This window comes from Cygnus olor, chromosome 3 (assembly GCF_009769625.2).
Source record: "Cygnus olor isolate bCygOlo1 chromosome 3, bCygOlo1.pri.v2, whole genome shotgun sequence".
NCBI lineage: Eukaryota > Metazoa > Chordata > Aves > Anseriformes > Anatidae > Cygnus > Cygnus olor.
The window spans coordinates 110401431-110518942 of NC_049171.1; the positions used below are offsets into that span (position 1 = coordinate 110401431).

A 117512-nucleotide genomic window follows, 5' to 3' on the forward strand; every position below is an offset into this window, starting at 1 on the left:
ATGCCTGTTGCAGAGTTGCACGTCAAAGAACTCCTTGTTTCATTTAGTCTTACAATTTGTACCTTAATGGGATTTCGCGGGCTTCTGCAAGTCAAAGTGTATTTCTTTGGGTCGTCTTCTCCCTGTTTGAAAGTGGATATTTTATGGAATAGTTGGGCGTTTTCCTGTTTCCAAGTTCTGTAAACATCTGACAGTACTTAAAGTCATGGTATACTGGTCTCAGTACAGTACATATTTTGATGTTTTGCATGAAACTGGCTGAAATTTGTTTGAAAATCCAGACTAAAACGTGTAGGTTGAAAGGAGAGCTGATTAATTTCTAATAAGCTCCATATTAAATGGAGGAAATCCTCCCCTCTGCCCCCACAGCTTAACCAGATTATTTTCTTAATTTTACTTTTTGGTTGACTTAGCTTCTTAACAATGAAGGAGTATTTAACTTTTGCAGAAATAACAAGTGGTCAAGACACTACTTGAGAAGAGCTCATGCAAAGCAATCACAAGGATTATTAGCCTCATCTCTTTGTGTGCACAGTACTACAAATACTGGTTGGAAAAGGAAGGACAGTAAGCACAGGAATTTTTCCAATTTAGTTGCCGCTTCATACCTCAGGAGTACTTCTAAAAATGCCTTGAATCCAAGCAAGTAGACCGAGTACAATCATCAACATACAAGGCTACAAATACTGTTTTTATGCTAGGTAGCTACAGGGGACTGTTGTGTCCAAGTGTTTGCAGAGGTTGTTCTGCAGTGGTGTACGAAATGTTTCTGTGTTGTCCAAACCAGCTGACATCAGCGTTACACTTTTTTAGAATGCAGATGTCTAAAAAAACAAGATGTTTCTGCCCAAATTCTACACTATTTTTGAAAGTTAGTTATAACTGTGGATGATGCATATATGTACACTTAATTTTAAAAACATGAAGCATAAAATAGATGAAAATGTAACTGAAGGAATATCACCAATTTAAAATGCTTATGAGCACCAAAATGTGCTATATTAGTCTTGGTATATTTTAATAATTCTGATTTCTAGACACTTCTTAAAGTGTTTGCTATCTGGAAGTTTTAGAGCTAGTATCCTTACTGAGATACGTATCCCTACTGAGATACGATGCTCGATATTAAAGAGTTAGAATTTCGCCTCTATCTAGGGAGGGCAGGGGTCAGGCAAGTTTCCATTGTTTTCAGAATGACCTCTGCTGATAAAACTTGAGATCGATTTGCAACATATGTAATGTCAGAATTCAGTATCTGACCTAAGACATCTAAAGCTTTGAAATCAAGGCCGAAACCTCCAGATACTTGATGCTTTGTAGATGAATGAGATAGAAAAGGAAACACAGACTGAAGATTTTGGTAGCATTATAAATATGATTGTGTAACTTTTTTTTAGTGCTATTCTACTTGTATGAACCTCTTGTGAAAAGCAAGATACTACACTTGCTATAACGCATGCCAGTGTCGTGTATAATCTCAGAGTTGGCTGCTGTCAACCATCAGCACTCTTTTAATAGAAACAGTTGAGCTGAAGCAATTGAAACAATCCGCTTTAACCAAACTGACCTTTTTACAAGTATTTTGCTCTAAAAGGTAAAATCAAATTATTTGTTTACTCTGAGACCTTGTATGCCAGACTTGATCCAAGGTGTGTGCGCTTTGTAATACAACTAAAAAGCTACTGAAAAGGGTGGGGAGAGAGGACGCTGTTTTAGAAACACGGACGTGTTCTGTCATGTTCTTTTCATGTATCTTGAAACTTTAAATGATTCAGATGTTTACAGAAAACAGTCTCTAGCAAGTTGGTCTGTGGCTAATTATGGCTGTACTTGTCTCCAACGATCACTGATTATCATTTTATACTATAAGGTGTGGATCCTGAGTTGTATGAATTGACAACCTCAAAACTGGAAACTTCCAACGCAAGCAACAGAGTGACCGATGCATTTGCAAGACTCATGTCCACAGTAGAGAAGGCAAGCACGTCCACAAGGTAAATAAAGTTTATTGTGCTTTTACCCACCTTCCTATCAAAGGCGAGGCAAAATGAGAGGAGTGAATGTGTGTGCCATTTCAGGTCGGAAGCTCTTAAATGAGCAAAAGGCTTACATTTAAGATATAACTGAAAGTTGCATGTTACAAATACAAAATTCTTACTACCATAGTTCATATTTTGATCACAAAACTCTAAAGTAAGATGGGAAACGTTTTTTCAGCTGACAGAAAAAAGTCACTTTAAAAGCAGGAGTCAAATACTTGATTGAAAGATAAGATGTTCTGAAGAACAGAACTGATTTCTAAGAACGGAAGGGTAAGCTGAACCTCATAATTCAAACTGTTAGGACTTTGACAGAAGGTACTTGTAGGTTCTCTACATAATTCATAGATGTGGATATAGTTCTAACATCCGTCAAAACTGCAGTGACCAAATATCAGATTAATTTTGCTATTGCAAGTTACTTTTTAAGGAGGTAAAATGTACCTTGTTTAGGATGTCCTTTCTGCTTTGTGGATCTCATGCAAGGTTCTTCTGCATTTTGTTCTACAGGGAGTCTATATAAAGGCTTTAGTCATCAAATGTCTTCCTTGAAATCAGACCTGTTGAATTGGGTGCAGAATATTCTTTCCCTGTTTACGCTTTTATTCTTTGTGTTTATTTTCTGAACGTTCTTCTTAACAGTAGGATTCTGGACTGTCTTAACATGTAATTAGTGGTTGTGCCCATTAAAGAATCGCTGAGCGATTCTCACAGGGTGAAGTGCTCCTATCATTGAGGAAGTACATGCCTATTTTGTAGATATTTATAAATGTAGTTACTTTGCAGCTAATAAACAGTAAGATGTCCTCACTCTGAGCGAGCTTCAGGGTTTATTCTTAACTTAATAGCTAAATAAATGGGTTTCCGTGCATCATAGCGCTTAAAACACACACACAAGAATTGCATCATATGTAGGGATTTGTAATGATTGAAGATAACAGGATTTCTTAAAATAAGTAAAAATAGCTCTTTTAAACTGTGTTCTTTCATTAAGAAAACTATTGTGTTAGTTTTCTTGCAGTGAAAATGTTCAAAGTGAACACTGAATTAAAAAAAGCTCAACACTCCATGAAATTTCAAGAGAGAACCAGTAGAGGGAACTCCACACCTCGGTGCTGATTTTTTTTTCCTCTGCTTTTGGATTGCCTGTTTTTCTATCCATGGAGGATATATGCTTCTGAAGATAAGCTAGTGGGAAAGAAAAGTTAGTTTTACTAGCTAAATAGAAAACTTAGCAACAGTTGAAATAACTTTGTCATATATTCCAAGTCTAGTTTAAAAGTAACCACAAATTTGCAGCAGGGCATCCAAACTCCAAATGTATATTTATTATTTTCTTTATCTCCATTCTTAGCTTTCTGCCTCCTTGCTTGCCAGACCTTTAAGATGTCTTAGCTTGCTTTTTCTTTACAAATGAGCAGGGAAGTCTGCTTTGCTTAAATGAATGTTGACCTTCATTTTCTGTATTGTTTTCTTGATGTGTGGGTGGGGATTTTTTGTTTGGTTGTTTTTTTAAATGCTTCCACAGCACACTTGAAACTTTTATTTGCTCTGTTGGAGCTCTTTAGGTGTCAAAGTTCTTCCCCACTTCTGGAGAGTATTTCTTAGTGATATGAAGAGTTTCTATATCTCTGCTGTAGGAATATAGCTGCCTGTAGGGAGAGGCTGGAGACCTCAGACTTACCAGTTAAGTTCAGACATGCACACAGATTAGCTGTTTTAAAACAGATCTGATTTTTTTATATTAAGTTTTTCGTCTATTCTGATTTTGTGCTCTATGAAATAAAAGCAGTCTGCTTTTCAGTTTTTCAAGGCAGAAACCTTCAAAGAGATAAGGTCTTGTCTCAACAGTATACTAAATATGTTGCAGTGTCTTAGCTTTTTCCTAATAAAATTGTTTTTCTTTTGAAATTATTTGTAATGAACTGAAATCTTTAAAATACGAGTGGCTGGGTACAGGCAGCTCAGCAAAGACGAGCTGCATGCTGTAGCTTGGAAGCAGACTTAACCATTCCTGACAAATGGGCAGGAGAAGATGTGGCCAGTGGCTTAACACCACTTTGGCTACTTCAGTTGTGCTAAAACTACCCCATATCTGTCTGTAACTTGTCTGAACTCAGGAGCTTTGAGGGTAGAGTTTAGAGGGAAAGTACCATTATTCAGCTGTAGGAAAGCCATGTGAAGAGTCATCTCAGTTTGAAATACCTCCATCTTTTGCTTGCAAACAGAGGAGGGGAAACTTCCCAGCTCGAATCTGAGACCTTGAAGGTAGCAGTATGGAAAGCCAGTGCTCCAGTGCAGCATTCCACTGACACTCTGCAGCCTTGCCCAATTCTGTAGAATTGGCAGAGATAAAAAGTTTATCTGCTGTCTTTCTGAAGAAAAGCAGAGCACCGATACTGTTCCAAGAACTGGCTGAAACCCTCATTTAAACTGGAAATACTCCTTGTGGGCAGCGTTGGATGGAGCAGGCTAACTCTTAATTACAGAGTAATTTTTAAAGCGCATTTCTCTAATCACTGTTTCTATTAGAGCCTGGCCTTTTTGGTGTTACCCTCAAAAACTGTTGCAAACATGAGAGGTCACTGAAGTCCTGAAAGGCTGAATGCTTCAGGAAGGGGTTGGAATGTAAACCAGAACAGTTAGGTGTGAGCGACACATCTACAAAGCATTCCCTATTTCTTGCTAAATCTTCTTCCAGCATCTTTCCTGCCTGTCAGTTTGGCTAATTTCTTGCAGCTTGGTGTTAATGTGCCTTTAAAAAGGAAACATCATGCCAACAGGTAGAAGGACTGGCATAATTGCTTGGGGAAAGGTATTCCCTCTGTTCTGTCTTGGGAGGAAATGTAACCTAGTGTAAGAGAAGAGGTGGATGGGGGTAAAGTGTTTTGTAGAAAGTAGTCTTAAAACCTGAAAGAAGTTGATGCAAAACCAGTCTGCAGTGATGATGATGATACTTTGTCTTTTAAGTTTATAGAGAGCTAATGAGTAAGTGTTCAGGGTTGCCCTGGTGATGTTTGCTACTGAAGGTGTTGACTGCTCTGTTATCCAGAAGGGGTACTTGAAGCGTCCAGTTTTATTATTTTTTGGATAAGCCTACCCCTTTCTGTTGAGGAGTGGAGACTTTAGCCAGCCTCCTCCTCTCTCTGTACTAAGACGATTTAAAGGAAAAAAAAAAAAGTTTTGAGCTTTGGCAAGTGGTTGGATCCATAGCTGTGACTTGGTCATAGTTAAATAATGTTTGCTATGTAAGTGTGTTAGCCTGTCCTTCATTGGTACTTTTTGCAGAGCACGTGAAGTAGATAAATTACTGCGAAGGGCCTCCAACCAGGAGGGGAGCATTCAGTAATCGAGCGAGATTCACATCTGACTGTGCTCACTGGCATGCATATTCTGTGGCGATGTTGCAGACACTGGTTAGGACAGCAAGAGCATTGCCCTGTGATAAAGGTCCTCCATATGAACACCAAATAAAGTGCAGCGCTGCCTCTGGGACCCAGCAGTGCCATTTCTCCGCATGACACAGTTGAGCAGAGGAGGAAGAGGCATATAAATAGCAAGGAGTGTGTGAGCTCCATCTCGGTGCCTGATTACAATTGCAGGAACTCCTTTTAATGCAGATCTCTGAGTCAGCCCTCTTCCTTTGGCTTCCTCTGTCAAATACTCCTTTGTTAGCTGTAAGTCCTTGATCACCAGGAGTTTGTACTGTAAGAGGCTTGTGGTAAGTGATTACTAATAGTGCACCAGATACTGATAACACAGTGGTGGGTGACAACCACATTTCAACAGCTCAGAGATAGTCCTTCAAGTGCACACAGTGGTGACTGTGAAGCTGTTAGAGAGGGAGGCACATATTGGCTCTCTGCTTCTTCCTTCAGTAAATCCAGCACACAGCTTTGTTTATCCTCCAGAATTTGGTAATGTGCCTAGTCAGTGGCTCATGAAATTCCAGTGCAGCAGAGAAAAGAAAATATTGCTATTCTAGCAAGGGAAAGTCAGATTTAGTATCTATACTGCCTCATCTAGAGATCTTTCATCAAGTGGAGATTTCAAGTAGCAAACAAAACTGATAGCTCAGTGTCAACGCAATGATCACTGATGTCAAGGATGAGTTTAACTCGGCGTTTTTTTGTCCCCCTTAGCCAAGAAATTCTGAGACTGCTGCTGAAGCAAACATGTAGCTCCTTGCTTTTTCCTGGTCTCTCATTAGCTCAGGGAACAAACCTGATGTGTGCTGACGAAAAAGACATATAAATATATGCTGCGTCGTGATTGAAGTGGTGATTGCCCTCTCATGGGTACAGTTTAAAGTTTATACCTAAGATAAGGTGTAAAAAGAAAATTTCTGAAATGCTGTATGGAAAAGCCGTTTGTTTCTAGCCTTTTGTCTCAGTGTTTTGCCCCATAATGGGAGTGCTTATTTAGCTAGGATTTCTAATGTTATTGCAGGGTGTAGCAGGTGCCTTTTTGGAGCTGGAATAACATTTGATGGAGTATTCGTTTTCTCTAGTAATAGCCAGGATTCTTCAAGATAAAGCACCGAGGAGGCAGGAGAGAGGAACTTCTGTAGCAGTCTGAGCCAGCCTTCATTTTGCTTAGGAAATGTGAGTTTCTTGCATAACAGTGAGAACCAAGCAATGTGGGATTCAGACCTCTGTATTCATTTGTGCTCAGTAATTCTTGTGAATAATGCAAAAGGCAAAGTAAATACCTGTGGTTCCCAAACTGCTGTGTGCATCATTATGGCTACACAACCTCGTTCACTTCAAAGCAAGTTAGCTGCCAACAGTGAACTACCTTCTGATGATGATGAGACCTTGGAGGGGGAAAGGAGCTTGTGGATCATGATGTAGAGTAGTATGGTATATAATCTGAGTGTAGTTGTGTCGGAAATACAGCATAAGTACCCGTATTTATTTATTAAAGGAGTAAGTTAGGAACTTCTTAATGTCCTTTCAAAATATTTCAATTTTATATTGAAAGATTATGCTGAACTTAGGTAGCTTAAAAGAAATGTTTCTATTGTCTTAACCCTAAAATATGAGTCTGGAGTCTGGTTGTTTCTTCAAGTGAATAGTCCCAGAATGGCACACTGGAACTTGCTCCCCACCCTGTGGTAAATTAGCATCTGAATAGATTTTTTTTTTCCTTATTGTAACAATATTCAGGAACGTTTTGCTGACTTCCCGTGTTAACATTTTGTTGTTAGGCAGGTAGGTATTATAACATTAGACTAGCTTCAAATAGCTTACAGAAGTGCTTGTCAGTGGGAGACAAAGTGACAGAACACTGCTTCAATCAGTGATTCTTTCAGTGATCCAAGGGATATCAGGTACTGGATTAATGCACTTTTTTCTTTTCTTCTCAACAGGAAGCCTAAAAAGGAAGAACATCTTAGTGAAGAGGCTGCCAAGGTGATTTCTAGCCTTCCTGACTTAACTTTCATGCATGCCAAGGTGTTGATGTTCCCAGCCACATTAACACCTTCGACAAGCTGCCAAGAAAAGGTAGACTAAAGTGATGTGAATTGGACGTTTTCTATTGATTTTTTTTCCTTCCCTCTGGGGGTCATAAAAAGCAATCTTGCTTTAATTAAAAAAAAAAAAATCAAGTTCAGATGATTTGTTGGTAAGCAGCACTAGAAAGGTATACATAGTTATGTATATTTATTTACATACCGGAGTCCTAAATTTATATTAGAGAAAAATGTAAATAATTGGGGGTAAATCTTTTTGAAGATCTATTCTTTTTGTTGTGCTGGGGTGTATACATTTATGTCTTTGTGAAATACACTGGTGGTGTCCTTCTTACAAAACTTTAAAAAGTTTAAAAAAAATCCTAGAAACACATAACGAAGACGTCAATTTTCACAATATGTGAAGTCCCCTTTAAAGGTTTTCAGATTGCATTGAGCGTCTTTTTCTTTCCTGCATATATTAAAATACTTTTTGCTGGAAAAAAAAAAAAGTTACATTGTGGGTTTTCAGTTATTGTTTTTTAAAACCCAAAAATTTCTTTTCTGTTTTAACAAGCTTAAGATGTGTTTTTCCTTTCCCTCTCCCTTCTCCCCTCCCCCTGGTTGATTGGTTGGCTGATCAATTTTTATGTTCTTAAACTTCAATAGTATGGCTCTGTCACTATATAGCCTTTTGAAAGGTATGCTGTCAGTAACTTCTTGTTCCAGTTATGGATCACTGTCTAAACACTTGATTTGGGGGTCATTAGAAGGTCATCTGCTTTTAATCGGTTTGATTTGGAAAAGAAGGACCAAAACTATATGAATGTCTTTACAATGAAATTTATCTGTTAAAAATTTTTATGTTTTGTTGTACCACTATTCCTCTGTTTGATTTTGCACAGTGTAAAATGACATAATCATAGATTGCTATGGTTTTAGGCTGTATATACAGTAAAAACTATGGGTTGTAAATGTTTGGGGAAATTCCTATGGAAAAAAGAGAGCTATGTAGAAGAACCTCTAAAAAGGTCAATGTGCATGCCCAAGGTCTTTTGAGATTTAAGTGTGTAAATTTCCTTTTAGCTTACACAAAATAAAATAATTTAAAAGATATATATGTATATAGTCTGCTATCTTTTTATATGGGATGTATAAATTATTCATATTTCTGTTGACAGCAAAATTGATGCACTGCAGTAACAGTAGAACCTTCTAATCTGTGCCACGCAGTCTCACAAGACACACCTGTCAGGGTCCTGCAGAAGGAGAAGCAGACTTCTCTTTATTGTCCTGTCTCCTTGAATATGTTATGGTGCAGTCTTCTGGTTTGGCCTCCAACTTACAGGGCACTGTGGCTCAAGACGTGTTCGTGTTTTGGGTTAGAGACTTCTTCAAAGTAACGGGCAATACTGATGCATAAGAAACACGAAGTCAGGTGAGGTGCGAAGGGCCAGTTGGTTTTACGTATTTCTTAGCTAGAATTAAAAAATGTAAATGTAGCAAGTTTCCTAACGTGTTAGCTTGCCCTGTAGCTCTTTCAGCAACTTCTCGTCAGAGGATATCCTGGACTATTCAGAGTAGAAAGTCTGCAGGTAAGGCATGGTCTGGATGCTGACGCTCCTTGAGGGCTCTTTGTGTGGGTATAGACTCTATTGATGTATCCAACCTTCTGTATGTATTCAGCTCTTGAAATGTTCCCTAATCACCACCAGTTCTTCAGCTGACATCTAGTTCTGAGAAATCTCCACTGCATTTCTTACCTTTTCTTTGAATTCTTTATTGTCTGACAGCCCTTGGGGCAGAAAAGTTAGTCTGAGTTTGATAATAGTGGCTGAGAAGCTGAAAACTTTGTAAGGACCAAAGTTCTTGCAAACTTTTTCCTTCTAGGGAGCCCTCTCCAGTGTCCTCAAGAGGTTAGTGCAGGATGGAGTGCCACCTGTGTGAAAGCAGGAGTGAGTCTCAGTGAGTGGTGGCCACTCAGAGCTGAGAGAGCAGCTCCTTTGCTTGTGATAAAGTTAATTTGTAAGGGCTAAACCAGTTCCTTTGCCCTCCAATTAGTGATGCGGTGTATGATGCTCTTGTATAAAACTACACCCTTTTATAGTTGAAAAGGTTTATGCAAAAGCCAGCCGTCTTACCTCATATCCCACCCCCCCCTCCAAAAAAGGGCATTTGCTTCAGCAAATTTTTATTACAGCACTGACTTCATGCTTGTTTCACCTCGAAATTTGCTTTGCTAATCTCCTGGGTTTTAGCATCGTATTCTCTAGTGCATGCTTATTATATCGTTCAGTTCTGGTGCTCAGCCGCTGTAGGTTAAAATCGGCCCTTTTGTTTTCAGAGCGGCCGTGCGTCCCTCAGAGCCGGAGCAGTGGTGTAGCTGCAGCACTATGGAGCTAGAGCCATTGTTTCCAGGAGAATATGGTTAGGAGCTGACTCATGATCCCTGTCTGGCAGGGAGTGGACTGAAGTATTAAGGAGAGGTGGGGGTGGAAGTGCCAGCTGCAAGTTGATCTTTAGTCTCCTCACAATTGCTTCTAGAGGCAGCTGTCCATTTGTCTTCCCAGTCTCCGAGTGCTGTACTGGTGGTCCGCCGTAACTGGGGGAGGGGGAAGGAATGGCAGGGGGAAGAGGCGATTTCAGTTGTGACTGATGGACCGATCTGACGCTGTGTGAAGCCTGGCACTGCCTAGAGTATGTTTATGGGGTTTTTATATTGTTTTCTGCCAAAAATGAAAAATAAAAAGCTACGTCCCACAGACCTTCCCTCTGCTGAAAGACATCGATCTTCCATCTAAATTCAGCCGTCTGAGATGGATGCCGCTTGCCTGAAAAAAGGTAGTGTTGATTTTTGTCTCCAGTCCCCCTCCTTCCTTGTCGATTATGGGATGGACAGACAAGATGCTTCTGCCTCTCTCCTGTCCTGTAAGGGCGGCTTTGTTCTTACGCAGAAAGTTTTGTCTAGCGGATCCAGCTACGTGGGGGTGCCCTTCCATGCTGTTCCCACTGACGCAGCGTGCTTTATCTGGTTGAATCTTGCCAGCACGTTTATGGGCACGGCGGTAATTGGTCCTTTTTGCAGATACGTGGTGCTGTGCGTTGTCATCAGACGTGTCAGTGAGCATCTCATCCACTTGAGAAACGGCATCGTTTAAGAGCGAGGCGCTTCTGTGCTCGTCCAACAGGAGCAGCAAAGGACATTTGGTTGGGATGCAACGGCCAGGGCTGGAACGTGGCCATAAAGCAAAGTCCAAAGCTCCCACTGTGAAGCGAGCCGCAGGAGCCTGAATGACTGCTAAGAAGAGCTGAGCTCTGCTTGTGTTAGCCAAAAGACTGCGCTCTGACACTCGCTGGTTCGGCGCTGACTTATTGGGAGTGCTACCACCTGCTGCAGGTGTTAGCAGTGTCGTGCTTCCCGCAGCACTTGAAATGTTAAGCCCTCCTCAGAATACCATTAGCCTGACAGATTCATTTTGAGAGCCCCAAAATAAAGCTGCCAAGTAATGTGCAGAGATGCCCTCAAATGCAATTAGTGTGCGCAGAAGTTAACCCTTCATCACGTTGGATTGTTGGGCGTAATTTTACGTGGTATCCCTGTGTGACTGCTGTTTTTTCGTTGGACTGCAGGACTGCTGCACTTCAGCTGAACATCCAGTGATTTTTGCAGGATGCGAGGGAGACTTAGCTCTGTGTGTATAAAAGTTGAATCGGCCTAGGCCCGACTGCTTCCTTCCAGGTGCAACTCTTCTGCTCCAGTTCTGCCCTTCTGTATGTATTTCAGCAATCTTCAAACAGGATAGTTGCAAAATACTCTTGAGTATAATTTATGATAGTATACGGCATCTAGTAATTGTGTAGCAGTTTCTAGGAGTGTCTGCTACAAAAGCAGAGGTGTTTTTCATAATCTGGCTTCTGTGCTGAAGAGCACAGATGTTAAAGGCAGCGAGCAGCCTGGTGTGCTCCCTTAGGTGAACCAGGAGCGTGAAAGGAAAGGGGGAGAAGCACCTCGTTCAAATTCAGAGGGCTGGAGGCAGGTTGAGGAGGAGCTGGAAGAAAACATAAGGCTTGAGAGAATCTCTGAGTAGGGGAAATCAGAAGGTGAAGCTCGATGTAGGCAGCTGAGATAGCCATAGGAAGAGCAGGTGGTGGAGAAAGCTGGATACAAGCATGAGGAGCAGGGGCATTTGGAGAGGAGAGAAAGCCTGGGATGGATTACAGGCACACACACTGTGCCCACTGGCTGCTTTTCTCCAAAATCTGGAATTGAGCCTCAGAGGCCCAAGTCTCTGTATTACTGCTACTCTGCAGAGCAAATGTGTCAAACCCACTGGGTGAGTGTAAGTTACATGCGTTGCAACAGCCTGCTGTTGCTATTAATTATTTTTTGTAGAGAGCTGGCCTGCAGACATGAGGGTTTAAATGCAGCTGCTTATGCGTGTTTTAACACTGATATAAGTCCAGATGTTAGAAGACCTTCTTTTAGAAATTCCTTTTAAATAAGGAAGTACATTATAAATCTGCACCGTAGGTATAAAATCTCATCCTCCAAAAACTTGAGCTCAGCTGCTGTGATATGGAGCTGCAGCTTCTGTCCTGTCACGCACCTGCAACGTGACCGTCACTGCTGGCATATAGTACTGTCCTCACTGGGTTCTTGCCTCATGCCCTGCGCAGATTTATTTTCTGAATCAGTGTAGTGAAACTCTCCTCTGCAGGGCCCCTGCTTCGTGTAGCTTAAGAGGAAGGATGGCGTTGTGTGGAAACTATGGAGCAGGCACGGTGGAGTGGCGATGCTCTCCTGGCTTGAAGAGGCTGCCCATGCCAGCTGGTTTTTGCAGGAGTTTTGTTTTTTTCTTTTTTTTCACTTAAACGTTTCTGTCATTTGGTGCCCAGCATGAGTTGCCTGATTGGGCTGTGCAGCTCCTAATTGCTCCTGGATGTAGCTGAAGCAGTTAGCTTTGGTCGTTTTATATACGTTAAGGGCCCTGCGACATCAGGAGTTAGGTGCATGTGCTAAGTACCTGAAACTGCTGGAGCTCTTAGTTTAATCTTGTCGTCCTGTTCCCAAACTTGTCAGATGTTATCCCTGCTTTACAGCAGGGCTATAGAGATCAGCTCTGTTTGATATGCCACGCTCATCTTTGTAGTTTGCCGGGGATGTCTGGGAAGCACTTGGCTGATGAAGGTGTCAGAAGTACCTCAAAGGCTCATTGTCTTGCAGCTGGATTTGCTGCATGGTCACCAACAAGAGGTGTTTTCCTAGATTAGGGGCTGTGAATCTTCTTCTGCAGATCCACTGATGTTGTGAGGACCCTGCTCACCTAATGTTAAGGCAAGTACTCCTAGAGGTTCCTAATACTGTACTTCATGTAGGAATTGGGTTGTGTGCCTTAAATAAGGCTTGGGACTACTTGTAGAATGTGAAGGGGATGAAAAAAATACTTCTCTTTCAAATGGCAGAGGCCGTGGTCTTGTAGAAAACAAAATAATGAGACTGATTCAAAGTAGAGTCAAATTAAGGTACCATGGATATTTTTGAATGTTTGGTTAAACAGACTGAGTGATCCTTTTGGCATGTTTTCCCACGAGCTTAATGATACTTTTGGCAAAGTTCTGTATGTTCAGAGTACGTACACGTGGAAAACCAAACTTGAGGCACGAAAAGGAAGCTGGCCCTTTTGGCCTGTGTGCCTTAAGGTGCTCTGCCGGGCTGCCACCTGTGTCCTTCCTATTTGTGACAAAGGGGCAATTTGCTGCTAACCTGCTCCACCTGTGCTGATGCTGGCAGTTCAGCTGCGGTGTCTGAGCCTTACTTACCCTCGAGGGCTGGACCAGCAGGGGTTTGTGAGTACACATGCACAGTTCCATGCTGCAAGCGTTTGCTTGGTTTGCTCCAGGTCTAGCAAGCAAATCCCCTCAGAATACATGTAGGCTTCCTACTGGGATTGTTGTCGTCGCATGAGCCTTGCCTCCTGAACTGAAAGCACTGAAGTTATTAAATGGGGAAGGAGGAGCGCAGAGGGGTGGTTTCAGCCCTGCCTTTGTCTCAGCTTTTCCAGTGAAATGTGTCTCCATTGTTTCTAAATCTTTAAGCGATAAAACACTCACTGTTTGTTTCCTTCAGAGAGTGGAGAACTGCAGCGAGCGCAGCTACTGAAGCCAGGTGTGGTTTTCAAGACAGCCTTAATCTTATAAATGGCAGGAAGTGTTGTCTCATCTGAGCTGGTCTTCAGACCAGCCTTACACAAGGGGAGAAAAGCAAGTGCTTTGGATCAGACCTTAATCTGCTGACTGGCCTTCAGGAGGATGCCTTGTAGGAGAAGGACTTGTCCAGCATACCTCAGGTAACTGTTGTCTTGTGAGGCAGAGAGCACCGCAAACCTTGCTGTGGTGCAAACCCCAAAGACCACTGTGGTGTTCAGCTCTATCCTAAAGAACTGCGCCATCAGAGCTGGCTTAGCTCTGCAGAGCAGTAAGCTTTGTGGACTCTGTCTTGGTGAGAGCAGGACCCTCCACACCTCAACCACTCTTGGTGGCATCGTTACAGTGCCTTCTTTGAGGGATTTGCCTGTAACAGAGGCCAGCTCTAGTGGTAAACAGGCAAATGGGCTTTTCCAGCACTAGTCCCAGTGATGTTTCTAATTGGTAACTGTGGTCTGTTTGTATAAATCTCAAAAAAAAAAAAAAAAATATGTTAGGATCTGCCCTACTATTGCTTGGGATAGCAACATCTCTTGACCATGGTGATCTGGGGACAGGGAAGGCAGTCCTGCTGTGCCGGCCACCCAAATTCATTCTAGCTTGCCTTTCCAAAGCCAGTGGGCAGCTGTATGGCCAGAGGGGCAGGCTGATGGACAGTGGGACCTACGGAAGACACGTGCCTAGGCACTGCAGAGTTGTTCTGTCTAGTGTCTATTCTAGTTTCTCCTCTGGCCATCGCTCAAGTCTGCGGAGCTTGGATACTGACTGAATTGTAAGTTTTGCTGTGGTTGGAGCTGGTTTTTCAGGTCCCTTTTAGCTGGAGAAAAGAAGGGTGGGAGGAGACTGCCCTGGAAAGAGCAAGTGAACACTGACAGTGGTACGCAGACACTCCCCAGGTAGCTGGACTGACAATTTTCTTACTCCTGTCTGTGCATCAGTCCAAGGAGTTCACAGAAAATGAGTCAACAAGTTTTGCTGGATCTCTTCCGAAGGCCTTTCAGCTCTTCACAGCAGTCTTGGAGAACAGTGCTGGGAGATTACATAGGAGTCGAGTGGAGTGGAAAGTATCTAACAGACTCCTTCAAAAAATGTAAAGGTTGGCTCAGGGTTCTGTAAGGCATTTTCTAATCACGTTTTGGTTCTTAAATCCAAGGAATCATACCACAAATATAAAAGCTTGTCTGTTTTGGAGATGGGTTGAAAGACATGAAGTATCCCCAACGTGCACCTTCAAACTCTCCCTTTCGGCACCCTCCCCAGCCCCAAATCTCATCAAACGTTTTGTCCAAATCTCAGCGACTTGGCCTTGAGACCTGTTTGCACAAGAGTTCTAGCAAGAAGGGCTTTTTTTTATGGCTGTGTTGCTTTACTGAGTGCTGGGACTGAGTTTTCATTAGGAGCACTAAAGCCTTTTGTCACTTCGTTAATGCTGAAGCGAGTTAAAAATCAACATGCAGCTGGCAGCGGGTGTTTTGCAGCTGTTAGGACTATTGCAGGTTACTCCGCTTTCTCTTGGACAAAGCTGCCTTGCTCTGACAATGGCAAAGTGAGCAGTTGTATGGATGCTTTGTGCTTTTAAGGGTACAATTTTCCCTTCTTTTCTGCTGTGGGTTGTTTTGTGCATGTGTTGTTTTTTTGTTTTTGTTTTTTTTTTTTTTACCCTCTCTCTTGCCTTATCCACCTATATGAAGCCTGTTCTGGCAACTTTCCTTCTCTTTTGGCCAAGGAGGAGGAAGCAGGGTGGAAAGGGAGGAACAAACAGCTGTCCTTTAGGTTTCAAATCAATGCAGCTCCTTAGCAGGCTGGCAGTGTGAGCTCAGTCATTAGGAAAGCTGCTCTTTCATTCAGAAGGCAGCCTGAGCCAATTCTCCCCAGTCCAGGACCGAAGAGGTAGGGAGTTCAGGCCTTTCCAGCTTGTAGGACCACTGCAGCTGGCACGGGCTCCTTCTCTTCCTAGTGTTTCATTCATGCTGCCCGTGGGAGGACCCTGCTGGCTCAGGAGGTTATCCTCTCGCAGGAAACTAGCAACATTTTGCAGTGGGTGTACTTGAATTCCCTCCTCTTCATGAAAGCCACCTCCACCTAAGATCGGAGTGGATGTGGGGAGGAGATCTGGATTTTCCATTTGAGCCCTTCTTGGGTTAAACCTCGGAGTTAAACAGGTTTTAAGATGATGAGCAGGATGGGTGCTAAACATCTCCTCAGGTGCTATTAGGACCACAGCTGACTTGACCTGCATGGGCAGTGCTGCATGGCTCTGGTTCTGCGTGTAGGGACCAGAAGTTTTTCTGTAAACTTCGTTTGGCGGTGGCTCTGTTAAGCTACTGTGTTTACCCACAGGATAAAACAGATCAGAGCTGGGCTGAGGCATACTTAAACTAGACTCTCCCTAGCACCAGCTACTACTGGGTGCCATTTAGCGTGGCTCACGCCAGCCTAATGGCGCTTACAGCACATGGGGAGATGGTTTGGGAATTGCTGTCGACCTGTTTTGGAGTGGTCTGATCTCTGAAACGTGTTTTGATCTCAAAGACGTGAGTGGGGAGCATCACAACTGAAATCTCATTAGCAAATAATAGGGCTTGTGTGCAGAAATCTGCCTCTCTGGCATCTTGATCTTATTCTGCTACTTCTGATCAGAAGGGTTAAAAATGTATTCTTGTTTTGCAAGTGTGAACACAATGTCACTGCCCAGGTTTACAAGTGGCAGTGAAAGGGCAGTGGTACGCAGTGGCAAGGAGGATTTGAGCGTGTTTGCAGGAAGAATTTTACACATTTCCCAATGTTGCTGCCAGAGAATATTTTTGAGGGATACAGCAAGTATTGTCTGCAGCCATGGGATGTGAAAGATACATATGTTGCCAGTAAGGCAGCAGATCTCATTTAGCTGCAGAAAGGTTGGTTAGTAGAATGGTGTCTAATACTCATCTGTAACCAGGCATGCTGGTAAGTATGGTAAATTAGCATCGGTGCTCAAATCTGAGAGCTTGCAGGGTGATGCCATCACCAGTGGCAATAGGTGAAGGATGAAGTAATGTCGTGCTCTCCTATGCTGCCCCAAATTAGATATTTCCATCTTCAAAAGAGTAGCCCCACTCTCTGAATTTCAAAGAACTCTCTCAAAGTGCTGCTGTGCTGCGGGCAGGGACGTATTTGCAGGGTGTTAGAACAGCGTCAGGCACGCGAGGAACCCAAAACATTTCCTTAGCCCGTGTGCTCCCAGCGTAAGGTGGGGGGAAGCTGCACAGGTGAGCTGTGCAGATGCTGAGATTAGCAGGGCAATTCTGATTGCAAGGAACTCCTGTTTGCAGCTCTCCAGAAGGTTTTTTTCTCCCTCTTTAAAATAAAAGAAAAAAAGCCTGTTTTTCTCTGCTGATTTGGTTCTGCAATTGTCACTGCAGAACATAGTGCAATAAGATGCACCAAGAGGTTTTTCTCTCTCTGTTTCCTTACAGCAAGCCTAGCAGTGACTTTGGGAGCAGAAGCATTAGGGTAAAGTTGGAGTGTTGGGGGGCAGGGGGCGAAGAGGACTTTGATTTATGTACTAGTAGGGTCTGCTCAGTCTTTGGTCTGCCTCATTCTCTAATTTTCTGTCTGCGTTGCGTATTTTTGTCTCCCCGGGTACTTCTCCCAACACTTCTTAGCTCATTTGCGTTTAATCTTCCCGATTTGTCTACAGCCCTGGCTGCTCTAATCTCTGCAGGTCACCGTGCAGCTTGCATGTTTGTTACTCCTTGGCTCTTTGCTGTGATCAGCATTTTTGATCATGTTTGAATTTACATCAAAGAAGCACCTGACAAAGAAGCAGGCCTGATAATAGGCTCTAGTTTCTTCTCAGCAACCCAAACAGGTAGAGGCGGACAAGGGAACTCTGGCAGGATCACAAGGGAGTTTGTGCTCTACTTTCAATACAGCGTGCTGTGTTCTCCTGCCTGACAGAGCCCCGAAGACCCCACTGCTGCTGTAGGCTCCCCAAAATACAGCTGCCGCTGGAAAAGAGGAAAACAAGGCAGAGGTAGGCCTTTTTTCCTGTAAAACAAACTCACACATGGAAAATCCTAATTAACTAGAGAGCGGGGAGGAAAAGACGCTCCTGCTGCTGCTGCTATTGTAGCTGCAGAAGTGCAGCTCACAGACTACAGCTGCCCTTTCCCTGCGAGGAGAGGTGTCTCAAATGCCACAGTCAAGAAAGAAATGCTGCAGCCACCATGTGATTGTTTCCTGCTTCTTCAGGGCAGCGCAAAGAAGAGGCTGATAAATTCAAGACTGGGTTTTCTAGCTAAACACTTCAACTTAAGTGTCTAAATGGGGCTTTTGCGTTTGCTTTTGTTTGTATAATTTATGCTTCCCAGACCATTTTCCCTGTCTAGAGTTTTCTGTGAGGAGCTGTTTTGTTTTTTTTTTTATAATGATCATGTATAGTTATATACGATTATAGGCAGACACAAAATGATAGGCACAGAGAGCGATATCTATGATTAGCACTGCTGGGGTTCTGCAAGGTACCAGGTGCTCTTAGGTTGGTGTTGGAGTCTAGTATGAAGGCATCTCATATGTGCCCTGCTCAGGGTTTTGCAGCACGTGGGAGATGGGTCTCTCCTGTGCTGAGATGTGGTTTGGGGCACTCACAGATCCTCAGGCCTTTGTCCTCTACCGAGAGGAAAACCAGTGACACCACATCACGTTTCCTGTAGGTTTCACCCATTGGGGTTCAGCAGTTGTTACTCCCAAGGCCTGGAGTTCTCCAAGAAATAACTGAGCTTCTCTTAAAGTGCAAGCCTCTCTGGAGGGGCAGGAGCGAGCGTGCTGGGAGCCCCAGCAGCCTCTCCCTCCTCCTGGAACATGGCCCGAGGCCTGCAGAGATCCTGGTGTGCAGGATCCCTCTGTGCAGAACCCAGCTTTTTTATTCTTTTAACTCGAGCTAGCAAGGCATTGTGCAGACCCCAAATATCATGTGGGCACTGTAAGCTAACAGGGGCAGGGATGAGATCCTGCCTCCTCCATCCGAGGGGCAGGCTGGTGATAGCTGTGGTTACCCAGACCTGGAGCTTCCCCTCTGAGCTCCCTGGGTTTCCACCCTGGATGTTCAGGGTTAAAAGCGGCACCCCGCCACGGAGGGATTTCCAGCTCCTTTCATGCAGAGCAGCAGCAGCGTTAGACTTAGAGGCGTGGTTGGAGACAGCTCATTTCTCCCCGGTGCGAGAGAGCTGTTCTGCAGGAGGGCTGAGGGCTGACAAGCCAGGGCAGCCCTTCAAACCTCACCTGCTGGAAGCACCTCGTTTTCCCTAACAGGCCAGAGGTGCCCTGCAGCCCAGCTACCTGCCTCTAACCCTGCTGTGCCTCTACAGGCTGGTAGCCAACTGTTTGGGGATTAAAGGTGCTATTTAAAAAATAATAATAAAAAAGAACTGCTAGCAGTGTTATTTAGGGACTCCAGTATTCAGACGAACCCATTCTCTCATGATAAATGAAGGTACTGGCTCGTTAAATATTACTTTGGAGGGTATGGTTTCATAGCGTAGCTGTGATTTGAGATATTCCAAGTTCCGCTGTGTGTTTTGTTTTGTTTTTTTTTTCTTCCAAGGATTTCTCTCCTTCTCTCCCATTTTATTTCCCTCAGGCTGAGGCCATGGCATCGTTTTTCCTTAGCAGTCTTCGCCGTTGTCCACCTGGGGTTTTCATCTACGGAGGTACTCAGCAAGACGCATGGGGACTGCCTGCCCCCGTGCCCCTCTGAGGGGACCCTGAGCTCTGGGGAGAGGCCACAGCGCGCAGGACAGCACCACACATTCTCCTGTGCAGCTAAGTGCAAGGCACACCTCTGGGTTCAGAGCAGTAGCAAGCTGTTAAAACAGTTTCCAGCAAACTGCTGCGGCCCATCCTTGTGCGTTTATAAAATAGGAAAAAACACTTCTATTTTATTTTTTTTTTAAACTGTTTTCAAACCTGGATTGGGTTTGACGTTTGAAATACCTGCTCTTTGCTTTCTGCCCTGTCTCCTGAGGAGTTTGGTGGGATGCCTGGGAGCTGCGAATTAGGTAGGCTATGCTAAAGCCTGGGTTCATTTAAAAATACAGCAGTTCGAAAAACGCGTGGCCTTACTCTCCCTTCTTCCCTGGCATGCAGAGCAATCATATTTTGAATGAAAACACGGGGCGAGAACAAAGCCATGGCTAAATCCAATCTATTTCCCTGGGCCTAAACGAAGAGCACTGCTCCCTGTCCCAGCAGGCCAGCCCGTGTCCCCATTGAAGGGCTCCGAGCATCCAGCAGCCTGTATTAAACTCCCAACAACAGCCCAGGCAAGGCTGGAGGGGGGTGAGGCTTTCTGGAAGTGCATATGGGTGCCTTTTCTTTGCATCCTCAGACCCAGGGGCTTAACTCCTTGCTGCCCTGGCTCTTGCACACGCCTGCCGCAGAGGTGGATGCGACTGCAGAGCACCAAGTGACAAATGAGCAGGGGCTTAAAACAAAACAAATCGGGAAACAAAAAGAAAATCGCACCGTGGTGTGGCATTAAACCTGTGAATTGCATTAGAAAGTCAGAAACCTACATCCAGAGATTAAAAATAACACCGCTTTTATGAGAGCAGCGAGAATGCCTGCTAATTGTTGGTTTACACGAGAAAAGCAGAAACATGCTGAAAAATTGGCTCACAATAGCAGTTGCTGTATCATAATCTCCTGGTTCCATTCTTGCCTTGCTAATAAGAAGTAAGACTAATTTAACTTTTACAACGTCCCAAATCTGTGGCTATACGATTCAGAGACTTAATAAGATTCTCCTGCCGAGCCAAGAAAAGCTTAGCGGTTTTTAGCTTACTTTCTTCTTCTGGGTTTCAGTTTCAGGACATTCGTGCAATGGCTGTGACATTTTATTTTATTTTTATTTTTTTAAGCCTGCATTTCATCAGAATTACTGATGTCTCTGTTTAAGTTATTATAGGTGTAAATTGGTTGTACTGGAGCTGGGTAAAATCTCCGGCTGGCGTTTTTCTAGTAAAAAAAAAAAAAAAAAAAAGACAAATTTTGGCAAAAGTAAAACGTTTTATGAATTGTTTTGATTTGACAAGCTTTTCTTCTGGAGAGAAAAGAAAAAAAAATATTTTCTTTCAGCATTTTCAAAACGAAAGGCTTTGAGATTTTTCCCTTTGAAGCAATTCTTCATTTTGAATGATCTTCTGAGCAAACTTTTTGTAAAGGGCTGAAGTCAAAGCCGAACCATTTGTTTCAGTCAACCCTAAATGAATTTTTTTCTTCCAACTTTTTTTCAGGATTGCCAGCGAACCGAAAAATCAGTTATTCGCCCAGCTTTATATACCATATACCAACAGCAACTTCAGAGCACCCCAGTGACTGTTTACGTAGTGCAGCTGCTGCTGAGGCCCCCATTTAGATGTTGGGAAATTATTATGCTTCTCAGGGTTGCGTGAGATAGTAAACCATCAGTAACCGCCTGGTTTTTCTCCTGTGGGTTAACGAGGAGGCAACGCTTTACAAAATGTGTTTCTAACTTTTTCTTCTCGTTGCACGGCAGGTATTAACTCTGCTGGCTGCCGTGCAGGACCTGTGTTTGCAGAAGGCACACGTTAAGCTCTTTAGAGACGACGGTGCACTAGGAAAAGGCGTCATGTCAGGAGTCGCATTGAAGGAGCGGGTCGCAGCTCAGCTTTGTTTCGAAAGATTGGCATAGTAATCAAGAAAAGATAAAGTCCTCAATTTCAGGGTTAACCACAGTCAGAAACCACACTTGAAAATGTGCTTTTCCTATGGTTACTCCGGGTGATAAATTGTATATAACATGAAGCTATTTAAACAGATTGTTTTAACCCTTTTCAGCAGGGCATGTTTTCCTTGTATAGAAAAATGTCTGCAGGTGGCACAGGGCATTCTGGAACGACCAGGCCAGGTTGACTGCTTTTACTGAAGCTGATAGGGTAAAAAAACGCAACCTTAGATCAGTTCCTGCACAACAGAGACACCCAGTAACCAAAATTGTCGGTCTGACTTGCCTGGTACAGACTGCGAGTCCTGCCGGAGAGGAGAGAGTGGCACCAATAGGTTTGTTCCTGCTGTTCATTGACTTAAATCTTTCTGCACCTCAGGTGAAGGCCTTCAGCATTTAGAGCAGCACAACAAGCTCCACAAAACGAGCTCAGGGTGCTAAATGCTCCTGAGGCTGCAGCTTTCCCTCCATACCGCTGTCCCACCCGGTGCGTACCGGGGTGCGTTTCCATGCCCAGCTGCCATGACAGAGCCTTCACTGCATGCGAGCAGCAACCAGGATGTCTCTGGGCTCACCCTGACTGCAGAGGGACATTTCTCCTTACTGTTAGTATTTTTTTATTCCTGCACTGACCCTGTCTTAGGTCGAGGCGTGCAGTGGAGTCAGTCAGAGCCATGCAGACTCGCCACCCCCGTGGAGCAGCCCATGGACTGTGGACAGGTCAGTTTTTCCTCCCCAAGGACACATTAGTTCAGCAAGTCCTACTCCCCTTGAGCCCTTCTCCTCCCCTGCTCTCTCTCCCTTCACCCCCTGTGCCTCCACGCCCTGCAGGGACCTGTTTTTGAGGCTCCCTCAGGTCTGTGGGTGCCAGTTCCTGCCTGGAGGGAGCAGCTGCCAGGCGGCCGTGCTGACAGGGAGGTCACAGCAGGAGCACGGGGCGTGGGAGGGGAGGCAGGAATAAGTTTCTGGCAGCGAGCTGGGACTTGCTGCCTCTCAGCTCATCCCAAGGGCCACGCCAGAGAGCCGTCCCTCCTGCCTGGCACGTTTCTCTCCCTTTCTCCCCCACCCCTTCGCCTGGGATTACACAGTCCTGGGGTGGCTCTGCTCTTGGGTGTGGGACTTGAAACTGGTTGAACCAACCCGCAGCAGGTGATTCACTGGACATATTCTGGCCCCTGCTTTGTTCTTGCAGCGTCTGTCAGCAGCTTGCAATTTTTTTTACAGATGTGCAAGTTGTTGTTCTGCATTGCCGCTGTTCCAGGAGCCCCTGCGAGGTAGCAGGCACTGCCCAGTCATGCAGCAGGGTTGGACAAGTTGTGATCACGCTCCTTTCTGCCAGTAATTCTGGGTGTCCTGGTGACCCCTGAGCCATTGAGTCGAGTCTTTTCAATAACCCAATTTGAGTGGCAGAGGTGAATTTATTTCTTTTTTTTTTTGGTTGCTTTAGTTATTCTTTAAGATTGGGCAAATGTAGCCAGTCAGAATTAGGTTTCTAGTTATAAGCAGGGAGACTGGTGAGGCCAGGCAGTGTCTGGGGGAGTCACCTGCAGCGCTGGCTGAGTGGAGGTGGTGTGCTGAGCTCTGCTCACAGCCCCACAGGAGGTGGGGGCTCATCCAAACAGGGGTGGCCTCGCTGCTGGCATTGCTCCTGGCAGAGCTGATTCTCGCATCTGAGATGTCCAAAAGAGCAGACTGCAAACTCTGCTCTTCCCCTGCCCCCCTGCCCTGGTGCTTCCCTCTTTCTCTGCAAGGTGCAGTGACATTGTACCATGGGCTTCATCTTCGCATGGTTTGAAAGCCTCGGGGTGCAGGAGAGCAGCTCCTGGTTGTGGAGGCCACCAGGACCAACAGGTAACCCCAGAAGGGGTTTGTGATCCTGGAGCTGTGGTGCTAACGCCCAAGTCTCCTTGGATGGAAGCTCCATGGTTGGTACCAAGTCTTGCTGCCAGAGCTGGGTTATCTCAGGGCTGCTGTGTGTTTGTTGGGAATTGCTGCTGCTTCCGTCTGCGTGCATCTTTCGGGACGTGGATCTGGGTCCAAACCCCACTCTTTTGCTTTCATCCTGTAAAAGCTGAGGCCTGGCAGCTCGGCTCACTTGACCTCCCTCAAGCCCTGGCACAGCCCAAAGCCGCATCCTTGCAGCCTCCTTTGCAGAAGTTTGTGGCCTGGTTTGCCTGGGGAAAGGAAGATGTTCTGCTGCGCGCACACTGGGTGGCCTCCTGCTTCAGGGATGGAGCTACAGGGCACACGTCCTGTTCCTGAGAAAAGGTGGTCCTCAGCCCTGAAATCAGAGCTTTAGTTTGTCTGTCTTTGTTAGCTGGAGGCAGCCAGTGACTGAAGTGACCTGTAATCCCATTCAGAGCAGCAGAAGCAGCTTCCTTGTGTGGGCCGATGCCACCACCCTCACCAGTGAGACCTCCTGGCAGCCTCCACTGGCCTTCTCCTGCCTCGCTCCCAGCCCCGCCGAGGGCTGTGCTTAAAAACGGCCGTCTGGAAATGGGTATTGTCCTCTAGCGAACTTCCAGGGTTTCGTGGCTTTTTTTTTTCCTCCCCTAATAAATGCAGGGCTTGGCACAGGCACAAAATTCATGTAATCCCAGCTCGCGCTGGGAAGGGAGACATGAAGGCAGCAAGTACCGGCAGCTGAAGGCCAAGCAGTGGAAGGGAGAGAAGCGAGGGGAGGAGCACAGGGAGGGGAGGAAGCCCGGTGAGTGCGGGGAGAGAGGAAACACCGGGGTGGGGGGAAATGGTCAGGGGAGAGCAGCGTGAGGTGGACAGAGCAGGACCGTGGTGGCAGGGAAGAATGGAAGGAAATCCTTGCAGAAATGGGCGATCTGAAAGCTGTTCTTCCTGCTGCAATTCGTGATGCGCCTTCCCCTGGCAGATGCCTCAGACTGGAGGTGTCTGGGGAGGAATCGGTGGGGTTTTGGGGACGTGTGTGTGTTGGGGCAAGCAGAAAAAATCCTCGCTGCCCATAACCCTGAGCACCTGGTGTACCCCAGCATTAGTCCCCGAGGACGGGGTTTGGAAGTGGGCCGCTGTGCCCAGCCCGCTGAGGCCGCAGCCTGGAGGTCTCTCAGCTCCTTCCCCCTCCTCGGCCACGCGGTTGTTTGGAGGAGGGTGGGAGCAGGAGGGAAAACCCATGCTCCTGCTGGCCTGCTGCCAGTTGCTAAGGCAGTTTCTTCAAAAGGGAGAGGAGCTGGGAAGGAGGGGGCTGCCTGGAGAGGAGGCAGACGACGCGCACGAGGACGAGGCGGAGAGGAACCCGCAACCACCAGCGATGGAGGCAGAGGAGCTCACCGAAGCGTGCCCGTGGCTGAGGGTTTTTTTCCCCAGTGGCTTTTCCCCTCTGTGGTTTCTCTGGTGAGTACGAGCTGCGCGCGGTCCAGGCTATGCTTCCCTCCAGGCCCGGGGTTAGAGGCAGGAGCGTTATCCCTCCTGGTGCAGGCCCCAGGATCCTGGTGGGACATGGGGGCCTCTTGGTGCCGCGCTGCTGAAGGTGTTTCTGCCCCCTGTGGTGCATACCTGGGCGAGGCTCCTGGGAGCCTGGCTACAGCTCTCCAATCTTCCAGTTATTTGGGCCCAGAGAGGGGCTCATCTGCTGCCATCAGGTATCTGTGGGCTCGCAGAGTTACTGAGCAGCACGGAGCTGAGCATGGGCCTGGGCAGCTGCAGCTCCTGGTCTGAGCAGCTCCAGGCCATCGCTCTTGGAGGTTCATACACAGCGCAGGCCTACGAGGAGGTGCCGTTGTGGGTCCTCCGCCTGGAAACCCTGCTCCTGAGGCACAGGCACGTGGGTGACGGAACCTGCACGTGGCCAGCAGACACCGCGTGTCGGTGTGCCAAACCCTGGTCCTGCTTTCTCCTGTCCTTGGGCTGCGGGGAGTTCTGTGGTGGCTGCACTGGGGTCCTCTCGGCCAGGGGCAGACACTAGAGGGAGGCGCAGGTCACCTGCTCCTCACCGTGTAACCCACCTGAAAAGCCCAGAGCTTCCCCTTGCCGAGCTGGAAGCTTTATGGTGTGGGGCAGGTGGGAAACCACGCGATAAGGAAGGGGTAAGGGGGGGCTGCACGCGGCCTTGGTCTTTTGTGCTGGAGGCATCTCCTCGCTCTGCTAAAGCAGCCACGCGGGAGCAAGGCAGGGCGGTAGCTCTGGGAAGGTAGGTGGCGACAAACCCGGAGCAGCTTTGGGAATGCAATGGGGGCATCCCCGCATGTCCTGCGCCAGGCTGATAGCCGCACGTGTTGCGGTGGCAGACAATAACCCGTCGGTGCAAGGGAAGGCACTGTGTAGCCTGGACAGGAGCGGGGACGCTGGGGAACACGTTTGTGCTCTAGCCTTGGGTGTATTTCACCCCTTCGAGCACGGTGCTTGCTGAGCAGGCAGAAATTCAATCCCCGGGCTGGCTTTCATTCCTACACTTCTCCTTTCTGTGCATTTCACGTGCCCCGTGTCCCCGCAGCCATTTGTCCCCGAGCAGCAGCTGGTGCGCAGCGCGGTGGCTGCGTGTGCCCCGTGCTGCTGCTGCTGGCGGCCGCCCCGGTAACGTGAGCCAGTTCGCTGCAGCTGAGCTGCTATGTGCGGCACGTCGGGCCGGGGGAAACTTGCTGCTTTTCTGTCTGGTTTTGGTTCTCTGTGCCATCCAAAATGGAGCAGTAACGTTTTCCGTGGGTGGTGGAGGCCGCGCGGTGCGTGCAGCGGGGGCGGGAGGGGGTGACTCACTCGCTGCGCGCTGGGGCCAGCCCCAACCCTGCTCCTGGGCTGCGCTCGCTGCTTCGTTGCCTCAAAATGCCTGAGCCAAAGCCAGGGCCAGGCCTCCCCGCTGCTGCTGCTGCCGCCCCTGGAACCAAATACCAGCACCTGCGGGGCTCGGCAGGGGGAAGAGGGCACCACTGGCGAAGAAGCACTGAAGGTATCGGATGCTTCCTGCTGGGGTTTAATGCTCTGAACGAAAGTGCGTTGTGTGTATTAAAAGTGGCCTGATCCTGCTCCCTCGCTGCATGCTGTCGCACACGGTGTCTTTTGTCCAGTCCTGGAAGGGGGCACAGGGCCGGTCCCTCCCGTGTACCCCGTCACCTCCCCTCTCCCCCACACCCTGCCCTGTTCACGGAGGGAAAGAACGAAGCCGGAATTTATTTTAATCGTTTATTGTATAATATAAAACTACAAAAGTAAGACTGCTCATTTCCATGTACATTTGTCCAATTGGTTTTGATTACAGCCCATACCTACATGTGAATACAGTAATCTGGTTTCAGATGTATATGTCTGTAATATTGCATAGAAAAGGCACAGCTCTAAGGTCTGTGGGAGGGGGAAGGGGAAATACAGCCTTTTTTCTTTTTTTCTTTTTTTCTTTTTTTTTTTTTTTGACAATAACAAGCCCTGTTCAAACAACCATGCACTGAACATGTCACACTATTTACACCTTTTCCGGAATTTTGGCCTTTACAGGCGCTAGTATGGATTACGCTCAGAACTAGATCGGAGTTGAGGTTGGGATTTTTGTCTGCAATTTGTATTTTTAAAGAGGTTCCAGAACTTGCATTAGGCTTATTTTCAGGAAAAGAAAAAGTGCTTAAAAAGAACTAATTTCTTGAAAAATGTTCAGTCTCATTAATTAATAGAAGCACTGAAAGCAACTTGCACAGAAGCAGGATATTGAAACCTGAGGGGTGGGGAAAAACAAAACAATCAAATAAACCCTGTAACAACAACGCAAAGTTCACAATACGCCGGAGTTGATTAAACCGTTTGTCAGACAGGACCCATTACAATTTACTCAATTCAATTGTGATAAAAGTGTAAACTTTGGATTCATAACATTGGTTTGAAACAATCCAGGCTATTACCACACAGCAGTGAGGGGGAAAAAAAAAAAACCCCACACGTTACCTCTCGCAAAGTCCAAATTTATTCTTACAGTGATTGCTTCAGCTGGTCTTGCTTCTCTAGGTGGCTGCAGGGAAGGTGCCGGATTGATGCTTTTAGTTTAAGCGTTATGCTGCTCAACCACGTTTTCTTGCCTCTCGGGCTGCCCCGTCCTATGGGGGCTGGCTGGGGACCAGTGCTGCTGCGGCCCTGAACTGGGACCAGTCCGCCAGGACCGGCTGGCTGGGGCGCAGCACTGTGGGCAGCTGGACTCAGCCGCGTGTCTTCACTGTCCTTACCTTCTGGCAAGAGGCTCGGTCTGCTTGGCTGCATCTTCTGGGGCTAGAGGTAACGTCCCGCAGCCTCTGTCACCCAGCGGGGATGTGCTGAACGCTGCCTCTGCGAACATTTTCCGGACCAGCACGCTGGAGGTGATTGCGCTTGCTGCTGGCTCCCCTCACAGACCGAGAGGCTGACAGGGTAGGAGGCTGACTGGGACTCGTTTTGAACATAAAACTGTCCCCCACCCGTACTCCTTTTGCATATTTCAAACAACCAGACCCATATTAGAAAAAGAGTGGTGGTGGTGGGGAAAAAATGTCATGTGAACCATGCATATCCTGACTGGAACTCAATTCATTTTCTCTGAATCTGGCTCCCATACCCTTTTTCATACAGATTTACATTCCTACAAGAGAATACATTCCTACCATACATTCTGTACATGTTACAATCCAGATGTTGTTAGCTTCACAATAAAATAAATATATTTACAGAAGGAAAAAAAAGAATAAATAATTTATGAAAAACAAAAAAAATCACTTCAAATCCAAAGCTCTTTTATTCTGCTCCCATCTTGTCACTTCATTGCACATTAATGTTGAAATCCATCCCTGGTGTAGGTCTCGGAGAAGCCCCGTGTGTGGCTGCGGTGAGGACCACGGGGTGAGCGGCACCGCTGAGACCTTTTTCCCTCTGTGGCCTGCCATGGCTGCCAGCAGGACCAGAACCTCTCCCTAGCCCCACGTGTCAGCTGTGTTGGTGTCCCACCGGATCGCCGCCAGGCCCCCGCGGCAGGGCCTGCGCTTCAGCACCAAGGATACACAGACATTGTCTTCTGAGTGGTAAATGGACTTAGAGCTCATCTCGTCTCTCCTGCGGCTACACCAACTGCACCTAGCCACGCTTCAACAACAGCGCGTGGCTCCAAAAATGGCATTTATGTGAACTTTAGCCTAACGTGGTAGTTGTTTGACTGCATAAATAACCCTCCCCTCCAAAAAAATAAAAAGGGCAGCTCCAGCGTACTGTAAATCGGTTTTTAACCATGGTAATGCGCAGTGCTTACCAAGTTACCGCGTGAAATCGTCGGTGCTACTGCATGCCTACAGCTTTGTGCAAACAGACCCCGCGCCGCATGGCCAATGTTTTCCCAGTTTCTCCAGTTACAAGCGGTGTAGAGCCCAGCAGGGCTGCTTCCCTACAGGCCCGCGGCCAAGCGAGGTCCAGCCGCTACCATGTGCGGTGCGGGGGCATCCCCACCCCTGGGCCCTGCACTGTGCTCGGTCAAAGGGTTTCTGTTGGAAGTGATAACTTATTTTTTAGCCCGTGTAAGGAAATGACTGCAGCTCCATCAGCATCACTGAGTTTGGCTTGGAAAAGAAAGAAAACCCACCCCCGCGCCCAGTTGTCCCCCAGCCCCACGCCTCACCCTGGCAGAGGAGTTGGGCTCCAGAAGCGTTTCATAATTGTACGCGACGCGTTTCATTTCAATTAGGAGTTCCTTCATTGCAAAATGCATTTGCTTTTATACTCTGTCTGTGTGCATATCTATGTTATATCTATCTATCTATACACTAATAAATATATATGGCCTGTTTTAAAGTGCCAATTTATAAAAAGCTGCCTCCTTAAAAGGCAGACAAGACCCAATTTCATCCATGACAAGAAGGGAGCAGAATTGACTGAATATTGCCAAATGACGTAAAACATAATTTAAAATTTCTTAAATAAATATAAAAGTTATTCCTAAAGAAGCCATAGGCATGTCAACAATATAGGTTGTAACCGGCGCTCAACAGCTAAAGTACCATTGAAAAACTAAAATGCCATAGCAACTTCAGCAATAGGCATGATACATTGCAAACATTTTGTTTTTAAATTAAATGTACACCACAATGAACTTAAAAAATGCTATTGGTGCAGTAATGAGAAGACTTCTCAGGTGTTACGGGGAACGGGACCATGCATAGAAAGCTGTGTCTGTATATTCGTTGTAAAACAGGTCTATAAAGTGTAAAGCAGGTAACACAGTTGATACAAGAAACCAACCCTAAACGAGATGCCAAGTGATGTAACGCGACTGGCTCCAGTTTCAACAGCAATGGATATTAAAGCAAGTCCATCCAGTGCAGGTAAGAGATGAGCTTCACTGCAGTAATACTGAAGTTGCCTTTTTCAGCACTTAGCACAGTGAGGTGGGGCGCGGGGAGGAGAAAATGCTCCAAGAAAGGGCGCGTGGACGCTTCGACGCCAGTCTTCTGCCCGCCGGTCAGGATGATGGCCGTGGGAGGGATGCTCCTGGCGAGCAGCAGGCGTGGTCCCCCTCGAAATTGCTCCCGGGGCTGCAGGCGAGGAGGGGCTGCACCGCCACTGCGTTCAGCTCCTCCAGGCTGGAGTTCCACAACTGTTTCCTGCCGACTGCTTCGCGTACGTGTTGGAAAAGGACATGGCTCTGAGTTTCGGGAATCACAGTAGTGCGCAGTGGGTACAGCAGGGAGCAAACACTTGTGAAACTCCTACAGGAGCAGCTCCCAGCCCTTTCTTAAAGCACTTTTTGTTTGTTTGTTTGTTTGTTTGCATTCAGGGAAACCAACTGCAGGCTTATTTGATCCAATTTTCTCTTTGCACCATACACATATAAAACATTACAACTCTGTATAAAAGTACAAGTGGTTCTTGTACATCTGAATTATGCAGGAACTATGTGAGCAAATCCTATCAAAATAGCTATTTTTTGTGTGTATAAACAGCATTTGTTTTTAGAAAAAACAATATCATAAACTGCAGAATCTGTACAAAAATATAAAATAAATTTGGGCAGCAGTTTCTAAACAGCCATGTAAATGCAACACTTAAAGAGGAGCAGGTTAATGCCTCCAAAAGGCTGAATTGCTAAGTCAACCTATACAGGGCTAAAATGGTATTGAGATTATCTAAATAATAAATTTTTTTACCTCTTGCAATAAAACTTATAGAAAAAATAGACAAATATGCACATGCAATTTACAGCTTTCCCAAACATAATCCTTGTGCTTAGCTTTTACAATTTTTTTTTGTAATAACATAACATTGTCTACAATACATATTCTTTCCTATACCAGGATAGTCGGTCTTCCTTGAGGAACCACTTTAAAAAAATCCATTAGAAGTGGTCATACATGGATGAAGGCACTCCAACTCTGCTTGAAGCAAAAACTAGTGTGATCCTTTTCTTTTCAAAAAAGGCAAGCAAGGACGCATGCACAGTGCTGTGAATCGGGGGCGGGAGGGACTATGGAAATACTACCAAGTGTATATACTGGTACTTAAAATTAAAATTTAAAAAAAAAAAAAGAAGAAGAGAGAGAGAGAGTTGCTATATTTCTATATTTTAAGACCCAACAAGCACCTCCATGATGTGATCCAGTTCTGTGAGGTCCATTTTGAAAGGCTGATTTGGAGTTACTGGTTGACTGCTGTATGGCGCGAGCGTTTTTAGGAGCTCATCTGCTGAGACGGGAGCCATTTTGGAGGCAGCCCCCGTGGCAGACGTGCAGGGGTCAAAATCATACATGGACGTGTCAATGTCAGCGAACAGAATGTCGTCCAGGGTCAAGTCTGTGAGGAAACCTGTGGAAGTCGTGATCTCGAAGTTGCCGGGCAGCGAGTCCATGAGTTTGGATTCGGCCGTTCTGCTCTCCGCGACGCCCTCGGGCTTTTGAACGCTGGACTCGCTGGGGTGGTCTTTAGAGTCGGCGGCGGCTGTGTCAGCTGCTACTGCTACTGCCTCTGCGGAGGTAGGTGCGGGACAAAGCTCCTCGATTTCGTCCAAGGCTGAGGAGAAGCTGTCCTTGACTGGTTGGAGAGCAGGAGGTGGTAGTTTCGTCGGACCATCATGCTGGACAGTCGGGGAAGTGCAAAAAGTGTCGTCCTCGAGCAAAGAGGCCGGGGTGAGGCAAGACTCCAGGGGCGTAGTGCTTACGAAGTCAGTGGGGAGCAGGGGCTGGGAGGCGAGATGGCTGAACGCCGGCTGGGCCTCGCGGAAGTTGTCGCTGAGAGGGTCGGTGGGCTGCGAAGCAGTCACAAACACAGGCCTCAAGCTGCCTTCTTGTTTGAGTTCTTCCTGGATTCGCCTCAACATGTTGTTAATTAAAACTGTCTTTTGCAAGCTCGGCTCGGTTAATGGCCTGTGGTTATAAAGTTTCATAAGGGAAATGTTGAAGATAGTCTGACGCTGTAAGGTGTAAGACACCTTAGAGGGACCATCAGTAGGAGACACCACTTTGCCTTCCAACCCATCTTCATGCTCGTCAAACTTCCGCTTTCCTCCTTTCCCCAACATATATCTGAAAGGAAGGAGAAGGCACTGATGAAGCCAGCAAAGCTCAAAGTCTGCTCTTCGCTCCCCCAGCCCCCTCCCTGGCCAGGCACCGTGGGCAGACTGGCCACCCCGTCCCCTCCTTGCTTACCCCAGCCGCCACACGCGCGCTCAACAGCACATTTCCCTCGGGCACGTGTTAAGCATACGGTCCCACCTATCTGCACAGAGTGGACAAGCTCCAGATCCTGCATTAAATTCTCTTTCGAGCTTCCTGGCCAATGCAGTACCATGGCTGAGAATACAAACCTAGCACACCGAGGTTCTTACAACGAATTTCCCTTTTTATTTGAAAGTACGTTTGCGGGGGGAAGGGGAGCGAGGCTCAGCAATCCTATACCGAGAGAAACCTTCACGGCGAAGTCTGGAGTGTCAGCTCTTAGGCTATGCACGGATCTGACCTCGTGGGTTTATTTAACTGATTGCATATGGACTAAACTACTGGAGCAGGAAATGCAGTTATTACACTCATCTCATCGCAGAATTAGATGAATTACAGACAAAGAAGACCCGCCAGGTCATTTAGCCTGATTGCTGAGATTATTCTCTGCACGACATTCTGCTGCCGCAACGGGGGGGGGCCTCGACTCCCGCTAGCGACGGGCCCTGGCTTTGGGGACGCTTTTGGGGACACGGCCACCAGAGAGCCTTCAAGGCTTCTGCGTGGCACCTCGTCACACATGCCAGCCAGCCGTGGGCCCCCAGGCGGGCACCACCTGCCTGCTGCACAGGAGCTTTGCTCTTCTGGGGGCAGGAAACGCTGGCACATGGTGGGGGTGGCAACTGAAATCCTTTCCTCAGCTTCTCCTTGGCTAAGGCAGCGCCAGCAGCCTCTACCACCTCCGGCGAGGCTTTTGGCGCGCGAGGCAGCTCCCTAGCCGCGGACAGACGAGCTCTTGCAACAGAGCAGGAATGCACCGCTCCAGACGAACCATTTGTCTCTGCTTCCCCCAAATCAGAGCGTGTTCCTCACCCAGGACTACATCCATGTCAAGTTTCCTTTGAGGTTCACTGAGAACAAAAGAACGCCTTAGGGCTTTTTAAGAGAACAAAAATCAGCATAAGTGCATGTGCTTTTCTCCTGGTCAGATAGCAGATTTTGAAGAAGGTAACTAAGGCAATTTTACCAAATCTCCCCAGCATCGCAAATCATTGCTGAGCTAAGAGTAAGTAGGGCACTTCAGTCCTCTCTGCTGTCTCTTCCAGGATGTTTCAGAGCACTGAGAAAAGCCTGCAAACGCTCCTCTACACAGCCTAGTCCCAGGCTCATTTTGTCCCCGTTATTTTTGTGACCTAAAGATCCCCCAAGACGCAAAGGAACAAAGGCACCGCCGTGCTGCAACGGGCACAACACCTTATATTGTGCCTCCAAGCGGGGAGGGCTTGAGGGCCAGAAGACCTCTGCCACCACCTATCTTCGGGGAGCAGCCAGGGCTGGGTTTGCCGAAATGTCAGTGGCTGCGGGATCAGACAGCGTGCTGCCCATGCCAGCACCTCCTTCGGGGCTCACACAACAGCAGGTTCCCTCCAGCTCTCTCCCTCACTACCTGCATGGAATGAAGTTGCAACAGATTTATGTATAAACCCATTTTTAACCCAAACGTGACTTCTCCCATACGAGCTTCATTATGCAGCTGGCTCCTGGCTATCGTGCAGGAGACAAAACTTGCCTTCCTTATTTGAGTACAATCCCCAGCTCCCCGGATGGGATCCCCGCCTGCGAAATGACTGCGCCAGGCAGGTCCAAGACGATCTGATCGCTGTATGCCAGTCGCAGACAGACAACATAGCTAAGGGCGTGCAAACACCCCCAGGAACGTCTGCGAAACATTCAAAAGCAAAGAGCCCTTGCGATGTCGTTGGGGTTTCGATTGAAAAAAAAAAAGGAACGAGGTTCAGAAGGCATTTGCTGGATGTTAAATCCCAAATCAGATTGGGTGAAGTGAGCCTTTTCTGGTTAAAAATAAGTCCCAAATCCAGATCATTTTCTAGCATATTATGCAATTAAAAAAAGAAAGGCGGGGGGGGAGGGAGCGAGCTAAGAGGAGCCGAGGAACGGGCAGGCTGCGATCCAAGCTCCTTGGCCAGCTACCAGCGATCCCCGCGCCTGGAATCTCGGGTGAGCAAAACCTCTGAAATTTAGCACTGCCGCTGAAGTCTGGTTTTTCTCTGCTCCCTGGTGTCGCTTCCATGGGCTACTCCAGAGCTGCGCACGTGGGCTCGGGGTGGTGGTGGGGCTTTTCTGTTTAAATGTTGACGACCGACACGCTTCCTTCGACTTCAAGCACCTACAGCGAGAACGGGAGCTCGAGGCTAGCAGGAATCAAAAATCCTACCTGAGTTCAGCGCATGTTAAAGAAGCTGTGGGTTAGGAGGAGAGCGAGCAGCTTTCCGCCCCTTCTGACTCTCTCCTCCCCCTGAAAAAAGACAGACTCTGTCCTAAAGACATACCAACACTCCTTCCGCAATGCTCTATTTAAAGGAGAAATTTTTAAATGGCTCGGGGACTAGGAGAGTTTTGAAGTTTGTCAGGCTCTGCAAGGAATGTATAAAAATATTCACTGCACAAAGCCAACCTTTTTCCCTGTGATAAAGAAAACACCACTGGGGTGGCTGTGCTCAGCTCCCCGCGCTTGATTATTAATTATTATTGTCAGGGGACGTCGGCACGCATTTCTAATGAACCCAATTGAGCTGGTTTCTCTCATTTGCATCCGAGATCGAGGTGCTGGTAGCTGGACATTTTCTAAGCTGGCCAGTAAGAGCTATGGGATCATCATTAGTAAACACAATGATAAGCTCTCTGCGTCGTTTTCCAGGAAGCACAGAAATGATTCAAGGTTTCCTGTATGTATGACTGTCAAGCTTTCACATCTCACTCGATCTTCATGTAGCTCGGTTCAGAGCCAGTCCTTTTAAAGGACAAAACAGATCAGGAAACTCACAATTTCTCCTCTTAGCTTTTCAGCGCAGCTTTCAGTTTTCTTTTCCCCAGAAATGCTCTCTGAAAGCATTTAACTATTAAAGCTACAAAGCAGGGCTGCAGCCTAAGCAGGGGGGTTATTCCCCCAGACAGGGAGCTGGAATGAACACCGCAAGACTCCCAGCTTTACAGAGTTTTATTTTATTCCCTTCTCCTCTGACATGCAAATGGGAATTGTAAAAACATTTTCCTCCAGTTTCCATAAATCACTTCACTCATTCTAAGCAAGGAGGCGGTATCTTTTAGGACCAGCTGATACAGTGGGTAAAAGCACACATGCCTGCAAGCCTTCCTCTGCATCTCCCTAAACTAATCGCATAGTTTCTGACCGCCACAGCTGAAGACAATGTTGCCTGCTTATCCTTTACCCTTCACACCATCTCCTCCAACCAGCAGCTTCACACCTACATTAGGAGATTGGTTTTGTACGTCTCAAGGTAGCGAACAACACAAAACCAAACTGCAAGCTCAAACATCTCAAACAAAAGCCTCGCTGCCCTCCTTCGCAGCCAAAGCTCCTGCTGGGAGGACGAAGACGCCAAACTTACAGATCTGGTTGGGCAAAGATTAGCAGGGGATGAGATACACTCGCACCCTCCCGAGCGCAGGAAGTCAGAGCTGGCCTACTGAGTCATAGGGCTGCAATGGGGACGGACCGACAGCAACCCACCCAAACCAGCCGGGCAGCGACAAGGGGTCGTGCCCGCGGCAGGGTTTTCGTGCATCTGTTTTGGCTGAGCGGCGATCCCGGCCAGAAGTTGTTCTGCTGCGCTTCCAGCGGGCTGCCAGCAGCTGTCATTCTGTGTCCAAGCGCTCGAGTTGAGACGGGATGTCGCTTTGTTGTTGTTGTTTTAATAAGGGGTGTTGCAGGGTTTTGGTATGCAAGTTAGTTTTCAGCGTTACTTAGGTATGTGGAATTAGAGAGTTGAAGAAAGGCCGTGGAAAAACTGAACTTATCCAGGCAAGGGGGGGTGGGGAATTACTCAGAGATTTTCCCCGCTATTCCCCACCAGTTGGCTCCAAAGCTGGAAGACCCAGACCCAAAAATTGAACCATTGCTGTTGAGAAGGCTTCAGCTTGCTTTTTTGCCCATTTAGGGTGATTGCATGCGCCTCAGAGCCAGAGAAATGCTAGCATTGTTTGGGAGTTGGCTTCTCTTAATTGAAAAACAAAAGTAATATATATTTTTTTCATTTGCATGTCAATTAGCCTCCTTTTATTGGTGCTGCATGCTCTTCAGCCGGAGCTGGAAAAAAAAATGCAGTTGGGACTCAGCAGAAGAGATAATCAGCCTGGAGCGGGTGGTGCTCTGGAGTCAACCATAATCGATTACACACAAAAAGCTTGTGCAATGCCTGGCTGTGTCTCCGAGCCTACTTAGCGACGACTCCTTCGCTCTGCAGAGGAGAGAGAGAGGCATGTGCCCAGCGTGAGAGAAGTGCTGCACGCATCAATTGTGTGTACGGTGTTACACCTTGTCACTGCTGGGCTATTTCTGAAGTCTTTATTAATTGGGAATTTGGCATCGGGAAGCAGCGGATATGTAAAAAATGGAGGGGAAAAGTGATTTAGTTATCTCAGCAGTAATAAAAACACCCTTTAATGTTAACTCGCAAAAGCTTTTAACAGTTTAGCTTAAAATGCCTCTCAAGGCTGAGGGCTTTTCTTGGAAGCCAGTTCCACAACCCCTGAGTGCCCCCTGCTCAGAGGCAGGCAGGAAGGAAGAGAAAGAAAGGGGAACTGAATGACGAGAGGGATGGTGGAAGGGCATCTTTCACAAGTCACCTCTCCACTCTCAAATTTATGCCACCCTATCAGCCAGGCTAGAGGATGAACAGGTTAACGCAGTGAGGCTCACTGTTAGAATGTTGCTCAGAAAAGTAAATGCAGAAAAAGAGAGAAAAAAAAAAAAAGAAAAAAAAAGGCATTTCAGGGGGATTTAAAAAAAAGCAACACTTCACGCCCATGCAGGAAAACACAGAAGTCCTTGAAACTGCACAGAAAGTTGAAAACATGCACACTGAACTCCCAAAACTAAGTTTCCCAAATCTCAGGTACAGATGAACCTCACCAGGGCTTCTCGGAGACTCTATCCAGTAAATTACGCAAGCGCTTTCTGTGTCACTTCTGGAACATGAAACATTATTTTCCTCTCCTCCATCCCTCCTCGCTCCTCATCCTTGAGGGTTGCCTTGGCTGTATCCTGGCCCAACGGTAGTCAATGAGTGTTTTGTTACTGACTTCAGCAGGATCAGGATTTGGCACTGATAGCTGCAGGACCAAAATAAAAAGGTCTTTTGTGCCAACTGGGTTCAACTGGCAAGGCGAGGGCCAGGTCCTCCGAGCTAACAGAGGCGTGCGCCGCTTAGAGGCGTCGGCGCGCTGCCGGATCCTGCCCGAGGGACCACCTGAGCTTACAACCAGAGCGGAGGCATCCTCCTCCCAGCGCCTTTTCAGAGCTGGAAAGGAAGGGAAAGAGCGGAGGGGAACGCCAGTAGAAATCTGGCACCCTCTCCCAGCCTCGCTAAAAACAACAGAGCAAGCCCAGGTGTCGAGGTTTAACGGCAGGGCTGGAGCGAGCGAGCAGCGCGGACTTGGAGAGGTGAGGGCCACCACGCCATGAAAATCGGCCCTCCTCGAAACTTTCATCTGTTGACACCGGGGTCTTTAAATCCTGGCACAGCAGCATCCCTGGGAGCTAGTACAGCATGTACCATGCAGTAATGCACGGCTACGTTCAATATGCTGCAGCTGGCTTGCAATTTGTACACTGACAGGGCTGGGTTTTTTCTTTTTCTTTCTTTTTTTTTTTTTTTTTGCAAGGCTGCTTCTCAGGATCTGATGCAGATTTTACTCGTTCAAGTTTAATGCGTCCATGCTGCCTGGCTAGAGGGAGGGCTCCTGACAAGCGCTGCTGGGTAAGAATTTGGTCTAATGGCAGAGGGCAGCAAAAAACAAAAACCCAATACCAGACGTGGAGCCGGAGAACAGAACCGTGCTGGGCTTTCTGTCCCCTCCAGAACCATGCCCTCCTATTTACAAGGTTTGTTTTCCCTGACACTCGCACTTTATCTTAATGCTGGCTGCTTTTTTGTTTTGCCTTTTTTTTTAAGAGGAAAAAAAAAAAAGTGAGGTTTAATAAGCACTTACAAAACTCTCCTTTAGAGCTCTATCAAAAAATTGGCCTCCTGGGTAGCTCTGTGCTTCCAGAGAGCACAGGGAATTGTTTTTTCTGTTTGCAAGCCTTCACTGTGAGGCTGTCGTCGCCAGCAGCAACCATAAGCGGCAGGTATTTCGCATGTACGTTTTGTAGGGGCAGACTCTTCCCATCTCCCGCGGCGGATGGGTGCACCTCGGCTCTCGCGGAAGCTGCGGAGAGGCAGGCAGAGCCGCTTGGTGCTCAGGCTGGAAGCGCCCCGCAGCCAAATTCGGCGAGCGAGGCAGCTCCCCGCTGTTGGCACCCACCACTGAAGGCTGTGGCAGAGCTCTGGCAGGTAGCAGGGGGAGTGAGAGTGGTCTTTTCCAGCTCGCGCTAGTGTCGAAATAAGAAGGGAAGCCACAGCGGGTGACTTTCGGAGGCTGATCTAAGAAGGATTTAGCTAGGGTTGGTGCGAGGAAACCTCCTGGCAAAGGGGAGACGAGAAGCTCGGCCACCCGTATTTTTGGAGCGCCCGAAGCACCGTCGCTCCCGCGGGGTATGATTTTGGTGCTCGCAGCCTCGAGCCCCCCGTCCCTGAAGGCGCGTCCGTGCGAATCAGCAAGTAAGGTGAAGCCTTCCCTAGCAAATAAGCAATGCAATTATAAAGCCAGTCAATAGCGTAACGCCAGCCAACGTGTTCCAGCGATATTTTGAAACTGTAATTTGATCCTACTGTTTCCATCCTCGTGCCTTGCCTGCTCTCCCTTGTTGCATACTGTACTATTTGAGGCCCAGAGGGCAAAGCAAGCTCTTGCTGTTTGTTAATGATCAGAAACTGCGTTTCGAGCGAGAGCTCTCCGCGCGCCGCCCACACTACTTTCTTGATAGTTTCTTCAACTCGCAGCCCGCCGAAGCCCTATTAGAAGGCTCTGTGAAAAACAAAAGGCAGCAAAACAACCAGAAACACGACTTAGGAACTCCACTTCTGTCTTCAGTTTCCAGCTCCTTTCTACCAGGCTAAAAAAAGGCAAAGCCGCAGTCTAAGGCAATCTCCGACTCTGCAGTGTGTTAAGTCTTGCAGGAAACATATGCTACTATTAAATTGGAAACAGTTTCTAATGCTGTCAGTTTGCTAAATGTAACACGTTCTCTTGGAAGAAGCGGAGCAGTTTTAATGTTTTTGACTAACTGCACACACCAAACAGAGTATGTCTGATAAAGCTGGAATGGGCTCCAATAAATATAGCTTAGGATAAATTACTGCCTCATTAAGTAATTGTTTGGGAAAAGGAGAGCAGGTTTTCTAGATTATAGCCATGTTATTAAGGGTGTTTATAATATTAGGAATTCTATCAGGGTAGCAGACCTTAATACGAGTTTAAATCAGACGAGCACTTGTTAGCTCGTTAAGCCATTAAAAACTACCCTGGCAGAATTAGGAGGTGAACAAGACTACACAGGTTCGGCGCAGGGAAAGCTCGCGAGGCGCGCTGCGAAGGAAGGGGCTGCCGTCCAGGCAAACGCCCCGAGTACGAGCAACTTTTGTCAGTACAGAGGAGGAGAGGGCATAGCTGGAGAGCATGCCGAGGCCAGAAAACGTTTAGTCAAACCAGGCTTTATTCGCGTACAGGAAGGCAGTCATGTTTACTGGAAAAAGAGCAGGTTTGGATTGCCCGGCAGAAGAAATTTCTCTCTCCAAAGGTCTCAAAATGGCAATTCTCACGTGTTCAGCCTCACACACAGCCTCCCATCAGCATCCTTACAGCGGCGTCCACCAGGTGCCACAAAGACCCCGGCCTGCCCTTTTTTGGTCTCGTCCCTAACTGGAAACTTCACGAAACACCCTTCCCACGGCTGCTAACGCCATCTCACCACGAACACCAGCTTCGACACAGACCTTGGCGGATGACTACCGCTAGTAACTGCGGTACTCGGGGTGGTCACGGGGCAAAGCCGCCTCCTCCTCGTGCCATGTCTAGGCAGACCCCTCTTTATGTCCTCCCCCAGCGTGGCTGCACGCGCCATCTACTTAAAACCACATCCATGCCACCATGCCGGGGCTCTGAGGAGCCTCCCCACTGGGAGCAGGCTTTGCCGAGGCTCCCCCCGTGCTTTGAAGAGCCACCCCGATGAGCTGGGCCAAGGTTATTCTCAAATTCAGCCTCCACGTGGCGGCATTAAGGAAGCTGCCAGGCCTGCCAAGCGTGAATCAAATTATACCGCGCTGCGTGCACACGGGCTGGGACGGCTCTGCTGCCAATATCAAAAGCTCAAGGACCAGGATCTGCATTACGCACCTGGGCATCAGCAGTAGGAAACCGGAGCTGCAGTAAATAAAACCAGGCGCTGCGCTAGGCCAGCTCCTCAGACTTTACTACACGATTAGCTGATGATTCAGTAGGCTCTGCTTGTTGTCACCTGAAAAACATGCGAGGGCTTCTACGCACAAGTCTCCCCGGGACCAGCCAAGCAGCTCCGCCTGCTCCGCGCTGCCGTTTCTTTTCTGGCACCGGGGACCTCCTCGCCCAGCAGCCGCCAGCCCTGCCAGCAGGACCGGGGCACGACGAGGGCTCCGCGCAGGGAGAAGCAGGGCCAGCATCTCTTCCAGCAGTGGAGCAGCAGCAATTAAGATGGCCGTGTACCGCTTCAGGGCCCAATTCAGCCAAGAGCCGACCGCCTTCCTTTTCTTCCCACTTCAGAGCCTGCAGGCACCGGCAGAGCGAAAGCACTGGCTGAGAGGAGGCTCCTTACTTGGAAATTACATTCGAGGCGATCTGAAAGGGCTGGTGCAGCCACAAGAAAGTGACTGCTAAAATGACACGCCTGCAACACCAAGATGCTACTGGTCAGTCTCTAAGGGAGGGTGACGAAACAGCAAGGCTGGCTGTACATCCTTCCTCCCCTGCAACGCTGCTCCAAACAATAGATTACAGCAGCGTTGCGTTTCAGCGCACAAGACAACTCGACAGGCACATGCATGTCATGATCTAGCTGATATTTTTAGTGTACGCAGGGACTGAGCGTCGTAGACCTAGCTTTACGGGATGTGTGCAATTCCTATAAAGGTTAATGAGGGTGGTGTGTGCATCCAAGAGGGACCAGACCCCTTTGTGGGTAATAAGAGAGAGTTTTTCTCACGTATTTATAATTACTTGGTTAGAGTCCTTGCTTGCAAGCGGATCGTAGTGCTTTTTCCCTAAAGATAGCTTGTTTTTCCCCCTCGTTGCAGACCCTTAATAAACACTTGGGGGAAAAAAATACCCACACTGCTGTGGAAAGAACTGAATGGTTTGCCAAAAAGTAGGTTATTGCTCTGAAAACAGTGCTGAATAAATTATCACAGTCAAACTGAAAAGCAGCATACTGGGGGGGGAAGGGAGGGGAAGAGAAAAAACTCCAAAGAAACGTATACTGCAAAATGCAAAATACATCCCAGCAATGACAAATCATTTTAGTTTCTGGCCTGCAGGTTTTATTTGTTAACCAGTTTCTTGCTATTGAAAGTTAAAAGAGGAGAAAAACAAAGATTATAACAGAAGGCATTTCCCTGGCACTTTTTAAAGGAGTTACACTGCACAAGGGTTGTTTTCAACATCTTTACTTAAATAAAATGAACACAGCCCTGCAAGCAAGAATACTCTGTGAAAAAAGCACCCACCCACCCTCGTGTTTCTTTTAAAGATGTGGAAAAGCTGTTGGGCATTTCTCCACCAATGAGAACCCCCCAGAAAAATGGTAGTTAAAGTTTGACATGAAAGTTTGCTAAGACGGTGTTAAGTGATGTTAGACAACACGATAACTGTTGGCCTTTCAGCCCGCTGCTCTAAAGCTCTCACATTTGTAGAAATACAGCATGTGTTTCCACGTCCAGCGAAGGAGCCTTCGGAAAGCTGATAAAGGGAACTTTGGCCAGCCTTGAACTACTCTCAGCTATTACCAGCTACAAGTCAGAGAGGAAAGAGATTTAATTTTTCCTAGCACCTGTTTGATTGCACAATAAAACTACTACACCGAAGCAGTCCCCTTTGAAATAGTCACCGTACGATCCACGTAAATTTTATGTGTAGTAGTTTAAACATTCTCAAATAAACCACTTTGACTTATATGGGGACACCCTTTTAACAGCATATTTTAACAATCCACGTATTCAATACGTATTTGGAAGCACGCTTACTACTGGTCAATTAACGTGGAACAAAAACTCGATCATAAAGTAAGTCTCTGGGAATTAGGAGTGGAAAATACAGACGGAGAAGAGACTGGGAAACTGAAACTAAACATCCTAAACCTCATTTTGTTTTCGGTCAGACACAAGCCATTCACCTCACCCAGGACGTTATTATGCTAGTTTTCCCCACAATTAAACAAAAAGCAAAAACAAACAAAAAGGAAAAAATAAAAAGCCAGCAACCCTTCTGACAGCACATATGTACAACGTACGTTCCGCTGACAGCTACGAGAAGCACGGCAGCAACAGGAAGCTTTCTGCTGTATGCTACACGCATACAGAAAATATGATCTCACTTCTCACTCGCAAGGCGTTTGTGTAATACTTTAGTTAGGGGAGGAAAGGGGAAGGGTTGCTTCGAAGGGCCGGTTTTGCCAAACAGATGGAGAAGGAGGGTAAGAGAGCCTAGGCTGTGTGCTCGATCACCAGAGGGTAACCTAAGCAAGTTATTGCCCCCCTGGGACAGCTGGCACTGAAGTCACCCCGGTCAAAACCCCTCCAACGGCAGCAGAGCATAATAAAGTGTAAGTCATTCCTCCTGCACGGGGACGGGTGCACGAACCGGCCGGCAACAAATCATGCTCCGAGAAAAGGCACAAATGGAGAGGGCTCCCTCACAGGCACACACGTACGCTCACGCACAGAGATAAGAAAGCAAAATGTTACCACTAGCTGTAAAAACGCCGTGGTTTGCGCACGAACGCCGGTCTCCTATCTTGATGAAGTGTGTATTTTAAAAATATGCAAATCCTATGCATGCACGTGTACCTATTAACCACTTCTTCCAAGTGTGAAAGGTTGCCTGTAAAAACACATGAAAAGTGAAGCGTTTGTGGAGGCACCGGAAGATGACGATGTATTTCTGAATTAGGTTTTAAAACTTCATTTTGCAGCTACCTGAAGTTAAGACAAAGCTGCCTTTAGGCGTCTGAAACTAGTCAGACCTGCTGTAGCAGTTGCACAGTCTGCTTCAAATATGCCCTCCACGCTCCTTTCAACCTCCACCCCAACATATATCCGCATAGTTTGCCTCCGATCATGGGTGGTTCTTTCTATAGCACAGTTCGCTCAGCCTTATTGCCTGCCTGACACGCCAGGAGCTTTTCAAAGACTGATGTTACAGGCCTCAGTATGAAAAAGCTTGCAAACTGCAAAGGGAGGAGTTGGTAATTGTCACGTTTCCACTGAAGGCGAGCGCGGCTCAAACAGCTCAGGGGGTTCTGGGGAGGTCGAAGATCTGGGATCAAGAGAAGAGTTTTTTTTCATTACAGATCATCCGAGCAAGTTTTCGGGTGAGTTTAGATCTTTCCACCAACTCAGGGTTCCTTTGAAAAAGGAACTTCTTTCTTCTGCTACTTCCATATACCGCCCAGTTTTAAAAATAACATTAAAGAAAACAACCCACTTTTGCACTTTTCTCTTTTGTGTTCATAACATAGAATACAATTTTATTCAAACTTCCCTGGAAGCAGAAGCTGCCAGATGAAATCAAATATGTCTTACTGGTGTGAAAGCAAGGGAAACAAGCTTTGGCTCCCAGTAATTACACGGACTGAGATTCATGTCATTCAATGCCACTTAAAACTCAGTTCCAATGTGTTATTAACGAGAAGTTTCTCGTTAAGCCCACTGCTCATCAAAACACCGACCAGGTCATACAGACTGGGAACTTGGGGTGTTGTAGGGCAACCCTACAGTTATGTACCATGCAGGGCAGAGGACCAAATCCGGCCCTGCGTTTGGACAAGTGATGGCTCAAACTTGCACACAGGGGACACTGAGCATGGCTGTGACACACAGCAGCAGCCTGGCCCCTCTGATGTGGCAGTGGCCGCTGTCTCACTTGCCCCAGATGAGGCCTGGTCCTCAACAAAGCAAAGGCATGAAAGGCTAAAACTTGCTCTCTGGTGGCTCTCTGGCTCTGTAAGTCTTTTCCAGCTACCTTGCTCCTCGCCACAACTTGACGCCTTTTCTGAAGCCTGTCGGTGCCGTACCCTCGCGCTGCTCTGTGTCCCCAGAGATGGTCCCGGCTCTCCCTTGGGAACGCCACTCGAAGCAACTCTTCCCCGGCCAGGAATTCCCCTTCGAGCTGAAGGAATCTCCCGGCCGCTGGTCGAGCACGGGAGCCTTCACGGCTCCTCCCGGTCGCTGTGCGCTGACACAGAGCATCTGACACACTCGGCCAGGCGAACGGCGCCGCGCGGTTTCTATTCTGCACGGTGACACACCGTCTCGTCCCCGCCTGGTTAGAAGGGAGGGCAGGGACCCTGCTGCGCTCGGTGCGGCACCAACGCGGGACGTGCAGGCTTATTTCTTCCACAAAGCCGCTGCAATCTCCCAGCCACATGTTTGCTTTGAACTTTGTTTTTGCTCGACTTCAGTGCACCCAACAGCAAAGTTAGCGTTGCATTTACAGGGCTGCCTTTCCCTGCTTGTGTTAAACAGTCAGCATTGTTATTTTATTTTTTTTTTGAGTGTTTGCACTGGTAATGCTGAACAAACCGAAAAACCTGAAGCCTCCGCTATAGCAAACACAAAAATTGACTTTGTTTATAAAAGAATTAAAGAACTAACACATGTTGGAGGGTCTCTCTCCACTTACAGAAAGCAGGCACTTCTTCATGACAGCACAGTGTTTCTGACTGGCAGAAGTTTGGACATAAAACAAGCGGCAGAAAACATGCAATGCTGGGCCCCCAGAGAAAGTCGGCACCGTTCTGGGATTGGCAAATTCGACTTCCTTCAAACTATTAATTAGCAAGAGATTCATCCACACTCGAGGCCCGTGCGCACTGCCAACCTGCTTCCATTTAAACTGGACCTTGCTCCCTCCTCGGGTACACTCGTGATCTTTGGACTCGGTAGCTGAGAGCTGCCGTTTCTGGCACTGATTTGTGCATGTGCGCCTGCTCCGGCGCTGCTGCAACTGGAGCTGCCTCCTCCTGCGCCGCTCGCACGTAGAGAGCTGGCTCATAAGAAGGTGTATCCCTGCTATCCAGACCTTATAAAAAGTAGATTACCAGAAAACTACTTACACTTTTAGAGCGCTGCGTTCTCCCCGCTTGACAGATTACACTTTAAGATGTTACATAAAAGCAAAAATGGTCACAAGTATTTTGGATCACCTGTCTGGCGTTAGCGCTCTTGGAGATGAACTGTGCCAGGAGTGTTTTACATCAGTGTGAAAAAAGTCAGAGTTCCTGAAAGGATTTTTTTTTCCCTATGAATTATTTATTGGAAAAATAAAAGCAGCTTGTGTAAATGATGGCAAAATCCTCCAAACTAGATACCGCATATGATCTGTTGTACTTCATGGAAGCTAAAAAAAAATTGGAATATGAAATTTGAGGGTTTTCTTGATAGTAGTACATTATCTCAAACTCCTTGATGCCTCTCAGGCAGACAATTCAAATGCCTGGATTATTTATATCATTATTTCTACCAAAACACTGAGAGAAACAGTGGCATTACTTCAGCTTTCCCATTAAAAAAAATAGCAGGTGTACAAAGGAATACAATTACATTTCTTAATAAATCAGCACCTACAAACGTATTTAATGTTCTTAAAGACTGCTTCATCTACAGACAAAACCTGAAGTACCTACGGCTAGCAAGTTTCTTTTTGTTTGTTTTTAATCAGCTTCAGAGAGAAAGAAATCAGCTCGACACAAAAAATCAAAGTGATGTTTTAATATGCACAAAGTCTAGCTTCATTCGTTAGCAGTCCAATCCAGTTCCTGCCAAAAAGGAGTGGGCGGTTTTTGCTACCAACTTAAATGGAAGTAGGATCAGTCACGAAAGGAGGAAAACCTACAGCTGTGCTGTTAGGTGCTGCAGTGTGTGCCTGGACAATGGAAGTGTCCCCTAGGACCAGCTCTCATATACCTGCCTGGCAGCACAAAGTGATAGCCTCCTGCTATCTCCACCACCACCACTGGCTTGCTACGTTAAATCACATTCAAAGGATACCACCTTAAAAAAAAAAAAAAAAAAAAAAGTGTGCATTTTAACTTCAGGCAGGAAAGGCTACTTCAAACTTACCCTGCCTAATCAACTGCTTAATTTCTAAGGCAATATGTGTATAAGCTACAGCAACTTCACAATTCGTTTCTACAGTTTGCTTTACCATGTGACAGCTTCCCGTGCACTTCAGAAGAAACTGAGGAGCCTTCAAAAAAAAATTTAGTACCCTGTGAGAAGCCCACGAGACTTAGCACCAACACATCTGGATAGAGCATTTTACGCAGGTGAATCCCTACAAACCTGAATAAAAAGGCAGGAGCTGCCTCTTCAGCTCACACGGGCAGAAACCGTGTGCCGCGCTTGAGACACACAGGCATAAAACTGATGTTAGGGGGCAGCCAAGCCCTCTCCCACCATTGTTTGAGCAATAACACGTTCCACGGCGGCCAAATCCAGCACCCACTGACGGCAGTGAGAGCCACCCTGCTGACTTCACCGGGCACCAGCTGAAAAAGCCTGGACTTCCCTGATCCCGAGAGCTTTGGGCTTGCCTGAATGCAGGCTGCCACACGAGACAGCTCTGACGTGCTGCGCTGCCGGCCGGCAAAGGGGTTAGCAGCCCCCCGAGACGGAGGTGAAATGGGCAGATTTGTTTAATTTTATGCACGCGGCTGACAGGCAACTGTGAGTTTGCCACCGAAGGTCCCAGAGGGATGGCACACGAACCTCTCCGTAGGTTTCCAACTAAAGTGTCCCAGGGTTTTCCAGCTGTGCTTGACTTAGTGCAAGACATGACAGTGGGTAACTGCACTCCAATTTTCGTGCTTAAAGAAAGCTTATCTCCCCAGATCCTGACACATCTTCCCGGCTCCTGATGCACCGACACGAGCAAGGCAGCGAATGCTCTGAACGAGAGAGAGGGGCACTAAAAAAGAAGATTTGCTTCCCAGGGCTGGAGTCCCACTCGAGGCGCAGCGTTTCCACCACCGTTTCCCAAAGACAAACAACCCCTGCCTGCTGAAGCCCCCCCCCCCCAGCCCCCAATTTCTCCTCCCTGGCTCAAGGAGAAGCCCCACTAATCCCCAGCCCTAACACCAGCCCCGGGAGGGGTCCAGCCAGCGGGCCAGCCGTGCCCAGCCATATGTCAGCCCTCCTCCTGCGCACCCAAAATCCCCCCCAGGCCCTTCAGCTCGCCTTGCCACTACGCCGCCAACTTCGGGGGAACCCCAAAACCCCTCTCTCTTCTCAGGAAATCGGAGGGCGGCTGGGTCCTGATGGCTCAAACGGCTCCCCCAGTGCTCACAGTGGGGTTTCCTCCACTGTGGGGACTTTTGGGGGGCCAGCCCCGACCCAAAGTAAGCCCTCCACCAGCACCTGCTTGGGCTGGGGGTGCCGCGCATCGCCCAGGGAAAAGGGGTGGGAGGCAGGTTTTAAGGACAACTCAAGCCCTTTTGGGCTCACCTGCCTCCCCCCGCTCCGCCCCCCCCCCCGGCCGTGGGGCCCCCAGCAGGGGGAACAGGGCGATTTGACCAGCCCAGCGCCCCGAGCCCCCCTCCCGGCCCCACTCACCACATGCAGCTCCCCCTGGGAACCAAAGCCTGGGGGGGTCGGCACCTCTCGCCCTCAGAGCAGCTCCATCTGTCGCTCCCGCGCCGGCTGGGAGGAGGAGGAGGAGGAGGAGGAGGAGGAGAAGAAGGAGGAGGAGGAGGAGGAGGCAGTGTGAGGATTTAAGCCTCCGCTCCGGCCCGGCGGCTGCGCTCACGCAGCATTATACAATGGAGGAGGAGGAGGAGGAGGCGGGAGCAGCCCCGGCTCCAGCACTTGCCGCCAGCACTGACGCCAGGGGCGGCTCTGGCGAGCTCCTCGCCCTCCGGCCCGCGGCAAAGCCCCGCCTCGGTCCGGCCTTCCTCCCCCTTCCTCCTCCTCCTCCTCTCCCGGCCCGGCGGCCCCGGGCGGCAGCGGGCCCCGCTCCGGGACAAAGGCGGTCGCCAAGCGCCGACCGCAAGAATGCCAAATATCCCGGGTGGCCCCGGGGGGGGCCGCTGCCTGGCCGCCCCCGTCCCCCCTGCCTCAGCCGGGGGCTTTACCTGAGGGGCACGGCGGTGTTCCCCCTCCCCGGGGCCGCAATTGGGCTGTGAGGGGCTGGCGGGGCGCTCCCCTGAGGGAAAGACGGGAGCTGGGCCCTCAGAGAGGGGTCGGTGGTTGTTTGGTTCCCTCGGATTTGTGTTGGTTCCCTCAAATTTGTGTGGGCTCCCCAAATTTGTGTGTGTTCCCTCAAATTTGGGTGGGCTCCCCCAAGGGCTCGAGATCCCAGGAACCGCAGCTCCAACGCCTCACGGTCCCGGCGCCATCTCGGGCGGTTGCGTCCCACTGCGGCGCCTGTACCCGGGTCCAATAAAGCTTTAAGAGCAGCCATAAAGGTGATTATTAGTCATTAAGAGCACGACGTGTATAGGTATTACGCTCAGAACGTCCTGTAATGATTTGTGATCAATCAGGCTGACGGTCTGCTTGGAAGTCAAGTTCCCTTTCCAACCTGAAAACCGAAAAGAAGAATGGTACCTGGAAATCATATGTTGAAAACCCACAAAGGACAGGAAAAAAAAATAATGGAGTGAACCTGCCAAAACAGAAGGGTGATTTTACAGATTCTTAAAATTAGACCTGAAAAGCCACCCATCTAATTGGGGCTTAAAACACCAAGACTGGTATTTCGCTCTGCTGAAGCCATTAGAAGGGGAGGAAAGCATCAGATTGAGAAGCACCTTCGCCAGGCCTGGTGACACCTTTCCTCCTCCGCCTGCGTTATCAGCCCTCCGTTTGAGGAAATCCAAGTGCTGTCATCCTCTGACTGCCGTGCAGAGGTAGCCCTGAGGCAGGTTTGCGAAGCCATTCCCAAGCCGTTTACTGAATTTTGTCACTGATAAGTGACTTGTGAATGGATCGCCAGGCGGCAGAAATTAAAACCTGAATCTCCCCTGGCTGGATGCTTTCTTGCAGACAGGGAAAATTTGGTGCTCGAGCTCAGGAAAACAAGGCTCTTCTTGAAATTACAGCCGTCATAATAAAAATCAGTAAATGAAAGGAAAAGCTTCATTTGCTTTAGGGCCTGACTGGTACCTGTCTGGTGAGCTTCAGTCTTCTCAAAAGCCAGCCAGAATATTTGGACATTTTCAACTCTGTTGGTTTTTAAAAGCCAAATCCACCAGATTTCAGAGCCACATTCTTCCCTCCTTTACACTGGTGCAGAAGGGGGACAACTCCAGTGATGTCTGAGTCTCCCCCAGCATATTCAAGAGCAGAATAAAGCCTCCTGTAGCTACAGCACTGTAAATCCCCACCCCTTTGCTTACTAATTGAAACACAGATTTTTCTTCTCCACCCTTACATTCAAGAAGGCCACGACGCGTGTCGCCAGCAGGTCACACAACAGCTGCTGTCACCCCTCCAGCAGCCAGTGGGCAATTCCTTTCATGCAGGCACAGCAAGTTCTGAAACAGGCTGCATATATATAAGTATTTATATTATTTTGGAGCAGTTCTGGCAGCCCAATTTCTTAGCTCCACCAGTGCTTTGGCTAATGGCTTAGCTCCACCTTTGCTTCAGGAGGGTTGCTCTGGACTTGTAGCATGGCAGGATCTGGCCGTGTGTAATCGCGCCGGGGATGCATCCAGCCAAGCAGTGCCTGCCTTCTGGAGCTCAAAGTCCACGGCAGGCTTACAGTCCCTGTTCCTGGGTGTGTGCACGCTATCGCCAGGAGTATAGGCATAACCACAAACATTTGCTAAATAAGAGCTGGGCTCCACTCTGATATCCAAGGCCCCAGTCTTGCCTTTTTATATTCGGCAGCAAAAGGCCTGAGCCTCTGGTGTATGAGTTTTGACCGCTCCTGACTTTGTTAGGTTGCTCCAATTTTACACTAGCATAAGAGAAAACTCACTGCCCCTCCTGTTTCCTACTGTAACTCCCCTGGGCCTTTCTTGGCAGGAGTTTATAGTCACGCTGTAACTCGGATTGTTCCTCTGAACACAACGAGCACAGCCTGCATCCACACTCAGAAACACTCTCAGATGAGCATAGGTCATGACATGAATCGATACGAGTGGAGTTCCTGCCCATACTTTGCACTGCTCAGGCCCTGCCATGCCAGGACGAGGTTAGGTGACACAGAGCGAACGATCCCGCTGCCAATCACGTCTCACGTTGCCTGGAGTGTGATTTAATAAGGCCTTGCTGGCCAGGAAGCTCAGCTCCGCAGCCCCAGAGCAATCTGACCAGAAGGTGTCTGCGAGGCCCCACCGCAGTTTGCCCAAACATGTTGGTAAGCGCAGAAACAGCCCACGACCGAGCCACGAATGCTGGGCAGGGAAGTGAGTTGGCAGAGGCTTCCAGAAACCACAGAAGCAGGGGGAAAAGTCTCTGTGCTCGTGAGGAGCAGGCCATCGAGCTGCTCGCACAAGAGGATGACACGCTAGAAGGGAAGGAACTGTGTTTTTCGATAGAGTTACTGACCTGAAGCGGGCCACAGGCACAGTCTAAACACAGCCGTCTTTGAGCAAGGATGGACAAAGTTTGCCTGAACGAGGCCAGGCCTCCTTTAGAACATTCAAAAACCCTCCTGTATTAAAAAGAAATCCATTAACAAACAGAAATCAAAGATTGGAGGGGGAAACAGACACCAGGCTTCTTAGGGCAATTCATTAGAAATATTACAGACTGCCAGGTAATCTCTGGCTATCAACATCTGTGCCAGTTGGGAAACAGTGGCAACCTTTGGTGTGCTGAAACATCAGCACCCCTCAAATTTTGCCAAAAAAACACACAGTGAATTGTTTCCTCTGTTTCTAAGCACATCCTTGGCCATTTTAATTGCAATAAATGTTAATGCTGAGACTTCACCAGGTAAATGTAAGAACAAAACACCTTCTTCGTTCTCTCCCTGGATATCTTTGCATTAGCACACACAGGAGCTGACAGACAAACACGTAATATTGCCCTGAGAGCAGACAACTTTTTGCAAAGTCAGACCCTGCCAGCACCAATAACCTGGGAAAAGCTAACCCAAGGGCCTGCCTGTAGCCACAAGGATGCTCATCCTACCAGAGCAGCACTCCCCACCAAGCGACGCAGGTCTCACAGGTAAGAAGCAAGCATGCCACAAGCAAAGGCACGAATTAAATGTGATTAAATGCCACTAAGCCTCAAGACATCTCCCTTCAGGCAGCTCAGGGGTCAATACTGGCCTTCTGGAAGGGGCTGTGGGCAGGCGATGGCAACAGCAACAGCCCCGGAGCAGCAGGGAGTGACGCTCAGCAGCAGCCCCTCGACCGAAGCACCACCAGTTTCCTCAGGCAAGGTTCAGCTACAAATAAAAGCAAGCACCTCAAAAAAAACAAACCCACAAAATTTGGGGTGCTGCATTACTGCAGCCTGCATCTGTGCATTACCAGGGAGCTGCACCTGTGAAAAGCTGGGCTGCCCTGCTTTAGATTTCAATTGGCTTTTATTTTTTCCTGCTGGCGCAACTCATCCGCTGTGACGAGGCTGCCATGCACGTCCCAAGGCACAGAGGAATCAGCTGAAACAGAAGGAAGGAACGCTCCCCCTTCTCACTCCCATTTTAGCTTTTCTTTTCTTTTTTTTATTATTTTTCTGCTTTAGTTCATGTTTTTCATCTCTAATATTTCTGTGGCAGTAGGAGAAATGTCATTCCCTAGAATGCATAATATGCTTAATTATCATTCTCCGTTAGTTCTCTAGGAAAAAAAAAACTACAGGGGAAATCAGTTTAATTAATGAGTATGACCAAATGCAGCCTTAGTTCTAATGCAGTATCATATATTATATGTCCAATTGGGCAGTTGGTCTTACTTAGGTAAAATGAGCAGAGATGCAAAAACCATGGAGCTTGTGAATCAATATTCTGAGTGCAACTAACCTCCTTCGTATACTTATTCTGAGTCTTTCTGCAGACTTCGATGACAATGTCTGTTCCCAAATACGCTTTTTGGCTTCAAGTGCTGCAGGATCAGGCCCACGGAATCCAGTAACATACAGCTGTTGCTTGGCAGTGCCAAGGGTTGTGCCACATGGTAAATTTGTTAAGCAATAATTAAAAAAAAAAAAAAAAACTTAACTGAGGTAGTTATACCTGGTAGAAATCCCCCATGTGTGTCAAGGACAAGGGTGGCAAGGTTTCATCTGAAAGTGAGACTTGGTGATTTAGATGCTTTTCAGAAGGGCTACTCTTCACATATTAAATTATTAAGGAAATATTATGGAACAGGATTATCAGGAAAGAAAAAAAAACACAGCGTGCATTAGCTGGCTTAGTCAGAGGAGGTTTTGCTGCATTCCTCATGCACTGAGATGACTCCCTCCCTCTGTAATTCCCTGTGCACTCCCAGTGCTCTGGAGACTGCTGGTGTGCATCATCCTCGCTCCAGCTGAAACACGCTGTCCTCTGACGGAAGTTCATGCTGCCTACCGTTGCTGGGTCCACGCACATCTTTCTGCTTTTCATAAACATCCTCGTTCCTTCCCAAATCCCATTCAGGCTGCATCACCTGCGAGATGTGCTTCGTTTTTGACCCAGGCCAGACTGTTCACACCAAAGCTGGCTGTGCTGCACAAAGGCTCCTAACGCAGGCTCGGCTTTTCACTCATTCTTCTCAAGACACAGTGGTCTGTGCTTCACATTGAGTTAAGTTTTAAACAATTCGCGGCTGCAAAATGCTGCATTTACTTTTCTTTCCCTTTTAGTGCTCGCTCTGCAGCCTCTATCAAAAGCACAAGCCATTCTTTTCTGGAACACTTGGTTACTTTTTCTGAAGAGAGGCTACGCTGATATTCTGGTGCTCCTCTAATACTGGGGCCAGTGTGTTAAGAGAAAAAAATCTGCCGAGAGAACTGAAGGCTCTGTTTTACAACCAAGAAGGGAATACTTTAAATAAAGGAAAAAAAATGAAGAAACAGTGGGGAAAAATACAGAGAGATAGCCAGTCCTCAGGCCTAATTAACCACTGGTGTAAACAGATGTCACTGCAATCAAGCCAGAAGTCTCAGGCCACCCACTAGTCTCCAGCACAATCCCGACCTGATCCTGAAAATCTTAACGAGATGCGGCTGTCGAAGATGAGAGCCACACGCGCGCTTCAGAACAAAGGTTGCCACCGTCTCGCTTCCACCGACAGACAACCTGCTCCCCACTCACCAGAGGAGTGCAACTCCACCGACCTGGCCCAGCGCACGTGCTGCACGCCGCGGCCCTTTTCCGAAGCCGAGCTGCTCCAACAGAGCTCTGCGTGGAGCTGTGCGTTTCTGGATTGCAGATGCACACCGCTCTCTTCTTAACTACATCTGAAACCTGGAAGAAGCCTGTCTGCATAGGCGCATTGGAATATGTTTAGCACCGCTCGAGCCTGCTGAAATGCCGAAGGCTTGATAGACCAAACGGGGCCGCCAGCAGGGTGATGAGCAGCTTGGAGACGTGGAGGTTCCTGCTCAGATGTGTGGCGTTAAAGAATTGTACAGCAGTATTGGGGTGTTTGAGGCTGGGATGGCACACACAAAATGGTGTCGTGGCTACAGTGTTGATGTAGGATTGCAATGTTACATAGCACTTAAAACTATGTCACCGTAGTATGGTATGTTCATGCTCAGATGCATTACTGGGGGAAAATAAACTATTTCAGCCCTTATTTACATGAAAACATGAGTTAGTACTCTGACATCCAAATGAAGGCACCCACCTCTAGCTGCTTCTGCTGGCAAGAATACAACCTGTGCAGCATATTAAGCTCCTACACCATTCAGGGGGCTTGGGCGGTTCGTTTCAGACTAGTTTCTGCAGCTTCTTAGAGCCACTAGATTCAGGCAATACCTCTACCAAGTGAGACGAAGGGATTCTTGAGGTAATCCAAACTTGCAACAGTAAATCCTTCCTCCAGCCATCCCAGGTGCAAAACTCTTTACAGATGATGTTAATCTGAAGTCCTTTCAGGCAGACTGTTTGCTGGGGGTCTAATTTTAGGCAATCAGTGAGTGACCTGCACAACTTCTTTAAGAAAAAACCCCAAGCCCCAATAAAACAGAAGTTGAATCTGCAGGGCCAAATTTAGAAGAGAAAGAGAGGAGCTGACAAAAAAACCTAGCACAAGAACATCAAATGTAGCATAAACTCCCACTGCCGTTCTGTTCCACTACAAATAAATGAAGATCATATAGAACTGAACTCATTGAGTCAGTGCAGTGAACGTACGTACAAGTCTTTCAGTTTTAACCCTTCACAAAATGTGTGAATTCATTAATTATGTGCAAAGAAAGGATTAAAAAAAAGAGTGAATGAGCATATAGGATGCTTTTACTGCTGACGACTGTGGTAATCATTCATTTTCCCTCTCTACATTCCCTCGTGCTAGCACGGCTAAGAGTCAGCAAAAGCCCGTACTGTATGTGCAGGTAAACAGACCGTGGGTGAAGCACTCATTTCTCGGCCTTACCCTAAAACCACCCCTATAACGGTGAGAAATGTATTTTGGCTTACCGAAGAAAAAGGGAACTGTACATGTTCATTTACATTCTCCCCTAACCTTTTTTATGCTCTCACTTTGAAGGAAGCTGATCGTTTACAGTGGCCATTAGACAAAGGCTAAAAGAGGTTTACACCTAATTAGTATTCCCAAACAAAGCTACATCAAAGCCTTGCAAACCCACCCAGCGTTTAGGATCTACCACCAGGACAGAGAAAGAAGCTGAGGATCCACAATTTATCACCATGGACCACCTTGCCCACCCTTTCACACCTCTCTCTCCCTCCCACAGTGACTTCGGGGAGGTAATGTCCTTAAAATCTGGCTCTGATTTTAGAGGGGTGAGGCAGCTCTCCTGTCTGGTCACCCCAATCTCTCTCCTACCACGGTGTTTGCAGGAAAAAAATGGGATATGCTGTGGGCAGGGTGGCACGGAGCTAGAAAAGCAAGTGTTGCATGTGGCATACTGCTCCCTGAAGCCCACAGTGTCTGAGCCAGCCATAAGCAGCTCTCTCAAACAGCAATAATTCTGCCTTTTCATGGTTTAGCCCTGGGGGGGGGTGGAGCAAAGCAGAGGTATAATGGGGGAAATTGCTAAGGGAAACAAGCAGGCCCAAGAAACCAGGGGAAGAGCTGCATCCCCGTCCGTGCTGATGCTGCCCAGCCCAGACTGTTCTCTGGTCTCACTTCTGGACAGAAAATACCGCTAGGAATATCAGTGAGGCTCTCCCTGCTTCTTCGCCCAACCAGGGACTTTCCCAGCACGCAGGGATGGGCAGAAGGCTCCCAAACCTCTCTCCCTTACAGAGCGATTCCCTGCAGGCACCCAGCTTTACACACCAGCCTCTAGCAGTTCTGTTTGCAGAAGGAAAGATGTGAACTGCTGTCAGGGCGCAGGCCAGCCATCGCTCTTGTCCCACAGCCTGCCCACAAGAGCGGGCAGCGGGCAGGCACTTCGCGGAAAGGGGCCCAGCCTAGCCTCGTTGCAAGAGCTGAGCAGAAATTGCCACCCTTTGTGAGAGACTTTGTGAGCAGCCAGGTCCAGGAGGGATGAATGTCCATCTGCTCTCATGCCCCAGGGCATTTGCTAATCATCCACACCCAGGGGACATTCCTAGCGTGATTCCTGCTAAGAAAAAGTCAGTAACCTCAGTTCCTTTGCTTGCCTACCTACACTTATAATCCAGTATTGGTAAGCTTCAGGTTAAGTCTTTTTTTTTTTTTAACCTCTTCTGCTAACTTTCCTCAGCTGGATGTTCAGCCCATGCCAGAAGAGCAAAAGAAGTTAAGCATATGTCAAAGCGCTGATAATTTGACTCAACACATGTACACAAATACTATTCCCATGCAGGTCAGCAGCCAGAAACCTCTTTTTGCTGGCAGCACTCTTCAAAGGAAACCCTTTCTCATCTGAGCAGCTGGGAAAGTGCAAGTGCTGCACTCCTACCCTGGTTGTGGGGTCCATCAAAAAGAGTGGCCCCCACAAAATGCCGCTGCATTACTCTTACCTGGAACAAAGGAGACCAGGCATTTGATGGGTTTGTTTGGGTTTTAAAACCAGGACAATCTAAAACAAGCCATGTTTGTTAACAAAACATTGTCTTCCATGAGATGTTCAGGTGAAAGACCTCAGACTCCCAGCATATTTTTGCTAGCTGTCACGGCTGATGTGGGCGAAGTAATGAGGAGAAAATGCATTTGTTGTTTTGAACTTCTTCTTCTATTTAGCAAAGATTCACCTTAAATTAATGGAAGCGAGGAGATCTTGAAATATGCCTTAGCAAGTTTTAATCACACTTTTTCTTTTCGCGAGCTAGCCGTCATTCAGTAGCTAGGTGGTTCTAAATAAAGAACTCTAGTCAACAACAGGAAATAACTCCCACAGAAAAAAAAAAGGGCAGAATACAAACTCTCAGCAACTCTTGTACATAGCTCACAACGGCCTTTTGTTCCTTGCACATTAAGTCTAAAATCTTTACTTTTCAGAACATGTTCTTGCTCTAAGTAATTAAAAGCTTGTTCTTGTTGCAAGTATGGATCCCTTCCTTGTCTTTCTCCTAGAAGGGTCACATCTAAGAGTCAGAAAATCACAAGCTATTCCCGTTTCATTAAAGAAGGACGTTCTAGGAAAGCCACACAATGACCAGGATTTTCAAAAGTTACTGATGGTGTTTTTTTTCTGTTTTTTTTTCCCTTTTTTTTTTTTTTTGGGTGCAGGGGGGAGGTGCAGCGCTGTGTCCTCAGCTGGAGACAGTTTACATGCTTCTTAACGTTCAGAAACCACTGTGTTCAGAAACTACAGAGCACCTGGTCTGTGGGGAGGGGGATAAAGAAGAAGCCACACAGCTCTAGCTGCTTTTTTAAAACTCAAGCCAGTGTCTAGAATCATCAGCTTTTAAATTACACAAGATGTCATGGGCCAGTGCCTGCAGACACTACCAGCAACGACCACCTGCCTCCTCCTGCACGCAGCCTTCCCAAATTCAGCAGAAGAGCCTGGCACCAGGGTCTGAGCCTGCTGTAAAACAAGAGCCACAGGTGGCAACATGCAGGAAGCACAGGCTGCGCTTTGTGGAGGAAGCATTTTCAAACACGACCCCAGGATTTCTGGAGTTTCTACACCAGATTAACCCACCTGGGCTGACGGGTTACAGCTGCCTTCACTGCACACGCTAGGACAACAGCTTTCCCACTGAAACCCTATCCAGGATGGGTTCGGGCAGAAGGGTGACTAGGATGAAAAGCTTTGAGGAGATACTGGAAAGCAGGTTGGGGACAAAAACCTGGAAGAGAACGTAAACCTCCAAGAAGCAACAAGAGACTTAGCCATACTAGCACTGGATGGATGAGAAACTAAGCAAACATACACAGGAGAAGAGGGGGGGGAAAAAAAAAGCAACAGGAGTTTGTTCTGGTTAAACTTCAGGCTATGAAGTAGTATCTCAAGCTGCTCTTAGAGGAGCCTGCCTAGCTTGCAGTGCCCACAATACCTACACAAACAGCTCTATTTTCTTGTGATAGAGTACTCAGGGAAACCAGCTTTAACAATCTGTTGGTTGATTTTTATTTTTTTTAATTCCTTAAAAGTTTTCATTTGTGGTCTGGTGCTGTCAACAGCCAAGCTCTTCCATTAGGTGTCATTTGGGAACACATCGCACTCCTCCCATGGCTTCCAGTTTACGCTGAGCAAAGATGATCTCAGGCTTCACGAAGGGGGATAAATTCCCCTCTCCATCCTGCAAGAAATGTGAACTGCAATGCTTCTTGAAAAGATAAGATTGTCCCCTTGGCAGAGGAGTACAGCTCCAAAACATGCATAATGCTTACTGCAGACTGGGGCCAGATTCTGCCACCTGTATGAGTGCTCAGCAGACACACTTCAAAAACAGCAGAAACGGGAGGAGACTGTCCATACAGAACTAGCAACATCAGACCCAAGACAGAAGCACCTGGCAATCTGATCTATAGTCCACTTGCTTCCTGGAGAAGTAAGAGGGCTAGTGAAAGCAAATGAAGACTGCAGGACTAAGCACAACGTACAGAAATGCACAAACGAAACGTGGGACAGAACACACCGCTTTACTCCATCTGGCTTCAAAAAAACTGTGGTATTTGGGTGGCGGGATGGGGGATTTTAAGATGGTTGCTGTTTGCTAGCTGGCATGGACTGGCTCCTGCAGAAGGTGGAAGAGCTTCTTGAGGAACACTGCTATCATTTGTGGTGTCTTCTGGAGTAAGAACACATACATACCAGATTCTAGAGGCCAGTTTATTCGAGCAACTCTCCATCAAATCACCTGCCATGGCTGTGTCCCATCAGAACCTAACTGCAAAACCAATTTCCAGGTTAGAGATGAGCCCTGTTCAAATTACACAGCTGCAAGCATCGAGGTTACAGCTCCAGACTGGCTTTTTGTAACTGGAATGTAGGAAACGAGCTTGGTGTGCACATGGGTGTGCCACTGCGTTCGTGTGAGTGTGCACCATCAAAAGGCTACAGGAAGAGCAAATCAAATTTGCTTCCTAATGCAAAATGAACATGCAGGCTGAAGCGACTCCACATTCAAATCTCACCCAAAATAAGTCTTGGTGGTTGTATTATAAACTCCTCGAAAGTGGGTTCAAACCTGAACTTGCAATTACAGCCTTTTCTGGTTTAGAAAAGTCTTCAGATGTCACTGCTGAGAGGTCCAGCCTCCTCTTGAATCTTCAGAAAGGAAGATAAACCAACGTAGCGAAGTATCCTACAGAAGCTGCCCCCTTGTTTCCCCGCTCTCACCCATTAGATTAAATACTACAACTGCTTCAGTGGGACCAGCACGCTTTAAAAGATTCAGTCCCTTTCTCTCTGTCTTTTTCTCTCTCTCACTGAATGATATTTCTGCCCACATGCACTGACACATACAGTGTCTAACAAGGCTGTGATTCATTTTCAGTTCTAGTCATGCTCACAAGTGATGTAGCACACTCGCTGTGCCTTCAGGATCTGCGTAATTTAGCTTCATTTTCTCTGCCCCCACCCTGCATTAAGTGAAGTTCCAACAAAGCCAAGTCATCTCCCACCAACTCGCCCTCCCACCTGCTTGGGGGATGCATACAGCAGGAGTCTGAATAATAATAATAATAATAATAATAATAAAATTAAATTAAAACAAAAAGAGAGAAGAGGATGAGACCTTGAGAGATACCATGAATTGTTAGAAAGCTTTCTAACATCAACAAGGAGTGAATAATAACCACCATGGGCTGTATACTACCTGATCACCCAGGGAGCTGGATCAGTCCTGAATCATCTCACCTAACCTGTTAAAAGCAGCCGTGTGTCTTACATCGTGAACATCACGCACGTTCATGCTAAAGAAATGATTGACGTGTTAAATTGCAGTCGGTGATTCGTAAAGGCAAACGCCTCCTCAGCCTCTCCCACAGCAGCCTCGTGGTGACCACTCGCTTACCCCGCGTCCTGCTGCAGGGTCTCGGAGCAAGCAGAAAGGTTGGGGGAGCCTCTGTCATGTCCCAGCTCTGAAGCTCTCGCGCCCAGCGGCCGCCATCCGTCAGAACTGCACACGGTGGTTTGGGGATACAAACGACAAGCTGCTTCTGAGCTAAACTCCATGTATGTGAGGCACGAGGCCAAACTTGAACAAAGTGAAAGACGGGCTTGTTGTTTGATAAATCTCATTATCTCACTGGCATTCAAAATTCATCTCAGACACCGCAATGCATTACAAGAGTAGTACTCCAGTTACTTACAAGAGCCAAGATGCTTTAACATGTAAGTTAAAAGTGCTCACACCCCCCATCACGCTAACTTTTCTAGTTCTCCCCCACCTTCAGCTTGGAACTATGTTTTGATGGAACAGAAATCTTGATTTTCAAACGAAAAACAAGTCAACTGAGTTTCTTTAGCAGAAGTCCCCAGACAGAAGTGAGTCACTGCCGACTCCTTCAAGCAGATCTTGGTGATCTGCATGACTTCCTTAATCCCTCACCAATGACACCAGGAAAGAAGAATTAGCAGCAAAAGCTAGAAGGCACTTCAGCATCAGAGATACAATTACCGATAGGGTCGCTGTCACCGCAGAGGCGCAGCAAACTGAGAGGACACGTTCAGCCCTTCTCTGTTTAGGTGAAACACGTGTACGAGGCTCCCCAGCACACGGGGAACCACCCGCTAAGCAGACTCACCTTGCTGACCCCCTCTTATGACCCACAAGAGCAAGCCGGAGCAGGGATTCAATTCCCTGCCTGCTGTAGGGGCCCATCGCCCCCTCATTCACCAAATGCTCACTGGGTTGGTCTGTACGCCGTACAGGATGGGAGAGGAAGGGGATCATCTGGGGGGCTGCTGCTCGGGGGGCTCTGGGAGCCCTGAGACAGGAGGAGAAGGGCAGGGCAGCCCTGGGGCTGGCCACTCGCTGCGAGTAACGGTCAGGCAAAGCGAGCGGCGGGCTGTCATTTCAGCAGACAGGCCACTGCCTCATTTGGCGAATTGAAGAAATGAAGCACGGGGAAACTACTGGATGGCTAGTAGAGGCTTATTGTGGAAATGAAAGTCAAACCCATGTGTTTTGATTTTCAGAGCGCTCAAGACAAGTCCAGCCTCCTCCATCCACGAGTCACACTGTAAACGTCCTCAGGGCAGGGCCTGCACCTCTCATTTGCTTTACGTCTGTGGCTTTCAATCTTTCCTGGTTTGCAGATCCCTTCACGCTCTCCAATAGGGCCGTGCATTTAAATCTGCTGACAACAGGCTTGCTTTCCCTGGCTTTCCAGCACATCTTACACGTAGCCCGTGGATCTGAGCGAGCTGAAAAGCACGGTCTGCTCCCCGTAGGCCTTGCTGTGGGTTCCCGTGTGTCCCCCTCTTCCCAGCTGAGCCTGCACACTGCACAAGTTGGGAGCAGGCACTTGCAAAGTAGCCCCAACTCAGTCTAGTTGCCCTAATTCAAGACGAAAGCACAGAGCTTCCCTGTCATTTCAGCATTTCCCACCTCAAGGTATGGGAGCTGTTGATCTCCCACATGAAAATGCATTATGCTGTCAGCCCAGCCTAAGGGCTGTTATTTAATTTACTTGAGGAGGTAAGTGAAAGCCCCTTCATGCAAATGCTTACAATGTGATCTGGAAAACAGCAGGCGTAATTAGATAAAATGGCAGCAAAGCCCACCAGGGAAATAATGTTAATTCATGAGGATTTTCCTCTCCACCTCCCTCTCAGCAAAATTTGAAGCCAGGGTGGGTGGGGGGAATCAAATCAGGATGCACCTCAACGATGCTTCTGGTGGTAAAACAGAAAAGCAGGACAGCGAGCGGTGGGGTCACCTAAAAGCTGCCTCAACGTGGCACCTCTGGGGCAGAATTAGCAGTCCACGCTCCTAAGCGACGAAGCACTGAAAGCAAAAATCGTTCCGTCACTGTCATAAGCTATTCCTAGTAGAGACAAAATAAGCAGCATCTCTCAACTTCGCACCGTCTCCTGACCATGGCCTAACCAGGCAATGCAGAAGACTCGTCACATGACAAAGCCATCGTTGCATGCCCCCCGCCTCCAGTAATAATAAAAAAATCAGAGCTATTTCGCAATGCTCCAGAGCAGGTCTGGCATTTCCAACCCACTCAAATTCCTTCCCTCAAAAACATCCAGGAATGGGTTTTGGCCAAACTGTGTCGACGGCATCGCTGGTGAAGGAGAGCACCAGGGCGCCGCGCGAGCCAGCGCTACGAGCAGCCGCCACGCTCCTGAATGGCCGCGGTGCTCTCACGACGGGCTCAGGAAGCTGCGGTTCTGCCTTTCAGCTTCTGACGGCCTCTCCCTCCCACCTAGGAGCCAGCCAGGAAAGTCACCTCCTGCTTGCTGACCTGCCGCTACCAAAATGGATTCCAATTAGCCAACTCACTCCCAGCTATTAGGAAAGAGAGACATTTTTTGTTGTTGAGTAATTACTCCTCATGAAATGGCTTACATCCCTAGTTGATTAGGTCACAACACACTGTGAACAAACTGATGTAACAGAGATATCTTTAACCTGCTAAATTAAGGCATACTTTCTCAATATAGAAAGCTTAATTGAAGCCATGCATGGGGTACTTACCGAAGGCATCTAGACACAGAATTGTAACGTTCACGAGCAAACAGCGGTGGAGAGTGAAAGGCAACCTGCATGCATCCAACTTGCATATTAATTGGAAAAAAAATGTTTTGTTTGCTTGCCGTGAGGATAGCAAATGATTCCAAGTGATTGCAGTAGTTTGATACCAGCAGTTAAATACGTAACGGCGCTATTCAGGTGGCACGTAAGGAAGGAAAGAAGAAATTTTTTGTTTCCTTGTTGCTTTATATGCTTTCCCCCTACTAACAGAGGGAAGACCTCCTCCTCTTGTCAGGGGTATGCCTGCTGGAGCACCAGAAGCACACCAAGCTGTTTTATACAAGGCCCCAGTAACCGCACTGTAAATGCCAGCCCTGACGCAGCCAGGGGTCCCCAAAGGCAGCCAGTCAGCCCCCCCGAGCACCTCTTACCCCAGTCAGCTTAGATAGCACTGCAAATAAGTGTGACCCCATTTTCTTTCCCTTCACAAAACTCCAAACTTTAGCCTGTCCTCCCCCAGAACAAACCTCCAGCTGCCCGGGGAACAGCAGCTCACCACCATTTCTATCGAGTTGTCCATCCTAGCACACTGGTTTACTTAAAAACAAGCCAAATTCCCCAAGCCTGTAAATACCAGTGACTTCCTGATTTGGGGACGTGCCCTTCTATTAAAAAGGAAGCCATTTACTTTACAGACCATGGCCCGAAGCTCTCAAACGGCTACGCCTGTGCGTAGCGGGAGCACGCGAGCACTTCAATCCAATGTAAGCATTTGTCGAAGCGAGGCCAATGTTTCCTGTTGCAGTTAAAAACACATTATACAGCTCCAATGGAAAAATATGACTGCAACACAAAATCTACCCTTCTCTTCCCATTTTGGGGGGGGCGGGGAAGCACACACAATGTAAATACACGCAACAAGGGCCTGGAGAGAGCGAGTGCCATTACCAGCTTTATACCACGGCGGCTTTTTAAGTCGGGAAGCCGTCTGGGTGTCATTTAATCTCCTAGATTAAAATCACTTAGCGAATATTGTATTGTTTCACTGTTCTCGCTGTCGTTTCAGCGTTCGGGGCCTCGCCGGTGCTCTGCTGCTGGCTAACTCGCCGCTAATGAAACCTCACGCAGGAGCAGCTGCCGGAATCTGTGTCAAACTGCATCTGGCACCCATCTATCTTCCAGCCATCTAAATTCACCTCTGAAATCATACAAAAGCAGCCGCAGAGCTCCCTGCAGCCACTCCAACACACCAGTCTTTGTCTCATCAAGCCTGTTAAGCAATTTAAAGCAATTTATTTTTTTAATTTGCCTTGTATTTTACAGTGGCAGCTTTTTCAAAAGAAGCGAAGAAGTTGAGAAAAAATTGGGGGCGGGGGGTGAGAAGAAAAAAAGTGTCTTTTTTTTTCCTTTTTTTTTTTTTAAAGCCTGTCAAGCTCACAGTAGACTATCATTAAACCAGTTTTGGCTGAAACAGTATGTTTAGGGGTTTTCCAATGGAGACACTCTGGTGCCTGCAACATTCAGACAGGGAGGGGAGGCTGCTATACAATTGTTGAATTGTTGTCATGGCTATTAAATATGCTGTAGCACAAATACCCAACAGGGCTGAAGGTTTGCAGTGTATTGGCTCCGGAGAGGTATCAAAAATACTGGTATTAACTAGCAGATAACTGAGTTATACAAACACTGAATAAAAGATTAAGTCAAAAGTTGTAAAAGGTTTTATTAACTTCACTCCAATCCCTTCCCCCCTCGCTCCCTACTTGGGGCTTAAAGCGCCCTGTAAATTTAAAATATTTGACATTTACTGGAGTGTTAATTTGACCGAGTCTCCTCTAACGTTTGGGGTAGAGCTGCCTCTTCTCTCTTTGCATTTTCTGCAGAGGACAGGAGTTTTGCTCCACCATCTCGTTAGGCTGACAAGTGGCTGCTGGAGCGAGTGGCACAGTAAAGCTATGACTTGCTGACTAAAACAGGTTAATGAAAAACAGGCTAGTGACTGAAATTGAAACTTCTCATTTCTCTCAAGAAAAGGGTGTATTGTCAAGGCAGAGCTTAGCGTGTCTATTTAGCAGCTTTCAGAGAAGCGCTGCTCAACACAGCAACACTGCAAGCTTCGCCAGGCGAGAGGAAGGAACCCTGCCCCAGCGTGGGCACAGCCCTGGCACGCACGGGGCCTGGCCAGGAGAGATGAGATCCGCTCCTGGAGGATGTCTTCAAGAAGCTGGGGTGTGCAGAGCATGGGCTCAGCGCTGCCCACCCACTGCATGGAGGATGATTGGGGTGTGTGCCAGGCCTAACACGAGGGCACTGCTGGGTGCAAACAGGAGGTGGTTCCTAGACATACCTTGAGCACTACGGAAGGAGCCGGAGAAACAGGATCTGGCACCCCATCTCATTACAGGGCCTTTTCCCCAAGCAGGCTCATAAATGGCTCTCAAGGCTGTAGGGCCCTCGTTGCTTGCCTCAGCCCAAAACAGACTGAATGTGTTTTACATTTCCATGACAATTTGTTCTCAGCACTTATTGGGAAGGAGAAAACACAATGTGCGTGTCCTAATGTAGGTCACACACTCAGACACCTCTGTCTCAGCTGTTAAACCCGTTGTGTCCATCCCCTTTGCAGCGCAACTGTTTCAGCAGCCAGCCCTGTTTTTCCATGCTCTATGCTAATCCCGTTAAAAAAAATAATAATAATAATGGAAGCATACTCCTCTCCTGCAAGCTTCCCAAAGCAACCACGTAGATGAGGAATCCCATCCTTGCGCAAAGGCTACAAGTCTGGCTGCTGGTGTTGCTGCTCTTCTACCCACTAAGTGAAAGAGATGTGTTTATGGCCTGCGTAGGGTCACGTTATGAGGATCTCTAAAATGAAATAAGCAGGGCAGAGAGGCTGAGGGAATGTCCCAGGTGGGCCCCTTCAGCCCACGGGTGAGCCCTGCAACAAGACTGAGAGCAGGGAGGGCAGCCCTGGTAGCGTGGCTGCTAGGAAAAGCAACCTATATCAACAACTCATTTTTTACAGGCCAGCAGGCCGACCTCTGGGCAGCATCGGAACGAGTCAGCATAAAGGTGACAAAGCTCCGCACACCATTATAAATCACCCAAACCAGCCAGCAGAAAAACCTGCACGCTGATAGAGATAGCGTATAACTTTATTTTTTTCCCCACCCCTTTTTTTCCCCTTTATGAAGAGTTTTCCCTGTCCTCTATAAGGCAGGTATGACGAGAGGCGTACTGGCTCTACCCGAACGCTCGCACAGCACGCTGCAGGTTTCACCAGAAGTCACGCCAACAGATGCCACCGGCGATGCCTATTGTCCAGGGAGTGGGTGCAGGTGGTGGTGTGAGACCTATTTTTGGGCTACACGAGTTTGGTTTGTGAGGAATGTGCTATCTAGTGATAGAGGGAGGAGGAGTGAATCATTATAAGAAAGTCAGGAATTAATCCGAATTACTGGCTCCGTGTTTTCAGAGGGCAATAAGAGGCCAAAACAACAGCACGGTGGCTCTGCTTTGGGGTCCTAGGGTGCCTCGAGCACGTAGAAGAATGTAAATAGGGAATTTGCAAAGCTGGATGAGGAAAAAGGAGACGCAAATGCAACAGAGGGCCAAAGATCAGCTGTGTAAGTTGCAAAGAAAGGAGTATAAATTCAAGATGCATAGCCTAAACTCGTCATGGGATTAAATACGACAAAGCCCAAATAACAGAAGAAACCTCCCCACTTAGAAATACAGGTGTGAAAATGCACCACATTGGGGTACACAGCCACCTCACTACTGCACCCTCAAATCAGTCTGAAGCCAATTTGGGATGGTGATGTCCCACTAGCTCTTCCCCTGCCACAACGCATCACCCCTGTGTGCAGGGAGGAGGAGGCGCGAGCTCAGCCAGGCTCCTGGCACGGCCTCAGGACCTTGCCACCGACCTGTAGTGGAAATAAAGAGAAAGCATCCCCGCAGTGGGAAATGGAAAGCTTTGCTGCTTACAGAGCGAACGCTCTCCAAATCTGGTTTCCTTAACAGCACAGGAGAAATACTTTAAAGACAAATTGGAATTTCCCCTCCTCCCCTGCCTTCCAAGAACCCATTCATTCCTCTAACAAAAAATCTGCTTCCCCACCTGGCCATTAACAGCCTGTACCTGCTAAGCACTGCTGCCAGGTGTCTCAGGTTTAGTGCACGTGTAACTGTCCCGTAACTGGGGCAAATAGATTGTCTGTTCATTTGCCAGGTGGAGTATTTCTTTAATTATTCCTCTTGCACATGATACACGCAACAAAACGAGCTCCGTAGCAACAGGGTAAATTTTCACAGCTGACTCTCCCTCTTGCAGGATTTTCTTTGGCATGGGCTGACACATCCTTGGGTTTCTTGTCATTTGATGATTTTGCCATATTTTAGAGTAACTCCTCCATCCCAAAAGGAGGCCAGCACTGTCCTAACACATACAAATGTTATTTCAAAATTTACACCATCGCCCTCAAGTCAAAATCCAGGGGGCATTCCACAGAGGTGTAAAGGAAAGGAAAGCAGAAGTTGTTGATATGCACGAGACACAGCACTCCTTTAATTAAAGGCAACTCTCAGCTGATTTCATGTGCTTCCTTGAAATCTTTGGGGTCTTCAGTTGCTCCCAACCTACTGATCTCTCCAGCCATAGGGACATCTCTGCAGATCCCCAAGGACACACTGTTCTGGCGCTCCAGTCTGTACACAGAAGCCCTGCAGAGCTGCAGCTAGTTTGTGCTATACGACATGTACACGCTGCCTATCCAGAAAGAAATATTTAAAAAATAACCCTCTCCAAAATATCCCATTCCCTCTGTTAATTGTGGAAATCTCAGTCTGAATTTCCAGGAACTCCTGGAAAAGGAAGCAAGCCTCCATACCTGTGTCCCTTGCAGTATGAGTTAAGGGGAATTATTGTTTAAATAAGTAAGGGAAGCTTTTCTTTCTGCCCCTTGTTGGGGAAAACTGAATGGAGCTGGTTTTGTATCAAGTGTTGTGTTTGTTTCACCAGTTTTAGCACAGCGTAATAGTTTTCAAAACAGGGCAGCCAAGAATTCCCTTCTCCAGCTATCTATAAATCAGGGCTGGAGAGAGAAGAAACAGTCCCGGAGTATGGTATGCATCAGTCCCAGCAGTTGCTCAAGCACGTCCTGCAGGTAAACAGCTACACAGCCCCGATTCACAAAGCAAAGGGCCATCTACAAACCGAGCACAGAGGAAAGGTTACAGCTCTGCCAAGCAGCCACGCTCATTTGTTTACACGGCGAGTGGGGGGGAAGGCTCCCACCCCCCAGCAGACACTACCCAAGACAAACAGGCCAGAACGGAGAGGGAAACAAGGGCTGGAGAGTGGGCAGGGGGCTGGCAGGCAAATAGGAGGTGAAATACAAATATACACGCACAATGCACACTGGTGCAGGAAGAGCTCCAAAGCAAGGATGTGTGGACAAAAAGGTAAAGGGAAAACGGGGATTTAGAGCTGGCTGTGGCAGCAGGAAACTGCGTTTGGACTCCCCCCTGCCCATTCATCTGAATAAAAATATCGAGGACTGAGGTTGGAGTCCGGTAAGTCAAGGCTGGGAATGCTTGGCTAAACCAGAGGCAAGAGATGATCCAGTTTGGACAAGAGGTTTCTACGGAGGGAAATCAAGGGGAGAGAAGGAAATTGGGAAGCTTGCGTGGAGAAGATAACAGCAGGATTTAGCAACCATAAGGAATGGCAAGGGGGATGGGTAAGGAGAGGGGAGCTAAAAACAACAGAGTTGCAAGCTATGTTTCAGGGCACTAATTCAGCAACTAAACAGGCTGAAATGGATGTAAACAATGGGCTATTCATTAGGGGTTTCGTTCCCTGCTACCCAGCAAACTATTGTCTAGAAGTTTTAAACACTCTGCACACATGCGCACTGAAAGACAGAAAAAAAGTGAAGCATCAGACAATCCCAACAACTTGCTAAGATCACTGCCCTCAAGCAGTCCCCGTGTTTGGTAGGCCCTTCTGACCAGCTGTCAACGTGTGCAGGAAAATAAATGATCAGGACCCCACCGCGGCAGTTCAGTTGGGGTCTGGAAGTGCAAACCACTCTGCAAACATCTCAACAATGCACATAATGCTCAGGAGGCTTAAAATGCAGTTTTGCTCTTGACTGCTCCTGCCCATCCCTCCCTTGTGTTTTAAAGTACGAGGTGGCTGCTCCGTGCGTGCTGCCCGATGGCCACACTGCCACCAGTGATCTTTGTGGGACCAGGGGCGTTCAGCCTGCCAGGGCTGTGCCCTACCTACCCTCACGCCATCTCCAGCACTGCTCATCGGTCTCCTCAGCGCCGTTTTTCCCTTTCCCGAGGCACTGGGGCAGAGGGAGAGCAAGAGCTGGCTGCAGAGCCTGCCCCGCTGTGGCTGCCGAGGGCCAGGAGCCAGGCTGCGGGTGAGGGAAAGACGCAGCTCTGCTTCGGCAGCTGGTGGCTGCGCACGGCGGCTGACACTCGAGAAGTTCGGATCAGGCTTTCAGCTCGTAAGCCAAGCGCTGCTGGTGCGGAAATCAAGAGGTAGCACGGAGGAAATCCGATGGTGCTATTCCCTTTTGGCTGTTATGAGGCAAACCTCATGCACCTAGGGTTGGCGTGAGCGGCAGCAGCTAGACGGAAATTCACGCACAGCTTTGCTGCCCTCAACGCAGTAAAGTAGGTAGATGAGCTCTGCTCTGAGGCTTTTTCAGATGTCTCCCCCCAAGCATCCTTTCTACCTCGCAACAGGAGCTTTCCACGCTGACAGAAGACATGCTTGTGTCTCACACCGTGCATCTGGCACAGCAGCTGAACCAGCAGCTCAGAGTTTAGAGCTATGTTTGCAACTGCAGAAGGTGCAGATGCACGTTGCTTTTGACACCTCCTGTGGTAAGGGGTGGCTCAGAGAGCTGGACAGCTTGTTTGACGTCTGCAGTTGCTCATCTGAACTTTGCTAGAGCTCTAGAAATACCCTTCCATAAGCACCAGGGTGCACTGGTGTTGTCCATATCTCCTCCTCTTGTCCGCAAAGGCGAGCTGGCTCTTTGGGCCGCCCTAGCATGAGCACTCCCTCCTCCAATCCACATCCCCTCGAAGTGAAGAGCCTTGTGCTTCCCAGGAAAGAGCCAACAACTGTGGGAGGCATTTGTAGGGCAAGATGGAAGAATAGGTTACTCAGGCTTCTCTCTTCTCCACCTACCTGAAGGCACCTGTATAAAGGACCTTTTGCAGCCTGTCCTTCCTGTATTCACAGGCAAAGGCTCAAAAAGGGCCTATGTGGTCTGCGGTCCTGCGGAGCACAGGCTGCACAACCTCACTCAGTGCCTCGTGTCTGGCAGGATATGACCTGTCTTTCAGGAATACAGCCAGCCTGGCGGGCTGCAGGGAAAAGCTCCCAACAAGAAGCTGTCTCACAGCCTTTCTTCCTTTTGCTCAGGCCCAAAGTTACCCAAGCACGATGCCTCTGCTCAGCGTTACATCGTGTCGCTCCCACCAAGAATTGCACAGACAGAGGAAGAACCTGGACTCCCTTTGAGGTTTTCACTCGGCTTCTTCAAACTGACTCCTTGCACTGAAGGTCTGCGGAGAGGAGGGAGGGAAGAGATAACAAGGCTTTTCTTATCCCTAGTCTTGGGCATATGGGTAACAACAAAGCACCTAATTCTGTTTTGTCTGTTATCCAGAAGTGCTGCATGTTTCGTTGAGCCCTGGAAGCACGCAAGCAACACAGCCCACACAGGAAAAAAAAACTGGCCTAGAAAAGAGACAGGAGGAGGGGAAGATCTCAACAGTTTTAATTTGTGTCTTTAATACTGCATGGATGCTCTTTGTTCGTGTTACGTAGTGCACAACCAGCACACACAACAAATCACTGTCTGCTACACTGGGAGAAATATAAACAGATAAGCCAAAAAAATACGCAGATTCGTTTACGTTTCCCCCACTCCTCCCTGTGTGCTTTTATATATTTGGTTCACATTTAGGGTTCATGTAGTTCACGGTATCTCAATATAGCAATCATGCACTGGTGACTACTACTGTTTAGGGACACCCTCACAACTGCCACATGAGCTGCAGGAAGCCAAAAGCTTATGTACTACGCTAAAATTCCCCTTTTCGGCTCTCTGAAAAGCCCCTGAGTTGGGTAGAAGGAGGCCTTTGGGGCTGTAGGAGATGAGCCCCAGAGCTTCTGCAGCTTTAAGTGTTTTACTTTTAACCCAAGTTTCCAATGCGAAAGGGAATGATTTCTACCTCTTTCCATGATGAGGATAGTGAATGCCCAAATGTGAACTGAAGGGCAGAAAAAGCGAGGAAGCGCAGAGAGAGAGGGAGTCGTAAGTCACACGTGGTCCCCACCATCTGGGTAACAGTCACACTTAAATAAGGAAATCAAATGTCAGTCCACTACTGCCCTTTCCAAAACGGATCTCCCTACTGAGTCCCAAGAACACCCAGCTCCAGAGGCAGAGCGCCTGCTTGTAGGAACAGGCAACTGGTAGGAAATGCACACAGGGAAATAACCGGAGCCTGCTCTCCTCCTCTCTCAAAGTCCTCTCCATCGGGTATTTTGCACGGAGCTATACAAGAGGGAGCAGGAGAGGAAGGCGGCAGTGGGAGGAGAGAAGAGGGAAATACGGCATTTCCCATCAGCTCTAGGGGAGGAAAGGCATGGGGGGAAGTGGCAGAGAAGCTGGCCACAGACCTCTTCCACCCAGGCAAGCGCAGCTCAGGAACGAGCAACACATGGAGAGCAGGGGAAGAAACAACAGTGAGCAGGGGAAAGACGAAGAGAACGCAGAAGACAAGAGAAGATGGGTGATCTAAGCCTACAGGATGAAGCTCCTTGGGAAGGCTCCGTATTTTGGTGGGACAGGCTATGAAGGAAACAGCCAAATGCATATTCCAGGTTAAGAACCAAAAAGAAAGCAAAATGGTTGAAGAAAGAGTCTAAATACAGAAGAGAACAGGCTTTGTCTGAGGAAGAACCGTGGCCTGGAAAATACCAGCAAAAAACAAATAACGGGAGGGGTGGGGGAGCAATGAGAAGGGACAAAACAGACTACAGGAATAGGACACAGGGTTTTGGCCTGCTTTTACACATTAAAATCCTCACTCACGTTCACGTCTAACCTCACAAAGAGTCAAATCTCAATTTCAGCAGAAATATCCCAGTTTGAATTAACGACCCAGCAAAGGATATTCTGCCACCACCTCCAGCCAGCCTTCTCTCAGAACCAAGGACACACCAAATATCTGAAGTTGACTCCGTCTGAAAGCTAAAACAGTACCAGTAATAGTAACAATTCCTGGCTGAGTCACATCTTCATTTTAGGCTACACACATTACCCATTCAAAGGATTTCATTTGAAAATTGTTATTGTTGAAGCTTTTTTTTTTTTAGGAGCTCAGATGAGTAGGAACAACATTTCCTGCTTTATGGATGAGATGCTTTTTAGAACATTACAGGGTTTTTCCTTCCTCCTCTTCCCAGCCCTCACACACCTCTATTGGTGAGAGCTTTCCTTGCAGATGCCGTGCTTCCCAAGGACGGCACTGTAGAAAAAGATGAACGATTTCCTTACATCATTTTAACACTGACTTTGGGGCTGATGAGAAGGGTTGCATGGGTGCAGTGTGCAAGCAGATGAAGCTGCAACCAAATGTCTTCACTCTTTCTCTTGTAACTTGATACCTGGCTTTAGCGATCCCTCCAGCTCTTGAATTAGGAATGGAAAATATGAGAGCTCTGTTTCACAGCAAAGGTTTAAACACACACACACACAAAAACGACAGCTCTGGGCTACTTGCAAATGGTATTTGCTTTACGCTGGACTTTAACACCTGACAGGAACAGCACATGCAGGCTCTGTGTACGCACACATTCCCACTCCTGTGCTACACAGCACTGCTCAGACTTGTCGGAGCTGGGAGTTGGAAGCCTGAACCTGAATCAGGCCCGAAGCCTGGATTTTAAAGCCATTCCCTTGATTTTGTACCTCGCAGCTCCAGCTGCTGCGGGTGCAAATAGTGACATTGAAAAGGAAACAGCTTCCACTAGCTGCAGAAGGAATGAGACACTAGAAACGCCAATAGCTGCTTTCTGCAGAACTGCAGTTCGTTGCAAGAATAAGACAGGATGTTGAACTGAAGCCTTCATGAAAACATGGTCCCTAATCATCAGGCATATCTTCCAAGTCCCTTGAAAAATATTTTTCAAGCATCCCCCCTTGCTATTTATCTTGTTACATGCTCTCTGCCATACAACAAGCAAACTTTGAATCCCCAAACTGCATACAAACACAACACTCGTGGCAGTTGGCAGCGTAACCAGTGGTCCCAGGCTGCCCTCGCACACCAGCGAAGGCTGCAGCATGTTCGCATGCTCGCAAGGCAGAACCTCCTCACCCAGCGATGTCTCAGCCATTTCAGTGACACAATTACAGCATTTGCCAAGTAGCTTGCATCATATAACATGCTGCGAGGCTTTTCATGGCAGCACGACTCGCAAGCTTCCCTTCGGGGGCCCATTCCCCAAAGCCCCGCTGCAGCACGCTGCGCCTCCTGACACCCATGCATTTCCCCACCTCTGTGCAAGCAGCAGCAGGGATCCCGCACCTCCTGTGCTCCTCGGGTAAGGGGGTCTGCCCTGCCGAGCTCGGCGTAACGCCGAGAAAGGTAACTACCACCTTTCAGAACATCACCCAACTCGTTCACCCACAAAGGTTTTGATGCAAGACAAGGAATCAGCGGAAAGACTTCTGCTCCATTCTGAGGGATACGAGTTTGTAGTGCCGCTGATCGTTTGAGAGAGGCCCATTTTTAGTTAAGGCAGGATTTAATCCTGTCCTTTGAGCCATCCAGCGATATTGACAGGTAACTTTGAAGATACAGGTGGAAACAAAGCTTAACTTGGCCTTCTTCCACTAGAGCATAAGAGCACTCATTTTATTTTATTTTACAGACCAGCTACAAGACCTCTAAATCAACGTGCTATCACTCTGAGGTGACACGTATCAACGAAGGCATCCCTTTTTCAGGACATTAAGAAACAAGCAGTGTGCAGTGCAAACTAAGCAGTGTAAAAACACACTGAATTAAGCATTACTCTACATTAGGCTGCTGGTTCCTGAGCTGAGGTTTGTTGAGATCTGGTGAGCTGCAGGATATTGGCTCTCCATCTTGCTTCCAGCTGCTTCTACAGATGTCCGGGCTCCTCATTGCCAAGAAGAGCTAGGAGGCTAGTGAAAGCAGCTGGAAGAGAAGGAGGTGGAGGAGGAGTCAGGCTCGCTGTCTCTGGGGAGGGCACGAAGAGGAGGAGAGGGAAACCAGGCACTGCCCACGTGTGCTCCACAACTTTGGCTGAAGGTGCTGACCACTAAGAAAAAGCATAATGTACCGGGAGAGGGAATAAGGCACAGGATGGTTTTAGGGTTGTTGTTCCACCCATCCCCCCCCCTTTTTTTTTGATTAAAGGGAGTTAGGGGAGCAAATCAGGACATTGAGCAGCATCTCTGCAAGAAGCCGGGAGTGCAGAGGACCGAGACTCAAAGAACCAACAAGGAGGGGGAGAGAGGAAGAGAGAAAAATAAGGTGATCAAATATTAGCGGTGTATGCAAGAGCAAGAGAATCAGCGAGCAGATGGGAGGAGGGAAGAAGAAATGATTAATAGAGAGTGCAAGGCCCTTCCCCCTCCCTCAAGCAGGACTAATCACGTGGAAGACAGCTAAAATGTTACTTCCTAATATTGCTTTGCTGCGGTAGCTGCCACATGACGAGGAGAAGGAGCCTGTCCCCAAGACAAAAGTCTCCCTAGGACGTGGGGACAACCCCCTGCAGCAACGCGACCACCACCTTTTGACTGCCGGTGCTGCAGGGCCGGCTGTCAGGACACATCTGTCATATCCCGACAGCTTGTATCTGTGCGCTCTTGCCACCGAGCCTAAAGCAGCATTCCTGCTTTCAGCCCGGTCGCCTCCTGCAGAAAACCGACTGGCCTTCTTGCGCAAGCTGAGCCTGAACACTAAACTTCCCCGAATCGGGAGCCAAAAATCTGCTCACCTGATGTCAGAGCATACCTCTGACCAAGCATTTGCGGAGCCACGCCTGGATACTAATCCCCCGCCTTCTCAGCACAAAAGCACGGGCGTGCTTTGCTACCAGACATGTTGACCAAAGGCTCGGGGCAGCTCTGTGGCTGCCTCTCCTTGGCCTGCAGGGTGAGCGGCGGCTCTGCTGCCACGGGCAGCGCGGAGTCCCCTTGTGCTGCACGCTTCTCGGACGGGCTGCTGCGAAACGGGGGAGAAAGAAGGGAACATGACCACGGAAGGAAATACACCAGCTAAAAAGGTAGGGGCTCCTGGGGATTTCTGGTGGAAGTTTGCCACCGGGACTGCCCCGCACTCAGCTCCCAGGGGGCAATAAATGTGTAGCATGTTCCTCAGGAAGAGGACTCAACATACTCCATCCTATGGTTTGCAGGTGTGATCACGTCCATCCATCTCCTCAGTTTTCTCTTCTTGGGACTAAACAACGCCAGTACCTTCATTTTCTCCTCACAGGTCATGTCTGCCAAATCACCGATTGCTATTTTCCCCTAGGCTTTTTTTCCTCAACTGGCCTGTGCGAGTTTTGCTGGACTTGAAGGCTGTGAGCAGAAAACTGGTTCAGGGCTCCAGCTGAGACCTCACCACGCTGCACCCTCCTGCTCACAAACCCCTGCTTGCCTTCTTCACAACTGTACGAGCCCGGTGACTCATGTTCAGCCTGGAATCCACCACCAGCTCCGTTCCCTTTCTGCAGGGCTGCTGCTCAGCTGGCCAGCTACTGTTTTGTACCTTGGCTGTCCATTCTTCTCACTTAAGTGGATAACTTTGTTCTCATCCTTTCCTGAACCACTTTTTTTTTTCCAGGTACCTCTTCCAATTTGTCAAGAGCATCTTAAACCTTAACTCTGTTCTCCAGAAAGCTCAAAACCCCTCCCACATCTGTATAATTTGCAAGTGCAATTAGCACGTGTAGCAGAAAAATCCCCAGTGTCCCTTCTGGGGAGGACACGCAGGAACTGACTGCTGTGGACAGAGCGGTGCTGGTGCACTCGTGACACTGCCCCACGGCAGCCAGTGCCTGGAATTCCCCCTGGAAGTAACCGACAGCTAAAAGGCAGCGTAGCGGGTGAGGGTGGGGAGGGTATCGTACAAACAGGCTCTGCTCACGATGGACCGCAGCGTTCCACCAAGGCACATAATAAAAATAATTCAGATCAAGTGCTGTGAGGGAGATAACCACATCTGATAAAAAAAAAAAGTGCAAAAGCCTCAGCAAGACACAAACGTAAAGGAGCATTTGCCTGATCACAGTGGCGGAGCATCCAGAAGAACCATGGTGGTATCTCCTGCCTCCCTTCTGCAGGATCCCACATCCTCAAAGCTTTCACCTTCTTTCCAGCAGGCATTGCTCCTTCGGCAGCAATCAGCAAAGCCAGCTAACCCCACATGAGACACCTTTTCCATCAGACCCTTTCCCTCCAGAAATTTGAAGCTGCACTGTGATGGCAGGTATCCCCAGCCAGGTACAAGGCAAGCAAAGTTACGCTGTGGCTGAAGGCAAGGAGGCAGAGGTAGCCAGTGTTTTGCCTACGTTTCCCTCAGACAACTGAGCTGGAAGGCCCTGAAGGCATTTCACATACAAGTTCTCCCCCTCAGCCTCCTTTCCCCTGTGAAGGAGCAGCAAACATGCCCTGGGCTGCAACAGTGCCTGGTCACCATCCATAGCTTGTGGGCAATATGGCAGAAGGGCTCTTTGATCCCAAGCAGGGTTTCAGGGCAGCAAATTGTAGGTGTCCTATGGGGCAATGTTTATTAAACCTGTCCCACATGGTACTGGGCTATAAATTCCATCAGTTGCCCACTGTTTAAATAAATTAGTTTTCTTAAGAGGAGGAGCATGCTAGGACTGGTTATAAACACATTGACTAAAATTCATCCGATCCCTCCCCCAGTTACGCAGCTGGAAAGACTTTGCTTTTATGCTGGGAAAAACAGTGCTCAAAATTTGCAGTTTTCCCTTATTCCCAGTGTCTATGCTTAACAGCAAAGCAAAAACCCAAAACCCAGCCTGTGCCTACCCCTGGGACTTAAATCAGTAGGCATATGGTACAAGCTCAAGTGCCAGAAAAGTAAGGAGATCCAAAGGTCACTGGCTCATTGGGACCTCCAGCAGCAAAGTAGCTGCTCCTAACACCAGTGGGGACCCCAGCCTTTTCTTTAGGAGTAAGAAAGCTCAGCAGAGGGCACGGTATATTATATATATATATATATATATGTATATATAACAAGATTGCCAAGAGATTATTGTAATCACCAGCACCACAAACCCAGTCTTGGGCAGTTTCAGCCGCACAATAACCAGCTCCTACATCTGAGGTCAGATGGCATCAAACTGAACACTGTCCGTGGCAGCTGAAGATGATGATGGTTGTCTAACAGCAAGTGGACCACCTAAAGCAACAAGAATGTGGTTTACCTACTCCTTTATACCAGATTATTCATAAAAAAAGTCACTGCAGGAGATTGTGGAAGATAAACTAGGATTTTTGTTTCTATTTAGTGAGGAGCAGCCTCACCAAATTAAGTTTGCACAGTATGGGAAGGGAAAAAAAAGTTTGATATTCTTCATCATTGTATTAGGATTTCTCTTCTAAGTATGACAAAGCTTTGTAGTTTTCCTAACTCCGTACACCATATAAATCCCCCAATCAGCAAGATTTACTGCATTCGGAAGTACTGGGTGGAGTGCTCCAGGAGAACTGGACCACTGCTAGAAAAGGATTTAAAATAAAAGTGATGTCAGGAAATGGGTGGGGGCAGGGAAGGGGAGAATAGCAAATGACATAGCCCATGATCAGGAAACTCACTTGGCAAGATTTGTGGAAAACCGGAGGTATACAGGAGTGAAGCCCCATAAAGCAGTGCTCGGGCTGCTCCCAACGTTAATCTGTTCCCGTTATCGGAGCTCAAAGAAAAGAGGACAGTTGCCAGCTCTGGAGAATTGGGAGCGGTGCCAGCTGACTACAACTGTGATAGGCAGCCGCTTGGGCCTGGGTGAGGCCTGCTATCATGCGATGTGCGCTTGATAGCAAGGGAACAGGGGAGGGAAACACCAACTGCAAAAAGCACCTACTGGCTGTTTGCTTAAGAAAGGTAAGAAGGATGCAGCAGGAAGAAAGCAGCAGCATCCTGCATCTGTAAGTTGGACTGTTGTTAGGGAGGCAGTTTTCCCAGAACAGAATAAAACCAGGAGGCTTCACAGCAGCAAGCAGATTAGGCGACGCCACCCTTAGCCAGATGCAGCTGCAGCACTACACTGCTTTCAGGGGGAAACCTGTCAAGACAGAAGTGAAGTAGCAAAATGTTTTCACGCCTGCAGACAGAGCAGCAAATTCCTACAACCTTCCCAGAAAAGGGGCAACAGCAGAGTCACCCCTGTGGGTCTGGTTAATGGAGTTTGGGGCTTCTGGGTGACTCCAATGGCTGCGTTAGGATTGCCCTGGATGTATGCGCTGCCGCAACTGGCAGGAGTGTGGTTTGCTTGTTCCTATGCTGAGGAGTTACCTAGTGACGAGCAACCTTGAACACAGGAGCAACCAAGATGGGAATAAGATTGCAGCAGCCGCAGGATGGTTATGCTGTCACTGCTGTCCTCTCCCCGAGCTGGGAGATTTGCTGGGTCCTGCCGCGCATACATCCGTGTCTGGACGCACAGTTCTGTGCCGCAGACCACAGAAGCTAAAGAGTTATGTTGGAGGGATGGGAAAAGGAAATATTAACATCAGAAACTCAACAGAGCAATGGGGATCACAAATACCCTACAGCAAAGGGAACGTTTAAGGGCTGGGCTCAGAGCTCAGCCCTCCTGAGTTCTGCCGCCCCATCCTGCACATCCCCTGCTCTCCTCCCCCTTTTTCCAGCCCGGGGATTAGGAGTTCCCCCAGGCAGACACCTGTTTTGGAGGATTTTTTGGAAAATTATTCTGCAAAGCACCTACACTCCTGGATAGTTTGAGCATTAACCAAAAAAATCTCTCTCCAAAGAAACCATGAAACCCAAATAAAAAAACAACACAAGCCAGCTTTGAAAGCCAAAAAATGTATTAGCATAGCATATTAATGACAAATTTGGGACAGCAGAGAAAAGCTACAAGTATGCACAACATGGAGAGAGTTAAAGTGAAGACATCTGCAAAGAGGATAATTCAAAGGGATGGAAGTCTCTGAAGTCATCGATAGCCTCACAACAGTCCATAGCAGTAAAACATCAGGTACCAAAGCAATAAAAAATTAGGTGTTTCATTTAAGAGCGCCTCAGCCTGGAAAGATATTTCTGTTGGCACCGACTGCTTTTTGATGAGCAAGCAGGAATGCAAGACACACAAACAGCTCTGCACCACAGAAACCCAAAGCTGCAAGTTAGCAGATATAAGAGCTCAACCAGGTTAGAAGCAAGAGAATCACAGGCAGAGGGTTTAACTAGTAGGTCTGGCTTTTCACCAGAAAAAGCATGGAGATTACACATCCCTTGGAGCACCCTGCTCCGTGTGCCAAAATGTTGCACTTCACATGCGCAGTACCCTTGAAAAATGAACATTTTTCATTCCTTCATTTTACTACTAAGTAATTGTTCACAGAGAAGGCAGGGTTGAGCCTCCGTGCTTTATTCTCCTGCACTAAATACATTTTGCTGCTTCCTTCCTCTGCTATACTTGCGCTGAGAATTGAAAGCTTTACTTTCCGTGCATGTTTTTCCTTGTAGACTCTCACACACGCACATCTAAGCAGCAAGGGCCCAATTAACACTTAGCTGTGGGTACTTGTTGATAAGGCCGAGAAGTCTCCGCTTGCAAGGCGGCCGTGCTCGGCAGCTGGCCAGCGCACTCGCAGGACAGCCCACTTGTGCACGCTCATGGTAGATATTGCTTAGCTTTTGGCAATCTGATGTCAGGACGGCTGATGATTTAACACCACTTCTCTGACTTTCCAAGAGACAGAAAACACTAGGATACGCTGCGTAAGAACACAGCTACCATCGGGATCGTGTTCTTTAAGACTGTTTAATTAGGCCATGAGTCACACATGATACAACAGCGCGCAATGCAGTTTGGGGAGAAGCAGGCTTTAGCCACGACTGTGAGATAGTGGGGTTTGGTCCCTTGGCCTAGAGGAATCTCTTTTTCCCACTGATCAAAAGGAGTCAAAATTAGAGGAGCAAAATCAATCAATTGTGGCTGTCTGAGTGGTGCTTGGAAAGCTATTGCTGGCACTGTAACATAGCATTCCCTGCATACACCCTCTGCCATGCAAAACCAGTAGAGTCACTACCCGAAACCAGAATCACCAGTTTGTTTTAATTTTGTGTGTCTAGTTATTGGTAATTCTCTTTAGGTGTCTGTGCTCCTGCTTAATTACCCCAAGTCTCTGCCTCTGGGCAGTGGCAACTCATACAGTCACACACCTGTATCTCCAGCTATGTGAAGGAAAGCACTTTCTGTCCCCTTCACACAGAGTCCAAACCTTTTAAAAAAGGGTCTGCAGGTGACACTGACCCCATTACAGCCAGCCACAGCTGACTTTCCAGGGCCTGAGCTTCACACCAACTGTTTGGTTCACTTCCCAAAACACCGTCATCTCACCAGGGTAATAAGCATGTTTTAATGGCCAGCAGCTTCAAGAGCAGCGCTCACTTTAACAGCATTGAAAATACGACTTTATTATTATTATTGTTTGCTTTGCATCAATTTGATACATCTCCAGATCTGAAAACAAAGCTTCTCCAGTTGTTTTGTTTAGTTTTGAAACCTTGCATGGATACTGAATTTAGTGGCGTTTATACCCAACTTCTATTCCAGGCTTGTGTAAATTACTGCCAAACTTTACCCAGTTTGCCCCAGGAAACGTTAAGGAAAATTTATGGAAAAGGAAACCTGAAGTCAAAAAGATCTTGTCCAGTTTCTGGAACAGAATGTGTTCTCGAGTACTTTTTTTAATATACAATGACACAAAACCAATGCTGTAAGAAGAACATGCACTTCAAGTGGGAACAAATGTCACTAAAAATATTTCTGTGCTCATGTATACCTGCACACAAAGGACCACATTATACCTTGAATTACACCCAAAAAACAGCATTGTCTGATGATAACTAAGGAAAAAAATGAGCTGTTATGCAAAGTCAAATAAACTGAAAAAAGCTGCAACGTTAACTCATTGTCAGAGTGGCAGGTCAAGGGACCAGACTGAACTTACACCAAAGCCCAAACTGAAATAACCAAAATCCAAAGAAATTCTCTACCCTCAGAGCCAATGCATGCTCCCAGTTTCTCTTTGGTGAGTTTGTGGATAATTTTGTCCCTGCAAGCTTTTTGGTGCATCATTCACCAGCAGTTTTGCTAGCAGCATAAAAATCACCATGGCAAGAACAAATTCAGAGACTGAGCCCCTTGCATCCTGCCAGAATGAGGTCACTTCAATTTAAGGTTGAATGACACTGTCAGAAAACCATGAGGGTATTCTGCCCATGATCATGCCCATCCTGAATAAGGAGACTGCTTTGGAAACTGTTTAATTATGGGGGGGGGGGGGGGTTGGCCTTTTTTTTTTTTTCCTTATCATGGTTAGTTTTCCAGACATCTGTTAAATATGCTTCACTGATAATAGATGAAAAGAGAAATGCATGGGTGTTTTGGCTTCAGCACTCATCAAGCGCACAGAGCAGTACAAGCTTTCCTGCTCATTGATAGGATCAGTGTCAGACCTTGCCCTTTCGTGCCTCTAGCCATACCACCTTTAGCTGTGATCTCAGCAGCTCCTGCGAGCCAAGCAGGGTCAGGTTGGGTCAACAGGCAAAGGAGAGGCCCCCGAGGAAAAATCCAAGTGCTGCAGATACCAGAACTGGTAGTGATGTGGCAGCGCTGCTCTTCTCTCTCAGGGCTTGCCTACCCGCAGGGACGCTGCTATATGGTTACCCAGCTGCCGATGTGCGGCCCCGTATCTCACAGCCTAACAGCTCCCTGCGTAGATATCGAAGGAGAGATGCCCTTACGCAACACAGATAAGGCCCCTTTCAAACCAGATACTGCGCTATCCATCGAGGAGAGGTTAAGGCAGAGCACCTCAGACACATTGCCTTGCACAGCCCACACCTCGGCTCACTGCCCTCTAAGCAAGCCTGGAGCCAGTAAGGGTGAACCAAGGAACGAGTAGGTTTTAAGGAACGAGCAGGTTTTCGTACCCCAGGAAAGAAAGCAAGCTCTTTGCAGAGAAATAAAACATCTCAATCAGACAGCTGTTAAAACCCTGATCAGCTTCCATTTTGGTTACCTTAAATTCTTCGGTTTGCCACTGTATCCCATAGATTCTCCCCCTTCCTGTTCCACTATCCTGCTGTCAAGCAGTTGCTGCGTTCCACCCAGTGCCAGGCTGCATACCAGGAGAGAGGAACAGTTCCTGCATGCAAGTGCATATTGTTTGCAAAGTGCATTAGGATCTTTTGTGATTAACCCTTAGGAGTATGACCTGCTGAGTTAGTTTTTGTTAGCATTATGAATGCAATTCACAATGTGGTAGGACACTTCAGCATTTATTTGCGAGCAAGTTCTAAAACCCTTTTCCAAAAAGGTTTACAGGAACTTTTGGTATCAGCTAGTAACATGATTGGGTTTGCATGCCTACAGAGTGTATACGGTAAGTGTAGCTCCTGCCATCACTGTAAATTGGCCCTGACCGGAGATGGCATCAACTCCGAGGGACGTCGTTTGCCAGAACTTTGTAATCATTGCAATGGAGACCACAGAGAGAAAGCTGTAAGAGTCAGATGAGGAAAATCCCCAGAACTCTCAAATATCTATTCTTCAGAGCCGAAATGATTTCATAGTCACACAGCTTTAATAATGGGACTTCCTCAGGGACACAGTATTAAACATTCAGAAGAAGCATTTGAGGAGAAACTGTATTAGCAGCTTGATTTCTGAACTTTTCACTTTCAGCTACCTAGAGGTATTTAGAGTTACTCCTAAAAATGACACAAAGCAACTGCGTTTGGCATTCTGCTGGGGGCAGGGAGGGACACACTCAACTTCTCTTTCATTAATATTTCCTGCGGATAAAGTTCAGATTTTCATTTTATCAACTTATCAATTGACATTTTTAATTTCTCAGTCCACTGAGTTGTTTTTAAGAACAGTGCCTGCAATAAGACTGCTATATGAAAACCAAAAGAATTTACAGAAGTCCCAAAACACTCTAGTTTCACTTTCCACTGATCTTGCAATGAGCAGTCCATCAGAAACTCAGCCTGCTAAAAACCTTGTATGAAAAATGGAGGGGACAGGAAGAGAAAGCAAAAGCAAACCACGAAAGTCCTTTTCTGTTGTGGCTGCCTGCAGACTCCAGAACCATCCCTACACACACTGTGTATTTAGAAGGAAGAAACAACTGGATTATTGTATAAGGCTGGTTTGAGTGAAGTACAGGGTAGTACAATTTCAGGCTGTCTCTTGATGTTAATGGAAGAAAAACTCCAGATAAATTGCCACAAGAGTCTTTAAATTTTCTCACATCAGGAAATCGCACGTAAAATAACCAGGAACTCCTCCTACCCCTTCCAAAAAAAAACCTGAATCTGCAGCACAGCATTGCATTACCGCTTATTTTTCCTCAGTACATCATAGGCACTGTACAACCTGAGAGCAAGCAGCAAGATCACTCCTACAATTTTACTTAAGTAAATTTTTACTGAGGTGCACATCAGCTTTTCTGTCAAATTCACGTGTGACATGACAAAGTCTCTGCATCTCCATTTTTTCTTTTATTTGATGAAAAAAGTAAACAGCAAACCAGCCTTAGGAGACAGCTGAGAAACCTATGCCTTACTTCAATAAAGCAAAACAAAATGCTTTTTGTCTCTTCCATCCAAAGGGAAGCCTACCAATTCTGGAGCAAACAAGTGCAAAATAAAGCAGGGTTTGCATAAGCCTGTACGTACTATTTATTTATTTTTTGTGTGATTTTACAGATGCCATGTCCCTATTAAAATATATACGATACGCTTTCTCTCCCAGTTACTGCCACCGTCAAGGAAACCTGTCAGAGCAAAGGAAAAAAATATCTTGTGGCTCAAAGTGTTGTCGAAATGCAGAAAGGAGAACGGATTGTGAAAGAGAAGTGCTCTCTGTAACATCTGTCATTTATAGTAACTTTCTAAGCTAAAGCTAATAGAAAATGTTTTCAGACCCACATGTTGATCTGTTTATCCCCCCTGGCTGTTTTGTTTAAAATAACATTCATTATTCAAAAAGAGAAAACAAATACAAACTAACAAAAAAAAAACTGCTGCTCGTGAGAGCTAGGGCCTGAGACACTACTAAGAGATAAGGAGAACCCTAACAGTCGTGTCAAGCCCGTGCTGCTGCTGCTATTGCAGCTACAGCTCTGCTGAGAGCTTTGGTTGGCGAAGCCGCACCGGGTGCTTGGCACGGGGCGCCAGCGGCTCCTGGCTCCTCCACGCAGCCCTGCCAGAGACCAGTGCTGCTGGAGGAAGCAAGCCTGGGCCAGCAGATGTTACTAACACTTACTCCTGTCACCAGCAGAAAGGCCGAGAAAAATCTTGAAGAGGCAGCAACTTGTTTTCTTCGTCAAGAATTGGGAGATGGGGCTGGGGGAAGGGAGCGGGATGGCACCCCTCGGAACTGCTACTCATTCAAAGCGGTCTTTGTTTTGCCACTGCTTGAGAGTTACTGCTACCAAAAAGAGAAATAAAATCAGCATAATTAAAGAAGGTTTCCAGCCATTTTAATTCAACACTCTATTGTGTTACTGAGAAAATTAAGTCAATTTTTAGTGGTAGAAACAGGCAGTTCAGTTGCAAGACGTTTTTTTGTTTGCTTTTAACCGTACTGTTTTAAGCAGGGTGAAAAAAATCAACAAGGTATTTGTAAGGGTAAAACCAGGGGGCCTCGACAGGTAGCAGCTTTACCCTCAGTTGAACGGAGGGCTGAGTATTTTTTTTTTTTTACTAGATTGTCAAAATAGCTCAGAAACCCGTTTTGCTCTGTGTAGGACCTGTGTAGATAGGTCTGCTTCTTCCTGCTCATGAGTTTCCCCCCACTCTCCAGTTTGCTTGATTTCTTCCTCCCTATTGGGCTTCCATGACATTGCCAACTATGGGAAATCAGTAAGTTCCCTGTACTTAATGTTATCCTTAACATGAAAGGAGGAGAAACAAGGTGGAACAAAGAAACAAAGAGAGGCTTTCCAGGCTGAGAAAAAGGCCACAGGGAACTCTGGAACGAGCCCCCCTGTTGGGTGTGACACGAGAAAGGGAGCAGACACACAGGTATCACATGCTCCACAGAATGCTGAGCCCACTGGGGAGAAATAATAAAAACAAGAAAGGAGCAGGCTATGGTGGCTCTGAAACAGAGAGGAGCACTGTGGCTCCCTTCCTTTTTGATCGTGCTGGTTTCCTTCAGCTGGAATCCCACCTTCATGCCAGAAGCCGTGAGCACCCAGCCAAGTGTGAAACCAGACCTGCGAAGCGTGCTTGGGTTTTTAAGTTTAGATGGAGCTGATGCGAGTTGCATAGTTGTTATTCTGCTCCTTCCCTTCACAGGAGCACCTCAGCACAAACAAAAAGTCCCCAACAGCTACGGGGGACTGTCCTCCACCTCATTAAACTCGCTGATGTTCCTGCTGTAGCAGACACCGAACAGGTCAGGGAGCAGCTCCTGCCTTCTAAAGCAGCAAAGCTCCTGGGGTAACAGCGGGTAAGACATCTTCCTTCAGCTCTCAGCCTTGCCCAGAGCTGTTTGTGCAGCCTGCTCCCATCTCACCTTGCTATCAAGTATGGGGAGAGGCCATTCTTATGATGATGCTTTGCTATTCAGGAAAGTGGTAACCATTTTAGAAGCACCCAAGGGCGCAAAGGCAGGAGCAAGCAACAGTGTCACTTACCCAGACTTCACCGGGATTCATGCAGGATTTGTGGAGAGGGGAAAAAGTGGCTTTTCTGTGGGTACTCCCAGAGCCAAGTTATTTAATAAGAACTGCAGCTTCACTCTTGGTTGGTTGGTTGTTTTGTTGTTGGTGTTTGTTTTTTTTTAAACCCCTTTGTTACACTGAAATCTTGAAAAAATACCAACCAGCGAGGATCTAAAAAGTAATTAGAGTACAAACAGAACTATCCAGCAGCATTTCATCAGAAGTCTTGCAACATTACCTTGAAGGGACTGACCATAAGACTTTTCTGAATCTCTGAGGGAGAATAATTAAGGTGCAACACTAAATCATACCAAAACTGCACCCTGATAACAGACCAGCTTATTTATGAACCTTTTTAGAACTGTCTTTATAAAACCAAAAGCAAATTCAAGATTTTTTTCTTTCCCCCACAACTGGTTTTGTTTCCATATTATTGGACCTCCGGCCACATTAAAGCAAAACTTAAGATGCTGCTTGACACAAACTGAACTGTATCCTTCACAGCCATCCAGTAAGCTTTGTTACACGCAGAAAAGAGCAGAGGAGCACTCGCTATCCAAAGGGCCATTCTGCAGGTCCCCAGCAAGAGAAAACATGCCGCAATGCCTCTGACTTGTGGTTTAGGTGAAGGCTAGCACAAACCTTTCTGGCTAACTCTTAACTGGCATTTGCTGCCAGTGGTTACGCACTTGGAGGTAGAAGCAAAACACACAGGCCTTTCCCTCCAGCTCACCTCCCTACTTTGAGCAGTAGCAGGCTGGTTGGATGAGACACAGTAAAGGATGGCAAAAAAACAAACATAATAGAGTTTTCCTCCTGCGTGTCTCCTCCCACTCATGGCATAACAGATCTCCAGTGGGGCTGCAGCTGAGAGATTAACCGTCTTCGCTAGTTGCTGATGCAGTTTTTGGAAGGGGAAGTTCCGCCGGGGGTTGTGGCAAGCCCCATGCAACAGAGTGCTGCTGGAGTAACCCAGGAGGAGCTCCTCGCTCAGCTAAGCCTGCTCTAAGCGCCGCAGTCCTACAAGTCACAATTTCACCCTCCACGGGCACAAGCCTGGCCCCAGAAAGGAAGCACGCTGTAGGGAAGGTGCTAGCAGCCTGCCACGCAGCCACAGAAGCAAGCAAAGGGCAATAAACAGACCTAGGGCAGCCTGCTCCAAGCACTGTATGCAGGTGATGCTGCCCACCCCCGGTGGGGACAATCTAAGCAGCCTTTCTCCTGCACACTGGCAAGGTCACATCCGCACGGGGCCGCAGCCGTGATGCTCGAGTTGCCTGCTGGCCCTCAAGCCTAAGAAACGTGGCTATTTAGCCTGAGATTTAGGCAAGTTTCGCTTTAACCAATTCCTCTCGATCAAATTCCTTACCTGAGCAGGCAACCCTTGTGCTACCGCAAGCTCTCAAACGCAAAGTATCCAAAGGCTTGGCTCCTGGTGTCCTCTAGAACAGCCCAGAGCTTTCCTCATAAATCACAAACGGTCAGGCCCTGCCACACGCCAGCCCCTCTGGGGAGCAGGATGTCAAGCAGCCACACCAGCCTCCAAGGACTGTCAGGCTTACAGCAAGTCAGGACTTCCCGGGTTTTGAAAGAGCAGCAGCTATTCACCCTTTCCTTCCCCGCTGCAAGATCAGCAGTCCCAGTTGTACCGCTCTTTTCAAACAAGATGCACAGATCTCTTCCACACTTGCTTTGGATCTCCTTGAATCCTCTGAGAAGCGTGGGCTCACATGGATCCTTGCTGTCCTGCCCGCTTTCAAAGAAGTTGCAGTCTTCGAGACTTGTGCATTGCCATCGGATTGCTCACAAGCTACAAGCGGGACAAACCCCATACTGGAAAAGGGCCAATTTTTCTTTCTCTCTCTCATTCTCGTCCCTCCCTACTTTGAGGGATTTTGTTATTAACCTAGGCTGGATATACCCTAAAAGCAGATGTAAAAGTTTGTACATTAGAAAATGTTAATATTGGCAGTTATTCACATTCTCTTCCAGGATTTCACAAACTCTGTAAATCCCTCGTGACGGGACCTAGATGGAATATGAACTTTTTGCTATCTCTGCAGCAGTACAAGAAACAAAGAAACTGATGCACTGTTCTTCATAGATTTGAAATATTTGCTTAGAAGCGTCCTTGATTCCAGAATAGCCCATCAAATAGTTTTTCTGGTTGGGTTATCAACTTTGTTACTTTAATATTCCGATTTTCTGTCACACAACACAATGATTTTCATGTTTGTTTTGTCCTGTTACCAGAGCAAACCATTCATTTTTAACTGTTGGTTTTGGCATAGGAGTACTGTAAGTTCATAATGGAAATGTGTTTTCAGTGGTAGTGCTGAACAATAGAAAAGTCTCTTTCAACTGTTGGGTTATGAGGAGAACCATCTGTTATTAAATTTAAGTCACAGTGGCTCTGTTTCAGAAACGCAATGGAGGCTTCGCTAACTTTGCAGTCAACACATCTGTAGTGTTACAGGAAAACAGCTACTTTGCTAAAGACGTTATCTGAAACCAGCACCACAAAATAGTGTCTTCATTCCAGCCTTATTTAATAACAAAGAAGAACTAAACACTTTTAAAGTAAACCTTTTCTGGGTGCTGTGGTCAAGATTTGGGGCCTCAACAATTTATGTGCTTATATCCTAGCAAAAGAAACCGAAAGGTACAGAACCTAGTGAAAAGCTCAGTATCACCAGGCCCAGTTCTTTGAACTATATCTACACCAAATAAAGCAAACATTGGGAATTAAAATCATAATGAAAGTGCTTTATTCAACACAATAGGAAAGTCAAATTTCATCATCTGCTTGATTGACTGTTACACAGCACTTTAATTGTTCTCCAACTTCCAATACAGCGCAAACATGAACGCTACCGAGCACTCAGGATTTCAGGAGCTGGAAATAACAATGGGGAGAAGGACTGCAGCTGCCAAGATGGGAATCAGAATACCCTTCGATGTAAGTCTTAAAAATCACCTCTCCACCTCGGGGAAGTTATCAGGAATTGCTCTATTATTTCTGTCATTAACCAGCCATTCCTCCCCCCACCTTCGCACCGCTTCCTCTCAAGTGCAGCCAGAGATTATCAAACCCAGTGATAGCCTTTCAACAGCTTGGCCAGTTGAAAAATCTCTCAAGTTATACTGCTATCACCACTGCGTGAGCTGACGTCAGGCTGTTGTTTGCTGGAGATGGGTCAGTGCCAATTTCCACTGAGCTGAAGACAGCAGTGTCCGGCCTCTTTTGGCTGTGCACAAGCAAGAACAAACTCCTTGTGTGTGTTTGCATGCATGTGCACATGCTGGGGGGAGAGAGTGCATGTGTGTCTTTTTGCAGACACTCACAGACGTGGGGGAGAAAGCTACTTTTGTTTTCCAGTCTGATACCAGAAGTAAAACAGCAACAAAAAAAGCAATAGTCTTCTGAGAAACAGCAAAGGAGAGAAAAGAAAACACTGCCTGTTTTGTTCTAAGAGATATCAGTGTATGGAGAAAATCATGAAAACACAACGGAGTGACAGGAGGCTTGGGATACCCACAAAATCCCTAAAAAAACTTACAGAATTAAAAAAGATGCCTGTCAAGAAAAGGACTGAGGTGAAAACTCGAGTACTTTACAATAGATGAAATGGGTACGTTTTACTAGGACTATTTATGTTTTCAGAGTAACTGCATTGCCTTCCTCTTCTAGGACTCGGAAAGCCCCAGCTCCGGGTTAAGTAAAATTACATAATTAAAGTTTGCTAAACAAAAAGACACTAGAATATATTAGAGATGCACGAAGGAAAAAAAAATTCCAATGAAGTTTGACGTTTTCCATAATGCTTGTTCATGTATGTTAGTCCCTGCAAGGGACCAAACTATTTGTGAACAAGTGGTGTAGAGGGGAAGGGACAGAAGATGCAAGCCAACATCAAGTTCTATTTTCAAGCACAACTTTCATACATCACAATCATCTCAATAGCTGCAAGGATCTGTTTGAAGTGAAGAGCTCCACTATCAACTCTGCTCGGAAAAAGACTCCAGTGTATTTGAACACTAAATACAATTATTTGCACCTCAAGGGAAGTTCCAGTATTGACATCCAAGCCCTGACAACCACTGTACCCTGAGTGAAAGAAGTCACTGCGCTGAAGACTTTTGGCCCCACTTGATGACTTCTCCCCTCAGCACCAAAATACACACTCCTCTGCTTTTTTACTTCCCACAAGTGGATCACAAAAGCATCCTCAGATGCACATCAACTCATTCTCCTGACAACTTTAACCGTCTTGTCCATCTCCGCATGGAACCCCTCTTTCGCATCTAGAGAGCTTCTCAGAAGTTTCTATTGAGCCATCTATCCAAAGAGGTTTCACAGACCATTAATACTGCTCTGTAGGTTAACCACAGACAACACAAATAATTGTTTTCCTTCTTGTTTAGGGAAGTACCAAGTTTAAGATCTCCCCTCCAACATCAGCAGCACAGGGGATGCAGAAAATATGTAAAACTGGGGGAACTTGGTTTGAACTAGCAAAATGGTGAACTTTTCTTCTCCTCAGGTCCAACGTTCTATGTTTAAGTTTATGAAGACACCTAAAAAAGTTGGCAAGTGGTATTAAACTGATACTCTATCAGACAAAATACACACTGCCTTCCTAATGTGTGATGAATTTTGAGGGCTGGTGATAATATTCAATGCAGGGGTTTGGGAACCTGTATTCTGAAACAATGTGTTGTCTCCTTATGGTACTGTTTCCTCCTCTTGGTCAATTTCTCCTCCATGCTGGCTCAAAGATACCAGACAGGTCACGACCACCTAAAACAAAACTGAGAACTGGCATTTTGAAGTCTAGACGTGATTTCCTCTTTTGGAAGTCTTCTCATCTCTGTACCTTCCTCATGTAACCACACTGTGGTAAATAGTTCTCAAGGTGGCCTCATTTAGACCTTCTGTATGCAGACAATAGTTCAAAATAGTATTTATATCTTTAAAGCAGGAACCATACGCTAATAACTTGGTTGATAGCTGCATTGAATCAGCAACACTTATTTTTAACGCTTTCACCTTTTGCTTCACATCTCAGGGATAAAGGGGCACAGCACAGACCATATACACTGTTGGTACACAAGGACCCGCATCAGCATCTCATGACCTTCTGTAATCCCCTCTTCCTTGGAGTGCCTCCTAGTATTCTGTGAAAGCCCTGCTCTGTACATGGTATATCTGTAAAACTGCATTAGCAGAGGATTTCCAGTCAGGCTCGTGAGACTTTGGTCCACTAAAGTTAGGGTGAATAGCATCAAACTTCACATTGGTGTGCCAATGGGGACTTTGCCACATGGACAGGTGAATCTGAGGGGGAGTGTTTGCTTTTATAAGGCTGGCACCAATCCTTTCGAGCACCTATTTGGAAATTCACTTGTCAGTGTGTTGCAAAGCCTTAACGGGTGGCTTTAAACAAAGCGACCCCTAAGGAGCGCCATTCTGTGGTCACCTTGGTGTTACACTCTCCAGCTGCAGCTTTTTGAACCTCTGTATGTTCTGCACTTCGCAATTTGTTCTGATGACAGGCTTTCAGAACGTATGACCACAGACTATCTACATTTTATTTATATGTGTGCATATATACATAATGCAAATATATATTCTATGCATGGTAATATTCCTTGGGCTGGCCGCCTTCATTTTACACTGAACTGGCCTCTGTATATATTGCAAATAAGTTTAGCCTCTGTCTGCATTCCAGCTACACAGTTTGACCTTTGTTTTGCTGCGCTCTTCAGCTCTTTTACTGCTTTTTCATTAGGGAATCATTTTCACTCACCCTGCACTTACACACTGCTCTGTGGAATAAACAGCTCTATTTCTCACTCTGAATGACTTTCAGTTTTATCTGTCTGTTAGAGATGCCGGGAAGTTTTTGGTCTGGAGAATTGTGTCAGTGGTGCACTCAGCACTGCTCTGAATAAGGGAGCTGAACACAGTCGTGATTACACCCCCACGAGAGAGGTGAATTTCTAGTTGCTAAAGCAGGTAGTGGGGGACTGGAGCTCCCTTCTGCTCTGCAGGTGAATCCATCCCATGTAACATTCAGACTGCGGGTTCAAGGAGACCAGAAAAAATCTGAACTCCAACAGCCCTTTAAAATTCCAGTTTCTCTAAAACTAGAATTTGCTTTCAATCTTACTATTTAACCTAAAGGAGTTGAAACAATCCAAAAAAAACACTTTGATTTTAGGATTACCTGAAACCTTATTTTCTTCATGTTAACAAGAGATATTTTTCTTGTTTCAGTTCAAGCCAACCCACATTTCTGGTTCAGCCACAAAATCAAAAGCAACACAGATAATCACGGCTCTAATCACTTATATCATTACTGCCCAGTTTGCTAACTATTCAAAAATAAAAACCCCATGACTAAGTTTTACACAACTGTGTAATGCTGTATCAAATGACCTCAGCTGATCTCTAGTACCTTCTAAAGGAGGAATACCCTTTTCCCTCACGTGAGCATGCACAGGATCCAAACTTTCTGGGAGTCTCCAATCCTCTCCGTTTCTCCCACTGGAGCCCACAGTAAATCTTTGTTACCAAGTTTGCCAGATGCAGAACTGTCACGGGATTTCAGCCTCTCCAGTTCCCTGGTGCAGCATCGCTCAGACCAGGAAGATGTGCAGCGCTGCAGCCAGCATCTCTTCTGCCAGGCTCTGTTCCATGCTGAAGAACTCGAGCAGCTCCATTTGCTCAGTTTATTTTTTCCTGGTCTAAGATGTGGCTTACTCCCAACTCCAGGCACTGAATGGTCAATCACTTTGATGCACGAGTGTTTCCTGCCTTGTCACCTGATGCTATTCCCTCCTCTTTGTGCAGACAAAACTAAAAAGAAAGCCAGCAGCAAACGAAAAGCCTGCCTTGTTACAGTGCGTGGATGTTACAGTAGCTCAGAGCCAACTATTGCAAGAGTTTCAATCATAAGATCAAGTCAGTTCAGTTACAGGTTTTCAGCGTGGTCTGTTTTCTTTTTCCAGTGAAACCAACTTGCATTTTTCCTTTTTTTGTCATCAGAGGCAGGCAACCTTTGGTGTAAGAAGAGAAATCCAGCCCCTGATCCCCAAAGTCTCGGGAGACATGGATCACTGATCTTTGTGTCAGAGGGCCTAGGGGCTGCCAGAGATACAATTTCCCTCCTTGGGCTTCTTCACAAGTTCTTGAGACTCAAAGGTTTCCTTTTATTTTGTCTGGCAGAACACACTTGACAATGGCTTCTGGCAATACCAGTGAAACAAAAACCCTTTTGGTGGGCGAGCATACCAGCTGTATCCACTGATACAGTCAGCAGACAAAAGCATGGAGCCCTTAGTGGTGGGTGAGAACATAACACGAAGGCTTTACTACTGCCCTGAGCAGAGAGAAAAAAATTGATAGCAAAGTAAACCAGAGGAAGAGGCAGGCCTCAGACCTCAGCTATGGCCCTCTGAATTCAACCAAATCTGAGGAAAGACAAGGGTCTACTCTGATGTCAAGGAAATCTCTTTTGAAAGTCCTGAGGCACGAGGGAAAGACCACTGCCCTGCTGCACTCTGCAGCCTGCATGCAGCCTCAGTGTTGTTTCAGGTCAAGAAAGCTGATTTTTTTTTTTTTGGCACAGTTAGCAACACAAGCCAGAAAATGACTCCCACTGCCAACTTCTCTTTCCACAGGCATCAAAACACCAGTGACTCCGCGGACTTGTTGACTGTTTAGCCAGAGGCCTGTCAGGGCTTCCTGGAACAGGGAGGACACGAAGGGGCTTTGCACCTTCAGTGGTTCTTGGTTAAGTCAGAAACACACGTCAGAAGCTCACTGCGGTGGAGTTACACAATCAAATTAAATGCTGCACTAAGTACCCAGCCTCCTTCTCCTTACTGTGCCCCCTTCTCAAACACACAGAGTAGGAAACCCCAATCCAACCTGTCCCATAGATCCCCCAGTAATCCAGGTGTTCAGTTCTCCATTAAAAAGAAAGGCTTCTATTCACGCTGCTCCCTGGTATCTTCAGGGACAAGATGCTCAAGACCTCGAGCCAGAAGAGCAGCACAGCTTGGCTTTCAGAGGGCCAGCCCACTTTGTGCACTCTGGTCACCTCAGAAGGGGACATGGAGAGCATGGCTGTCAGAAGCAGTGTGCTTGGCACCTACGTGATGCTGGCCCCATACACAGCTTCTGCTGTCTGTGCTTGTAAAGGTGCCAGGGCTGGATGCAGTTAAATGCCCCATGGCAAGGGAAAAGCCCCAGTGATTTTCGAGCCACAGCTGCTACACCATTTGTATGGTGTAGAAAAGCCTTACTGGGTAGGGAAGCACAGAAAGCTGGCAAAGAATTGGAAGTTTTCCTTCATTGTCCCTTTTCTAAGCAGTGGCAGATGATTTTGCTGTGGAGTCTCAGGTGTCTCAGACAATAGCAGTGGAGCCGGTCACTGTTTTGGTGGTAAAGACGACGCTGGCTTTCTGGGGAGACACAGAGACAAGTCAAGCCAGTTCCAGAACGTCATTTTCCCTGCTGGCTCATCCTGCCCAAATCACAAGCTGGAAAAACTGGAAAGGTAAGTAGTCCAAATTAATGGGAGCCTCAAGTGAACTGGTTTAGGTATTGGTTTAACTGGAAAAAGAAGCAGAATTCCAGCTTTGGGCACTGGCTTTGCAGACATTCCCTCAGTTTACCTTCTACCTGAGAAAGCCATGTGCTGGCCTGGATCATTGCTAGCCTTTCCTTCAGACACATCCCAGGCCCTTACAGCCTCTTGCTTGCATGCCATCCATGACCACAACTCCTATTAACAAGATAGCAACACTCATATCCTACCAGCTCATTCTTCCAACTCCATATAATTAGGAAGAAAAAAAGCAACAAATAAATCAGAAACACCACAGAGCAGGAAGCTGTCTTTTTCCTCACACTGCTCGTCCTGCGTTATTGCTTTACATCTTACCCATAGCACAGCATTTGTCCACTGAACTGGTATTTTTCTTGTGGAGGTAGAAAAAGCAGCTTTTTTTTTTTAAAAAGGAGTCCTACAACTGGTAGAAAATAACCAATTTAGGTGTAATGACTAAAAAAATCTCCCGTTATATATTTATAGTTCATTTCCACTATAGAACAGATTTCTCCAGATGCTCAATTGCATTTTATCCTAAAGAGCAAACAAGGGCTCCTGCAGACTAGACCTTTCCATCAGAGCTGCTGCAGATGGGCAGATCGTGGTGTCCTGCTAACTATCCCCAAGACCACAGCAGTACAGTGATTATACTTGCTAAAAGCAATAAGTTAAACACCACAAAGGAAGGGAAAGCAGTGTCAATCTTGCACGTCATTCCTCTTAAAACTCTTTACATAATGCAGGATGGACCAAAATTCAGGGGACAGGGAAACTTGAGCGTAGTGGCTTTGTTACAGAGCTCTGTGAAAGAGCGAGTGCCCGATAGCCCTGTGACCGAGGCTGGCCATCCCCACACCTAACCCACAGGATCAGCCATCTCAGCAAGCAGCTGCTTCTGCGTGCATGTTAACAACCTGAGTGAGAGTAAACGAGTCACACCGCCTCACACAGTTTAAGAATTATGACATAACTGCAAGTCATTTCCATTAAAAGCAGAAAAAAGTTAATGCCTGCCACATGCAGCTCCCTTGTCCACTGTTGACTTAATGACAGCTGCCGTGCCTTGGAAAGCTGTTCAATAATAAGGCTTTAGTTTCCCCTCCAGGACCAGAAATCAGGTACCATCACTTATCTGAATAAAAGGCACACAGAGGAAAATATCCCACAGCTATGTGGCTCATGCAGCAATCAAAGTCTTGGACACCCTCTGCACAAAGAAATTTGTTCTTATTATGATATACTCCAGTTGGCCAGGATGCTAGAAATCTCCACTCAAGATTTCTGGCTTTTCCAATTAAGCTTATAGACAAAAAGTCTTTTTTCCTTTAATGACATTGCCATTTCTTGCAACGCTATGATGAGTCCTTATCTCACTGCAGTGCCCCATGATAACTCATTATTCACTGAGCTTCACTTTTTGATGTATGAGGAACAGCAACATATACTTAAATAGCTCTATTTAAACTGGCCCTATAGTTAAAACAAATCATTCCAAGAGTGGCACTGCATTATGGTTGGCCCTCCTCAAAAGCTTAGGATATAATATTCTTCAGTATTCACACAGCTTAATATCTTCAAACAAATTACTCAAGCTGATGTATCTCTCATTATTATTAAGTCAAAAGTTCTTCCAAACGGGGAGAGGATGATTGATAGTCAGATATTAGCAGGGCCAACACAGCGAGGGATCAGACTCTTCATGGCCATAAGCAAGCCCCAAAGGGCTCTGTTCCTGCACAGCTGAGCGCGCTGGGAACACTGCAAAGCACCCTCGGAACTCAGGCACCTCCCTCATCCAACACCCGCCGTGTGTGCTGCTGACGGGTGGCGGAGCATTGCCCAGTCCTTCCAGGCCATGGTTGCAGTGCAAGCTCTCAAACTTTAAAGGAGGATAACAAAAGAAACCACAAAAAAAACAACAAAACTAGCTTCCAACATCAGATGTTTATGGCATGCTGGTATCACAGGAGAGGAGGAGCCAGAGTCACACACCCTAAATTGCATCCAAGGCCCTGTATCTTTTTTTTTCCCCCTTCCAGCTGACTCCTGGCCTTCAAGCACAGAGCCTTAGGAGGAATTTAGGCCATGAGAATCTGCTCTTCAGCCTCTCAGCAAGTGGCAATACCCACAGCTGACTCAGGCTAAAACTCTGAGCACAACCCAGAAGAAAAAAATATATATACCTGCTCAGTGTATACACACAGCAAAACCAATTCTTCTGCCTTCGAGGTCCCCAGGTTTTGGGCCTGGGCTTGTCTTAGAGTCAAATCTACATACACAAGCATGCTGCAATCAGACACTGCATGTGAAGTGTGCAGCAGGAGCAGCCTTCACCTTCTGACTCTGCTCTGAGGATCTGGAAACCAGTTCTCAAAGACACAGTATTATACCCTCTCCATCCCTCTTACTGACCAAAGCCAAGCTACTGAAATGTTTCCAAGAGACCAGAGAATGTTATTTCCTTTCCATAGCTGTTGTGTATGAGGAAAGATAGTAAGCAGATAGTATCTCAGACACAGGTAAGAAAGGCAGCAGAATTAATGTATCCAAATCTTTTTCACACACAAGCACACACCCTGAAATAAGCCAGAAATGCTAATTGTGTTTATTACACTGTAGTATAAACAGCAATCATGAAGCTAAAGAAAGTAACAAAGCATCTCTGCCTGAAGGGTCTTCTGCAGGCTATAATGTATCGGGGAAAGACAAAAGCAGAAGCTGGGGACATGGCAAGAGAAAAGCTCTCCACAAACACCAAGTCTAAAAGAGCACAGCATGCAGGAGTGTTCCACTCTCCAGGGCAGAGTGGATTTCCAGGGCGCTGTTTCACACCCCTGCTCCAGAGTGTTCTCCCAAAAGCACTTTGGGAGGAAGAAGACATTATCTGAGAGCTGCAGTCCCTGCTGAGTTGTCACAACAGCTCTGATGGAAACGGGCACTGCAGTCCTCAGCACAGAGCAGGAACTCCGCCACAGAAAGCCTGCAGGTCCCAGCCACCATCTCCCTTCTCCCCACCATCTAAAATATGGTGGGGAACAAGCCAGTACCCCTCTGAGCTCAATGTGTCACTGCCCAGAGTCAGCTAAGAGACACCAGGAACACCCACCCAAAGGAAGTGTCTCCATCCACATGCTAAGATAGGAACCCACCTCACAAGAAGAGAAAGTTCCTCACTTTGTATCCAAGGCAGTCGCAGCAGCGACCACAGGTCTGCACCCACCACGCAGCAGACCAGGACTTAGCTGCCTCAGGTGAGGCAGACCAGTGACTTCCTCCCTGCCATTCCCACCCCATCCCAATGGGGATGAAGTTTCTGCAAGAGCAATGCCCTAAACCCCCACACCATCCCATGCAAGATGCCTATCAACTCCTGCAGCAGAATTCTGCCTACCTCACAGAAAAGAATCAGATTCGTTACGCAGAAAGAAGGAGCAAATACCGGTTAAAAAGCAGAGTGGGGAAGGGAAGCAGGGGCTCCCGCTGTTCACACAGCTCCTGGGGAGGAACAGGCACCAGTCTCAGCTCTGAGAACAAGTGGTCCAAACACCAGCCCATTAAATGCACCAGAGGCCCCAGGGGCAGGCAGCATATCCTGGACTCTCTCTCTCATCTCCAACCATCCTTCAAAAGGAGGAAGCAATGAATACGCATCCACTCCCATGGGCACACATTTTGGTGTGTTGCAGGAGCGCCTCAAGGAGCTTCAGCAAGAAAACATCCAGCTTTTACGCGGCGATTTGAACTGCATCTTGAAGCTGGTCACTGCTGTAAGCTGAGGTCATTTCCAGTCAGGCTCAGCAAAAGCGAAAGATAACAAGAGCTTTGTTAGAGCAAAGGGCTGAGATTAAGGGGATCTTTTTCCTCCCGCTCGTTCTGACACCACGTTATACACCTATCTACAAAAAGGTGGGCAATAAAATTATTTCTTGACACCGCAAGAACACTAGAAACTAAGTTAACTGAGTCAGGGCCTTGGTCTTCTTGCAAATCAAGTGGAAAACAGAACATGTACGATGTGGTCAGTTTACATGAACAAAGTCTGTAACATTTTTTTCCCCGTACAAGAACACTTCTTTAATCCAGATGCACTCCATACTACTAAACTTCACCTTGCCCTGCACCAAGCATAGAGGGTAGGAAGCAAAACAAGCTCTTCTGCCACATTTGATGTTACGCTGACCATGCTAGATGCTTTGCTGCTCACCTTCCCTCACCTGGGGATGTTCCCCAAGTACCTCACTGCTCCCATCCACTCTGTGTCACACTAAAGAAAAACAATCCATCGCTTTTACTCCCACTTCCCAGCCCTTGTGCCGCTAAGGAGGCACCACAAACAAAAGCAAGAGACATGCAACCGCTCTGTTACATGTCCCAGGGACTGGCTCTGCATGGCGGCGCCTGAAGAACAAGCACATTGCAAAAGCATTATGTTTCCAGTGGCAAGATGGATGGGAAGAGTGCCAGCCACTAGCTGTAACCCTTTTGTCATGCCAATTGCTGGCTGCTATGAGGATGTATGTTAGATACCTCCTTAGAAAAGAGCTCTGCATCTCATCCTTCCAGATGGAGGAGGAATGATTCATACACACATAAGCGATGCTAGAATGACGACTGAAGAGAAAACATTTTCTTTTTGTTTTCTGTTTTGCATTACAGACATGTTCAGGGGCCTTAATGGACAACACCTCCAGCCCCAAGGAATGCAGGCACAAAACCCCAATGCTGCTTCTCTCTGGCTTGTCGAGCCTCACATTGCACACGCACCTCACGCCTCAGTCCCTTTTCCTCATTTTCCCAGCATTTCTCCATGCAGAACACGACAGGATAACTCCTCTTACACGGCTGCCACACTGCGCATTGACAAATACAGGGGAAAGCATCCAAGAGACGGATCAGGTGTCAGGAGTTCTGAACTGACCAGGGACTGACTTGTAATGCAGAAGCAAAGCAAAGGATCTCTCTTCTTTCCAGACACACCAGGGACCAAACGCACACATTTACTAGACCCGGGTGGCTGATAAATGCAGACTAGGCTGAAAGCTCAGTGGTCAGAGCGCTTGTTTGCATGGTGCCCCTTTCTTTCCTGTAGCCCCCTGCACATACTCCGCTCCTCACTTCATCTGCACAACACCTTTACCACACACTCACGCTCCTCTCAAAGGTCCTCATGTGAATCTTGTTCTGTTTCTCAGCAGCAATCTGTAAATCCCCACCTATACATCTTCCTCTGGCCTGGCTCCGCTTTATGAAGTCCTTGGAGCAGAGATTATCCATCAGCATCTGGAAAGTACCTGGAATATCCTAAGTCCTGCTGCAAGTAAATAAACAGCAAGGCATAAGCACACAATACATTAAGCCGAGCACATAGCAGTCATCTCTGACAACATAAGTGAAGGTGGTAGCTGCTTCCAACAGACAGAGGTAGAAAATCTACACTTCAGGGGTACATCCATAAACCAGGAAAAAAAACAGATTCGGCCTGCCTGCCTCCACTTCCCTCCTTCCCCTCTCACATTATCCATTTCTGAAATCCATGCCCCCTTTTTATTATAAATTATTCTAATCAGTTTTGTGGCATGGCAGAAATCCAGCACAACCATCAAAAATACACACACACTCGCAGAGCGTATAGCCGCCTTCATTTCACAGGGGCCTTTGATGACAGACTGGTGCAGAGGCTGGGAGGATCTGGCAACCTTTCTGAACAGCTCTCCTGTGGCGGTGACCCTTTCCTAAAGATACACTACTTCACCTACGCTACTTCTTTGTAAAAGAAGAATTGTTCCCTAATCTCTCATTAAAGCCAGGAAAAAAAGTGTTCAAACAGGATTTTTTTCCTCTGCTGTTGCAGCTTGAAGAAATTTGACTTGGGGATGACAAGGGGCTAGAGAGAACACGTGTAGTCCAGTGCAGACCTTCCCCCTTTTCCTGAATGGGGAGATGCAAAATAGACTGAGCAATTGCTCCAGGACCTTTAGAAGTGGAGTACAAGTGGGGAAGAAAAGAGAAAAAGGAAGTGAAACAAAACGAAGAAAACAGATAAGCGTTCTTAACTTTTCTTGTGTAAAGAACACAGGCTACTTTTGTAGCCCCTGAAAGAAGCCCTACACACTTTGCTCATTCATGCTGCAACAGCTCTAGAAGGAAATGGGGACTGTGGCTTTCCCATAAAACAAACGGGGAGGTCCGAACCCTAAACTGGGGCTGGAGAAGGTAAACAAAAACAGAAAAAAAGCAACAAGTAATTTAAACTCAGAATGCTACCATCTTGTTAAATAATATGTTAAGAGCTCATCTGCAAGTCTGTCTCAGCCAATGAGGGACATAACTCAAGAGGATACACTAATATGCACTAGCATGCAATTAGTCACTGCTCTAAGCACTTTAGCTTTGGATTTCTTGGATTATAAGATTTCAAATGCTGTTGTTTTATAAGAGTGATATGATAGCTGTCTAAGCGCCACGATCAAATTATACTAGCAGGACATTTGGGCAATGGATCGTCATAGCAAAGGAAATGAATTATCACAGCTTTTATTCTGAACAAGGGAAGACTCATTCTGAACGTGGTAGGGGCAGAGAAGATGACTATACCCACAGAGATGTTTTCTCCTTTTTAACTTTCCAAGGTAGGAAACCCATAAAAATCTGCAAGTCTGAAAAGACAGGCACTGCCTTTCCCTAGAATTCATACTGAAATATCTGAAAACAGGTAATGAATTCAAAATATTCAAAAATTAAAGTTTAGACAACCTCCTAGTTTTGGCTAAATGCTGGAAGGATGCCTTATTACTGGGCATCTTCCCATCGCACATCTGGCTGCTACCTCTTCCATCGTGTCTCTTGATATCAGACAACAACCACTATCACCATCAGGCCCTAGAGGCTTCAGCCCTGATTAGAAACTTTACTGTCAAGGATGTTCCCTCTCACAGGAACGAGGGCCTTCCAAAACCTTCGAGTCAGCAGGTTCGGCAGAAGATTGGTGCAGTCCTTTAAAAAGATATAAGGGTTTAAAGGTTCTTTTGAGAAGGCTTCACCTTTTACCTTTACACCATCACAAAAAACCTACCCCGCTTTATAACCTAGTTCTCACATTGCATCACAAACCAAATATTACCTTTAACTTCACAAGTCTTGTTTGTTTGTTTGTTCTAGGAGTACTTTGCTACCTCCAACACATACATATTTTTTGGTGCGTGATACTCAAGAGGCCACGATTCTGACCTCAATTCCTTTGGCAAGAGCCAAATATTCCAGTGTGAGGTGAGAGAAAACCCACTGATGCTTAATAACATCCCTGACGTGCAGTCTGAGAGGTCTGTAGTATCCATAACATATTAAAGATGAGAAGAGACTACAGCAGAGAAGACTGCCAACTAAATATAAGCAGAATGACCAAAAGATAAATACAACTGAGCTCCACGAAGCATAGAAGCAAAAAACCTGCTTTGGTACAGCACAGGACACATGGCTGCAGTTGATGAAACCTGGGTATTATTCCTGGCTCTGGTCCTGATTCCTTCTGGCCGACTGCACCAACTCGTGTCACACCTTCAGCAGGCTCTCCCTTCACATTTTCCTTTCTGGCCACAGTTCAGCAGCAGCGAATCTTTTCCTTGCCAAGGGCAGAGGACACGAAACATTACTGGTGTCCCACACTTCAACACACACCTTAATGCTGCATGACAGTGGTGCAACAACTCTCCACACCAAAAATCAAGAAGTGTGGGATGCAAAAAATAAGAGCCAGTCCCCCAGATTTCACATTCCCACCATAAGCTTTTTAAAGAAGGAACTGTTGCTATTTATTTGTAATCTGCACAGAGCGGTGTTATTCAGAGCTGCTAATGTTGTTCTATAAGCAAACAGCAGTACCGTGCAAAAAGAATGACAACTGGGAAAAAAAGGCTAGAAAGAAGCAGAGAGAATCAAAAACAATGGAAAAGTAATTTGACAGGACACAGAAGGAAAGCACTTGAAGGTATTTTAAAAAAAATGAAACCAGAAAAGATAACCAAAAGTGAAAAAGCCATCAACACGAATATCTGACTTTAAATCAACAAAAAACACCACGTGCATTTTTTATGAGAATGTTGAATTTGGATAACCAAGCAACCCATGTTTTATTTTTCCCTCAGAGCAAATATATGAATATAGAAATTTAAATTTTAAAGAGGATGAATTGGAGTTCTCAACACACTTGTTCTCAGAAGTAATGCTTTAACTGCATTAGCAACAGCTTATGAAAAGACAAAGTGACTACAATTCCTTCTCTATCTAGAAGCTACTTTTGAAGTCATTGTTACTACTGCAGTTTTGCGGTTATAAAAAGCAGTATCCTTGGTATTTCTTGGGATCCCTATTTTGCATGGTAGGAGCTAAGAAGGTATGATTCAGGTTCTCCCAAGATCCATCCCCATTTTTTCATTTCTGTGTTCTTAAGCTGTCCTTAAGCGGGCACCCATAGCGATGTCAAGGGCAGGAAGTACTGCAGATCACAACCCAGGCAAACATTTTAGGGAATCAGGAATTTACTTGCATACTGTGTTAGTCCAGCTCCCTCAGCCCTCCTGTGACTTCACTTGCTCATAGTCACCAGGAAGCAGAGTGCCATTTCTAAACCGTACCTGAGAACCACGAGCCCTGTGCCGGCCCTCACTGGCTCCATTTGGTTAGAGATTAGCAGAAACAGTAAAGCACAGGGAGACTATAAACATAATTTTGCCAGTTTGTCAGTAAAACAAGGTTTGGGCTGGCAAAGAGATAAGGGGGAGGCTGTCTATTTTATCTGTATGGCCGGACCCACAAGTTTGCATTCGCTGGAACCACACCCCCATCAGAATTCCCTCTGAAATGTCAATACAGAGCATAGCATTAATTTTTCAAGTTGCTGACCTTTACTGTTGCTTGCCTCATAAATCTGGCATTTTGAACTGTTTCTGTTCATATGAGAACATGCTTTGCACGCCTCAAAATGCCTCAACTCTGTACATATGCTACTCACATGTCACAAAACAGATTCTCACTGTTGTGTTCCCGAAGAAGCTGCTGAGTTGGACCTTCTTAGGTCCACGAAGCCCACGGTTACCATCAGTCATGCTATCCACCGCTACGGCAGCCAGCTTTCCCAGGTTCCCCCAAAGACAACAGTGCATCTTACTACAAATAAACCATTTCAGACTATTTTAAAGGCCACAGCATACAGATATTTAATAAAATAATTTGATTATGAACTTAGATTTAATTTTCATCAGGAAGAAAAAAACAAGCCATAAAGCCCTTGGACTAGGGCTGCTCCTCCATTTACTGTTCCTCCCAATTAAAGTGTTTTATATAGATCACCAGAACTTAATGCATCATACATGTTACCAAGTGCTCGACATAAGGCTGTTGATCTGTCATTTCTCTCTCTGTAAGTGCTTAGTGTGATGAATGATCTGGTTACTTGTCTTTCTAGAATAAAAGCAGGAGAAGCTTTGAGACAAAGAAATAAAGGCCAATGCATATTACAGATCTTACGGTGATTAATATCAGCCCTCCTGACTCACATCTCTGAAAACAGTTAAGGTCACTATTTCTCTTTTATTTTCACCATGGATTACAGTGTATCTCACCAGAACCCTCCCAACACCTGAGTTAACTTACAGCAGAAACAGAAACATAAGGAACACATAGCATTTCGGCTACAATGTCACACCAGCATGTCATAAGAAAAATAAGTGACCTTCACTATTGCTTCTGCCGACAGACACACTTGAAGGCACTTGCAGGCCAGGATGTTAGTGTGATTTCTACAAGACAATCTAATAAATCAAGATTTAAAGAAGTTTTATATATTTTTATATATATCTGCTACTTATTGTCTAAACTGAAAAACCTGCCTTTCCAAATCAGCTAATGGTTTGGCAAGCCTACACAAAAGGCAGACAAACAAACAACATCTTTTCCTTTTAGCTTGGAATCTGCAATAAGAAAAAGAAATCAGCATTTTATTGATTTCCATAATACCATCTCTACAGCTTAACAAACTCACTCAGCTGCTAATGCTAATTCACTGATACTATGGAGCCTTCCCATATAATTATAAACCCTCCACTTTGCTGAGCCCCAGGGCACTGTTTCTAACTTTCCAGAGGACCACTGCACCAAAAGTAGAAACAAAAAAAAACCCACCCTCTTTCATTACCCAAAGCAAACTGCAAACCAAATTTTGCTTATTTAAATGGGAAATTAGAGAGACTTAATTTTTAAGACAGGGAATAATCTGCCAGTCTGCATATATTTTCAGACTTGATATCGTGACGACAAGTTCTCATTTAAACTCTTCTCCCCACCCCTCATTCTTTTTTCTTCCTGAGAGCAGACAACAATACAACATATAAATATTGGAACAATTATGATTTCTAGGGAGAGATTTTACAGTTCTTCTCAGCTCAGAAGTGTTTCAAAGGGGTGATTCAGAATCAGACAAAGACTCTTGTGAATGTCACTATAATTAACATAGAAAAAATTATTTTTAAAACATTACCATTGCTACAGGGAATATTTTATTAGTGGATATAATTCAAAGTGTTTTTTTTTTTAAAAAAACAGGTTTTTCTTTACAAAAAACTCAAACACGTTCTAAATTAAAAGAAATAAGGGAAGATATCTACTCCAAGCCTAAAATCCAAAATGTCCTAAATAATTAATGAAGTAAACTCTGCTGTTTTTCTCCATTTCTTGTACAAATTCAGCAGTCCATAACCAAGCAGACAGCTCCAGGATACTTTGGTGAGAGTTTTGCTTAATTAGGGACTGCAGAATTTGGCCCAATTAATCCAGTACCATCTCTGTGGAAAGAATGTGGTGGGACTCTGCGGTGTAAACACCGTCCCCAAACGGCTGTACCTAGGTCCCCTTTCTTGCTCCCCCTGGTTAGCCTGCCTTGATATTTCAGACCCAACTGTAATGTATTCACCACCTCTCTCAAGATTCAGTGTGACGTTTTAAATAAAGCAGCTTAATATTGCCATCGTTTCCCATGTGCACATTAATTTGGAAACAGCTGATCAATTTCCTCTGAGAACGGTGAAATGTGTGGATTTTTGTTTAACAAACAAACAAGTTGACAGTATCAATACGGAGTTGAAGAGCCTCTAAAAACAATCTAGTTTGCATAATTAATGTTAATTACAATAACATCTCAATCAGTGACACAAAAGCTTAGCAATGAACACAGTCACACAAGGAAATGAAAACATGAAACAAACACGAAAGAATTGTGTCTTGTTCTGAAAGAGTATCAACAGATCTTTCAAGAGATATTTATAAATAAGAGAGTAAAGGCAGAAGAGAGCCCTGGTTTGTTAGAACTATTTTCTTTACAGGCGGGTTAGCACAGCGCTTTCTTCTGAGATTGTAACAGGGCAGTGGAGCTGAGCTGTGGACACTCCAGATAATACTATCTCCACTATCTCTCTACAACATCACATACAAGCCACCACCAACTGCTTTAAAGAAAAACAACTGAGGGCCTGATCCTGCCACCAATGATTTCAAGAGCAAACATTTAAACAACAGAACATGAATTTGGGTTGGTTTTTTTTTTGGGAGACAAAAAAACACCACAGCTTGAACACTGCATGTAGGTATGGATTCCCTCAGGCACAGAGGAATTTCAGGACAAGATAACGACTTCTGCGACAATCTTTTTTCTACTTTCCATAGCAACAAGGGAAAGCTAAACACGCAGAAAACGTAGAACTTGCTTGTTTTACCAGAAGCACAGAGGTCTTTAATGGTTACTTTTGGTATGGTCACTTGAGAGAGCAGCTTTACCTAAAGTCCTCTGAAATTTTCTTCCCAACCCAAGAAAAAGTCAGCTAATGCATTCTCATTTCAGGGGGAGAAAAAAAAGCTGTAAAACCAGCTGCTGTTCTCATTCAGCCAGGCTGGTGCCATGGTGCACACGCAGTCACACAAGCACCATCACAGGGAGGACTCGTGCAGTAAAGTACTACTCCTGTGAGTAAGGGTGGCAGAACTGGGTCTGGTGAGAGAGGAAGTCAGAGCTCATCACGTCACTGCTCTGGAGGCTCTCTAAAAACACGGGTTTCTTCATTACTTTTCACATTCATGCAAATCCACTCCATTGAAGTTAATGGAGTCACACTGGTGTTAAACTAGTACCAGAGGAGAGACAGGCCTGCTTCATACTGACTGAAGAGACCGCAGCTCAAGGACCCCACGGTAAAGGGGAAAGCGGCAGATATTTAGGAAGGTTTAGGATATACTGGGCAAGTTACTCCCACGGATACTGCTAAGGGCTGATTTTGTATTTGGGGTTCTTACCACCTCAGAGTGGATTTTTGTTTGTTTGCTCCCCTCCCCTCTTTATAGATACAAGCCGAGATTTGTTAAAGACTTCATTTCCTCTAGAAATTTACTGACCTGTCACTTAAGCACCTACTGACTGAAGCCATACTTTACTTCACCTTACAAGAGTATTTGCCTTAAAAAAAAAAAACTTCACATGGAAGACCCTCAGAAAGATGGTGGCCATTCCTTTTAACAGAAGTTCAGTACACGTCTCTTTAATTTTCATGTGCCTGAGAAAGACAATTTGGGAGTGCTGTGAGATCCAGTAAGCCTTCAAGTCAGCAATCAGTTTCCGTATGATATGAGTTACAAAATACAAGCAGCTAACATTAACAGCTAAGCCCGACAGAGTGCTAAAGCTACAGAAGCTCTGCATGTGGAAAGAGTGCTCTATTTGCTAGGGTTTTCCATGTATCTGTTTTATTTTAGCTACCCTGACTGCACGCCACACAAGAACGTACACCACATTCACATTTCTAAAAATACCTCAAGAAAAATCAATGGCAGTGAAATAGAGACATGACAACTCCACACTGAGCTCCCCCAGCCTCAGCCCCAGCTGCCAGCAGGACTTTCCCCCTGCTCAGGACCACGACACGAAGCTACCACACGCTTATTTCCCCACACCCAAACACCTGGGCGAGAAGATTGGGGCTACCTGAGGGAAAAAAAGTGGTGTTTGGGGTCACTTCTCCCTGCCCACAAGGAAGGGCACAGGCAATGGGGCCAGGGCAGAGCCTCCCCCCGACCCCCAACAACTTTCAGTTGCTCCTCGCATCTCAGCGCTCCCCTCACGGAGACCAAACGCGTCGCGGTCAGCACGGCGCGATTTTCACCCTTTTATTTTCTTATTCTTTTAGTTTCGCGACCAAACCAGCCCAAAGCAGCCCCTCACAACCCCCGAAAAAAAAAAAAAAAAACTTCCACACAGCCCTCGCTGCGCACCCCAAAACACCTCCAGGCTCCGGGGGGGCTCCCCCTGAGGCTCCCCCTGACCCCCTCGACCCCTTCCCGGCCCCGAGCCGAGCCGCCGAGCCCGGCACTCACCCGCTCCGGGGGGCTCCGCGGCGAGGACCGTTGGGGACCGTTGAGGACGGGGGTGCGCTGAGGGGAAAAGGGTGGCACAACGGGGCGGGGGGCGCCCGCACGGCACGGGGAGGGCGAGGAGGTTTGAGAGAGGTGTGTGTTTGGGGGAGAAATGAGGGTTTTTTATAGAAAAAACGGGGTTAAAAGGAGCGAGGAGCTGGCAGCCGGGCGCTGAGGGAGCGCTGCTCTATCCCATGCCGCTGCGGGGACTCGGCAGGCGGCGGGCGAGCTGCGGGGGGACTGGGGGCCGCGGGGGGGGATGTGACAGGGTGACAGGCGCGGCCCGCCGGCCGGGTACCGGAGCGGGGGGAGGAGGAAGAGGAGGCGGCGGCAGCCCAGGCAGCGCCGCCCGCCCGCCCGCACACGGCATTTAACGGCGCTGCCGGGCCGCGCCGTGACTCACACACGGGAGTTAGTCACAGGGCGGGCCCGCCGGGCACCGCCCCGCCCCGCCCCCGCCGCCCCCGCTGCCCTATGAGAAGCGGGTGTTCGGTGGATTGACGCGGCAACCGGCCAATGGGAAGCGAGGCGCGCCCCCCTCTCCCTCCAGCGCCGCTCGGCCCAATGAGTCTTCTGAGGACACTGCGCGAAGTGCCGGGGAGGGCCGCGGGGACCCCCCGCGGGGCGGGCGCTGCGGCTTGGCCTGCCGCCTCCTCCAATCAGCATCGCGGGGCGGCTTGATGGACGGCGCGGCGCGGACCAATCGGGAGGGCTCGCCGGGAGAGCTGGTCACGCAGGGCGGGGGCGGGAGCGTGACTGGAGGCGGCGGGCGGGCGGGCTCCGGGCGGGGTCACCTCAGCCGGCGGCGTGCGGGCGGGCGCCGGGCGGGCGGGAATTACCTCAGCGAGGCGGGGCTGGAATGAGGGGGGAGCCGGGGCTTTTGGGGTCCGAAAGGTGTCTCGGGTCCACGTCCCGCTGCTTATACCCCCTTTTTTATTTATATTTTTTTGTCAGGTTTTGAGAGAACAAAGCGGGTTCCGGCGTTCCGTCAAAATTTGAAGGGAAAAAAAAAATGCTGAAAGTGATCGCCTTGACAGGCTGCGCTGCGAAAGAGCAGTTCCTGCTGCGCTGCTGGGAGGAGCCGGCAGATAAGAGCGGTATCAGCCCTGTGAAAGAAAAGCGCAATGCTGCCTTCGCGAATGATTAATATTGGAGGAATTTATTTTGGGCAGAGCGAGGAAGTAGTGCCTGCTAGGAGTTCCCAACAAGCGCTGGAGCCCTACCAGGCGTTTAGTCTTGGTGAAGGAAACGAGATACTCAAATTGCCTTTCCCCCCTTCACACAAACTCTTAAACTCTTTTATTATTTTTTTTCCAGTAAAACAGCTGATCACATCATTGCGTTACCTCACATAAGTCTATCAGAATCAGGGACTATTCCGGCGTTTTCCCTGGCTGCAAAAATACACGCTTTGTTTTCTTTGCTTTCAAAACTTACTCCCTGGACAGACTGCTATATTTACAGTCTTTTTTTCTTATTTTAGCCTCCACGCTAAATGAAGAGCTGAAAAAACTAACCTGCAATAATTTGTTCTTGTTTTCCACTTTAGAAATAGTAGGTTATTCCTGGTCGCTTTTATTGAGGGCTGGGAAGCCGGAGGGAAGATTTCACAGTCCCCCAGTTGAAGCAGCAATGTTGAATCCCACAAAAAGAAAAAAAACACAATGCAGGGTTGTCTCAGCATTTATGGCATAATCCTGCTAGCTGTCTTCAAGAAATCTGGGATGGATGACACTCAAGATTCTCTAGTATGAAACAGAAAGAAAACTAAGACCAGTAAGGTGGGGTCTTACACTTTCCTGAGCATTTAACAATGGCACACAGCTCATCAAAGTTTAAGAAATTAGCTATTACTATGGGTATATTTTAATTTTACCCACAGATGCTATGAAACACGTCTGGCTTTGTGCATCTCAGTTTTCTCCTGACACCATCTTCATCATGCTGGTGATCCAAGGATTTCTTACATGCAGAATTGCTTGGGCTGTAGCACTGCTCAGCTCATCAGCTGTATGAAGCCATAAATCTTTGAATTCTGTTTGAGATAAAATTAGGACAGGAATGTTGTTTAATAACTACCCCAACTTCTCCATTTCATCAGTCTGCTTTGAAAGCATCTGAAGGCTTCTCCAGCCCCCACCCTGGCTTGCACCTTAATAAAACTTTTTGTTGACTAATATTTCCATTCCTGTTGGAATCTGCTGAGCTGTGCTATTGTAAATGCTCTTGCTTTAATTGTGTTTGGATTAGAATAAACCAAATCCACCATACTGTTATTTTATTGTGTTTTGTTTTACACATGCTGCTTTTTGCTCTTCTCTCCATTTGCATTAAAATTTACAAATACAAACATGTATTTTGCTTTACGCAGACCTGTTTACATTGAAACCCAAGGCACTTCGACTAAAGGATTCACTGCAGCTAATCATTGGGAATACTGAAGGATTTTCACAGGTGATCCCCATATTTGTATTGGTAGCAAAAGCAGAGAATTTAAGACCTGTCTTATAAATTTTTCCTGCAATAATAGTAAGAGGTTAGAATATTTGCAAGGTTCTGCAGTCTTCAGCAGTGCTTACATCCTGATTCATGCTTAGTGACTTCTGAACACAGCACAAAACATGGCTTTGCATCAGATTCTGTGCAATTCAGCAAATAAAATGATGAACAGAGTATTTAGCATTCACTGGTACGCACACACACACATATATATATGCACACACGTACCCTCTTCAGAGAACTGAAAGGGGTGGGAGTTTCAGGGTGGATGGTCTTTTTGCAGCTGTGTGTTCTTGAGAGGTAATATTCTAGCAGAATTTAGACAGAAAACAGCTCGTGAATTTGGGCACGATTGCTTCTAGAGGGTGAAAGTCTATAAGCAATCATCTTGCTCTGCTGCTACAACCTACTAGGGGGGCTTTGCGAGTGTGCTTTCATAGAAAGCAACCAAGGTAATATTTCACATCGTCGCGGTGCCGCGGCTTTCCCAGTGTAGCACAGTTTTTTCTTCAGGGACAATGTAGGCAAGGAAGCAATTATATGAAGATCTCAGCTTTTACTTTGAAAATCTCAATCTCACCGTTACAGAGAAAAGTCTGAGAACACGGCCTCCTGCCGAAGGTGGTTTCAGTTTGAGGCAGTTTAGTTTGATTTTGTTAGCTCGGTGTGTAGGTTAAGAGCAGGCTTGTTTCAGCTTGGTCAAGCTACTACTGAGTTGAACCAAGTTAGCTGTTAAAATTACACCGTGTCCATTAAACTGCTTCAAACCCACTTGTGATTAGACTAGTGCAGTGCAGTTTAGGCGAGGATCAACTCGGCAGTGACGATTCTTGTCCCTGGCCTGGAAATTCAGTAGCTTGCCCTCCATAATTTGTAAGTGGAGCAAAACTGTGGAGGAAGGTAGTGTGTCTGAGTTTTGGCTCCAGCTCCCCTTAAGGTTTCCACAGCTGCTTCTACAGAAGTCATTAAACTGAAAGAAACAAACCACAAAACTGAAAGGAGGAATGGAAATGCTGCACGGGCACAGGGACTGCGCAGGTCTGCTCAAGGTGCATGAGTAGGTCCCACACGGCTCTGCCACCCTTGCAAACCAGGAGTAATTCCCCCTGCAGCCCTTGAAGTTGAGGTTTCAAAGCCCAAACCAGGGGTGAGAGGGGCCAGATCCCTCCCCGATTGCATCCAGGCGTACCTCGAGCGTGGTGCTGTGGCTTACTCAGACTCTTGCACCCCTTTCTGGTGGCCATCATAGACTTGAGAGCATTTGGTCAATCGTTTCACACAAAGACCTCAACCCCTGGCGCTTTTACTGCACCACAGCTGTTTACAAAATAAGTTTGTTTACTTACTCTTGACCTCAGGGAATACCTTCAAAAACCTGCAAATATTCCCTTATAAATGAATAAAAGCAGCAAATTTCCTTCAGCTGTGTTTGCTTTTTGAAAACATTCCAGTCTATTAGATTAGCGGCTAGAAATGTTTATGGAAAGAATTTTTAAGCCCATTTTAGAGGGTATTCATGGAAGGCAAAATTTTATCTCAAAAACACAGTCATCTTACCTGGTGTTAATTTATGTTCATTGACTCAGGGAATGTAAAACAGCATTATATGACCTGATTTGTTCAGGTCATGTATCTCTCCTGTCTCTCTGGCCTCGTCTTTTTTTGCTGCCATGCTGTTTCCTATTCCTCTGCTATGCCAGGGATGGAAAATTTAACATTTTATTTGTTCACTTCACACCTTCTTCATTTCCCTCTGAACAGAGAGCTCCTTTCTTGAGCAACAGTGAAAGTAAACCGCTATCACAAAGCAAACCTGGGGCCCTGGAATATAAAACCGCTCCCTGCGATATTTAAATTCCTTTGAAAACCATCCTCTGCCATATGTCTATAAACACTGTCCAGCTGCAACAAGATTGCAGATTCTTGGCGACCATCTGAATTCAGCGAAGAAATAACAATACTGTGTACCGAGACAGTGTCAACTGCCGCTTTAAACATTTTGCTTTGCATTTCTAGTACTTTTTTTTTTTCCTCTCTGTTTTCTCTGATGTAGGTGTTAGGTAGAACTGGGAACAAAGGTATAGCAGTGGAAAGTACTTGCTTTTCTTAAGAGAGGTGTCTCTTTCAAAACAGTTGGATGAAAATTAGCAGTTTTATTGCAGGACATGGAGTGTAATTGTGCATTTTGAAAGGCTGAGATTTGAGCTCAACGTCATTATCGCTGGCACATAAACAGGCTGATACACACACTCCACAGTTTAGCATCACGTTCCTGAGCTCTTCATTTAGGAAAAGACCAAGAGAGGAGTGCCAGAGCTCTCTTTACAAGAAAGAAGACCCTCCTTTATGCAGAGGAAAAGAACCTGGAAGTTTTTATCCCTAGACCATGCCATGTACACACGTGTTTGGAAGCTGCACCTATGCCTGACGCCCTGCCCAGCACTGCCAAACATCAGTGTCTCAAGTGATCTGAAAGTTCAGCTGTCTTCATAAATAAAAGTACTTCTCCTCCAACAGCATCATTGCCTGGTTTACAAATGTTTCTGATCTAATGCTTTCAGTTGTCATCCAACTGCAGCACGTCTGGGGCAGAGGCCACATGGTGGTGGTTGTTTGTTTGTTTTTTCCCTGCTTAGGAGTGGAGCAGCAAAGCTGGGACACGGGCATAAATGCAATAAAAACCAAGGATCTCAACACACCTCCTCCGTCGGATGCCAAACATTAAATACTTACAGCAGAGGTGCTTTTGTGTGGTCCGTGAGGACAAGCTGGATTTTTAGGAAATACTCGGTGAGAAAATTTCGTGCACAGAAATTCAGAGAAAGTGTAAGCTGCATGTGGACAAGCATGCTAAATTCGAGAGCAAATCGTATCCTATGTGATGTTTGTTCAGCTCGAGCTGCAGGTCCCTCAAAATCAGGATTTTAATGCATGAAAATGAGCAGACATTTATTGTGAGCTGCGACCACCAATTCCTTACACGTTGGAGTTGGCAGAAAGCAGGGTAGAAATGAAAGGAACAATTTTAGACATATGGCAATCTGGCAAAGCGCTCTAAAATTTTAATTACACTACGGAAAGGTCAAGGCTGGATCTGTGCTGGTGGAGGGATAATTTGCTTTTAGAGTTTGTGAAAGTGCCTCCAAAACTAAGGAACCGAAAACTGAGGAATAAAACTAACTTCTCCTGTGCAGGCGGTTGGTTCTGATCTGCTTTGAAAACAGCCTTCCAGAAGCATCCCGGAATTTTACCAGTTTATCCCAAATTTCAGGGGTGAACGCCCAGTTCTCGGGGCAGGGCTGGGACATCTCCAGGTCGAGAAGAACCAATTTCTTTCCCTAACCCAGTTTTCAGAAGGATGAGCTTGTAGAGGAAGTAGTATTCCCTTGTTTGGAAGCCAAATATTAAGCAACATCCCTAAATTCAGACATAGCTCTTGAAATAGCTGTATCCTTTTTCAACATCTGCTTGTTCACCGACAGAGCTGGAAGCCCCACAGCCCACGGGGAGTGTACATACCCTGGCAGTGGGCGACAACCCCAAAGGCTACAGCCTGGATCGATATGGCGGGCACAAAAACAGAGTGGTAAAATGATTTACTTACAGATAAGGCTCATCTCTCCGCACCCCAAAAAACGCTAGCCCCTCGATTGCCTTCCTTCTGCAGCGCTGATGGAGCTGCAAGGAGCACAGCCTCACAGGCAGGGCAATGGTTAATTCGACACGAAAGCAGAAGAGAGCATCTCGCTACGGATTTAATTCACCCACTTGCCTTGCCTTACCTCCATTGTAAACCCGAGGGCCTGCATTCATACAGGAGTGTTTCTGCTAGAAATGACGCTGGCAATAAATATTGTGAAAATCGGCATTGTTTTGTTAAAAAAAAAAAAAAAAAAGAGTGGATGCGCACCTCCAGTGACCTCGATTTTTCACTTCGCTGGAGTGATTATAAATGGCTTTGCTTCTCCATCAGCTTTGTCACAGACAGGACTCCTTCTTTTTGCCTTGCTGCCCAAACACAGGTGTGCCGAATTTTTTATTCCTGCCTACAAATGCTGCCTGCGTGCCAAGAGGGTGAGCGCTGCCGTGACAGTGATGGGAGACAAATTGTGTCACCATGATGAAGAGGTGTGCAGGAGGGGTGCAGGGGCAGTGCTGGACTGTTCCCATCCGCAGCTCAGCTCAGCCCTTGTGGACCTCATGGAGCTGGGGATGTGTGCGTGGAAAGGGCAACAGATTACGAGGAGCACAGCCCCTATAGGCTGCCCCTGCAGTTGTGAGGGTATCCGAAGGTGTAAAGGACGGCTAAAATGAGGGACGTAGCTCGGGCTAGGTATTGAAGGGGATATGATGGGGAGGGCTTGGCAGGAATTAAGGAAAAATTGGCCCTGCCCGATAGCAAGGTCCCCTTCTCTGCACTGCGTGGTGTTTATCCAGCCGTGCCGAGGAATAGACGAGCCTGTGCCAGGAGCTGGGAAGCGAAACTGTGCAAAGACGGGGGGGAAAAATAAAAAGCAAAAAAAGAAAAAAAGAGAAAGAAATCCAAATTAAAAAAAAAGCTGGAGGAAAGAGCACCAGGCCAGAAAGCCAGTGTGCTGAAATTAATTAGTTCGGACTGGATGTGCCGGGCGCTTCCAGTAGCGGAGGGGCCGAAATCCTTGCCATGCTCGGGAATGTCACACTCGGGCACAGCGGCAGCTTTCCAGCCTTTCCTTCGCTCCCCCCGCACGCTGAGCTGAAGCCAGGGAGGGAGAGGGAGGGAGGAAAAAGCGAGGCCGAGAGCTTTCTGCGGTCGGCGGGGGCCTATAAATAGCCGCTGAAGTCTTCTAATGCCGATGGGGTGCGTCATGCCGGCCCTCCCCGCTCTTCCTCCGCTCGCCGGCCCCAAGCTTGGAGAGGGGGGGAAGAATGAACCACGCGTCCCAAGGATGCTGCTGGCCTCGTGCAGGCGTTGCAAAGGGCCTTCCAGGTCCCGTTGCCCTCGCAGGGGGCAAAAGGCAGAGGTTGGAGGGGTGCCAGAGGGGATTTTGAGTTGGTGTTTCTGTCCTTGTCGCCACCACACGCTACCAGAGATGGCCCCCTTGCTTCTTCTGTGAGCCCCCAGCAGCAGCCCCCAGGTGCTGCAAGCTGTGCTGGGGCTCTTCTTGCAAAGAACCCATGTCTAAGGCCATATAATGCAAACGGAGGCCTTTTTTATTAAACAAAATGGTATTCCAGTCATTTTCCTTTTTTTTTTTTTTTTTGATTTGCAACACTGAGGTATTTTTGAGCATCTTGACTCTGCTTTATTTCTCTATTTTTTGATACAATCCCTTATTCTTATTAGGATTTGCTTACATCAATCCATCAGAAAGAAGCAGAGGAATGTGTTGATGAACATCTTGTCTGCATCAACTTGTTCGAAAGTGGACCTGCTAAAGGCAAAGCTGCCAGGCTGACATGTGGGATATGCTCCTTTTCAAGGACCACAGTAAATTCTCCCAGATTTGGGGCTCTCCTTGGAGAGTATGTAAGGAGCAGCACATGGTGGTCTCTGCCACATCAGGGCAGTCCGAAGTGTTTGAAGTAGTGAAAAATTGCCAAAAAGAGGGAACAGGATCATCTCCCCCCAGGAAAAACTCCCTACCGAGCTGAGCTTCAAAAGCACCCAAGTATCACTGACGTCCCAGTGTCCAAAGCGAAGCTTAAGCTTCAAAACTTTGGGGTTTGTTACTATTTCGAAAGGATGGGTGCAGAAAGAACCCCAGCCTAAGGTCCAGTGAATGAAATTCCTGCTGTGAAACGTCTGGCCAGGCTCTCTGTTCAGAGATGGAGACTTTGCCCTGCTCCCGACAGGTCCTATATCGAGGAGGAGATGCCAATGGATGTGTCAGAAGGGCTTTTTGGTTTGGTGCCATCTCAAGCAGCACTGGATATAGGCACAGTTGTAGGGACCTTCAACTCTTCATGTTTTTAGCACCCACGTTTTTAGTACGGGTACATACAACTTTCGAAGGCACAAATAAAACATGTGACTCAAGCAAAATAGGTTCAGAATGTCTTTTTTTTTTTTTTCCCCTAACAGTGATGTCTGTCCCGGCAGTAGGCTTGATACAAACTGGAGCCTACCTTTCCAAGCTGAAACCGTGAGGATTACTCACATCTTTATAATAAGCCCACGTCGAAATTCCCTTGTTGGATTAAGACCTAAGCCCTGCAATTGTCACTTTTCCCGACGGAGGAAAGTACCAGTGGCTTAACTAAATATACCGTCCCCAGCGCCGCGGGCAGCTTCCAGGTTGTTTCTCTTTCCCCTTTTACTGGAACTCCTCCACGTTTCTGTAAGTTTATTTTACTTTTTGGTTGGTTTGCTTCTTTTTTTCACCAGTCCATCACCCCTTTTCCTGAGAGATGTGTGATCTTTCATCCTGCCCTTGCCATTTCTTGCCCCATCCTTCTCTGCCCATTTGCCACAAGCAGATGGCCACCCGTCGCTTCGACTTTTGGGAGAAACTACCAAACATGGCAAAACAATATGTATTTCTGTTAGCAGTGGAAAAAATAAAGCCAGGTTTAGCCTGGATTCATGTCTCTTCTGTGTCTGATGATGTGCAAGAGCTGCTCAAAGTTTTTTTCCATCACACTTAGCAGGGATTCTCTAGCAAGAGTTGTGCTGACATGGAGCCGTGTCCAGGTGGTACTCCCAGTCTTTGGGATAAGTCTGATCTTAAAAGAGCATTCGTGGCTTTGTCACACGTGAGGAAAACTCTAAGACAGACTCAGGAAAAAGCAAGAACTTCATGTGTTTACCCATACACAAGGAGGATGCTAAGTGCTCTTAGGTTGGGATTTTCTCTATACAGACGATGCATGGACCAGATTTAGGCAGGAAAAATGCTCTTCAACTCAGCTCTTGTCCTTGTTGGGTCTATCCTGGCTAAAACAGGAACTCTTCAGTGCTTCCAAAAAGTTAGCCAGGAACTGGATGGCTGCTTACAGTGTCCAAGAAGCCAGGCACAAACTCTTCACTTGGATCCCTCACAAGAAAGCAGGCATTGGAGCTCGGACCCCAGCCCACGGAAGAGCACACAGCCTCCTCTTCCCTCTGACCCAACAGTGCTTCGACAGCCTCGAGGGGTGGCAAATTAACCAGCTCTGTGCTCAGACACTACAAATCAAGACACGAGCACCGTTGCTCATAACGCAGTGTAAGACACCACCGTCCGTGTTTACAATAAATACTCCTCTCTCACCGGGAGAAAATCATTTTCCTTTTCAGAGCTGCTTTTTTCTTCCGGCCTTCCCAGCCGCTGCAGTGATCAGCTCCTCAAAGAGGTCTTAATTTGAGGAGTTTCCTAATGCATACCTTAGCACAATGCGTGCAAGATTAAGCTTTTCAAGAGTCTTCGGGTACAAAAGAACTGTATTTCACAATGAGGAGGAGAAGTGCCATTAAAAATATCAAAGCCGTATGATACCCACTTTGTAGTTACGTTCCAAAGGACACTTTTATTCAAATTCCCTCTTTTCAGGAGCTTCCGTTTCTGAA

At 47.0% G+C, this 117512-nt stretch overlaps 2 protein-coding genes and 1 long non-coding RNA gene across 10 annotated transcripts in view; 2 read left to right on the forward strand and 1 right to left on the reverse strand.

Annotated features, from left to right (window-relative positions):
- Positions 1–8608, forward strand: part of AFTPH (aftiphilin) — a 46794-nt gene extending 38186 nt beyond the window's left edge. For 5 of the 6 annotated variants that reach the window (XM_040553222.1, XM_040553227.1, XM_040553223.1 and 2 more), the window contains 2 exons: positions 1871–1994; positions 7411–8608. In XM_040553222.1, the coding sequence (XP_040409156.1) occupies positions 1871–1994; positions 7411–7555 (269 nt within the window). In that variant the 3' untranslated portion in view covers positions 7556–8608. The remainder of the gene's footprint in view (positions 1–1870; positions 1995–7410) is intronic. The other variant, XR_005818675.1, reaches the window with a different exon arrangement.
- A 17947-nt stretch (positions 8609–26555) lies between these two features.
- On the reverse strand, positions 26556–108578 carry SERTAD2 (SERTA domain containing 2). 3 transcript variants are annotated; one of them, XM_040553230.1, is made up of 3 exons: positions 108442–108578; positions 107447–107580; positions 26556–31902 (listed from the first exon to the last, which is right to left on the reverse strand). In XM_040553230.1, the coding sequence occupies exon 3, from the start codon at positions 31896–31898 to the stop codon at positions 30948–30950; it is 951 nt and encodes a 316-aa protein (XP_040409164.1). In that variant the 5' UTR covers positions 31899–31902; positions 107447–107580; positions 108442–108578; the 3' UTR covers positions 26556–30947. The 3 variants fall into 3 exon arrangements, with proteins under 3 accessions (XP_040409164.1, XP_040409163.1, XP_040409162.1); XM_040553229.1 differs by lacking the exon at positions 108442–108578 and having other exon boundaries at positions 107447–107916; XM_040553228.1 differs by lacking the exons at positions 107447–107580; positions 108442–108578 and adding an exon at positions 47817–48161.
- Positions 107878–110220, forward strand: LOC121068175. Its single transcript, XR_005818676.1, has 2 exons — positions 107878–108213; positions 108440–110220. It is a non-coding gene; the product is annotated as an uncharacterized LOC121068175 (long non-coding RNA).
- The last annotated feature ends 7292 nt before the right edge of the window (positions 110221–117512 follow it).

Excerpts from the sequence above, each read along its gene's own strand:
- SERTAD2 (XM_040553230.1), bottom strand. The coding sequence starts at position 31,898 with ATGTTGGGGAAAGGAGGAAAGCGGAAGTTTGACGAGCATGAAGATGGG.